Here is a 144,179-nt window from a genome sequence, read left to right as displayed (position 1 = left end):
ATGAAATTCACCTTAAGTGAACTTAAATTGTCAGGTTTTGTGAGTTTTACAAGATTTGAGTCACTTTTGTAAATGTCCTACAAAAATGAAATGTGAATTTAAAATAACTATGATACGTCTCTTTACAAACAATCATGTTACATTTTTTAAAGATGTATAAATATGTACGTTAATGTATTTTATGATCTTGTCAATACAAATACTCATCATACTGTAGCTGGGACTTAGAAAGTTCACTATGTTTAGCATTGGCTCCAAGGAGAACTGACCGTAAACCCCTTGGGAGTTATTCATAAAACCTGCTATGTAGTTTATTTATGGTATTGGTGTGCTTTTTTCTGATTCATATAAATATTGACTGGCACAATCATTATAGTATGGTGACATTAGGCAATACCTGTCACGCCCAGTACACCTAGAGGGCGCTCTACTTTTTTCCTGTTCCTAGTTCCCTGTGATTATTCATGTCTTTCTGGTGTGTCGTGTTGTGTAGACTATTTACTTCCTGCTTCTGCTCTGCTCCTCGCTCAGCATTGAGGGTATGGATGTCCTGAGACCCGCCTAGCACTAGGTCGCTCCTGTCCATGGCCTGAGGGCATTTCCTGAACAGCTGAGCCCAGGCTAACCCCCGTCTCACCGCTACGCATAGGGTCTATTTTCGCTCTCCTGCCATTCCACGGTTCGTCCTTTCCGACATCCGTGACAATACCCTCAAAATGTATGCTTATTCGCATAACTTGAACGGGATTCATTAAAAAATCGCCAGTGGCAAATTACTTTTATCTGTACATAAATGATGAATATTTTGTGCCCAGGTATTGTAGTGAAATTGAAGAGGAATTTTCATTTCTGATAGTAACATAGGCACAAATCCAATTGACAGTGACAGACACACTTGACAGTGTTTATCTAATCTTTTAATTTGGTCTTCTCATCCTGTTCCATGAAACTCTAAAATGACCATTTCTTTATTTATTTCTGATCATGAAATCATGGTCTCAGATCAGTTGTTGAAACTTTAGAACTTTGTCCAGACCTAGGCAGAGAAGCAAAGAACAAGGTTTCCCTATGTTTTCTTGTTAATGTGTGTTCATCAACATTCGAGGACACTTAGCATGAAGAGAAACTTACCTTTATGCATGTATGCTTTTCAAAAAGTCAACTACACATACATTTCAGTAAATGTGACATTGTGAGCAATTTCTGCCTGACAAAACTTTACAACCAGCAGTCCTTTAGCACAACCAGAATCAGGGAGTTTTAGTGAATGAGTCCTGGACCACATTTCTGTGTACTGAGCAAAAGTTTTATAAAGCCTATGAAATTCATGCCTGTCTGCTCACTTATTTAACAACATGAAGAAAATACAGTGCCAATGGTTATGTCTTCTGGACCCGTCAGGATGTGACACAGTGAAAGTTCAAAGGTGGACAGCAGAAGAGGGACAAGACAGAAAGAAAAGAATAAATACAAGTAACTGATAAGAAACTGAGAGAACAGATATTAATAAACAATTAATATAAACAATTGAAAATGGACAACGCCCCATAGGAGGAGTGACATATGATGTATGAAAGCTTGAGATAATAGATTAAGAGACTCTTGAGAGCGAAATTAACATTGAACAAAGTGTGTCGAATCACAGAAACTGCAATAACACTTGGCAAAAGATGAGACAGCTGCGCCTGTCATAAAAAGGTGGGAAGCTCACAAAAGACAGACTACAGAACTGAAACAGCCTAGGGACAATTTTAAGCCAGGAGTGTGGCAGCTTCCGACAGTCACAAGCCCAGAACGTGTCGTGCATTTGACAAATCCTGCACAAAATGTGGAAAAAGAAGCACTTTGTGAGGAGCTGCCAAGCAGCAGAACTGCATGCAATAGATGAGAGAATGAAGATTTCGTTTTGTTCATGTCATTGAATACATTCCCGCCTAGAGAGAGAGAAAAGGAGTACAAGAAAACTTAATCTCATGTAAATATTGCAGTTTGCTAAAAATGAAACCAAAAATCATCCTGCCAAATTAATGAAAAAGTGACAGGCTACAGGGGAGAAAAGATCCATGTGAAAGGACACAGCATGGCGTTGGACATAAATAAGGAGTTCAAGAACTTCACTGATTAAAGACCATGATGTGCAATATGTCCTTGGCCTAAGCACAGATAAAAGGTGACATCTTTTTAATGGGGAATTTCTTGTGAGTGCACAAGAAAATTCTGAATATGAGGTTTTGTTTAATGTTGAGAAGAAAAATGGCCACAAACTGTAGGTACAGTACGTTTAGATCTCAGAGGTCTCAGAAAGACAAAAAAAATCAACATATGATGGCTCAGTTTGCAGATCCTAGGTGGTTCAGCAAACATGCCAGGATTCTGAAGCTTGACTCTGGATGAAGGAAGCTCTCTTCCATGTGCATTTAACTCATCTAAGAGAGGGTACCCATTTCTTCAGCTTATAGAAAACTGTGAGTACTTGATACCACATGAAACTACACATGGTTCTTTGAGCATCTTATAGGCATTGGACCAATGAAAAATAACTAGTCATCTAGGAGTTAACAAAAAAGAACAGTGCCCTAGACTTAAGCAAATGTAGGACCTGACCAGAAAGATAAATGTCAAGCTGAACAGAAAATAAAAACATTAGGAGTGCCAAAATTAACTGACAAACTGTCTAGACTCAGAAGAGGAGTCTATTCTGACCCGAGCAAGACATCAGCAATAATCCACATGGAATATCCCAGTGCTAAACATGTAAGAAGATTGCATGATTATGCATCTTTGAAAATTCCTATCTCAAAAAAGCTATCACACATGAAATGTTGAATTTCAGTTATCCAGTGAAGAAATCCAGGATATCAGCAGATGTTTCGCAGTTCGGCCCAGGTCTTGTGGTTTAGCCTTTGTGATTCTGTCGGCTTTGTCTTCTGTGAACTGTGGATTTTGATAACTTCACCCCTACACTCTGGAGTTTGTAGGTGGTTTTACCAACTGTCGTTTCAGGGTTTTGCTGGCAATCAAAATTGAAAACTGATAATGTTTCTGTCATCAACTACAGATGTTTTTCTTGGCTTCGACCAGGTTTGACTGTTTGGTAAAAAAAAACATTTTGATATGCCTTATATCTGTGTTTTGGGACAGAGTGAGTTTTTCTTTCCTTTCAGCTTTAAAATCATCCACTTTACTTAAGCAATTACTTTGGTTTTCATTCTGATTTTCAGCTGCGGACTCCAAACATTACAATCAAAGTGAGACTGATAGGCTGATAGGATGTTCACAGTTTATTAAATGCTGAATTACCCAACAAAGAACCCTAACCCAACAGGAGACACCAATTATCCCAGTACTTTTGTGCCTTCAAAATAGTTGAACATTGTTTATTTTCTTAGAACCAAGATGGTAGAGCTCACAGACTTTTTTAAAATAAGATACTTAAAAGTTGTACGTATTAGTCAGATTTTTCCCCCATTAGAAATGATTATAGTTCAAAGTGGAAATATCAGCTTAGACGTCACTGTCCCAGTACTTTTGGTCTGCACTGTATGTTCCTGCAGTTAACAAGGATAATTATGGAGCCTTGACCCCTTTCATTCACATTTTTCAAATCATGTGAAGAAGGCCATTTGTGATTCATTAAGTGACTGTAGTGATAAATGTATTTTCACTCTTTTACAGGCATCTCAGTGGATGTATTTCTCTTCTGCAAGCTGATTTCCTAAAATAATAAAGCTGAAAATCTCCATTCAAGAACTTGTCTGTTGTATTTATCAGCACATGTTACCATCAGCTCAGCAGATGTGGACACTGTTGCATTACGACTTCTATTACTGTGACTCTAGGCTGGTAATGGTCAGTCTCTTAAAGTGTATCAGTGTAAATTGACTGTCAAGTTACCCATCCAGACGGTGGGTTTATGAATGAGGCAGAAAAGCATCAGTGTATTAACTAAGCCATGTGTGAACATAGATTTTTACAGAAGAGTTCCCACGGAGCATATTCCGGAATCGAATTCACCTTGGAATTGTAATCTTTAAATACTTATTCTATGTTTGGCTTTATAAAACTTGCTTTCTTATAAAAGATAGAAAGTTTTAAAGGCTAGACACAGAGTAAGCATGTAATTTATTGTTGCAATACTACCTGCAACATCTTGTGACACACCCTGGGGTCGGTTTGCTGTAGCAGGTGACTTTTCAATCACTGGGTTCAAAGAAACCAGATTCAAATGCAGCCGTACAAATCAAGTGCTCTGTTTTATAGTACAAGGAACTAAAGCTAAAAACACACTGATTTTTAAATGATCTCCTGAAAAATTATCTCTTAGCAACAGGTCAGGTGACTAAGGGAGACAGGATATTCTCCAAGGCTTCCTGGGGAATGTAGTTCAGGCCGAAGCTGCCATCTTGCCTGAACCAGCTGTCCTCACAATGTAGACATGCTGTCAAATAGGCTTTAAAGTTATGCTACTTTACATTCAAATAAAGACATCAAAATTTATTACATTATATATTTTAAATGAACATCATTTGACGAAATGATTATTTTTGTAGGTGGAGCATAATATATAAAGATCAGGATTAATTGTCTTGAATGGTATTGATTGATGACAATCATTATGACTGGTGATTTGGTGGCACTGTGTATGTACTTTTTTTTTAATAGTACATACAGCACTGTTTTCAGCTTTAAACTTCTGCAAAAACTATTCTTCCTTTAGGCTCTAAAATGTGAAGAACCACCTCTTTCTATGCATAACTAAAAAACTCATCAAGGTTGGTTCTTTTTTACCGTGACACTATAAGTATAAAAAGAGTACTGACACTTTTGGAAGCATTTTTCAGTATGTTGTTTTTTGGAAAGACTCCATGGCTTAAAAAGACCTCTTATCGTGTAGTAAAATACAACTTTTAACAAAACTGTGAATCGGTGGCATTCATTGTTGCAGCTCTTCAGTCCACCAGTTGATTTCGCTCTTGAATGCTGATGGGAAAGGGGAAGTTAATTTGGGGAAGTTTCTAAGAAGTATTTATTATTCAGACTTATTACAATAAGCTTCAAAATATTTTATTGTCTATTCTTGATGTGAGAATAGTGTCTCCCTGACTTCTTCATTAGTATATCTTAGACCGCTGTTTGATGTGTGTGGAAAACTGTTCCTATTTCCCCCACATTAACTATGTGATGAATGTATTCTGGAAATATTTTAAGTTTGTTTATATATTACCCATAGTGTTACGCAATTGTCAATACACTTTTAATTATTTTCTTATAGATTCCTTTGTAGTGATATACATTTTGACTATTCACTGGGAAAATACTAATGCAGCTAGTGTCTCATGTAACTTTGCAAGGAGAGGATCAAATTATCTCATTCTGTTGTGCTGGATTTGGCTATGTGTAGGAGTTTGGAGGCCAGACCTTGAACAGAGGCAGTTGTTCAGTTTAGAAGAGAAATGTGAGACTTGACAGTGGCTTGTTGCAATTAATTTGAAGACAGGTCTTTTTACTAAACAGCAATTCAAGGAACATTTGTAGATGATATTGAGTACATGATTAATGCTAAGCATGTTGACAAGGAAAGCAGTTAAAAAGAATTATGTTTGCAGTTAGTTGAAGTATGCCTCTATTTTTGTGGAAATCCCAATTTAGAGGTCTTCAATATCTCAGTAGAGAGCAGATAGCATTCTCTGTAGAGAATGGATGGTTATACTTTCAAAGTTTAATGCTTGAGGCACAAGGCAAATTCATTCCACTGTTAAATAAATCCTAAGTCAAGAAAGAGATGGCCCAATTGACTTAATAGGTCAATCAAGAATAGCAGTACAGAGAGCTGCAAATAACACTTACAAGGGACATGAAGGCTCAGAGAAAAAAGGAATTGTTGCTTTGGAGGTTAAACTAACCTTATTTTTTCAAGTACTACAACAGTAGCAAATGGATTGAATGGATATTCCTCACATTGAGAATTCTTTACAAGAATAGTGCATATTCCTTTTGCTAAAAGTGACAGCAAACATAGGTGTTACAGGAACTATATGCTCTTAGAAAGAGCTACTCTGCTGCACATTGGACATTTTTAAAACAGCACATGAAGAAATGAAGGCAAGCATTTGATAATCGGACCCTTAATTATGATAAAACCTGTTTCCACTGCTAAGAAAATGCAAATGTTGTATTGTACCTATCCATAGAAAAGGGACTAACATAATTCAGGGAACAGTAAGGAAGGCCAGTCAGTGACTTCTACTTCACTAAAAATCCTGGGAAAATATTAACAGCTAAATTAGTTGTAAACATCTCAAGTTATAGGAATAATATCAGAAATAGTCAGAACCTACCACAGCCTGGTGATACGGCAGTAAGCTCTGCTTTCTCTTCACTTTTAATCATGGGTTCAGATCTGGCTTAGGGTGTCTTTTACAGTACGTTCTTGTTATATGTTCTTGTGTCTGAATAGGTTATTTCTGGGTGCTCGGATTCTCTCCCACCTTTTTCACCTAGATTTCTTTGATCAAGCAACAGCAAGACAAGACCCACCCAAACGAGCAGGTGCTGGACAATAATAGCTTCAAGGCTTGTGGTGCCTGTTTAGGAGAGAACACATGACGACGGTGCATCTGTCTTCTCACTTAAATCACAAAGTAATCCGCCAACACAGCTGGTGATGTAACCCCAATCCTTTTAAACGTTTCAGGCCAGCAGATTTCAAGAGCTGGATGCTTCATCAATATCAGTCTTCTGTGAAGGAGACGTTACCTGGGGGAAGTGCTCAGGGTTCTTCAGAGCCACCCTGGCAGTCTGAAACGATGATGCTAGGCTGTGGTTTTCAGAGCTTGCTAATGGAGAATTCTGGAAGTGAAGTTCCTTCTTCTCATAGTCACTAGATACAGCATGTTGACTGTAAAAAAAAAGCACCTACAGTTTTCACAAAAAATGGCATACCATTTGTTTTTTGTGACTTTTTATGACTGACTCCTTAAGAGCCAGTAAAGCCTCTATCATCTTCCCCGGCCTAAGTTAACATTCCTGTTTTCAAGTCATGCACCCCTTTTTAATGTAGACTGGACTTCAACCCACACAACACCAGGGGTTGATATAAGTGCAGATACCAGAACTGAAATTAGGTATCTACAACTCATATAAAATACACCACTTTTCATAGATCATACTCCCTTTACTAATGTGTCATCATATAAAATCCAATGGAGAGAGTACTGATTTAAGTCCATACATTAATCCACATTCCCCTGTCCATAGATAAGCATTGAAAAATCTCCAACCGAAGATTAAAAAAGTTATGTGCACACCCACCCATATGACGTGCTTGCTAACTACAGTGCTGCATAGCTCAATCGCCATATAGTACAAGTTACTCAAAAACAACCTTTCCAGGGATTACGTTTAAAACCGAGAATTCCACGTCCTCATACCTTCACTCCATTAAGCAACAATATTCCTGATGCGCCATGAAATGGATGAATGCACATATCATATATTCTTGTGTGGCTCAGTTTTAACCACAGCCAGTTGTTTTACTGGTATTGCCATCCCACCAAGTTATCCCACCCTCCATTTTTAAACATTTTGTTTAGTACATTCCCTTACAATTCACAGATTTTTTTCTCCTTCTCCATTAGTGTTGTACTGCTAGAAGAAAGGTTAGTGGAGGCACTTTAGCCTTTATAATTGAGAAGCTTATCAATCTCAGGATCTCACCCAGCCATTTCTTTAAGGAAACCAGGATTCTATCTTCAACTACTTGGCAGGGTAGTGTGTGTTATACTCCCACAGCGCTCTGTGTAAAGAAGTGCATCCTGTTGTCAGATCTACTGGAAATGCATGTCCACGTAGTTTCTGATACTGAAGAAATTCAGCGTGGGGACTTTGTCGATGTTTTTGAGGATTTTAAAATTTGGGGGAGGTTCAATTCTGCTGTTCTGTGTTGGAAACTAAAAAAGAATCAGCTCCTTTAGACTGTCAATGTAGGACATACTGTACCTTTAAGCCCAGAATGTATCTGGTTGCTTTTCTTCTATACTGATTTAAGAGTATATTTTTTGAGGTCATACTAGTGCACTGTACAACTTTTATACAGCATCCCTCATTTAAATTCTACACATTTGACCATACATGGTAACATTTTGTTTGCCTTTTTTATTGCTTTTCCACATTGTCTGTAGGATGTAAATGACATGTCAAGAAAAGTCAGATGTAATAGTTCAGAGTTTCTCAAATTTTACTTATCGTTTATGTTTCTGCTATTTGTATGCACTGTAATATTTTTCACTCGTCTATATAGAATGTCACCTGCAATTTATTTATACAACCTTGAATTTTGTCTAAATCTTTTTTCTTTCGTTTGCTGTGTTTATGCAGACATTACTTTAAATGTCTGTATAAGCACAAAAAAGCCACCAGAGAGAAATAGATTAGTTTGATTGTAATCCTTTGACACTTGAATTGCTTTCTACGTCTTCTATTTTGTTGACCAGAACTTTACTGTAACAAGCAGGATAATGATTTTAAAAAAAAATCTTAATAGGAACTCTTTCCGGGTCTGTGATTTTACATCTATGAAAACATGGTGGCGCAGTGGTTAGAACAGCTGCTTCACAGCAATGGAGTCCAGGGTGCTATCCTGTGCTATCTGTGTGGAGCTTGTATCTTGTCCCTGTGTTCATGTGGGTTTCCTCCGGGTGCTCTGGTTTCCTCCCACAGTCCAAAGACATACTGGTAGGCTAACTGGCCTCTGGGAAGTAACACACCAGAAGGCCCTGGTGTGACTGTGTGTTTGTCTTTGCCTGTGTGCGCCCTGCGATGGACTGGCGTCTTGTCCAGGGTGTATCTGCCTTGTGCCCGTTGCTTGCCAGGATAGGCTCTGGGCCCCCCGCCACATTTACAGATAGATGGAAAAACACGAAGCCTTTTGACTGATCCAGTAGTTCAGTGGGTAAGTCACATGTGCTGAATATACTGAAGATCTCATTCAAATCGGGAGGTGTGTGAGTGTGTGAAACTTGCAAAGGTACAAGGAAAGGTTAATTCTATTCTGAAAAGTGGAAGAAATAAAACGATTCAGCTGTTGGGTATTCTTCAGGTATGAGGGAAAGAGTGAATAAGATAGCTTGAATATGAAGCACAGGAGAATAAAGGACAGAGCAAGTGAGAATGGGCACAGGAGAAAATGGCAGTGTCTAAACAAAGGGAGATCTGGAGAAAAAAGGTGTGAAATATGTGCAGCGCCTTGCAAATACATTCAGACAGTTTTCACATTTTATTGTTTTGTTGTTTTAAAATCATGTGGTAGTCATGACAGTTTGAAGTAACAATGAAACCTTTTATATACACAACCTACTACACACAAAAAAGTAAATAGATAAGTAATACGAGAGCAAAATGGAAAAGTAACAATTAAGTATTCAAACCCTTTACTTCGGCTAACCTAACACATCAATAAATCAATTAAGATTCTCAGAATTAGTCAAGTGGCCTTTGTCGGTATGCAATAATAGTAGTCCTCATTGTTACAGAGCAAATACACCTGTATCTCTGTAAGGTCCCTCAGTCAATGAACCCCAAGCAAAGATTCAATGATGAAGACAAATGAGTTTTCAGAACAGCCCAGATTAGTTGGACAAAGGCACAGGTTAGGAGAAGGATATGAAAACATTTCTAAGACCCTTACTATCTCTTTGAGCTTGGTGAGTGCTCATCATCTCCATAAATGTGATCATCAAGAAGGAGAAAGCACCTAGACTACCTAGATCGGGCTGCTCCTCGGAGCTGAGCAGCTGGGCAGGGAGGAAGCCGGTCAGGGAGGCCACTGTGAAGTCAATGGTGACTTTGAGAAATATTACAGAATTTAGCCGCTGAGATGGGGGACAATTTTCATGAATGAACAATATCCAGTAACTCCACAACGTGGGCTTGTATGGACCTGAAGAACACACCACAGATATTGAAAACATGTTGTGTAGGGTTTTCTAGTCACAGACTGCAAAACTGGAAATTTCAGGTCCAAATGCAAAATGTTCCATCTGACATCATCATGGGGAATTACAGTGTATACTGCAGGGATGTGATGTCCGTGGTGAAAGTGAAACACTCTGGACCCTGAAATGGAAAACTTTCAAATAGCAGGGGCCCTTAATATATGAAGGAATCAGTGCTTTTATTAGGATGTCAAGGGATACCGGGGCGAGGTCCTCCAGACCCCTCCAGACCCCAGGCTCAGGACACGGGAGGTGGCGGGGATGAGGCCTATGCCCTCAGGAGACGGACGTAGGGTATCCTGGTGCTACAAGTAGGAGGTGCCTCGTGACATCCATACCCTAATGTTGACCTCTGAGCACTGGAGGAGCTAAGAATAAATAGGGGGAGACACAACCTGGAACACATATAAACGATCACAGGGAACTATTGACAGGAGTAAAATAGAGCACCCTTTAGGGAAGGGATGTCAACCGTAACACCACACTACAACAACGGTTCCTCTGGCCGCTGCCGGCAAACAACAACCGCAAAGCAGGATACACCCTGGATGAGACACCAGTCTATCACAAGGCACACACACACTAACACCAGGGCCAGTTTTCCCAGAAACCAATAAACCTGCCAGTGTGTCTTTAGAGGAAACTGGAAGACCTGTTGACACCCAGTAGAACATAGAGAGAACAAACAAACTGCATGCAGATAGCACCCCAGGAATGAACCCAGGGCCCCAGCTACTGTATAAGAGGCAACAATGCTAACCACATGTGGCATCATGCCACCGTATTTTGATACCATTTAAACTTATACTCAATGTCATACATCATCATAATGGAATGACATTGCAATACTAATATGTGAAACTGTATTTCTGGATGAAAACTATAAGGAAAAACTCTCAACAGCAAACATGGATGATGAGCCTTTCAGACCACACACAGATAGACTGGAAAAATGGTTGTTATCCAGTGGAAACAAAATGGCACACTAAAAATGTTTTCCATTTTCCTTGGATTCTTCTCTAGTGTCTTTGGAAATGTAGAGAAATAATATCAGCTGAGGGGATGTCTAAAACCAGACCAAAAGCACCATCGGTTTTCTAAAAAATGCAAAAACCTAACACTACGTTTTTTTTCCTTCGGCATAAGACTATCCATATTTAGTAACACAAGAAAAAACAAAGCAAAGAAGGTTAATGATGTGCTTTGCAAAATGCACAATCTCTTCAACTGTTTCTGTCTTCTCTGAGACCAACTCAGAGTTGTTTTTGTTCACCTAGTCAGTGGGATATGTTTAATGCTGAAGGAAAATCTGACCTGACATTCTGCTCCGGCAGTCGCCACAAGATGCATCCTGTTCAGAGTAGCACTCATGTAAGAGCTTTCTTTCTAAACACCTTGACTATCTAATTACATAGTGTTTTGAAGAGTTGCTAGTTTCCATCTGATAGATAAAATATGCCTCTTAAAACAAAAGCTACAAGCAGGTACTGTGTAATTTGCAGCTGGCTGGTGAATCAAATATTGATTTAATCCTGGCTTTAACTGTATAATGAGCTGTTTATACAAAAAGATACTGATATGTAAGAAAGACGCTAGTATGAACATAAACATAAGCAAGGTTTCAAGCGACAGTAGGCCCTTGACCTATCTGGCACAGCAATGCGGAAACGCAGCTCAGTGTAAGGCTCTGTGAGGCTGTTTTTTCCTCTTCGAGTCAATGTTTAAGGCATTCACACATCATGAGCAAATAAGAATCTTTTGTTCTCGGAAATGTAATCGATGAGCCAACTAAATGAAACAGTTACAGTCTTTGACACAACCTTGAAATTGGAAACTTGAAAAAAGTGTTCAAGTTTGAATTTAAGAGATGGTCCTGGAGCTGAGCTGCAGCGGTCCAGGTGTGAGGACAGCCTCAAGTTACTACCAAGTAACTATCAGTGTCCTGCAATGGACTAGCGCCCCGTCCAGGCTGTGCCCTTCCTTGCGTTTGTTGCTTGTCGGGTAGGCTCCGGTTTCCCGTGACACCGTATGGTAGAAAGCGGTTTGGCAAATGACATGACATGACTACCAGTGTCTTGAGTGAGTGTTGGAAGAATCGTGTCGACCGTTTATGAATAACATCTCTTGATTCCTTAAGTGCAAATGGTTTCTATTGTGCTCTAGAAACATATTCATCTTGAGTGCTTCTAGTACAAATAACAATAATGCCTCTTCTTAATGCTATTGAATAAAATACCTTGTCCTTGCTCTGTCTCAGGCACGTTGTTGACTTCTTCTCTAGTGAAATACTCATTTTATACATTAGCTAATTCCTTTTCACTGTCTAGAGGTTTTCCCAATTTTAACTGTTGCCACCCATTCTCCACTGATTTTGTGTCTATCCTATCCGTCTCTTTTGATCTGCCTTCAAAGTACAGTATGCATAACTGCAATTGCTAACTTTTGATTTGCGGGCCGGCTGTACAGATTCAAAGTATTCTTTAAAGCACACCATATTATGAACACAGTTCTCTAATCTACCTCTGAGCTCTATTTGCCTCCCTCTGTCTTGATTGTTCAAAAAGACAAAATCACTACGAATATTTTCTGTTGTCAGTGCTCCAACAAACTAGGTAAGCTGTCAAATGAACTATATTCAACACTATACTGTAGCTGTCATGATTGTGATCCTTCCTCTTAAGGCTGTTCCATCTCTTTCGTATTTTAGTTGATTACTTTCACCTGTCCCCTGTTCTGTCTCCTTATTTAAGCCTGGCGCTCCCGCTATTCCTGGCTCAGCATTGGGAGATGGACGCCCGGAAGCATGCCTACCAGTAGATCCAGGAGAGACCCGACGGCATAGGCTTCATCACAGCATCCTGACTCGGAATGCCTGACCTCGTTACCCTGTTTTTTTTATTCCCTGTCCCTGTTCCGGATCCTGTTCTGGATTTTAACCATGTTTTGTCTCTTCTTGGATGGATCCCCCGGTTTTGGACTGTGGAATGTGCCCTGGATTTCCCCCTTGGACTCTTTGGACTCGTTTGCCTTGGCCACAACTCCCGTTCACCAGATCACCCTCGTCACCCCCCCCCCCGTCTTTCAACCCACCCTGATGCTCGTCGTCTCCTACCTGTTGTCCTTCTCCACTTATTTACGGATTATACCGTCTGCATAGGGTCCTGAACTACGCTTCGCGGGAGCCGTTACAATAGCTTTAGAATGTGTTATGACCCATATAGACTTCATCCTGCCAGGTTTATTTCCTAAGTTTGAATACTGTATATTGTACTGTGCAGTGCTACACCTCCCCCTCTTCTATATTTCCTGTCTCTCTGGAACAATGTGTATCCACTGATGTTAGGCTTATCTCTTTTTTGGTAAGCCATGTTTCTGTGATTCCAAAAAAATGTAATTTGTCTGCTAATGGAGTAGCTTCTACACAGTTATGTATGTATTTTGTTTCCAATGCTCCATACCTTTAGGTATGAGCTTTCAGTTACCTGATCATTGGTTGTCTTTTGCCATTGGTTCTTCTTTTGACTTCCCCATGTGACTTTCTTTTAGCTTCTTCCCCTTCCATTCAAAGTTAAAAGTTTCTGGGTTTCTTTGTGGATCCTTGAACCAAGACGACTGGTGACTTTCTCGTTCAGATGCCACTTTTCACATCTGTAGGGAGTTTCCAGTGACCATGAGACCTGAAGCCTTATTCTTCACACCATGTCCTCTTCCCTGTGTTGTGTTGATGGATTAACAATGATGCTCTTCACCTGAGAGGACCACTGATTTGTCCCTTTACTTTAGTTCGTGACCAAGTTGTTCGGATTTGCCACAGATGGAAAGTTTATACAAGAGCTAGGATTTTGCCTGCCTTAGCTAGGGGCCTGTCAACTCTATCGACAATATCTATCTCTGTTCCAGGGAGATAACATACCGTAGTCGTCTTATGTTACCTAAAGCCTCTCAGCAGCAGAGGTCTGGAGAACAGAGTCTCCAGCAACCACCACTTCTCGTTTTTCATTGTTGGTAGCACTGGCAGTAACTGTAGTCGTGACCAGTGCCTGAAATTGCAGGTCAGTGACAGTGGTGTCCAGGGAGTTGCTGTGTTTGGCCCGTACATCCTGGCTCCCCGATTGGCTGTCTAGAGTATCGTTCGGTAATGCGATATTGGCTGCTGACAATTATAACCTTTCACCACCTGGGCCCTGCTTCTCTCAGTCATTTTTTTTTCTGTGGTTTCTCACACATTTCTGGGTGCAAACCTATTTCTTTATGCAAAAACGTAAAAAGACGTAACGGCAGATATACAGCATAGATTATTAAATCAACCCGTATTTAACTGTCTGTGTCTGTAGTGTTGTTATTTCTTTATTGTTCCTGAACTGACACACGTTTTTCCTGACTTTTTTTCCAGGGCTGACTTGTAACGAAAAGGAAAACCTGCTGGAATGGAGGCAGGATGAGAAGCATGTACCTTTATGAAAGGAATAATCCAGGTAATTTACCTTTCGAGAGCAATATAGAGGTAAAGGAGGTCAATAGCTGTGTGTTCTACTGGGAAATTCTAGTGATTCTCAGAAGCGAAGTGTGTCTTTTAAATCTGATTGGTGGCCAACAGAAAGTATTGGTTGTGGAACATCAAAAAGGTTTTTGATAATGTCCTGTGTGGCTTTGAATGCTGGGGTTTGAAGAGCTTATTAGTTTGATCTTTGGTTAAGATAAAAAAAGTCATGAATTTGAATTAACCTACTTTAATTCTTTTCTCAAACGAACATCCATTTGGTGGCTTTTTGTGGGTGAGATGAGGATGACGAAATTAAGACTTCTTTAAGAAGTCTTTTACCACTAGAGAACTGGCCGGCTATAAAAATCAAAATAGTCTCACTTGTGATCAAATGGGGGAAAATCCTGGGTTCAACAAAAAGGGAATGGAGCTGCTTACTGAAGACGTGTACTGATTGCTTTACAACTGGAATCATTAAGGGGGACTGATGCCCACACCAGGAAGTTTCACCTGTTTCATTCAGGCCGTTAGTGCAGCTGTGGGGTTGCCTCTTGTGCTCTGCCCTTTCATCTGTGTTGCCTTCTTAGAGCACCAGCTGCTTCAGGGCAGCAGTTTCCTGTTGGACCAGAATGCCTTGAGGGCTCCTCATCCATACAGGATATTACCTGTGGAAAGTGACTGCAGTTACTTTGCATACAGCTGTGCATTCATAGAAAGGTATTTGGCCACTTTAACCAAAATACCTACAGTATGCCTCTGCACAAGTAGAAAGGTAGAAAGGTTAATCACCTGACACCCTATCCAGGGTGTATCCTACCTTGTGCGCATTGCTTGCTCGGATAGACTCCAGCTCCTCCGTGACCCTGTATTAGGTAAAGCGGTTAGAAAATGGATGGATGGGTTTAGTTTATGACGTGTACCATGCTGTTATGAGAAACTGCAAAGACTTTTGCAAAAAAAAGTGTACTATGTGAAACATTTCATAGGTGCAAGCTTAACCTTTGGCTGCACCCACTTCATTCCAGAACGCTATGTACATCATAAGCGTATGTCAGGTAGCTTATGTATTAAATTTAAAAAGTTGACTAAACTGCACTTCTTTCTTGGGCATGCTGTTAAAATAAAAATAACGGTTCCATCAGGTTATCTCAAGAGTTTTGAAGGGCGGTTCTGCTCTTGTGCTCATCCCAGGGGCTACAGAACTGTCCTGAATGAGTGAGAAGGCAGTGGCCCATATTTGAAATTTGACTGAAAAACAATTGCAAAAAAGGTTGCTCCTGGAAGAGGTGTTAGTGGGGCCAGTAGGGGGGTGCTCACCTTGAGGTCTGTGTGGGTCTTAATACCCCAGTATAGTGACGGGGACACTATACTGTAAACAGGTGCTGTCCTTTGGATGAGACGAAAAACCAAGGACCTGACTCTCTGGTTATTAAAAATCCCAGGGCGTTTCCTCGAAATAGTAATAGTGATAATAATAATAACAGCTTACACTTATATAGCACTTTTCTGGACACTCCACTCAAAGCGCTTTACAGGTAATGGGGACTCCCCTTCACCACCACCAGTGTGCAGCCCCACCTGGATGATGAGACAGCAGCCATAGTGCGCCAGAACGCTCACCACACACCAGCTATCAGTGGGGATTAGAGCAGAGTAATGAAGCCAGATTATTAGAAGGCCATGATTGGTAAGGACCAATGGGATATTTGGCCAGGATGCCGGCTGACACCCCTACTCTTTTCGAGAAACGCCCTGGGATTTTTAAGGACCACAGAGAGTCAGGACCTCGGTTTTACGTCTCATCCGAAGGACGGCGCCTGTTTACAGTATAGTGTCCCCCTCACTATACTGGGGCATTAGGACCCACATGGACCGCAGGGTGAGCGCCCCCTGCTGGCCCCACTAACACCTCTTCCTGCAGCAACCTTAGTTTTTCCCAGGAGGTCTCCCATCCAGGTACTGACCAGGCTCACACCTGCTTAGCTTCAGTGGGCTGCCAGTTGTGAGTTGCAGGGTGATATGGTTGCTGTCTAGTAGAGGTGTTACCCTAGAGGAAACTGGCCAAATTTCCCCCTGGCCTTTATCAGTCATGGCCTCCTAATAATCCCCATCTCTGAACTGGCTTCATCACTCTGTTCTCCTCCCCACTGATAGCTGATGTGTGGTGAGTGTACCAGTGCACTATGGCTGCTGTTGCATCATCCAGGTAGAGGCTGCACATTGGTGGTGGTGGAGGGGAATCCTCATTTCCCGTAAATTGCTTTGAGTGGAGTGTCCAGAAAATCTCTATAAAAGTGTAAGCAATTATTATTTTTCTAGGGAGTTTTTTTAATTATCCTGAAATAATAATAGGACTCTTTGATTTTCTGGTGTATTTTCATAGTACTGTTCTGGAATTTTCTGGGAAAATCCCTTTTTCCGATGCTGCTTTTACTTCACCACAAGGAGAAATAACCTAAATTTTAACCAGAGAGAAAAATATGGATGTTATTATTAAAATGTTCTAGGGCTGGAGAGGGGATTTTTCACCAGAAAAAAATAGACAAGCACTTGAAGTGTGGCTGATAAATGTTTGATTTATAATAAATTGCAAATACTAGATTTAGCAGCTGGAATTTGTATGCAGGCAGATATTTCCTTAGCTCTGTGATTTTTTGGGTCTTATTTTGGTTACATTTATTTAATGTATGTTTTTGGTGATTAATTTATATCTGTATTCCTCCCCTTTTACATTTACTCTATTATATTAATTCTTATTGGATAGTACCGTGCAAGGATGAACATAGTTGTGTAGTTACTTGTTATTGTGTGCCTTCCTGATTACACGATCACACAGCATAGGATGGGACCCAGAAAACATCTCCGTTTTAAACTCCTGTGAATTTTTTACACGTTTAAGCTCACTTGAGAGGTCCAGGTAACACAATGTTTATAATCAGCACCACCTCTCTCAAAACTAATACCTTTATTGGAGAGAGCCAGTTCTTAGCTCTCTAACAAAAAGCAGGCAGGTGTTCTTTTTTTTGTATTGAGTATTTTAACAAAAACAGTAAAACTAAGTCTGACCACTAGCACATGCTTGGTTCATGGCTGTCATGTCAGCTACCTGACTAAGATTCTTCTGTTTCAGATACAGCACGGATATTACACATTTGTTCTTGTTTGTAATTGTTTATCAGAACCTGTTTGAAGTACACAGTCTTCTTGTTCTCCTATGTAAAGTGCATTGCCACAGAGTTCACTCTTTCTATTCCAAACATTGATTTTTACAAAACCCATCTCGTCATTTTCTCTCCTCTCTCTGTCTTCACTGTTCATCAGAATCTCTATTACTGTACCTAAGGTGACATCCCGTCTCTGGGTTACATAGCGGTATAATTAATCAAATCAGAAAATAAATGACATTTTCCTTTATATGTACAGTTTTTTTTTCCTGAGCAGTGTGTAGACAGAGTTTCTGCAATGGAAAAATAAAGAGGCAACGGAAATAAAATTTGTATTTTTATTTAGTTTGTATTTTCAATATTCTGATTATTTATTCTGATAGCGAATAATGAAGTGTAATATGAAACTCCTTTAATACAGATCAGCTCATCAGGCTTTAAATTCTCTGTTTACACACACTCAATCTGTACAGCTGTGGGAGGATCTCATTACAGGCGGTGCTGCACCCAGACAATTAGGACATTAGGGAGGAAGCTGAATGCCGTTTTACACTTTAGAGTGTCTGTAAGTGTTCATTGCAAATTCACAGCACTGCCTTTAAGAATAAAACTAGATCCAGGTGTGTTAAATGAGAACTGATTTTTGTCGTCTTTAAGTTCAAGATCAGAGCAAGCAAATACATTTTTTGGAACCAATGTTTCAGAAATATTGAGTTGAAACATCCATGTAATTCTGCTTTTGATTTTAGGACAGGATGAAGTCTAGGGGACAGAGAAGTCAAGTAAGAGGTACTGTAGCAACACTGCCAAAGCTACACCTGTATCCACTGAGGATGCTGGCACATTTTCTGTGACAAGTGTCATCACACAATAAGAATATATTGGAAATGTTAATAATCAGGCAAAAATCACAACCTGAATCATAAAACATGCATTGCTGAAATTCTAATATATAATATGAATAATCACAGCCAATTCTTACAAAAATCTACAGAAGCTAACAAAATTATGTTGGTTTGCACACTCAAGAGTAGAGCACAATTATAGAAGCTAAATCTTATTTAAAATTAAATAGATCCTCCCTGCTAAATCAAGAAAACAAAGATAACAATAAGCTCTGGGTTAACATACCTCTATTCTAAATCCATTAACACAACTGTACCTTTTCTCGTGTCGAATGTAGTATCCCCACATGAGCTACATTGGGAATCATGGTGAAACGGATGAAATATTCCTGACAAAGGCGTTGCTGTACACATAGACATAATATGTTATCTAAAAAAATCAAGAAAAAAAGCAATTCAGTCTTTAAAGATGTTTCAGACCAGTCTTAATAAGGTTAATTGTTTTCAGCAATATAGTCTGTTGTTAGGCAATACTGTGATGATAGTGTTAGCTGTGCTAAAACCAAATTACAAGATTCGCATCGATATGGTGTGAATTACAAATGGCCACCTCAATTCAGCACCTGATGGAGCAGGTCATGGGATAAAACCAGATTTTGTACTCTGTGCACTGAGACTCTTTCCTCAAATCTGAAGTACTATCTCCTGTTTAGGACAGAATGTTAAATTAAATACCAATAAATAAACTAAAACCATTAAATAACGTGGATGTGTTAAACCTACTTTATCTCACCATAAATAATACTGCTTACACAAAAGGGTTTTTCCAAGACAGACTCGCAAAAAACAGACTTCTGCTCTGATATGATGTATACCAGGCTGACAGTGTATATACTGTATACTACGATGCAGTAATGTCGCAACAAATGGATGATCTTAATTAAAGTCCGGGATGGATGACGACAACCAAGCCGTTCTAAATCCTAATCCTTCCTAATGTTATTTCTGGAAGCTACGTACTGTATACCACATCACAGGCAAATATCTCTCATTTTGTATTTCATCTCATGCATCTCTCCTCCTCCTTTGCAGCTACCCCTTGATTCACTCCTCACTCTGCATCAGGCGAAGCCGAGTCTCACTATATCTAAATACTCAATAATGCATCAGATTCTTGGGGACTGCTAATCCTCATAAACTGCTACTGGATGGAGTTTTCATTTGACACAGTTTTAATGCCTCTCAGTACCTAAAAGTTGTAATTATTCAGTCTCAAGAATGAACATTTTAAACATGCAAACTTGTAACTGACACAAATGGGATGTAAATGACATACAGTACATGGGATGTAAATGATGTACTGTATACTCCTAACCATTTGTTTGAGTCTCGTGGGGATTATTAACTAGCTGTGTTTTTTTTTATTAAGATTGCCAATTAACTCAGTGACACCCACTCAGTTTTGGAAATGCCGGTTGTAGTTTTCATGTCTCAGCTAACGGCTACAAACCCCATAATAGCACACAAGGGAAAGTGAGTAAGTGAAGATTGACTCCTCTGAATCTCACCTTGCATCTGCAAGGTCACTGTGTCTCTGACAGAAGAGAACTCTGGACAACAATACCCACCCTACCTTAAAGGCTCTCAGCCAGTTGTACACAACTGTTTGGGCAAGGTGCCTGTCTTTGATGAAGAGATGAAGGGGGAAAACTTAGGTAACTTTTTTGGCCAACCTGAAAGAAGCGTTCTTAAAAGAGTGTAGCATTTCTTATACAATGGATTTCTTCCTGTAAAGTTGGCATGTTTTGCACCAAATAAGCATCATTTCCAGTCTGATGCCTGATAACCATCACTTCTGAGATTGAGCTGAAGTATACAAAAACAAAATATTTTTTCCCTCAGGTATTTTCATCGCATAGGACCCAGTGCTAAGCGTTTTGATTTAGTTTTCATTTAATGATCAGCTTTAAATTTTCTGCTGATATGGTCTGGATGAAACTAAGCTCAGATAATCTCGAAGTGTTTCATTTTGTAGTTTAACCGCCTTTTTGTGAACAAAGACTCCTTGGCTTTATCTTCGGAAGTAGTTGTTCAGAATGAAAAATGCCAGAGGAATTAGGGCTGAGTTTCCACATTGATTTACTCCTTCTAAACGCAAGTTCACAATCATCCAATAAAATCATGTAATGTGTGTTTTTTCCAGGCTCCAGATGTTTGAGCCCATGTTCCATAAAGTCTAGATTTACTGTTTAATATTGCCATCCAGAGCATAACCATAATTTGGCTCCTGTAAACATTAATATCTTTCAAAGTCTTGGCCAAGCGGTTTTATTTTTTGATCTTCTGTAAGTTATAAGTGGATTCTAAAGTTCATCGTACCAGTTTAGGTTTTTTTTTTTGTTCTAAGTCTGCTTAAAGCTTAAACAAAAAAAAATCCTTGAAACTATAACAATCTTTGAGAAAAGTAACTAAATATTTAGCATGAATTGAATCAGTGTTGAAAGTCAAATCAAAGAAAAAGAAATGCTTGCCAATTGAAAATTATACAGTTCTTATCAATCATTTAATGAATACAGTATGTGTTTAGTAGTCACTTTGGGGACCTATGACCTTTTATTCAAGAAACACCCAACATCTGAACTAATCTAACAACTGTCTCAAATCATTTCAGATTGCTAAAGCTTTGGCTGGAGATCACAGTTGGTAATGTGAACAAAGATAGGAGTTTAAACAAGTCTGACGTTGTGTAACTGCATCCCAAACCGAGCTCTAGAATACGAAACACTGACCAGTACAACACCACAGAATTTAAACTCTAGCAGTGCCAGTCTGAATTGTGTTTGACTGATACTCACGGTCTTTTTTAATGCTATTCGAGGTATACAAAATAATGAGATGTTTAACATTGCTACAAAAAAGGGGGAATTAAAATTATACAGCACGAAAGGTCAACTAAAGCAGATCAAAGTCATGATAAAAGTTAGGTCCTTAGCCCACCTTGCTACACATTCAGACTATAAAAATGAACAGTTTTACTGCCAGTATAGTCAGGGAATAGAGTCCCTGTATCCCACGGTTTCTTTTTCTCTTCTAATTCTTTTCGTTGTTTTTCTGTCATAACGTGGCAACAAAGCAATAACCAGAAGGCAAACATAACAAGCTCAAACATATGCTTATTTACAAAAATTTACAAATATACAGAACACAATGTTTCAGTATGTACAAATATTTACACATCTGCGAGAAGCGGGGACCTGCCTTCAGGTCAATCACAATTCTGAGAGGAGACGCACCAATAGTACATAAGACAAAAATAAGGAGCCTGTGTCTTATCAAATAGAAGGACTCAGGATTACATTTTTCTCTAAAACAGATGCTAAACATCTGCTTAGCGTCCTGTTGGATAGGGAACATGTTTCCCAATTCCAAATAATGCATCACTAACCAAAGGAGAGATTTCTTTTTAGCCTGGTGGATACCACAAATAGGATATCATTATGTCCACAAATACAAACCACCAGTTCCTTACATAAGGCTTAGAATCGGTCTTTAATTACCTGGACATTCTGTAGTCCTGGTCTACAAGGGAATATATTCTTCTTGGAGCTAACTGCTACTGTTTCTTCTCTTCTCTGCAATCATTCCTACAGCTCTTTCTGTGTGCCCCTTTTTACCCAGCTTTGTGGCTATTTTGCCAATGTCTCATCCCCTGTGAAGGCTGACTAATAATTTAACTGCGATTGGTTTTGCATCCCAGCCAGGATATACCCTGCCATGCACCCCTTGATTGCTGGGATAGGCTTCGGCTCCCCTGCAACCCTGTACTGATTAAACCAATTAGAAAATATATGGATGGATTTAGGCAAGGAACTATAAAAAAAAACATGTTAGCATTTTGAAGAATGGTTTGCACAAAATTGGGAAAATTAAGAATTGAACAGGTGATGCCCTGACTGGGCAGCACAGTGGCATGGAGGTTATCTCTGTTGCCTCACAGCCTTTGAGTCCAGAATTTGACACTATTTGTTCCTGCGTTTGTGTGAAGTTTCCCTAGACGCTCTGGTTCCACCTCACTTTCTAAAGACAACTTAATTAGATTACTCTGATCTGTAAATTGTCTCTGTGCAGGGGATTGAATCCTTTCTTGCTCCATAACTGGGCTCCCAGTTGCTCTGATTCTTACCAGAAATAAGTGGCTTTCTAATAATGGACAGATGAAGTATGCTTATTATTTTTCTCGTTATGTCACAGCGTACAGAATGACTAGGACAGCTATTGCTCTTTCTAAGTTTTAGTCAGTGTTAATAATGTGGTTGATTTTAAATTCCTTTAGCTATCAATCTGTAAAAAAGAAATATTTCATTCAATATTCACTGAACTGTAAGAATGTAGTATGATTGCAAATGCAAACATCTTTCCTCTTGACTTTTCTTGTGGGCTATAGTATTGTAAATGCATAACAGGCATCCATTTCTAAATGGTCACTGCATACATTGTTTTCTAAAACACAGCTACAGTTTTAGCACCCAGTTACAAGCAAATCAGTACAATTAATATCGCTATTGACGCAAATAGCTAAATCTGTTAAGTACTTATACATATGATTATGAGTGTTTAATATATAAATACATCATTTACATATGCCATCTACACTGAAGTGTTGGCAATGCTTAAATGCGTTTTTCTCATTAATTTCTTTCCCAGTAAGCAGCAGTCTATGATAAGCATACGGAATGGCACCTCTGGTTCTTTTCTCACTTCTCAGCTGTAAACTGAGACCAGAAAGTCCTGCCTGTTCCAAAGCTGTAATCTGTATTGACCTGTGATATGTGATCTGCATGTGGCAGCTGGGACAATTAGGTCAGGCTGCAGGTATGGTGGGGAATAATAATGGCATTGGAGCAACACTTGATGTATGAAAAAAAAACCCTGACTGCAGAGGCAATGATGCATTGTGGTAAGAAAACAGTTTACTGGATGTGTGATTCATTCTGGCACTGTTTGTGGAATTGCCAAAACTGAACAGCCAACTTCCTGTAATCATCAATTCTGTGGTGTACAGTAGCTTTTTCAAGAGCTGCACAGCCTGGATTGAAACTGGCTGCTTGTATTGAATACGTGAAACCGATTTCATACAGGGCAGGCTGACTAGCAGGCCTGTCCGATCTGTCTGTGAAATGAGAAACAGGGGGCTGCACATATTGGGGACTAACGCAGAATAATGGCGGCAGGAATAATGGGAGGGAGTCGGGAGCTCTGTTGAGCTGGAGAGTTGAGTACGTCTCCCCTCTTTCTCTGGTATTTTAGTTTATTCCGCGGCGCCAAAGAAAACATCATGGCTTCTCTGGCCTACCGGGTTAACAAGAATCTCTGCATGTTTTCATCTGAGACCCAGGGTCCACACAAAGAACAAATACATTTCCAACAGTACTCATGTTGGGTTTTCCTTACTGTTGTGCAGCAGTGACAATTCACTTGTGTAGCTGCACACGTAATTGAACGTGTGGCTCATACAGGCGACATTCTCTTTACCTGTATTCCTATGTATAAATTGCAGCTAATGAGGCCATCTTGGTCTGCAGTGATATTATATACTTTATTTATGACTGTTAATCATAACTATGAATTATTAACACGACCCGATAAGCATGGTTTATAAAATGGCACTGCAAGAATGTTGAGATTTGTGACAAAACATGATTTCTGTCACTAGTAAATAAAGAAAACAAACCTGAATTTACCAATTTAAATTCATGCCAAGAGCTTAAATAACAAGAGAATTCATTTATAAGGGACAGATTGTTAGTTATTTGAAAATGAAAACAACTGTGGTTCCAGCTATACTGGACTATATTCTTCTTTGGTTGGTATTACTTTCAAAGTCATCAGATCTCAGAATTCAGACCACCTGTCAGTCAGTCACTGCTGCTTTCAGGCCAAAGAAATGTACTGTTGGTAGTATATATGATGATGTGGCCTAACTACCTTTGTCACAGCAAATGTGTGTGTTGGGGAGAGGGTCTGTTGGAGGTCACTGAAGAAAGGCGATATTCTCTGTGCCTAAAAAAGAGAACTACTAGTTACACACAAACCACACACTTAGTACAAAAATAAATAAACCATATCAGTGCACTAATGCTTAATGTTCTATTGTTCAATATTATGAGAGATTGCCATTGTGTGGGCAATAATTCAATTACGGTGGCAAACTTGAAACATTTCCTCAAATATAAAGCAGAGAGAAGGAATCCTGTCTGTTTTGTTTGCAGCTGGTGCCAAGTCTTCAGTCACTGTGGTCAGATTCAAATTTTCTGTTTTTACAAGGGCACGTGGACACATCGCAGCTACTTTGAGAGAGCAACGTTTGTACCCTGATTAAATCTGAAAATGATTTCAATTCAATAAATGGGTCATTACCTTAACAATGCATACAGACCACAGATTTCTATGACCCGCTATGCCCAAATCGTTTACTAGATCTTGTGTATGTGTGTGCAGTATACATATATGTGTACAGTATGTGGAATACAGTATGTGCAGTTCGTTCTTTGATGAGGTAGACACATCATTCAGACTCCACCCATCTCCAAACCACAGACCCCCTCTTGAGACAGCAGTAGATTCCACTATGGTCTTCTGACAGTTTTCCATCTCAAGAGACTTCAGGGCTACCAAAGTGGATTGAATTGCTCATGTGCCATATGTTGGCGTGTTTGCATATACAGTGTATCGACACAGGTCATGGAGATCCTTACATTCAACGTGCTCACTGCATACAATATTGAATTTGCTTTCCTATAAAAAAACTCACATCAATTCTTTCTGTTTCTTTTCCTTTTAAATTTGCTTTCTCCCTCTCAAACACTAGCATAGCGCTGGTGGACCAGACTGCCAGATGACTTAACAGATGTTTCCTCAGGGATTTTATAGTGTGTATAGATCTGTCACCCGATTGGGAGAGAGGCAGTCTGCAGCAGCTTGTGTCAGAATATTTAGAGGTCCACCAGAAGGCATCTTTGAAGGCTTTACTGATACTGTCTGTTTGGCACACAGACAGTGTGTCTGTATACAAGTATTTTGGAGCAGATACCTTTATAAGCAACTAACAGTCTTAACAACAAGCCAGTTTCACTTACACTGCAGTTTCTGGGAGACCTTTAATGTGAAAGCTGTTGTCATAGTCTTTTTATGAGATTACAATAACGTTATGATACATATATGTGTTTCTATACTTGATTCTAGGTGCAGTGTATATTACAAGGCATTTGTATAATCATGTACAGTACTCTGCAAAAGTATTCAGACTCTTCCTATGGTGTCTTATTACAAAATTACAAAATGATGCAAACACATATTTTTAAATTTAGGATTTTATTTAAAACCTGAATGCTCAAAATGAATTATTCTGAAGGTAAGATAAGTTACAGTTAAAGTCAGCAAAAACAAAAAAGATATTTGCGAAAAAGTTGATTCAGACCCGTGAAGTCAGTATTTGGTGGAAGCACCTTTAGATAAGATAAGATCACTTTATTAGCCACATACAATTTCGTGCATTAGGAATTTGTCTTTTCACATACCCCATCTTGCTCTCCATGAGACACACAGACAGGGAGAGAAGTGTGAGGTCAGAGCGCAGGGTCAGCCATTGTACAGCACCCCTGGAGCAGCTAGGGTTAAGGGCCTTGCTCAGGGGCCCAATGGAGTAGGATTCCTCTGCCAGCCACAGGATTTGAACCGGCAACCTTCCAGCCACAGGTGCAGATCCATAGCCACAGTGCCACCACTCCGCCCCCAGAACATGTGATCGCACACGACCCAGATGTGACTTGAACCCACAATCCCCAGCTTTGGCAACAATTACAGTCTTTTCTGGGTAACTCTGTTGAGTACAGTAAGTCTCTGCAACCTGGTGCAATTTTTGTCCAGTTGTCTTGGCAGATTTACTCAAACTTTCTCAGGTTGCTTGGGAATTGCTTATGAACAGCAATTTTCAATTTTTTTCCAGTTTCTCGATTTGTGTCAATACAGGACTGCCCCACTTAAGGACATTTACTTTCTTATTTCTAAGCCATTCTAGTGTAGCTCAGGCCTTGTACATTGGATTATCAGCCTGCTGAGAGGTGAAGTTTAATTCATTTTAAAGTTTAAATTAATTTGAATGATGAATTCAAACACATCGTGCGTGTGACATTATAGAAATTCTTAGTAACTTGGGTCAAGGTAAAATGGTAAAAATTAGAAACGGATGAAATTCAAGTCAGTTACTTTCAGGATGCAACAGTAGGACTGAACAATGAAATAAAGGAATTGTGCGTTTTTGGAGTGATCTTTAAAGATTTTCACTTTATAATTACATTTTAGTTTTATAAAGTAAATGAACAATATAATGTTAATTTAATCAAATTTAATACCAGTTCTATGAGTAATGTTCCATGGTACATTTGCATAGATAATTACTCATTAGCTCCAGGTTTTTCCCTCACATTATATACTAGTCTAACTGAGATGCAGTTTTTACTATGCTTTGCCATCCTTTGACTGGGTTTTAAAACTAGACAATGATAATGCTATGAGGCGTACCTGTATCGACACTACGGTAAGGCATAACATGATCATAGTCTGCTGTAGTAAAGCACAGTCATAACATGGTACATCTGTGTACAATGTAGAGGAAAACAATTGTAAAAGGGTAACACTACACAGCACATTAATCGCAATACAGTCTCATAGGGATTCCAGGAAAAAAAACAAACATTGAGGAACGTATCGGGAACTTTAAGTGAAGATTAGAACACACGTGCCGTCATCACTAGTTACTGAATCAGTTGCAGAGAAAGGAACATTGCTGGACTGGCAGTTCTGTCATGTTGTATTCAACAGCAAACCCAGGGTTATACTCCCCAGTCCAGGTTTAAAAAAGAAATACTTAAATCTTCTTGACAGTCTCTGGAGAGCTGTCTTGTTTGGTATTCTAAGCAAATCCTTAATAGAAAATGACTTGATTAAGTTCCAACTGTAAGAGGATTGAAAGTATGGAGAGTCGAAATAAGTGCCACTGCAGATCCTTCCTTACAGAAGAACAGAACAACTGAGCATCAGTCCTTATGTTATGTTGAACCATTCATCCAGTTTCTAACCACTTTTTATACTATATATACAAACTCGATGCAAAAAGCAGCTCAGGAATTGAACCCAAGACCCTAGAGACGCAAGAAAGCAATGCTGACAACTGTGTCACTATACTGCATGAAACAGTGTTTGAGATTAGCTGCGGTTTTCAGCAGTGAAACACAAGTCAGGGGACACAAGTGGGAGCTACAGTATGAACCTGTAGTTTGCATGCATGTAAGTACTGGAAGCGTATGTACCACAAAGAACAAAAGGCAGTTTTTTACACAGAGGTTTGTGGGACCCTGGTTCTACCTTTCTGTTTTGTTTAAAAATAAGTAAGGGGTAAAAACATGTATATACAGTATCTATGCACTATATATAAATCATATACTATATACTTACACAAATTGTTAATTGTACATATAGAAATACCTTCCCAAATGTGAAATCTTTTGTGTGAAATGTGAAAAGATTTCAGGTTTTCAAAGTCTGGTTGCAGATTCTTCTTGCACCACCTGACTTTCTGTTTCTGTTTTTTGAGATCACCCATCTAATTAATGGACTGACTCAGATTGTCTTGTTCAGAACGATAAGACGAGATGAGGGTGAATGCCAGTAAGCTGCAATTTGTAGACTCAGTCCAGCTCAAGAAAGTGCAGCATGAGTCATTTGATTTGCTATCAGTTATTTTAAAAGTCCAGCTGTAATCCAGACTGACTGCTTTAAAATTAAATTGCTAATCGTACACCTGCTTTGAAGGACATTCATAATTCTCGCAAGAACAGGGTATCTAAATAGGCCTGGGAGTGTACATTATACAGAGTAGGAAGGTCTTCCTTCCACATAACCAAAATATCAAAAACTGTGCTTTACAACACACATTTATAGATCTAACATTCAAAATTACATACATGTACATCTCATCTCTTAGTCATACATGTAACAGATAATGTAAAAAAAACATTAAAGCTGCATGGGACAGAAAGACATAGGCACTTCAAATTGCATACACATTACCTCTCATCATAATCTCCCGTGACTGTGCTTCTTTCATTGGCTTTCCAAGTCAAATGATGTTTCCTAGCATACAGAAATGGCAATGTGACATTCCTCGAAATGTCGGGCTCTCAAAAGTAAATACACGTCTAGAAAAAGAAACCAGATGGTAGACCTACAGTATCCAATACAGGAAATTTAAATAAAGGAAGTGATAGCTGTTGCCTATCAGGCCTGACACTTACTAAATCGTTTTTGTATGTGCTTCTTCAGATGAGGAAACTGAGGCTCAGTAAGTGTGGTAACTTGAGAATACCACCTTTAATTACCTGATATAATGAGTCTCGAGAGTTACGTTTTTACTATTATTTTGTATTCTATCTACTTTGTTGCCTAATTGATACTGCAGTTTTCATTTCAGTTATAGAGTTGGTTCCCAAGGTGTTTGGGTGAATTGCACCCTGTCCCCTTTACTCACCTTCAGATGTGTCTCTTATATGGTGTTCAAAGACTTTCTGACATTTTTTGAGGATAGTTGAATGTTAGTGTTGACGTTCTCCTTTTTTGCAAAATTGACAGTTTTAGGGCAATTTGTTTTTGCACCAATGGTTATGGGAGTCAACCATGTTACGGAAGCTGATGCCCGCTTCTTTCAAGAAATGGCCGGATGACATCCTCCGATCTATTACTGTAGCTGCTAGCAAACAAACGAGCCTAGACGGTCTGATGGGTCTTTTCTTGTTTGCGCTGTTTCTTTAAGCTCCAGTTAAAATATTTGGAGAAAATTCCACAAGATAACAGACATTTGATAATGGTCAATAGCTCACAAATATGCCCATTTCCATGTTTTTGTTCTACACCAGAAAATAGTGTACCCGAAACAGGATTCTTCTTCTCTGAAATGATATGAAACCATTATGACCAGGGGTTAGAAAAGCATTACCGTCATGTGCTGGTAAGCACATACGATTTGATTTACTTGTGTAAAAAGTTGTGTACTTGTTCTATGGACAAATTGTGAGGGCAGCTGAAATGTCCCAGAGGTCCCTGCAGGAAAGAAGGATAATTATGGAGCCTCAACCTGTGTCACTCCTATTTCTCACATTATATGAAAATGGCCAGTATTGATTATGTCAAATGAGTTTTCTATCTTTTACAGATGCTGAAGATAATATATCTGTCTTTTCCTCCGACTCTCTATGAGAATAAGTTGTTGCGGAGGAAATTTTAGCTTTCTTTCCCTGCCTGTCATATTAATTCCATTTCCACGAGTAGTTGGCCCAGCGCATCACTGTCAGCTCTGTCATCAAACCTGGACACTCATTTCTGTACTAATTTCTGATGGATGATTTGACACTTGCCAGTAATTTTACATCTCTTTTAATGTGCTGGTAAGGTGACCATCACGTTATTTTCCCAGCAGTGGATTCATGAATGCTGCCGTCGTGCTTTAATGTCAAGATACACATACCATCGATTTTTAAGAATAACCTCTCTTTGTATATGAAAGTATGGTAAATGAGAGGTTTGCTTCATCCATCATCCATCTTTGATGATATGGCTGCAAAGGTGGCACAATACCCGAAGCCAGCTGCTCTTCATCTTGCAGTGTTTCCGATGATGCTTAACACCCAGGTACTGTGTTTCAATTGCAAACCAGCGACTGTGAGACCAGGTACGGGACAGCCTTTTGGAAAAGGGATCTCTCGCAAGTCAGTTCTACCTGAACACTGTGGCTGCAAGGGATTCGCATCCGCTCTTTTGAAAGTATGTTCTCCTGCCTGCTGCCGCAGTAGGCATCACCTGCCAGGGAGAACTGTGGATTGAGGGGGCTGTTAAACGAGTGGGATGCACATCCTTCAGAGCAGCGTTAGCTCAGACTGACAGCACTAGGGTTGATAACCCAGGACATTAACGTACAGTGCCAGGAACCATAACCCAGAAGTACAGAGTGCAGGTAGCAGGTAGCAACACAGACACAACTACAGCCGACAGATGTGTTTCTATTAAAGATATGGTACGGCATCTTTATGCTACACTCCACATAAAACTCATAAAGCTTTCATGCCTACATACATTAATTGGAGAGAGAAGTGTGTAGAGAGACTGAATGAATCATCCTGTTTGACATAATTAATGTACATTCTTCGGGTTTCAAAAGGTGTTGGGAGAGATTTTGTGTTTATAGTGTTTAGCAGGCTAAAACAGGGAGGGACCTTCAACACTCCTGCAGCTGCTGATGTTAATCTTCATGAGCAGGATAAAGTAAGTAGGCATCAAATACAGAAATTAAAACTAGTTGAACTGAAATCTTGCTATGGAAATCCTGTAATCCCAGTGACAGAACTCCGGCAAATTATCATGTGTAGGGGAGGCGAAATGGTGACTTTCAACCTGAAGGGGTCTTTGGTCCTCACTGATCTGACATGATCCCTGAAATTGTCGACCAGTTCTCACAATATTTGCGTCCCTGCCTTTCAGACAGGAATTCAGAGACTCCTGTGCAAGGTTAGACTTCATAGAGCAACATTGTCAGTACACTTGTGTCACACATCCCCCAAGCACTTTTCCTTTCAATTCCTTTCAATTCACAGACTGCTCCCTCTCACCTTAACCTTGGATTCTGTCTCACTGTTCCTTTTCGATAAGCTCCACTTTTTCACCTTTTTGGTGACTGTGCTTTGTCTGCCCTGTTTCTCTCTCTTGACCCAGCCCTTCCCTTTTCTTGCACACTTGAGGAAGGTTCAACAGCCACAACATTTTGTAATTTACTCTCTTTTCTACAGTTCAGTGCAGAAGTAACCTCTACTTTTATCTGCAGAGCTTGCACGCTTGCACAGAGCTCCCTACTCTAGCCTCCTCAGACTTATTTTTCTGCTACCGACCATGTCTCCTACTAAAACATTTTCTAGATTTCCTCTCTGTTCCTTTTCCTCCTCTCAAGACCCTCTGCGCTTCTAATGTAACCCTCATTTTGCCTCATTATACAGTAGCTACTGTAGGTGTTTCAAGAGCAGGCTTTCAAACCACAGCAGTGATTCTCCAGCCTCAATCCTGTCCGAGCTGGAATTCGTTCCAGCTGAGGTCTGGATCTCCGGCTGTTTATTTGTTTCTGCACTTGTTCCTGACATTCAGAAATCCTCCCCTTTATGGGCACTGCACTGTTTCCAACAATGTCATTATCCATCTCCTAAATGTGTTTACCATTATTTCAGAAAAGACAGATCGTAGTAAGTGATCGCTTTATGACGGACAGAGGTGGAAATTACAACAATTACAATTGATACCAATTTGACCTCTTTCTGTAGACTGGCCTCAGAGAGAAAACTGAAACCAATTAGACCGAGATTAAGAACACATCTGGAATAAAAACCAGAAGACACAATGGTACTCAAGGACCTGGGTAAGGAACAGCTGTCTACAGGTCATGCCAACTCAACATCAACACCTTTTCTTCTGGTCCTGGAACTTTACCGAAGCAAAACTCAAAGGCTTCTTCACCACTTTTCCATATATGTTTTCTACCAGTGTATTTCCTTGAGAAACAGGACAACTCCATCAGAAAAGTGAAGAGCACTTTGCAGAAAGGAGTTCCACAACACAACTTTTCATCACTGACCTTACCTGGTTTCTATATTTCAGGCTTTACCAGTACTTCAGTGCTAATACTGACAACAAAACTCAACTTCCTGCTGTGGGAGAAGACAGTGAGAATATCTGCACATAAAGCCAACTCATAATTAACGTGGGGGTTAGGGATGTTGAGTAGCACGTAAAGCCAAATTTGCGTATAGTCAAATTTTACTCTACAGCCCTTATAAAACTGCCCTACTAACTAACCTCTTAGGTAATTCAAGATATTAAGTATAAGTATAAAAACGGTAAATAAAAATAAATAAGATGTCTGTGTAGGCTCCCTAACTAGCTCTCATAAGCATGCTTGATGTTTTTTTCAGAGAATAAAACATTTTTCAATATTTTTATTTTCCAGAGCTACAGGACTAGATTGTCCACAACAATTGTTATTGCAGGTTATGCATTACAGCCCACATCTGGAGTGCAAATCCCTCATCAACAGCTGAGAATAACCCTGTAATTGACACCATTTACATAAATAATCCTAAACAGACCTGCTGAACCCCCCTTGAGTTGCTGTGCATCATCCGTTGATTACTTCATTAATCAGCGCAATAACCAAGTTCCTACTACATTGTTTATTCCCAGAAACCACAGCTCCAAATTCATCCAAAGAGAACTCCAGGTGCTCCAATGAATCCATATTAGGGGCAATATTGTAATAAAATCCATAGACAAAGTGGTGTTTTTGTGTGGGAAAATGACCCGTACTGTACACTGCTGAAGCCTCAAGGCATCTTACTGTTCTATCCTTCAAGAAATTAAGAATTTCCTTCAAGTGTTCCTCTTTCACATGGACCATCCGCCTACTGCCAGCGGGATTCACTGTCTCACTGAGCTACGTTTCTTACCAGCAATCAAGGATTAACTCCTTCCTCTATCTTATTATTGAGTACCTACTGGTATTTCACTTCTACTTTCTTCCAAAGATTCACAAGCCTGACTCCCTAGGGTGTCCAGTAGCGCCTACATGTTACTGCTCAGTTACTCTGAATTCCATTTTCCTCCATAGCTTAATGAGACCCCTTGTTGAGGGTCTCCTTTCAAGCATTGAGAATACTAACTACACGTTCCAGCTGTTTGACAGCACTCATTTATAGGGTTACCAGCTCTCTGTACACTGCCACTCCCCGAGATCTCAGACTTACCTTACAGTCAACAAATGTACAGAGCATTTGTTGACTGTTTCCTCAATTGGAACAAGTGAAGGCTTATTCCATGCTGAAAAAAGAGAAGAGACACAACGTTTCAGCTGTGGAGCCTTTTTCAGGTACAGCCTACTTTCATGAGAGTGCACATTTGAAGAAGGTTCCACGGCCAAAACGTTGTGTCTCTTTTTTCAGCACGGAATAAACCTTTACTTGTTCCATTGCAGCCTGCGCATGCTGAAGCAGCTAACTGCTTCAACTGTTTCAATGTATGCCCCTATCGGAACACACACCCTCCACACAGATAGTGCCAAAGCAATTGAACCCAAGGGCCCTGCGCTCTCAGGCAGCAATGCCAACCGCTGTGCCACCGTGTCATCTAGAGCTTCGCCTATTTAAATAAACTTTCACGTTGTGCAGAAAAACAAACCAAGCTATTATATGAAGGGTGAATGAAGGGACAGCTTTAAAAAACGTTTGAAATTTTGAAAACTTTTCAAGCCTTAGAAAAGGATACATGTTTAATGAACGTGATACAGATATGCATGATTGTTTTGTTTGAGTTTAGAGAATATTACGTTGACCATTACTATAACTGAGCATTCATCATCTCAGTGTTTGGTTTTAATGTGACTGCTACCCAACCTGTACTATAGTTCTATACAATACAGACTATAAGCTTAAAATGGACTTTTTTAGTGAATTCACCAATAATTATATATAATTAGTCTTTCTCCACTCTCTTGCTCCCTAATACATACACCTGATTGATCTTATAAATCATAACATTCTACTAATTCAGCTGGAGAGCTTTTTTGGGCCCTCTTGTCCTGCCCTTAAGAGGTTTAAAACTGGCCTTACTGTATTTTTCTCGGTGGTTTTAGTTCTGAGGTGGAGCTGGTTACAGCTGATGGTCCAAGCGTTACGCCATCAGCTAGCCTTCCCAAAGAAGTCGAGCAAAAGAACCTGTGCCTTTTGGGGCTGACAATAAACTGAGAAGAAAAACAAACAGCGCCAGGGCCTTTTTGGAAGAAAAAATAAGAATCGTTTATTTTTAAACATACTATTAAATAAACGGAGGCTTATGTATATTCATGTCCTTGGGAATTGTTTTATAAACAGTATTTACTATTTGAAGTTGTAGTGAGAAGTGGACTCATGCTTTGCGGGCAGGACAAATTAGCACCGTGAAGTTCCCCCCCTACAGACAGCACAAACGATGAAACCCACCGCATTCGTTAGTGCTACGTTTGTGCCGGTTTGTGCCGTTGAAAGTAACTTCCCAGCTGCTTCCCAGCTTCCCAGAGCATTTATCGAGCTTCCCAGTCCATGCGTTTGCTTGTAGCAGCTCGATACACGCTCGACCTGTAGGAGTTAAGCACGAAGAGGTTCTAATATTTTTCCTGTTAACAAATTACACGTTTTGGAATGCATGAACAACATTAAGATAATATTGACGGATAGATGCGAGTGTGCATTTTACAGATAACTATTTAGATCGCCTCTAAATGACCTGCAGTATTTTTAAGTAAACGACGTTTACAGAGCTAAAATACATCCAAAGTATGTATTTGACGCTTTTATTAGCAGACCATTCTTGCACTTAAAGGTACGATGAATTGGTTAGCACTGTAGTGCGACTTTAACAATTCAGTGTAAAGTCTTGTGGGAAGTCACGAATTTCCAAATTAGGTGTCTTTTGGCATCGAAAATAGAATACTAATTTGGTGGGTTTCATACAAGTTTAAAAGCATCATGAAGGACAAGATCTTCAGAACTGAATATTTTGATACCTTCGCAGTTTTTATTCTCATGGCGCCTCACTCGATATTACCCTTGTGGCGATGCATTTACTCCAACCTCTGAAACCCATACGTGCGTGCACGTTCTTCTGGTATGTTACGCTGAAGTCCGCTGAATATTTAAAGACAAGGTAAAACCTCTGTGAAGTTGGCCCCCCTACCAACAGCACTAACGATGAAAGCCACCTCATTCGTTAGTGCTACGTCTGTGCCGTTGAAAGTAGCGTTTGTGCTGCTTTCGTTTTCGAGATATAGCGCCTTGTTTTGCTGGTGATCACGTGACCATGCACGGTGACTTTGACCTCCAGTGACCCCGTCTGCCGAGTTCAAGCGCTCTGTTACAGTTGAGCTCGTACCCTTAACATTGTAAATACAATCAATATCTAGAAACATATGAGGCTACTTAGATGTGAATAATACTAAGACATGACGCATGCCAACAAGTTAACAATCTATGACATAAACCTGTGGTTGTAATGTATGTAAAATCACCGTGATTGTAAGATCTATGTTTTTTTTTATTTTCTAAGGCACGTTTTTCTTTTCTTTCCCTACCGTGACACGCTGTTGCCGAACGCGTAACTGCGGGATACCATCGCGACAAGACCTCCACAGCATGTCATGATAGGGACCTAATGTATAACACATGTGTATCGCGGCAGTATATATCGCGACTGGGTGCCTTGCTTCCATGCCACCTCGGCACCGCTGTTGCAAAAAAGGTCTAATATCAGGACATGATATACCCAGATCGGACGTGTCGCAACATATGGACTCCATGTTGCGACATGGGGGCGGGGCATTTTGTCGGGGGTATTTCATATCGCGATATAAGGGCTCCATGTCGCGATAAGGGGCAGGGCATTTTGTCGGGGGTATTTCATATCGCGATATAGGGGCTTCATGTCGCGATATGGGGGCGGGGCATTTTGGTCGGGGTATTTCATATCGCGATATAGGGGCTTCATGTCGCGATATGGGGGCGGGGCATTTTGGTCGGGGTATTTCATATCGTGATATAGGGGCTTCATGTCCCGACATGGACATGGACATGGACATGGACATGGGCGCGGGGGGGGGGGGGGGGGATTCTGTCATATCGCGATATGGACTCCGTGTAACGACATGGGGGTGGGGGCGTTTTGTCGAGGTATGTCATATTGCGATATATGGACAGTGATGCGCCAGTCGCAATGGCTAATGCGATGTGATCGTGATGCGCGCACTCCTATCGTGACATGGTATCGGAGTCGTGAACGCGCTGTGGATGCCACAACATTCTTTGTCTGCTATTCAGTTTTGACCTCGGTGCAACTTCTCTTAGATTGATCAGTAATTGGAAACCAATGGATGTGTTACTGTATATCCAGCGTGCTCATACAGCGCACACGGTACCCACAGAACTTCCACTGTGGCGCTTTACCCAATCAGAGTGTCGATTCTCATTCTTCACCCAATCGCGACCCGAACTGCTCGGGGGTTTAGCCAATCGTGGGTCTGAGAGCTGTTTAACCTCGCAGCGACAGGTGGATCGGCTTGTTTACTGTCAATGAGAATCTATTTTTAAAATGCTTTACTTATTTGCAAAATAAATACATCGGCTTGTTTTTTTAACGTCTTTATTGATTCACAATGTCCCGTACTCTTCGAAATCAATACATTTTTTATGTGCAATATAACTGTCTCCGCTGCTTTCTGTAATGAATACATGGTATCTGAACAATTTTAATCGTATATTTAAGGGAAACGCCTTGTTTTGTATTGTTAAATTATATCGATCTAGAAACTAATACCTAAAAATGTGAATATGGGCTCTCGTGTTGTACCAGTGGTAATTTGGAAACTGGTCTCTTCACCAATGAAAGGAGTACACAAGCTAAATTTGTTCTCACTCGGCATATATTTTATTCAGCCATGTTTATTACCATCATGATGAAAATGTTTACCAACAGGAGGAAGCCATTCAGGGCGATCTGGCTAATTTCAGTTTCATCAGCCAATTGCCCCAGACTTCCTCACCCCTTTGCTTAAAGAGTTCTCAATTTTAAATGCACTACCTCACACTTTCCACTTAGTATAAAAGTAGAATAGAAAAAAAAGCTTACAAAAGCTCCGATCCAGCAACTTGTCAGCTGCAAAGAGCTCAACTGGAATGAAACAAAATGTGTAATACACTGATTATTCACATCTGTAGGCTCATCATTAACTACGGATACATGACAGACGTTTTGATTCAGTTCTTGGAAAATGTCAACACGTCAGGAGATACAGACTGGTTTTACTTTGATTGACTGAGGCTAATCAATGCCATGTAGCCAGATCACAAAACTGGAGCTGTTTTGTCCTTTTTAACCACAAACTCCAATCATTGCTGAGGAGAACGTTACTTTATATTTTATAGTTATTAATTCCATTAAATATTGTGCTCAGACATAGCAGCATTAGTGCTATCTTTTAGTGAAAGTGAAAATATGCACTTCACCTCACCTGAAGTATATATTATTATACTGGAAGTATTAACAAATGAAGCAAATAAGTCTAAAAGTAAATGCTAAAATCTGTTCCTGACAACAGTGTAAAAGCAGATTATAAAGGTTAATAATTAGAGATCCCCTGTTGCTGTTGAACACAGAGCGGTATCATATATAGGCATCTGATTTTTTTTTGTTCTTTGTACAGTGAGGAAGGCGGTGAACATAAGACAAATATTTATTTACAATTATTAACAGAAAAACACAAAAACCAAATCTAATACTTCAATTTACCGTTATTAACAGAACAAGTGAGGACCTGGGTCCAGTCCTTTACAGAAGCAGGAAGCAGTTCTTACAGTAACTCTGCAACGGAGGAACAAATACCATAGAGGAAAAATTGGAACCCGCTACTTATAAAATAAATGACCCCAGCAAGGACAGAATAACTCCCTAAAGAAATGTCGAACAGGAAATTTTCTTCTTGTACCAATTACTGCATTAAAATACAAGAGAGATTTATCTCGCCAAGCGGACAACACTAGAAGGCAACAGACATTCCCATAACTGCAAGACATGAGACAAAGGTCTCTTTCCTAAACTGTAGGATCGGTTTCCTCACTGCTTAGATTTCTGTCGTCTGCTCTATAACAGAGTGAGTCCACCCATAGTTAGAGGATTAGAGACCTCCTGTGAAGGTGTGTGGAGTCTTATTTATATTGCATGGAGGCCCAGCTTTTAGGCCAGGCTGGTTTACGGACCTCTCAAGAACGGTCGGATCATTTCTAGGTGTATCTAGGCCTGCCTGGCAGCCTGGCCTCTGGCCATTGTGGCAGATCCAGTGGATAAGAAAAGGGACAGCTGTAGGGCCTCATTTCACCAGACTAGCACTCCCAAAGCTGCACGCGATCTTGCCTTAATAATGAGAAATATCAACAGGTGTAATTATTTCCCTGCTATCCCATCACACACGACAGCATAACAAATAAAGTTGTGGAAAGTTGTTGTGAGACATTAACTTGAGTTTACTTGGTTAAAACAATTTACTGAGTTAATGGCTACATTAGTTAACAGTAAAAGCCAACAGATACATGATATGTTTCCATCATCTTGTTAAAGTTGCTTGAGAACAGACCTGTTTATATTTTAAATACATTTGAAACAGTCTGTTGTTTCTTGAGCTTGCTGGCTGTGGCTGTTGCTTTTCTGTCAGGTGTTACTAACACCTGGAAGCAAGAATAGAGCTGTGAATTGTGCTGTGTGGGTACAAAGATATACTGTACATTTGTACACAATCCTATCAGACAGAAACTGTGAGACCAATACTTACCAACCAAGATCTTAAATTACTGAACTAAGACTTGCATATACAGTATAAGCTGCCTGAAAATTAGACTGGCATTTTTGACAACCCCATTCATTTTTGAGATAGAAGCTAGATTTTGCATTCATACTTGGCAACTTAAGAATCAGTCTAAATTTCAGTCAACTGCTTTTTGAGAGTGAACTGTAAATGTGAAAAAAATTGGATGGAAATGTGATGTGATAGAAACAGGTAAGAGCACTTCTACAGTAACTCTTTCATTTCCTTGCTTTAATACAGCTTTGTATTATCTGGTTAGTTCGTCACTTTCTTTTTGTTTGAATTATTGTTTCCAAGTAAAAGTAAAATGGTCAGCAACTTGTTCAAGTCTGTGAAGTGTCAGATGAGATCAAATAGCTTTTTAACATTTCTTTCCATCAGGGGTCCAAAACCATCATCAGCAAGAAACCATTTTATGGAAAATTAAATGAAATGGTGTCTGTGGCCATCTTACACATTTTGTCTGTGCAGTGCTGAGTAAATGATGTACAACAGACTAAATATGCCTTGCTACTGGTTCTACATTAAATTATTATATACAGTAGACCTACCACCTAACAATATATATAACCACCAAAAGATTTTTAGAACTTATTGTAATACAAGCTTCTAAAGGCAATACTTACAGCTGCAGAAATATGCTCACTGATGATATTATTAAAGCAGGCATGTTGTACTTGGCAGCTCAAAGCACTGTTTGCTTTCCAAGCGCAACAGTGCCTTTCTTTCCACTTTTTTGCTTTGCTGCAGAATTCAGGAGTGGCTGGTTACTTACTTAAATTTAGATTGGTCCAAGGCTGCATTTTCATTTTGGGTGTGCTCACACTTGAGATAAATTGACCCCTAAGGTGACTTCAGTTTGAAAGAAGTCAAAGAAGCCAATTAGCATTTACAGTACGTGCTTTAGATATGATACCTCAGGTCTGAACTTGCTATGCAATTCCCCTAACTAGAGAGTTATCACTGATATTCAATTAAAGATAAATTGATACTCTACTTATTATACCGGCCTGGGACTCTACTCTACTCCAGACTCAGAACTGTTGCAGATCCTGCTGTTGTACTTTCAACAAGGTACTTTACATCAATTGGTCTAGTTCACCACATTGTACAAATGGGAACAAGCACTGCAGGGGGTAGGCTCTGTGGTTGTCTCCAGGGAGGGATTAATTAATCTCAGAATCTCATCCACCTCTTTCTTGAAAGAAACTTGGGTATTTTGATTCAACAAAGTGGTTGAATTGCTTGTTTCATCCCCTCACAACCCTTTGTGTGAAGAGAGGTTTGGGAGAATGGAGAAAGCTACCCAGCCATGTTACTGAAGCTGTATTAGATACTATCTTCTCAATTCTTTAGTTTGCAACCAGATTTTAGATCATTGATAAAAAGGACCCTCATCTGTAACTTTCGTTTCCTGTTCATTAATAAATTCTTAATCCAAGCACTTATGTTACCTTGAGTGACAGCTTGCAATTTTAGAATTAATCATTTATAAGGAACTTTATCAAAAGCAACCGAAGAGATAAATATGCCATATCATACATCTTATTAGCATTTATTACCATATTGCTTCTTAAAAGAACTCTTACGTTAAGCAAGACTTAAATGCGTTGACTATCTTTTATAATCTTATAACCATACTGATGAGTTCTAATTTTTGTTTCCATTAGGTTGTTAAGGAGTAAAACATATTGGTCTAGAATTACCTGGCTCAATTTCGTCACCCTTTTTATGCATGGGCACTAAATTAATAATATTCCAATCACTAGGCATTATCCTTGTCTGGGGAGACAGCTGAAAGAGTTTTGTTAATGGCCTATAATAACATCTCTTGTTTCCTTAAGTTCAATTGATAGCGTACCATTCACCCCCGGAGATTTGTTTATTTTAAGTGCTTCTAGTACCTGCAACACTTCTGTGCTCAAGCTTTTTACTGTAGAGCTTTGTGCTTGCTCAGCCTGAAGCATGCTGTCTCTTTCTTCCATGGGAAACACCTGAGAGAAATATTCAATTACAATATCAGCCATTTCTTTTCCACCATCTGGAGGTTTGCCACTATTACCTCTGCTTCATCCTTTACTCGTCTTTTGCTAACAATAGAAAAAAAAGTTTTATTTTAGCGTTTATTGCAACATCACTTTCTGTCCCTCTCTTGGCAATTCATTCTATTCCTATAATTTAACTGAATCCTGTTTTTTTGCATTATTTTATAGAGTGCTTCCTTTCTCCTTATATTTCTCTTAATTTATTAATCTATTCAGGGCAATTACAAGTATTTGAGCTTTTAATTTTTATATTGATGAGTAGCAACTTGCGCTTAGGGTGACAAACACATGCATACAGTATTTATCCAGGTTGTGTGAGAGAAATGCTACAGAATCTGACAAGACAGTGTCTGCAACCTGATGCAAAGTATGCACAACAACAATTACTTCAAATAGTAACTAATCTAAGACTTCAACAGAAAACCCCATACTGATGAGAGATTTAGCATATTGAATTTATCTATGTTATGTATATTTAATAAAATGTCTGTGCACTTTCTCCAAAATATGTAATTTTTCTGGTAATAACTAATGAATTTGTTGTGAATATGTTGCAGCTATAAGTAGTAAGTTTCTTTTTGATTGTATACATTAAGTTTCAGCTTTGCGGTGCTAGCTTTTAGTGACGCTCACTAAATGTGTTAAATGTGTGACACTTTAAAATGAAAATACATCTGTGCCACTATAGAAAAGCATGTGGTAAGCCTTCCAAAAGCCACTGTGATTCAGTGTCAGATCAAACCTTTAAAAGTTGTAAATTCTTCTATACCATTTTTATACATATGATTTAATTATAAAGAGTGTTATCACTTTTTGCAAATGTGTCCATACATCTGAAACTGATTTCTTAGTGAATAAGGTTACATCATTGACTTAGGAACAGCATTAAACCAAAATTGCTCCAAAGGTTTCCTTTGTTCTTGTGATTTAGCCTCCTGTGAGACATGCTGCTCTTTAATGGAAACTTGGGGGGAATCCTGAGTATCACGAGTCACCATATATAGTGGAAATTAGCACCTATCCTGTACACAGCGCAGAGACCACAATACAGTAGGTGGCTGTATATAAGCAATGACTCAATACCCTTTCAAAGTATATTTATATTTCTTTACTAATGAAAAGAATAGAGCTCCTGACAAAGCTGGGCATTTACAATTTTTAAGTTGGATTTTTTGCTTTGGTACTGCGTTTGAAATATAGGAGCTGATACTGTAGTTCAATAAATGGATACAATATATCCAGTCCATGTGCATGGAGCATGGAAATATGATGAATGTACTCCATCACAGATGAGTAAAATACCTAGATGATGCTGAAGATGAACAATCAAAGCATACAAAAATCTATTTTCCCCAGGGTTTTCAAATAAACCTTTCAGCAGACCCTTGATTCATCTATCACAGTTTATGAACTACGTGCACTACAGATATCCAGTTTGGCACAATAGCGCAGTTTTGTGACACTATAGTTTTTTCTGCCTGTTCGAAACAGGTCATTTCCTGCATTACTCTTTGTTGTGACATGCCCTCCTCTGCCAAACTGAGCCCTTTCCCTGTTATTTACTGTACCAACACTCTGGTTTTAGACATCTGGAAAATCTCTTCCCTCCAGATCTCAAAATCCCACTCGAAGACTTTCAGATTTATCCAAGGCTGGAGAAATTATATATCTCAAACCCAGTGGGATTCTGATTTAAATCTTAACATGAGCCCTCAAAAAAAAACCCTTCTCCATTTTAACATGGCTATTTACAGCTGATCATTTAGAAATTGTACAAGTTCTATTAAATACCTATATAGAAAGATTTGCTCACTTTTATCTTAAATAATGAATCATCTAATTTTTGCACATACACATTTTTGTACATTTTTATGCAGGTGGGATTACTGCAGCAATCCAGATGATCTACCTTGTGCTCAAGTGTACAGCAGTAGAGCCCCAAGTGAGATTGGAACCCACAACCTACGTAGCCTGATGTCCAGCCTTAACCACCCCCAGGAGCTAAGGGCTGGCGAGAGAAGGGAAATGTGCAAAAAGCAATTATAGTGATGGAGAGGAAGCTCACTTTCAGACGGACAATAAGGAGAATGACCTCAGAATTACGAACAAGAAGTCATCGCCACTTAACGATGCAGCCTGAGGCTGCAGCACTTGAGTCCAAAGATCCAAACCCCACCACTCCTGGAAAGAATAAGCCACACAGACAGGCTGGGGGCAATGTGCTGTTTCAGATCTCCACACCTTCTGCAAGCCTACTTCGGCATTCTAAGAAGCTCATCGCGACCGTTAAGATAAAGACTGGACTGAGAGGCACCAGTGTAAAAAATGCAAAAGCGAGAAACTAAATATAATTGCCTGTAAACCGGTCTTCTCCAACTTTTGGAAAAAAAAAATCCCGTCTTCTTTCGGTATCATATTTCAATTTTCTCATATTTTACCCTAACAACCTTAACTGTGTCAGTTAAGAATCCAAATTTTCGAAATACGTGTTAAAAATACAAATACAGTTATTAGATACACATTAATAATACATAAAACGAGTTCTTCAATGTTGCCCTTCTAAGCACACGTTGATAACTACTTGGGAGTTAAACATTTTAAAAACGCCCACAACAAACCCCCACACAGCATCAACTCTTATATAACCAGAATTCTATAATAACATTATCATAATTTACACTAACCCAGAATGCACCCAAGCAGACTGCATTACTAGAGCGAAATAAATCTGAACTGAAGAAGCTCCCAAACACTCATCTTGCTAAAGAAAGCACCAATTTTGCGCCACCTCGGACTCAATTCCAAAAGACCGCGACAAATATTTCACGAGCATAGCCTAACAACCATGTGAAAGGAACACTGAAATTCATATAAAACTAAACTAAAAAAACAACAACAACAACAACTTTCCCACAGGAAAAAAAAATCCAAATCATTCGCATCTGTTCAGTGACACTACCGGCCAGCCTCCGGGGCTCTAAATACACACTGAGCGGTGCTGGAAAGGGGAGGAGAGAAAGACGGGAAGCCCCTCCTTTAAAGCTCTGATTGGCTATCGCGTTCCTGCCTGTCGCTCATTGGTCAAATTGTGCAACATAATGCGGTGTTGCCTGAGCCATACCATTTTTTTACGGAGAGGTAGCTTCAGTTTTTATTTCCATACATTTAATAACGTTTCATCAAAATAAGAAAAGAAAAATATATTTTAAAACTTATCAGAGAATAATTCAATGTCTTATTTAATTTCTAAGAAAATAAAGAGAGGATTAATAGTAACAAATGGACAACTAGTCAACACAAACTCCCCTTTTCGTTTCGTTTAGAAAGTACAGCTCAAAATGGCTGTGGCGAAACAGTTGTGTGAGTGTGCTTTTCAGCATGAGAATTAAACTGTAACACTTTTATATACGGGAAGAGAAACCCTTTATCGCCCGCAGGACCCAACCGAAAGGTGAGGAATACAAGTTTTGTAGGATTGCCGAGATGGCTGCCGCCGCAGCTGCGGAAAATAAAACCCAATCGCGTTCTTGGGTGACGGGATTACGACAGTAACTTCAGCCAATAGGAGGGTTCAGGGCAGTGGCAGGCTGTGGCCTGCAGAGCACATTCAGGAAAAGCTGCGACGTCTAGACAGAGAGTACAGCGGTTGTGGCAAAGTAGACATTCCTGCTAATGAGGCGTAATTTCTCCTTCGCAGCGCAAACTTTGCTTTCATTTTTGCTGAGAGTGGTTGCTCTAATGTTTACGAGGCCGTATATATTGCACGCATATTCTTATGCATGTAACTTTAAGGTTGTGGCTGCGCTCTGTGTAAACTGCAGATTGGCAGTAGTTTCAAGGAACTCTCGTTGTCCCCCATAACTGAATCCTTCGTACTCCTAATTGAACTTGCAAATGCACACTAGCGACGAGTTTAGCCTTGGGTGTAACGAAGAATGCGATTGCCCAGATTAAAGTGATGCATCGGAATGCACTCAGTCTAAATTCTTCATTGTCGCCCCTGCCCAAGCCCAGTGGTTCCCTCTACTACTCAGCTGATATTGTGATGTATGCACACGTCTCCCTGCTCCACACGTTCTGTGGACAGTGGGATAACATGTCGGCCTTAACATAACTAATATCGTTATTATTTTAAGCGCTGTAAGGCGGCTGCTTTGTTGGGACTTATAAAAAATGATTTTACCCGTAATCACAAACTTTGATTTTGTAATCAATGTAAACATATATATATATTTAAAATTAGAGATCTGTAACGCGCATCTTATCCGAAACACAGGCAAAATTTGAGCTGATGTATGCACTGGGACCCTTTATTAGATTAAATGTTTGTGATCCATTTAGCATCTAAGGAACACTTTAGAAGATACTTGTGAGGTTTGATCAGGGTTAAGGTTTCCTTTCATTCTACACTGAATTACAGAGATGCAGTAGTATTCAAATAGCTTTCTCCCAGTCCAGTTCCCTAATGATGCTGGTAGTTCCAGGACACTTAGATATGTTACTAAATATTCATACCATTAAGCAGAAACTGCTGGACTGAAGTTAGACCATAGCCCGAGTAGAATACCACACGTGAAATAGGTGATTATCTGTATTTTATGTGTTTTACTTTTTCTCCTCAATTCCCACACGGGATAGTAGAACTATTTTGACTTTGGTTTCCATTTTGCAGTTGTTGATTGTTAAGTTTTTCTTAGGAAGGAAACACATTCTTCCCATCTGCAGGTGAAGAACACATTATATTCTAAACTTTATGGGTATCCTTAAACCTTGCAGAATGGTCATCAAAGTGGGCTACACTTGTAACTCGAATGAGTAAATCAATTTCTTTCCTGATTCATGTTCATATGTGGCCTCCCTGTAGTATGTGCTGACTCTGAATCTCATTTAGGCTGTTAAGAAGTTTCATTCATTTGGTACAAAGTGAGAAATTTCAAATTCCAAAAAAAGATTTTGTGCTGCATGCAGGTTTTATGTCAAGGGAGATGAAAACGGAAAGTGATGAGGCATCATACCATAACCTTGTCCACAGTTTGATTGGGTTTATAGCTGTAGGGTTGATTCAGTGTTCGTTGATGAATCATTGTTGTGGGGGAGGGGTTAGATGTGTTGTCACACTGCTGTATTGGTTCACAGTCCAGTCATTGTCCAGTCACGGTCATTGAAGAACTGGTGTCTGTATGGCCTCTCCTGTGCGTTTCACGTGAAATACATGTGAGCAGTACATTTTGGGGTGGCACATTGTCACGGTGGTCAGTATTGATGCCTCGCAAGCCTGGGGCCCTGGGTTCAGTTCAGGACCTGGGGTACTATCTGTGCGGAGTTTGCATGTTTCCCCATGTTTGCGTTGGTTTCCTCCTGCAGTCCTACACAATAAGAAGGCTCCACGGCCGAAACGTTGTGTTCTCTTTCTTTTTTCAGCATGGATTAAGCCTTTTACTTGTTCCTTTGCAGCCTACGCATGCTGATGCAGCTACCCACCTAAACAATACTAGTAGGTTGATTGGCTTCTGTAAAATTGGTACAGGGGGGGTGTCTGAAAGTCCAGTCCAGTCTGTGTGTCTGCCTGCCCTGCGATGGACTGGTGTCCTGTCCAGGTTGTATCCTGCCTTGCAGCCATTGCTTGCTAGGATCCAGCTGCCACATGAGCCTGTACTGGATGAAGTGCTAAGCAAATGGATGATGGTACATTTTGAAGTAAGAGTGGTAATCACAGTGCTGTAGCTGACAACTGTGGTTTGACTGTTAGTCATCCAGTATTTTTTCACGGTAGATGCTGACTGACAAACAATGAACCCTCGAGGTGTATCTCTGGCTTCCGAAATCGTCTTTTGATATCTTCCCAGTTTTTGGATCCATTTTGTATCTCATTGGCTTGTCATGGCGGGAGATAAAGGCATTGTGGTCTCTGAGCAGATTGTGAAAATCAAGGGCTTGTTTTATGTGTAGCAGAGACACTAGAATAGCTGATTCTTGTGAGGAGTTTTAAACAAATGAATCAAGAATTTATTTCTCAGGAACAGCTGGGTCAGTCTATGTATTAAGTGTACATAGACTTAATAGCATACACAAGTATAATAATTTAATTAATAATTGCTTACTTGATGATATAGATATAGCGCTTTTCTGGACATTCCACTCAAAGCGCTTTACAGGTAATGGGGACTCCCCTCCACCACCACCAATGTGCAGCATCCACCTGGATGATGCGACAGCAGCCATAGTGTGCCAGAACACTCACCACACATCAGCTATCAGTGGGGAGGAGAGCAGAGTAATGTAGCCAATTCATAGATGGGGATTATTAGGAGGTAAGGGCCAATGGGAAATTTGGCCAGGGGTTACACCCCTACTCTTTTCAAGAGACGCCCTGGGATTTTTAATGACCACAGAGAGACAGGACCTCGGTTTTACATCTCATCCGAAGGACGGCGCCTGTTTACAGTATAGTGTCCCCGTCACTATATTGGGGCATTAGGACCCAGATGGACCGCAGGGTGAGCACCCCCTGCTGACCCCACTAACACCTCTTCCTGCAGCAACCTTAGTTTTTCCTAGGAGGTCTCCCATCCAGGTACTGACCAGGCTCACACCTGCTTAGCTTCAGTGGGCTGCCAGTTGTGAGTTGCAGGGTGATATGGCTGCTGGCTTAATTTATGTTTTCATGAATTAGATAGCCAGTTGGTTTTCTTTTAGTTCGCAGCCATGATCAGTCCGTTAGCTAGGTCCTTCCTGGCTTGTAAAAGCTATCAAGTTTAAAAATGTTATTGTTGTTGTAGCAGAACAGATTTGTCTTGTTGTATGATGATATGACAAACTCAGAGGGCCACAAAAATACTGAGCTCTTTGTATTCTCTGGCACAGTTTTGGTGGGAGCGTAATCAAATCAGAGTGAAACTCTGAGAAAATTTTTTTATTAATAACACTGAAGACACGGCATCCAACAGGAAACAAAAACAAATATATACAAAGTTGTGTTTCAGGGGCCTACTCTCTGCAGAACTCAGAACCTAGAATGCTGCATTCTAAAACAAGAATATGACCTAGAACTAAATCTCTCTTCCCACAGCATGAATGGCCAAAGCTAAATGGAAACCTCTCTCCTAAAGGAGAGAACATATTTAGCCTGAGGGTTCCAGAATACAGGAAATCGGAATTTCCAAACCTGAAAAGGACAGAAAGCAACCAACCTGTAACAAGCTTCAAATTGCTTAGCCAGAGATTGATCAGAACAAGGTTCTCTCACATAGCACACGTTAGAGGAAGTCAAGATAGTATTTATTTTTCTCTATTTCTCTCTCTCCCTTCTGTTTCCTTCCTGTCCTCCTGTGTGCTGTCTTTGTCTGTTTTTGCTGTGTTCCTGTGAAGGCTCTAATGATTTATCACAAAGTTAATTAACCAGAGTAAACCAGGAAGTGGTCATGATCATCTGCGTTTACCTGTCTCTTAGCCTACCTGCAGCTAGGCAGACATCTCAAATGAAACAAATTCTTTTTAGGTTTTCTGAAATGTGAACTTTCAAGAGTGGCAAACAATATCGATTCTGCAGCCCATACCTGAATTGTAACAATAACATCAGATTAATAGAAGCTGAGATATTCTGAGAATATTAAGCAATAAGATACTGTTGTAGTCCATTTTCATTGCAGTGTCAACCATAATAGTTTTTAGGTATGAAGAAAAAATCTAGGCCAATTAATTTACATTTGGATATGCACAGTAAAAAGTCATTTCAGTCAGTAATGGGTTATTTCAGTGGTTCATTCAAATAAATTCCCTGAATGAGATATTCACCCAATACAGCTCAAAATAATGAGGGAAGTTATTCATACACTTAAAATTATATTTCAGATGTCTCTTAGGGCAAGGAATGTACAGTACCTACTGACTGGGAAATTGTAAACATTCATTAAAAAAGGGACAGCACAGAACTAGAGAGTTTTAGACCAATCAGCTTAATCTCACTTACATCTAAAGGCATCTAATTGCAAGCAGCAGTAGTTCAGTTGGGGAGCTGCGTCAGCAAAGGAGGCTGCAAAGGAACAAGTAAAGGGTTATTCCATGCTGAAAAGAGAAGAAAGGAAACACAACGTTTCGGCTGTGGAGTCTTCTTCAGGTGTAAGCTTTAATTGCAAGCAGCATTCTGCAAAAGAGAGAAAGGGTAAATTCCCTAACGCACCTATTAGAAGTTTTCAGCAAGTACCTGGTGCAGGAGATAAATTTAAAGCATATCACATGATGTATTTGGACTTTCAGAAAGCCTCTGATAAAACGGATGACTACAGTGATCCGCAAAGCCAAAGCTGTAGAAATCCAAGGTAAGGTGCACTGAAAACGTCTCGGGAAGCTAAAGAAAGGTACTGACGGGGCTGATAGCCTCATATTGGAGTGGGGTCATGAGCTGGGTACCACAGGGACCTGTTCCAGCTCCACCGCTCTTCTCTTCATCTTCCTGTGATCTAGACTGTTAGACAAAGAAAGCCTGTTGCATTTGCCGAAGGTACTAAATGAGGTAAACTGCAAGCAGTGTACGAACAGCAGGGTAAATACGGGAGTTATTACACGTTGGGATGGAAATGACTTTTTTCATTGGTTATGTGCACGGTATTACAAGTGTTACGCATACGGCCACTGGTGAGTGTGTAAGAGCCGGCTTACCAGAGCGGTGACGTCACCGCCCTTCCCTGTGATAGCAGGACCACAGCCGCTGGTCACCAGGCTGGGTCCCTGTTGAGTGACGCCGGAGGCCCGGGTTCGCGTCCCCGACGGTGCGGGGCCGACCTGTGTAGGCAGCAGGCGAGGGCGCCCACCTGAATCCCATAGCAAGACGCGTGATCATGTGTTTCAAATATAACATGAGTGGTAGCGAGCCTGCAGGAGCAATACGGGAAAGAGATTTAGCAGATGCTGAATAAGGCGGCTGTCGACACCCTAGTGGAAGGTGACTGTGTGACCCTTAAAGGAAGGAGTAAATTAAATTCTTCGATCAATAACTTACTACAGCAGAAAAGATAGGTCACATAGCCTCTTGCCATTTTTAGAAATTAACTGTGTATCCCAAATGTGGAATATACAGAAAATGAACTGTACATTCCAAACGTCCTTATTTCATTCAGCCGTGACAATGAAACACAGAGGAAGGGGTTTCCTCACTGTGATTCTGCCTCAGTAATAAACTACTTTGCCCTTTGGTGTGTTGTACAGAAGTGAGTGACACTGTCAAGAGAGACATTTAGTGTCATATGTATTTAAGAACATTTTTGCTGTCCTAAATGAAAATGTTTATTTAGTTTTTTGTTACTGTTTTGCTGTAAGATACCTATCTGAATATCGGTTTGAAAGACATAAAAGCCTACCGCCTTGCAGAATGATGTACCCCCCTTCCAATTTTCTTGAATTAGAAACCATGTATTCCTAGTTTCTAAAGTGAAGGTTTTTAATCAGGAACTTGACTGCTCAAACTGAACACTTTAATGGGTGAATGAAGTTAATGCCAGCAGAAGCTGCAACACAAAATTACCCCCGTTGCTATGACAAACCTAAATTAACTCAGGTGCACAAAATTACCTTAATGAGCCACACAATTAGTTAAGTGGCCTCTGTCTCTGTGCATTAATAGTGGTTCACAGGATTTCCGAATAAATATATCTGCCTCTGTAAGGTCCCTCAGTCGCATCGTGAATGTGAACCAAATATTCAATCATGAAGACCAAGGCACTTTTGAAACAACACTGGGCTGGTGTTGCATAAAGGCACAGATCAGGAGAAGGGTATGAAACATTTCAAAGACAATGAATGTCCCTTAGAGCACTCTAATGTTGATCATTAAGAAGTGGAAGGCGCATCGTACCACAGAAACACTGCCAGGATCAGGCTGTCCCTCCAAACTGAGCAGCTGGGTAAGGAGGAAACCAGTGATGCTTCTGTGAGGGCAACAGTGCCTTTGAAAGAGCTACAGAGTTCAAAGACTGAGAAGACAGAAAATATACAGTCAACAATATCTCGCTTACTCCACAACACCTGTGTAAATGACAGAGAGCAGTCCATCTCATACATGTCTGCATGCTTGACCATCCAAGACGGTCTTCACCTTCAAAGTGATCACGGCTAATGATTTGAATCATGCAAAAAGATGAATTTCAGATGTTTCCCTTTCAAGCTTAAAAATCTGTTTTTCTCTCTTTGCTTATTTCTCCACAACCAGTAACACAGAGACACATGACTGTGTTGTCCCCTATAAGTGATATATGTTATGTATCTGTACCCCTGAGTGGGCAAGAGTCACTCTACGTCATTGTGTATCAGCACAGGCTCAGGAAATGGCATGTTTGAAGGCTGAGCGTCTGCGCTGATGATAATTACGTGGGACATTTGCCATGTGCCTTTCTACAGATGTGTTGAAACAGTATACTGTGAGCAGCGGTGTTTAATTTGTACATCACGAGGTGCTGGTTCCCCATATGAATGGGAGAGAGCAGATTTACAAGGGGCAACTGAGGTGCTGGAGCACTTAACTGACACGAGCATAACACTTAACATCAATGTAATACGCTTTCAACACGTTTTCAAACCGCTAAACGTTTTTTAAATGAGGACATTCAAATACCATAATCCTCTACTATTAGGCCAAGTCTATTTTTTAAACATTTCCAGTCTGATGGACCTCCTCTCATGGGGCTATAGGGTTTCAGAATCTGACTGTGCGATCTCCCACTAGCATTTACTGTGTACTGTATGTGACTGGACTCGTATGGAAGTGTGCTGTGGTAGAAAATCCAGTGTCCTGGGGCAGCTGAGCTTTCCTTGGTCTAAGGAGTAGCGCTATGTGTCTCTGAGACCCTAAGTGACTGATTGAATCCTGGCAGGGGAACAGCAGCGCTACGTGTGTTATGTATTTAGCCATGCATAACCGTGTTAACAAAAATCTAGCCTTTTATTTAAAGATACAATTCTCATTTTTATTAATGCCATAAAACCTGTTTTTGGATTAATAAAGGTACGGGCAACTGTATCACACACACAAGGTACTTTTTTTGTTCAAACTACTAGTCTCATCTATCATTAGCCAGATTTTGGGAGCACATTATATTATCTTCTCAGACAGAATTCTTTTTTCTCCCCATTTCTGAGGAAGTGTGTTGCTGAATACTTGAGCACGAAGTACCCATCCGTCTCTTTTCTAACTGCTTCTTCCAATTCTGGGTTGTGGGGGAGTCGGACCAAGGCAAGGGTACAAGGGTACACCCAGGGCACACGGACACAGGACATGTACACACTCAGACCAAGGCCGGTTTTCCCAGAAGGCCATTAACCTGTCAGTACACCTTTGGACTGTGGGAGGAAACCCAGGTGACCATGACTAGGGGAGGACATACACCCAGGGCCCCAGCTCTGCAAGGCAGCAGTGCTAACCACTACGCCACCACGCTGCTCGCCATGAAACGTTGGAAAGAAAATCCATCCCTGTCAGTCCTTTCCAGTTCCTGACAGTCTGGCAGCAAGCGCAGTGCGTCAACAGCCCAGTAAAACGCAAGGCTCCACGTCCTGTTCCATACTTTTACACTTCAAGTCTATCTTTGAGGCATTCACACAAAAAGGGAACAGTAGGGTTTTTCACTGAAATGTAGTCTAGAAATCAAGCAGCGAAAGCATTCACTGTCTTCAGAATTATTTTTCAACTGTAGAGTAGACTTTTTCATGTCATGAGGAGGTGTAAGGGCATGCACAGTCTGAACAGCCAGGTTGGAAACTGCGTGTTTCACTTTCAGTGTGGTCTCTTTGTGGTGTTTAATGTAAAGTGCCAAGACCGTGAAAATATTGAGTTGTGAGTGCTTAATACTGTGGTTTTGAATTAGTAAGGAGTTTTGCGGTTGTTGCGATTTAAGCCGTAAAGAAAAGAGACAGTAAGTCCTTCGCTTTTGTCCATTGAATCAATGGCCCAGTGGAAAAGGACTTCCTTAGAGGAAGCTTGTGTCCGGGACACAGTGGAAAGGGTATCGATTTGCATATTGAATCTCAATGGGTCATTATTTGCAAAGCAGGTTTAATTGAGAAAATCATATTGTCTGAAGAAGTCGAACAGAGAGCAAATTTGAAGCAGCTTTTGTTCTGTCAAGGCACTCGGTTTCCCTGGGGTTGTTCACTCTGAGGAGCAGCCTGGGTTTTTGCTGAACTCCTCATTTGTCTTTGTTATCTTTCAACCTACCGGATGAAGGTGTGCAGGAGATCCATACTTTTCTTTTTGTCAAAAAACACTCTGCGGGCGAATGTAGACGTGGCAGGTGGAATCTAGCTGTGCATCTGTCCACCCGTGCAGAAATGTGTGGGATACATGAAAGAATAACAAAGTGTTTGCTCCCTACTGCTGCTGTTCCCGCAGAACGCTGTGGTCCCATCGATTCCACTTGCGTCTGGCAGTCCCCTGCCCTCCTTTGTGTTGTAAAAGATTCTGTCATTCAATTATTTACATAAGAGGGGAGCTTGGGCGGTGTTTTCCAGTGCTGTGCATAAACGATGAAATTGACATCCATATTGGATTTGCATACCTGTCCGTCATTCATAATTCACTGCAAGAGATTCTGAATTTGTGATTAGACGTTACGGAAAGAAACAGGGAAACTCCATTAAAGCCAAACAAGAGCCCCCCTTGGCTTCAGTTAACCCCCTGCGTGTTGCGCGGTGAAGGTGACACCAGTCCAGCTGACTGCTGTGGAGTATTTCGTTGGCCCTCTGCAGCCTTTTCCAAACGGAGTGACTCTTAATTGCACTTTTGTCAGAATCAAGCTGCCACGTTATGTGGGTTTTCACAGAACTTGTAGTAACATTTGACAGTTAATGTAAGCAGCATACAGCTACTTCTTCTTTAAGGAAGCGTACAGTAGCAACCAGCCAACCACAAGCCTTTAAGCATTGAAGTCAAATGTAATATTAATTTTTCTTCTATAGCCAGGTCTTTAATGCTATGTTGCCGTATAAAACACCTCCTTCAAAAGTCTGAGAGAAAGTTTGACCATTCAAATTTGATGAAAAATATTGAATTTAAAAATCGTTTGCCTTTCAGCAAAACTGGATGTAATTGAAAAAAAGGGGAGAATAATTGTGCAAGGCACTGTGCAGCATATAGTTTATATGCCCATTTGATTTAGAATGCGCTAACCTATCGTCACATTAGAATACTGTACATGGTTTCCAATTACATGTAAAATATGGTTTTGTTTTTCTTTACATACAGTTATAAATAGTTTAAAATAAGAGGGTGGCAAATATTTTGAACATGGTGAGCGCATAAAAAATTGAATTACAAGTGGAGTGCAGATTGTAGAATAAAATGGGTGTGATAATAGGCCGATGCATATTTAATTTGTGGATAATTGCACTTCCAGCCTAAGTGCAGGAACAAGCTGCTTACTGCTTGCCTTCTAGAATTCTCTTATTACTATATTCTATATTACAGTCCCTCTCACGCAGGTGCTCTGTGTGGGGGTGAAAACTGTGGAATAAACAGATTGAGTCGATATGGTTTTTTTTTTCCTGAAAAAAATACCTTAACTTTGTCATGGGACTCTTACACACAGGAAAACCATTCCTGAGAATTAACACTGCTGCATTCCCAAATTTGGTCTGGGTATGTCAGTCTGTAGTGATTTAAGAAAGCAAAGCATGTGTAGCTGTAGGGATTTAGGATTTAGGAATAACCTAAATTATTCTCCCTGGGTAGCATTGCTTGCCATTACAAATAACACACATAACAGGCTTTTTGGGTGTATTTGGGGGGTATGTAAGAGTATTTTCAGAAAACGCAGAGCACAAGAATCTCTGTTTTACAAAAGGTGGAGCATATTGAAATTATGAATATTCAAAAATCAAAACTTTAAAAGGCACTGTTTCTGCTTGATCCTGTGTGAAATATGGAGTTGCGAAATAGAAAAAAAAATCTCAGGAATCATGAGTGCAAGACAAAAAAAATTAGATTAGTTTTTTTTAGATTGGGTATCTAGCAGGAAGTGCCAGCTTTTGAAAACAAGAAAGAAGGAAAATAATGATATAAAGTGAAAATTAAATTATTTAAAAGGGTTTGTATTTTAACCTTTTGTTCATAAAATGCTCAAATATCAAGAAAGACCATTTCAGTCTTTGAGGAGCTATTATTACGGTGGATGTTTATTTAATAAAAAGTCTCGAGTGAATTTTGGTTTTCTGCCTTAACAGTTAACTGGATTTCTTGAAACTAGGTATCTATATCTTGCTATAGAAAAGAAGCTTGTATTATAACATTTTAATTCTCCATTTTGTTTGAATAATTAAAAACTTGTTTGCTCTCCAGACAGAGACGTGACAGAAGGCTAACAAATTTAATTGCACGCGTTCCGTAACCAAATAAACGGTGTCTCAGTGTGCATTCTTCATGCTGGGGTGGAATGTGTCTTTTACAAGTCACCTGGTCCAACCAGCTGAAAATTGAACCCACGCGTTCTATAAACAGGAAACCATGTTTAGATGGGAGTAGCTAGGAATTCTTTATTAGTGACTGGGTCACATGAGACAGGAAGTGGGAAAGGCAGCCTAAATACCTGGGTGAGGAATGACTTCACCAAGCCTGTCAGTCCTTGGAGCTGCATTCAGACTCCCATATGTGCTCATGTTGAGGAAACAGAGGAGTGTCGTTTTAACCCAAGGCATCCTTACTCCTGTTAACCTTCTGTCTTTGATTTAAAAGCTAGCATTATCTGTCCTCAAAGCAATCTGGATTCTGTTTCTTAGTGATTACTCAGACCTTCCTGAAACAATTATGCTATTAACAAAGAATCTTGTACATAGACAAGATGTGGAAATGGCAAATAACCAAAAGTGCACCTGGCCAGGGCTGTGGTTTGTGCACTGGAACATGTTGCTATTTGAATGAAATGGCATTTTCTTTTTAAACTAAGAAACTAAGCCAACTTGATAGGTCATTCTAAGTAATGAAAATCAATATGTAAAAACAAAAGATCTTTTGGAATGAATGCAACATAATGAATATTCTCTGCCTGTCACTTAGTGTTGAGAAAGATCACGCCATGAAAGCCTTTTTACTTTTATCATGTAAAATGGAAGGGTTATCATTCATGGTTCATTATCAAAATGTTTGAAAAATATTAATTATCAATATAAAGGATGGAATAAGTATGTCTTTGAGGTTTTTCAAGCATTAATTGTGCTCTAGTCATTTTTTTGGTGGTGGTAGTTCCACAGAGAAATTAATTACAGGCTTAGAATCAATATCACAAATGCACTGTAGAAGATGTTAGCAAAAAATCACTTTGATACTACAGTACAAACAGATTTCTACTTGGAACTTGCCACTGGATTTTCATATTAGAAATGTGGAATAAAAGATGTCGCTACAAAGCAAACATGGTTTTTGCTCACTGTAATGAATGTATTCATTACTAAATCGAGAACCTATTTATTCAAGAACCATAACTCAACAAGAGGGATCTTGATCATTCTAAAATCCTCAGCTCCCTGACCAGTTATTTTTATGTGTTTATTGTAAAACATCCATTCGTTCATCCATGGTTGAGCTGCTTCTTCCAATTCAGGATTGTGGGGAAGAGCTGGAGCCTATCCCAGCAAGCAACAGGCACAAGGCAGGGCACACCCTGGCCCCACTCCATCTCAGACACAAACTCAGGCGCGCACGCACACACTCACACCAGGGCCAGATTCCCAGAAGCCTATTAACCTGCCAGCATGTCTCTGGACTCTGGGAGGAAACTGGAGCACCTGCAGGAAACCCATGTGGACGAGGGGAGAACATGCAAACTCCACACAGATAGCACTCCTGGTCCAGAATTGGATCTAGTGCCCTAATTCAGCAATGTTGACCACTGTGCCACCATGCCGCCTTATGGTAACAGCAATACACTAAATAAAAAACATATTATGTTTGTAAAGAAATATTTGCGTGAAGTAGCAAGTTGGATAATTAAAGGTGCCGTTCTGCCCTGTTCTAGTGATGCTCCAGTAAGTGTGTGTGAAATACAGTGGAGTCACGAATCTGACCACATTCGTTCTTCCTATCCGGCCTGCAGGAGGTCAGCTCCAGGTTAGTGCACTGCTATGTTTCTGCTACTTGAGAAGCTTTTGAAGAGGGGCTTTTTGGTTCAGATCGGGGACTCGTTTTCTCCAGGGGGAATTCCCTGTGCTGTGAACTCGGAGCAAAGCAGAAAGTAACCCCCGTTCTCAGTGTTATGGAAATAAAAGTTCAAAAGGAAAAACACCGTGCTCTTTGTGTCGCCTTCTCTTCCTCTTCTGCAGAACCACAGTTTTTCTTGATTTATAAGGGAATTGGAGAGCCTGACTGTATAGATTCAGAAAATGTAACTAATATTCTGAAAGGAAACTGTAAAACTTTCCATTCTGTGGGGGTTTTGCTTAAAAATGCCTTGGCTAGTTACTACAATTTCCTTTGCTGCATTAAATGTTGCTTTCATTTGTTCTTTGCAGACAAACATGATAAACATGTCCCTTGACCTGAGAGAACTGCCAGGTTTTACACTAAAATGTCATGCAGACTGTAGGTCTAATTGTTATCGTACAGAAGATACGGTATTTATGACCTAAAAAGCAGCAGGTGTGATCAGTATGTAATTTATTCAGGATCCACAAAAAAAAATCACTATTGCAGAAGTAGCACAAATGAGTAATGGCAAAAGTTTATAGTTCTCTAAATACATTAGACATCTGTGGTTTTACATTCCTGCCAGTTCCTGTACTTTTTAATTTTTTTTTAATCATTATCATCGCAGTGTCCAGACAAAACAAGTTTCTCCACTTATTCTTTTCATTGTGAGTGCCTACTTGATTTTTACCAAAGAAATAACAGGATGTGACATAATAAAAGTCTGCACTCTATTTGAAGAAACCTTTAACTTGGTTCAATCAGGATGAATTTGTTTGAGTAGATTTAAACTCCACTATTCAGAACCCAGTGATGTTTCATTTGATCGGTTAAATCATTGGTAAGTGAAGTATTTGGTTTAGCAGAGTTGTTTATGTTTAGCAAAATACTAGAGTGGTTAACGCCTAGTCAGAAAGTGCTAATGGAGTTGCATGGCTTTTCAGATCAATAATACCATATAGTATGAGCCAGTGGGAAAACCTCAACAACGTTACAACAAAGCCGTGCATCTTATAAAAGGCTAAACTATTTTATTATTCTGTTTTCCCCACTATAACACTTATATTCAGGTAAATAATTAAATGAGTGTTAAGAATATTTATTTTTAAACCTCTTTTCACAGTAAATCACACACTAGTGGTGAGTGTTAAGGTTTCCTTAATTGTACTTAAATACTAAATTAAATTAATTGTGTTATGTTAAGCTACAGTATACAGAATACTGACTTCAGGAGAATTACTGTCTTTTTTTGTTTGGGGTATCCAGCTCTTTGCAGTGTACAGATCATGTTCAGATGCTATTATTTTAACAGGGCAATGCATTTACAGCCTTCTCTCTTCTGATCTGGCAGTCCATTAAGGCAGCCTTTCAGTTACACCCCAGTTAAAGTTGGATATGCTAAGCCTTCCACAACTCACCAGAGACCTTTAAATTACAAGTTTTCATAAGCAGTAAAAGTGCTTTAGATGCTTTTTCTGTTGTTGTTTTTTTTTGGTCTCACAGCAACATCTTTCCTTTCCTCTTATAAGTATACAAAAACAGCTAAGGTATAAGACTGACCTTGGCAAAAATCTGAAGTAAGCCTTGAGGTTAATGCTAAACTGCTGTAATACATTATTTCATAGGTCTTAGAGGAGAGATAGTGAGTTTCAGCATGTACCTGTCAGTGCTAAATGATTGTTCATTTCCTGTGAACTGGGGATAGAGTAATAACATGCAGCTGCTTAGCTGGACTGTTCCTTTTCCTTTGTCTTTATCAGCTTTATCCATTCTCTAACAGCCCTGAAAGGCTTTCTGTTCCAAAAGGTAACTAAGGATGGCTTTATTTTGTATTTTTTTAGTGTTATTCAGGCAAGACACGCAAGCTGTTTTTAACACGTTGACATCAGAGACCATAGCTGCTCAAATGAAGGCAAGGCAAAATGGTGCTTGTGTTTGTTTAGTCAGCTCATCTAGAATCACAGTTCTCTGTCAAATAGGGTCCACATCTGTGACGGGAAGACAAGAAGAAACAGAAGTTAACCATCATTTTGGCTTTTTAAATACATTACAATGGCCCCAGTTGGCATTCCTGCCTCGCAATACAGGCATCCTTGGTTCAATTCCAGACATACTGGTAGCTTAATTGGTTTCTGTGATAACTGGCCCCTGTGTGAGTGTGTGTGTGTTTGTATCTGTGTGTGCCCTGCGATGGACTGGCACCTGGACCAGGGTGTATCTCCCCATGCTACCATTGCTTGCTGGGATAGGTAGCGGTCCCCCCCACCGACCCTGAACTGGATGAAAAGGTTAAAATGGATGGAAGGATTCTAATGGCCCCATTTCTCACAGTTTGTGGTGCTTTGATTTTCCTTTACCATAACCTGCACCATCAACTGGTGATATTGGTGGGATGGGTATTAAAGACAGTCGCTAGTTGTTGGAAGGGATTCAGTACCGTTTTTAAGTTACTACTTTTGATTTAGTTGTTTAGTGAAACTGCAAACAAAGACAAGAATATGAACCTGCTTACATTTCCAAAGCAACAGTATTACACAGTAGATGACACTGCAATAGATCTGTGCTGCCAAAAAGTTTTTTTTTTACAGTGGTTGCTTTTTAATGGAAGGCCAAAGTAGCTTTGTCAATATTGCAGTCATTTCTCACTGACGCCACACAGAAGAAGAGCCAACAGATTGCGTAGTTCTTGAGAGTCACAGCTAATTAGGACAATAATTAAGACTAAAAGCTTTTCAGCGAGCATGGTTGTATTGACTTTATATTTGACTTCACCTTGAGTTTGAAATTACTAATTAGAGTTGAAGGAGATTTAAAGTTTATTTTTTCTCCCTGCCCAACAGCTTTTTGGTGCTTTCTGCAGTGATAACCTGTTTTTCTAGGGTTATGGTAACAGAATATCGTCAATTAGTTAGGACCAAAGCAGCCTGGGTAATCTGACTCAGTCAGGAAGTTTTTGTTTTTGCCTGCGTCATTAACTGTCCCATCTCTACCCTAGCAGGGGCGCAGTTGTAGGTTCTTGTGGTTTTGCTGGGTAGTGGTTCACTCTTGTTTTGGGATTCCTGTATGCGATCAAAGACGCTTCGGTTGTACAAGCCTCAAACAGGTCATTTGTTGCAGTGTGCTTTCTTTCTGTCCTATTTAGTGATTAAAATGTTTCATATTGTTTTTTTAGTTCCTTGTTTATTTTTCAGTTAAAATACATTTTGGTCTTTTTGTTTATTTTTTATTGCCTCCCCTGTTCTCTTTGCCTATTAAGCAAGTCCCTCCACGGCAGGGCCTTTAAAACACTCTTTATGTACTCATTTTTGTAGATTAGAATGGGGACGGGTTTTAATCAGCATGTCTGCCTCCCCCCCCCCCCCCAAATCTTTCAAGCAATACAGAACATTTCCTATGTTGCAGGCCTCATAGTGACTGTGTTATGCTGCTGGTGTGTTACGGACAGCAAGCAGAAAGAGCGCTCAATTTCCTGAAGCACATCCTTGATATGTAGTTTATTTTTGCTGCTGCTCTTATTTACTAAAACTCAATAGCCAAGAGCGAGCACCTGTATTGTTAAGCACCATGTTTTTTTTTTTCCTTAAAGCGTACCAGGAGCAGCACGTATTTTAACCTGGTTTACCAGAGGATGGGTAGGAAATGCATTCCTAATCTAATATTTAGCTACCAACCACTTACCTCTTCCCATTAGCCATTACTGAATATCATTTATTTAAATGTGCAAGAGAACATTTCATGATTGGATATCTTTTATGTCACAGCTGGATTTTAGAGCTAATATTCCATTTAACCATTGAGCTTCAGGCTGATTAATTTAGTATTTATGCATTAGTGCCAGTCAAAGCCAGAGAGCTCACAACATCGGCAAGGCAATTGAATTATTTTTAATAGAGTGTTAGATAAGTACACTACATTAGGCGTATGTTACGCAAGAAAAAAAAACGATTAAAAAAAAGTCAAATTAATTGAGCCTTTGCATTACTACTAGTTTTGTGGATTCTTTAAGTTCGCCCAATGCCATTAAATGTATTAATTTCTGTGAAGCTAGGAATCTTTCTTAAGGTATTAATAACTCACGTCACAAAAACGTACTATCTCAGCATAAAGAATAGTATGCTAGTAAGGCATGCTAGTAATTTTAACAGTAAGTGTGTTCATTTCCCTATGTTATCAGTGGCTTATCATGTAACCGCTATTGAGTCAGTAATTACGCTGATCGGTGTAGCATATGTAATTAAGCAGTTACTGTATGAGTAATGACCTTGTAATTGTTAAAGCTATAAACTCTTAAAATACAGTATAAAAACAATAGGGTAGTTTTTTTTAGAATTACTCTGGCAGAGCGTGAAGCCATTTTCTATGTATTAGGAATGCTGAGCAGTTCCAGTGTACTGTAGGTGAAGTGTGATTGTCTGTTCGATTGTTTTTCTTTGCTTCTAGTCCATAACTGATAATTCCAGCCAGCTTCCTCCACATATTGGCAAAATAAGAAGAGAAATTCTTCCTACATTTTGGCAGGAAAGGGTTACTTTTCACATTTCCTGTGCAATTCCCTCTGCTCTTGCTGGGTTATGATTACTTTCTTGATGTTAAACATTCCCAGGCTCCTATAACCTTCTGGCTTGCCTGCACTGGCCAAGAAAAGTCCCAGGTGAATGCGTGGGCGAACCTCCTGTTTTTAAGGATAAAAATCTCTCTCTTTTTTTTCCGGTATAGCATTCTGCTCTTTTCTTTATTTCCTTTTATGATTCTAACTCAGAACAGTTTCTTTTGGAAGTGCCGTTTAAGAGACTGGGATCCATGCAGTTGATCTGTAGAGGGAGGACTGTGGTGGCTTAGAACATTGCAGGGGTTACAGCTTTTTGGCAGATTGAAACATATAGTTGTGGTGTATAGACCTTTTATGTTTCAATTGGTTTTTAAATAACAGTGTAAGAATAAGGGTGTTTTAAAAAAGAAGCACCAGACCTTTTCACTACAATTTGCCCTATATTTTAATATCAGATTCAATAATTAATGTGAAACATAGATGTGACAGGATATTAGTCATGTCAATATCTATCTCATTAACTAACGAGACCTGAATCCCATTGAGCATGCATTTCACTTACTGAAGACAAGACTGAAGGCAAAAAGCCCCCGAAACAAGCAGAGACTGAAAACGGCTGCATTACAGGCCTGGCAGAGCATCACCGGGGAAGATACCCAGCGTCTGGTGATGTCTATCAGTCGCAGACTTCAGGCAGTCAAAGGATTTGCAACCAAGTACTAAACATGATAACTTTATTTAAGATTATGCTAATGTGTCCATTTACTTTTGGTCCCCTGAAATGACTGTGTATAAAAAGGCCTGTGATTCCTATATGGGTCACTCGATATAGACATAAATACCCTCTAATTAAAGCTGACATTCTGCACTTTAACCTCATAGTCAGTCATTGTTGCATTTCAAATCCAACGTGCTGGAGTACAGAGCCAGATCAACACGGTGTGTCACTGTTCAAATACTTACGGACTGCACTGTATATTTTAAATGCAAAAAAGGGTGGGACAGAGCATGAGACAGATTTATGACCTAAGTGCTTTCTGTGAACTCCTTAATGAGTCCGCTCCTTATTCAGGTAATGTGTTGAAGCGACAAAAGACAACAAAATGTTAGCCTAACCTGACACTGCAGCATAGGGGGAAGCAAGATGGCAGATCTTCCTGCCACTACATCCTCCAGAAGGCTATGGAAATGACCTGTGGTCATGTTGTCACCTGATCAGTCTGATGAAGACCATTGGTCAGATAACAGTACAACACTAGGAAGCAGAGGCTTCCTGAAGGGGTCTCCTGACTGTGAGCTAGGGAGAGAACGGAGCTGAAGTCCAGGTGAATTGGAAAGTTCTAGATTGCTTTTGGTTGGTACTGGTTATTACTTTAGCTGCCTGGTTCTGCTTTAGTTATGGATTTGGAGAGGCTCGGTGTAGTAAGATCACAGAGACTGGTGTTATGTTTTGTTCTTTTGGATTTATTTATTCAGCGCTGTAAATAGAGCACTGTTTTCCGATATATCACTGCCTTTGTTTGCCTGTATCCCTTAGGCCCTGTGTACTAAACAGATCCCTAACACTAGTCGACCCTGTGAATAGTAAGGAATTAAAGTCAAGAGATGTTGCATAAAAAGTATAATATGCATTGGGCTAGTCTAAGACACAGTTCAAAACAGAGCTGCAAGAGAATGCATTACACAGACACATGAAAGCAACTGAATATCGTAAGTGTTTGAACAGAAGAGATTAGAATAGCACATAATGGAAGTATTTTTGAGTCTGAAAGGTACTGACAGTCAACCCAGAGAACTAACAGTGACATGAGAACCCACAGATACAAAAGGAACCTCGGTCTGAGTGCATTTAGGTTTAAAATAGGGACGTTCTTCATCACGCAGATGGGTTTATGGAGGTCTAGAATAAAACTGACCCGCTGTGACGCTGGTCCTTGAAGGTCCAGATGAGACTGTTAGGTCAGTAAGCTACTAGAAACCCTGTGAACAAGATGGACTGCATGGCTTCTCACATTCATATTCTTTCCTGTGGACTATATAAAATCATAGAATCTTCACATACTAAGTTAACAGTACAGTATAAGAATAAACATTTGATTGTGATTTTTCACTAATTATAATTTCACAGATCCTTATATTGAAATTACTATGAGGTATCATATTTCCTGCATTGTCAGCAATTCCAGGAATTCAGTTCTGGAATGATTAGACTACAGCAATGATGTACATCAATCAATTCGTTTTTAAAATGCGCTGACCTGCTAGTTTTCACTGTTAGCTAACACTTCCAATAAATGTCTCGTTTCTTCTCTCTCTCTGTTTTTTTTAAACTGGCCATTCCACGCCCAGTTAGCTTTCTGTGGGCCAGAGAAGTGAACTAGCTGGATGGTGGTCCTGACTGCGATGCAGTCTGCGTGCGGTCCTTTCCGTTCCTCTAAAGAACGTGGCACACCAGCTAATCAATGCCAAGCTTGCACGTGGAATGTGTGTAATGCCGTACTGGTAGCACCTCCTTTTGTTTTTTAGGTCTAACTGCAACCCCCCAAAAATTCCATCTTATGAAGCCGGGTGGAGACTGAAATATTCCCTTACCCTCCCCACTGGGATGCATTGATTCGATTAACTCCCTCCCCCCATTTTCCTCCCATGTGAGCTCCAGTTTTATTTATTTTTGGTACTTTTTTCTGGATTTGTCAAAAGTAATTCCTGTGTCATAGAAGAATATATGGAAAATAGGAATTCTTCTGATGCCAGTTTGGGTACAGTTCCTTGTTAGTGAGGTTCATGGTGTCAGCCTCATACCTGCTTTGGCATCAGTGCATAAAAGGACTGCTTTGCTATACTGCTATACTGACTGTATAATGAGAGTGCTGTTAAGAATGCAATGTTATCTTCTGCACTGTATATCTTACAAGCTTGTTGTTGTCCCTAACCAAAGTTAAACCAAAGAAGTCATTGCTTGTAACTGGGGTATGAGGAAGTATAATGAAATATGAATGCAAAGAAAGGTACCCCTATTTTTTCCCCTGCCTTTTTTAGCCTCTTATATGTATTTTCTAAATAAAGTCCTGGTAGGCAAGTTGGTTTAGTTTGTTTGAAAAGGATGCTGTCTGGCTGTTGCAAAAGCAGACCTGGTTACTCATCTGAATCAAGTTCACGTTGTGAGAAACGAGTACATGCCACAAAAGCCTGACCCAGAAATAATCAAACTGAGCTATGTTTAGCCATGTTAAACGCTAAGTACTTGCTGTCAGAACAGTAATTATTTCCAGACTTGGCAATTCACAGCTGATTACTGTAACAAAACACTGTGGCCATCAGCTGGTGCTGAACACTGACTTTACAAAACTGTTTCAGTTCTCTAAAGAGATGACCGTAATAACTTTATAAACTGGTGTGCAAATTGGGGTTACTGGTGTTTTCTGATGTGTGTAGTCAAGCTGGTGTGATATATGCTCTCTTTTACACCTCTGACATATCCCAATCCTTTTGAGGATGCATGATCATGAGAGGTATATAATTTTTGCTTGTGATGAAGTATTATTGTAGAGTACTTCTGTATCCTTGGTTCAGGCTGAGTGGCTTGAGGTATTAGTAGTTATTATTTATTACAGTGCTGTCTAGGTGCCACCCTTGATTAGAGAAGTGTTCAAAAGAACCTCATGGAACACCTACAGCAATTTTAACAATAATCGCCCATCTCCTATTTCAACATTGATTTAAGTAGTCATGGGTTTAATATTCTCCTCTTAAAGATATAAGATGGCCTAAATTGGCTTATTGTACTGAACATATCAGGTAGTCTTTACCGCTATTTAGAAACTTGTAAAGCAGGACAATAGTATAATTTGATGACAAAAAATAAGGCCTAATTAATTTAATGTGCCTTAGAGTGTAGTGAGTGCTGGGTAATTTTACTTTAATGGGAAAATTATTGTAAAAATAACAGCATTCATGTGTAAAGAAGGGGACTTCTAAGATATTAACATAATTCTTCTGAATTTACTTCTGCTGTCTGTTGCTAATATGGGATTCAAGTTGCTTGGAAAATCAGGCCATATACAATTATAAGGAACTGAAATTCTTAATTTCGTAGAAAGAAAGAAGAAAAAGGTTAAGGTTGTGAAGCCTTCTTCAGGTGCAGCAGACCCAAAATATTGTAGTTTTTCCTCTTTCAGTGTTTGTTCTGTTGTTAATAAGGCTCATTACCGGAGGCTCATGTTTTTTTTTTCTGTTGTGGGAGAGTGGATCGCTTTCAGTAGGATTCCTTGCATATGTGCAAACAAACAACTTTAACAGGTGCTGTAGTAGATCTGATTCAGGTGTGTAGTACAGGAGTCCCTGGTGCTTCAGGTATATTCTTCTCTATAATTAAGAAAACATTGTTTCCAACATCCAACTTCAAACGATGGTAGAATGGGTTTACATCTTGTTTTGTAAGTGAAAATCGCAACACCCCTGATATAGCTAAGCATCTGGTGATCTCTACACAGGCCCGAGATTCATACAACAGATTGAGCAGCTGTTTACAGTAGATTGTAATTATCCGAATGCTGATTTTGCCATTTGCACCATTACCTTTGGGACATTTTTCTAGATAGAGCTGGCAATTCTTCTAAGCATAACACTAGGTCAAAAATATATATATATATCTAACTTCGTAACATCGTATTCAGTGTAATTAGGCCCCACATTTTTTCTGTTTTTTCCTTTGATGGTCTGTGTAGTAGTTATCACACCTGGTATGTTACTGTTCTCTGCATAATTTCTCAGTAGAAACGGAGGATTTCAGTTTCTCAAACCTGTCTATGATGTGGTGGCAGAGTCCACGAATGTCATTGTTTGTTTTTTTTAAGTTGCATGGTTGCAGTCAGAAGTGTGTCACAGAGGTGGCTCTACAGAATAGAGGTGTGAGATTTGACTGCACCTGACCTTTGTCGTAGGATAGATCTTTTAAAGCAAGAGTCCCCTCGTGTGGAGTAGGTGTTACTCTTTCAATCTACCTGCTCTAAATGTCAGGTCACAGAAATCCCATACAGGAAGCCACCCACCGGATATCAAGGCTACGCGTCTGAAAATGATTTGGGTAAAGCCAGAGTGCGGTCTGGCACTCCGTTCTCTAGACTGGTACAAAACTGAAAGTCTAAGAAGATATTCGATTCCTCCCACTTTCTTCCCCATGACCTAGCTGCGATTTGCTTGCAGTGAAAGTGAAGAAAAAGCAAAAGGGTAAAGCACAAGCCGTGTCTGTAAGGCAGCTCTGCTTTCCAGCGCGCCATTCCTGTGGCGAGCTCCTAATGGGCTGAGGTCGGAGATGTTGAGAGAAGCCTGGGGAGGAGGTGGTCGGGATGAGGAATGACTGTTTTCTTCCTGCCAGGCATTCGCAGTGTTATCCTGTCACCCAGCGGTTTTAGGCCACATCATAGATGCTGAGTTTGAAATGCAAATTAATTTTGACCCCGGACGTACACGGCGGCAGAGGTATTTGCTGCGACATGCTTGCGCGTGTTTTGTTTTTGGCAGTATTTTTTACATTTTCAAAATGGAAACCCCCCAAAAGAATATAACCCCGTTCACGCACCTCCCCTTGCCCTTGGAGGTACCCCCCGCAAGCCTACCCCTTATTGCCACCTAACACATAACTGCATCAGCAGCAGCACGGCAAGCCCCCACTGTCCCTCTCTGAGCGCCGTGTGTCCAAGCCTACACTGCAGCTCAAGATATCCTGTGGTGCCAGAAGAAGGAAAAACAGTGAAGGCTCCCAATGCTCCCAACGCAGTGCCGTCTTTTTAGCTGCAGTTAGTTCAGCCAAGCATATCTGTTTCTGCTGCTACACGAGGCCCAGACACGAGGCATCGTGTAGCAAGAGTACCGAGTCGAAATGAGTAAGCATCATCTAGCAAGCAGAAGCAAGAGGAAAGAGAAGAATAACCATGTTCAGAATACTGGGCAATGAATAATAAACCTGTTTCCAGAACTACAGAATCTCTGGACACCCCAAAACAAGAAAAAAAAAGAGCTCGTAGTGCCTGTCTGTACAATAGGGACTAAAAACTAGCTTCATGGTATTGTATATAATGTGTCTGTATATCAGCGGTAAGTTATTTATTGAAAAATAAGGATTTTAGGAGGCAACATGAAAGTTATTCCAAATATTAACAGAGGAAGAAGCTTGCATTGTGAAACTCCAGTCCCTTTTCCAGAATATACATTTGGAATATAGACATGCCTCAAGGGGAGAACTGGGGCACTCTTGCAGTTATTAGAAACTCCGAAATTAACCCTTTCTGACATCAGTTTCGTTTAGAATGTGAATCCCTTCGTCACACCCAAATGGAAAAGAGAAAGAATTGTGTGCGAGGCCAGTTTATGATCATGACAAACAGGTGAAAGGCCGTGTCTTCTGTGATTTGTGAGTGGGGCTAACCAGCAGCATGCAATATCTTAGACCTACTCTAGTCAATATCGGATCTTGACATCTGTATGGTGTGATCTGCGGTCGCTTCTCTTTCTATATGAATTTGAAAAGCTAGAATGCAAGCTAAGCCAATAGCCTAAGGGGTAAAAAAGCCTAGTGAAATTATAGAACTAAAAAAATCAAGAGAAGAAACACATTCATTTTTATTATGGAGCTTGAAAAGAATTGGGCAAACAAGTCCATCTGTTTATCTTTTAGCATCTGTCTCTTTAAAATCTTATGTTAAAGGTTGTTGACTGTGATGGCTTGTAAAGAAGGTTATCTAAAATGTTCAACTAGTGGAAGAGCTGGAGGCAGGCCAGCTTTCTCTACTGCACGATTTAATGGCAGGAATACAGACCAATTGATCTTGTACCCTAGTAGAGCACCAAAAGCATCAAATATTGTTATCAGAAGAGGCAGAGATTGGGAGACGTCATCTACATTTAACAATACGTCCTCTAAATAGAGGGATATAACAATGTAGAGTATTATTAATGACAATAAGTGTAGAAACAGCACATAAATGACAAGCCAGAGCTTGAGGATGCAAAACACCTCCACCAACCAAAGTGAAACTGGTCATATTTGAGTGTCCTAAACTGAAAGAACACTTGTTGCCTTTCAGCCCCTTAGCTAAATTCATAGCATATAAACATTTAACTGTATTATTTAATTATTATCCCAAGCCTATAATCCAGATCCATCCATACACTATAGTCCTACCCAAGATGCTCAAAAGCCTTTCTGACATCTAATGGCAGAAGAGAGCAGGGAAGGCAGTGTCTATAGTCATGATGATAATATGAGCTGATTCAACACCCATTCAGACATTTCTTCCTAGACCTGTACATGAGAAAGTCAGCGCTTCAAAGTAGTCTTTTCTAACAAGGTTGATTTTTAAAGCAGTAGAGACAAAAACGGTGAGTTTAGCATGCTGCATGAAATCGAGCTTGGTTTCCAGTTTCCACTTTTCTAGGATGGGTTTTAAGCGCTTGCAAAGGCTAATACAAGTAGAATCTCGCAATTCACGAGAGCCCTGATCGTCTGCACCCAGAATAATATCCACTGAAGTCCAAATAAGTTTCAAAGGAAATTTTGACAAGAAGTTAAGAAATATATGGTAGGGTATTTTTCACTGCCAAATTGGCAAGTTTTTAAATCTGTCAGTCTGTCAAGTTGCTCACCTCCCTCATCGCACTGTGGCAAATTGAAAATTCCATCGCAGTACAGTTAAACCCCCTTTTGCTTTGTTCACTAAAGAAGAGGAGCTTGCCATATAATAATGCTTATTAGCAAATCTGCAAACATCCTGTTGTTTCAGATGAGATTTCAGTATCATGGCAACATCTTTGTTTCCCTTTTGCATCAAATCTAGACAGCTATCACGTTTAGTGGGAGAATTTAGTCAACATCCGTTCCTGGACAAAATAGAAACATTAGTCGCATATGTCAGTCATAAAATGTCAAAGATGAATTGATGTTTGAATACATAAAGAGTATACACGACCAGCTTCACGAATTGTGAAGAGATAGAATGGCAAAGCTGAACTCAAACAAAAAGTTAACTTTCTAACACCGTTACAACCTCTGTCACATCATGGCCACCGTCTCAGTTTTTGAAAGCTGACTTTGTGCTGATCTGATTTTTTCAGGTTCTTTGATGGGGAAGAAGTGGGAGTTGGGTTCAGCCTTTTTGGGATTGCTGCCATCTCAAGCTTCAAATCTATTAAAAACACGTGGCGAAAACCTAAAAAACAGATCGGCCATGGTCCCATGGCGGTGTACCAGTCACCTGATCTCTGAATCATTCGGTACAGTATGTCTGATTTTTGGTACAGTCTGAAATATTAATTGTCAGCATGATTGCATGGTTTTTGGGATTGCTCTTGTGTACTGGCTTCGATTATAGACTGTGGCTCAATCTGAGTGAAAGAACTTTGAACAAATCCCTATTTTTGCTGGGCCCTCCATTTTCTACTTGCATACCTTTTTACACTATTTGCTTCATAATTGGCGACACGGTGGTGCAGTGCTCAGCATTGTTACCTTGGAGAGCCGAAGACCTGGATTTAATTCCAGATCTGGGGTGCTGTCCTCATGGAGTTTTTATGTTCTCCCTGTGTTTGCTCAAGAAACTGATAAAGAATGAATGAATAAGATCTACTTTTTAGATTTTATACCGTGGAGCGGATATATTTTGTAGCCGATGTCACAGATACAAATGCAGACTTTCGATGTTCAGATTTTCTCATGGTGAACACAAGACAGATGTGTGCTGCTGTTTCATACATGGTGGTGAACTGTTCTGTTCCAAAGGGTTCTCCTGTCGGCAGAGCACAGTCTCTGAACACCTGGACACATAACTCTACATGTTGTTTGTGCTCACAAACTCCCCAGCTGCCACCCGCCAAGTGTTATGGCTATATTTGGAAATGGCTGCTTTCCCTCGTGTTTCTGAAATTAATTTTTCCCTAATCTTGTTTGTATTTGCACCTCATAGGTGTGCCTGTTCATTTTCAGTTAGCTGAGATACAGTTGCCTTGGGGCATTACCAAATTTTAATACCTCACCCTTATTGGCTTGAAAATGAAACAGGACGATGATCACATCTGATGAGGACATTTTGATTACCGTAATAGATGAACATTGACATGGCTATAAGTGTTATATATTATATTAGCATAATCTATAATATTATGTATAATTATTTTTATAATAAAATGAGTCGCATTCCTCACAACACAAAATGTAATTTGCTTCCCCTGTACTTGAGTGAAAAGTGTTTGTTTTAGTGAATGCTCTGTGTTACAAAAACTTATTTTCTGCTTCTAATGCTGGTTAAAAGGTGTAGATATTTTTAATGACGATAAAAGGAATACATTTCCTTTTTTTAGCCTTGAGTCTCACTCTACCACCGGCCACATTTGAAATCACTATTCACTTTGTACTGTCGTTGGGCTTGATGTCAGAAGCAAGCAGTGCTGTCAGCTTTTAAAAACAGAGATTGATCTTTCTCCCTCGGCTAATTTTAATGAGTGACAAATTTCCACTCGGGCTCTTCTTTGTTATAAATAGAGGTGTTTTTTTCTTCGCTCCCTAGAGGAAGTAAGACTCATTGACGAGCCTGTTCTTGCAGCAATTAATTTGTAAAAACAAGTTGCTTAACAAATGTCATTGTTATTTGTGGATCAAACAAACATTAACTATACATTTCCTTTTGCTGCCACATTCCATTTGTCTAATTAAACATATGAGCAGTATTGACTTTGGCCAGAAAAAAAGAGGGAAATTGAGACATTATTAACTAGATGATTTTTTATTTCTGCTTATACCCACCCCCATTTCCCCCTACCTATCAAGTAGCCCATTAGAAATACTTTGGTAGGTGCAGTGGGGTTAGCATCTCTAATGAGATCAGATCTGATTACATTATTTATGAAGCTCTAACTTATTCATGCCCTGTGCTTGCTATCTGTTACAGCGGTATGTGTGTGATTGATTCATAACGGTAATATTGAAGGCAAAAGGTACACTGTTACCTGTGAGCCATCGTCCTTCTGTTACACTGGCCCTCTACTCTGATATATTAGCAGATGTACATGCTCTTCTTGTTTACATGCCTTGATATGTTTTATATCCAAGAAAAAGCCTAGATTTAATCTCTCAGCAGTGTTGTTCTCGGGTTTCCTCAAAAGGGTATGTGAAACAAGAGAATAAATCGAGCAAGACAAGCTAAGAAGTAGTGTTCAGGTGAAGTGACACACTGCTAAGGGTTCCTCTTTTAAAATGAGCATTAACAATGAAGTAAAATAAAATGCAGAGTGCTGCTTCACCGTTTGAGCACTGCTGCTTTGCTCATAATAACTGGAGGGTTCATAATCTGCTGTTTTGCCACAAACCATACCGCGGGTGAGCTGGTCAGCAGTAGTTCTTTCATGGTTGGTTTTCCAGCATGACTTAGTCTAATCCTTTTCCTGAATACCTAATTAAATTTTAGGATTTTATTACCTTCAGAAATATTTTTAAAGTCTGAAATAAATGTGTGCAGTTACGAGACTGTGAGTAGGAGTGCAAATGTGCATCTAAGTCACAGTACAACAACATTGCCTGAGAACGTTAGTCATTATGTTACTGGTGCCAGTTTTCTGGTGGGGGGAGTGATGTTATTGATAACCTCTCACCTCCGTTAGCAGTCACAATTCTTTCTCCTCTTCTTACAGGATGATTTCACTAAAAGCAATATAAGGTTGTAAAGTAAGCGTAGCTGATGTAGCTGGTTCCAGTCTGTATCACACCCAGCCACAAGACTGGTAGTGGACTCTGTGGGTGTGGGGGGGATGGACTCACTTCTAAATTAGCTGCTTTCAGTTCACTTTAGTAGACTGAGCAAATCCCAGTTGTGAGAATGTGCCCCAGCAGTCCACATAGAAAACGTTCCATGTTAATTCCTGTTCCTCTGCTTAAAGGATAGTCAAAATATGATTTAGGTAAAACAATATTAAGAGGGCAATTTTTTAAATCATCCTTCTTGCTTCCAGTTGTGGCAAGGAATCGTCAAACTTAAAAGACAATAATTTGAAGCAACAAAACGTTGTTCAATCATTCATTCAGGTATCATCTTAGTTCTCTTCCAACTCTGTGATAAAATAAATATACTGTCTATGCCTTACATAATTTCAATATAATTTTACTTACGTGAGACAAAGAAGACCTTCCACTTCACAATGTTTTATTAAGCTGTTTGAAAATAAGTTTTGCAAAGATTTCCATGCCCGAACTGAAAATTGAGTGAGTCACTGGTTACATACAGTAAATAGGTACATGCTACTACTGCAGAAGATGTGACATACAGTAGAGAAACATTTTTACCTGTTTACAGTTTAATTACAAGCTGAAAATTCTGGCCACTTTAGTGGTCTTGCCAAATAGAAATTGAATCCTCTTCAAACATCATTCTTTATCTTGTATTCACAGATTCGTTTGATTGAAAAATTATGTAATGATGGTGACCTAGAGCTAGACATATTCAAGATACAATAAAGGGAGTAGATGGCATACACTACTGGTAAACTTTAACCATAGCATGGTAATGTCCAAAGTTTGCATTTAAAATTAGAGCTTATAATTTTAGGAAAGGATACTTTACAGAAATGTGGAAGAGCTTACAAGTGGTGAACTGTTAACACATGGATTAAAAGTTGACAGAAGAAATGTGGTCACTTCAAAAACCTGATGTTTAAGATTTAAAATGACTTCATCCCTAAAACAGTTCGGTTCAGGATTAGGAAAATAAGGACTAAATGGTTTAATGGAAATATTAAGAAAAACGTTCAAAGGAAGAGAGCACTGTACAGACTGCAAAAGGCTAAAGATGGAAAAATAATACACTGAGCTTCAGGCACAACTGAACAACATATTAGAACTGTGAAGACATAGACAGAAAAGAACGTTGCATTAGAGACAGAAATAATGCAAAGCATTAGCCCAAAAAAGACTGATGATGGTTAGGAAATAATAGGGAATTATTAATGGAAGAAATAGTAAATATGCTACATTAATATTTTATGCAGATTTCTGCAGATGAATGCCTCAATATTAAGTATTAAGTAATGTTAACTGACATGGTTTCTACAGGAGTTGGAATATCTTTAAAACTAAAGAAAATCAAAGGAGCATTATGGAATTGATTATAGAAAGAATTACAGAGAATGCAAATATAATAAGTCATATAAAAACCAACACTGAACCAAGAAACTACAGCAAATCGTCAATGTCAATCACTCTTGCTTAAGTAATAACGCTATAGAAACACAGAGCTGAACTATAAAAATACTTGCAAAACAATATATTTTTATGAGGCAGCCAAAATAGATTTAAAATGGAAGGTTTTGTAAGAGAATTCTTCAAAAAAGTAACCAGGACAGCTGACAGCACCAAAGAAAATAACAGGATAAATGTTGAAATTACAACATTATGCAGTATAATACCTCACCATATTTCTCTATACTCCTCTTAAGAGTTACCAAAAGCTTTTAATATGGTCCCTTATAAAACCTTAGATCTCAAAGTTATGATAAATAGGGATTTAAGGTAATGTATACACATGGAACAAACAAGGTAACAAGCAGGAAAAAGCACAGCATTTTAATGTGCATAAAATCTAAGTGTACACATCTAAGCATTGTTCTATATCAGGTTCTTTTTAGGCCTGTTGCCTTCTTAATCTATAATCACACATATTGCGGTATACTGTAGGTGACAAGCTAGTTAAACTTGTAGATAATGCAGAAGCAGCGGCAAGGAACGTGAAGACACCTGAAATTTTACGTTGATAAGTGTAATGTGAGCTACACAGCGTGTATGGACATTCATTATACAGGACCTATCGGGACCTATTGGTGAACTGCAGGAAGCTATGCATGAATGGGATTTGGGTGTTTGTGTAGCTTCTAATATGTCCTCTTCTAGATTAATGAAGCTATAAAAAGCAAACAGGATGTTTGAGTATATACCAGAAAATGTAGCATTTAAATTCCAAGTGACCTTGTGCTCAGACTTCTTAACAGACTGGTAACACGACATAGAATATAGCCTTTAGTTTTGGCCGCCATACCACAAAAAGGATATTATAACCTTAGAGTGAACTCAGAGAAGAGCAACAATAACAATTCATGATGTCATGGGCTTGCCATAAACGCATTGCTTAGCTTCATTTTAGAACAAAAAAAGATGTGACTCCCGTATATGAAATCCAATGGAATATACATTACTTCCTGGCCAACTGCAAGGGTTTTCAGGAACATAAAGCAAGGGATTACTGTATATTCCGTAGGTAAATTCTCAGTTGGTAAATTTAAGACCTTATGGGAAAAATAGTGTTAGGGGAACTGAAGTCACGATTCAACCTATCTAAATTGCTAAACCATTGTTTTCACCTATAATAAAGTAAAACAGGCTCTCCCTCACACCCAAAGAACTCTCCACTTGCAAAACGTAGTGTTTTTTTTTCCTTTCCGGATGGAATGAACCTTTACCTGTTCCTTTAAATCAATAGTAAAATCTGAGTAAAGAGCAATATATTTTGGAAATACTATAGTATGGTTGTATTGGGGTTTCTGACACGATTCATATCTTTATTGCAGTGATGATGTTCACGGGGTCACGAGGCTTGTACAAGACTTTGTAAGCAACATTGCTGTTCCACCTCCTGCACTTTCTCTGATAGGTTCCTCATTTGGAACAAGTAATAGGTTTATTCCCTGCTGAAAAGAGAAGAAAGGAAACACAATGTTTCGGCTGTAGAGCCTTCTTCGGGTGTCAGGCTCCACAGCCGAAATGTTGTGTTTTCTTTCTTCTCTTTTCAGCAGGGAATAAACCTATTACTTGTTCCTTTGTAGCCTACGCATGCTGACGCAGCTACCCACCTGAACTTCGGTTGCTCATTTGTATTTCTTGTACGAATTGCAGATTCATTTACACCAAAAAACCGACCAACAACACTATTCCTTAGTGCTTCATGTAGCTTATCATGGGAATGATAAGTTTGGCACATTTGTAATGATGGATTGATTGATAGATCAATTTTGGTACATCAAAAAATAATGTTAATTATATGATCCAAGCGTCAATGGAGCACTTATGTGGTAGAAGAGTTAGTACTGAAACTTTGCCTTTGAAAGGAAGGCTTTACTTTAGCTGTAGATGTGATCAGAGTCAGAAGAAATATGCACTACTAAGGGATGTATAAACTTACACTTATGTTATTTTGATGTTGCAGAAACCTATTTTTAAGGATTAATGAAACAGCAGGTATTCCATTCTGTAATTCTGTATTTGAAGTCAATAAATTGCATTTCAGCTGCACTAGTACTTGTGGTTTCTCTTGTTCAGTTTCTTTCCATTTAATAACAGAGGAAGAACAAGTGTTGAGAATTTTGAACACCTAATACTACAATAATATTAATATTAATAATAATAATATAATAATAAACTTTATTTTATATAACACCTTTAAAGGTGGCTTCTCAAAGCGCTTTACAGAATGACAACAACAATAAACAAAAAGAGTACACAAGATAAACACAATTACAGTACACAGAGGAGACCGTGGATGGTCTTACTTATAGTAGGACCAGAGGGGTAAAGAATGGAACCAGTTAAGTAAAGGCTCTTCTGAAGAAGAGGGTTTTGAGTCTGGATTTGAAGGAGTTTAGAGAAGGTGATTCTCTGATATCCTTGGGGAGAGAGTTCCAGAGCATGGGGACATAACAGGAGAAGGCCCTGTCACCCATACAATGTAGACGGGCTTGGGGGACAGTTAGGAGACCAGAAATAAAAGAGCGAAGGTTGCGAGGTAGGGAGTAGGGCAATAATAGTTCAGACAGATACTGAGGTGCCAAGCCATGCAGAGCCTTATAGGTGAGCATGAGGATTTTAAAGTCCACACGGAATTTTACAGGAAGCCAGTGCAAGGACTCCAGGACAGAAGTAATGTGATCACTTGCACTAGACCTGGTCAGGATTCTGGCTGCCGAATTTTGGACATATTGCAGTTTGCACAAATCTTGATCAGCTTTTCAGCCACAATTAGTGATAACATAGGGTGTAGTCTAGTGATATTTCTGAGGTGACAAAAAGATGTTGTGACAATATGCAGCACATGTGGGTTGAATTTTAAGCCAGAATCAAATATCACCCCAAGGTTTTTCAATTTAGTCTGAAGCTCAAGTACAGAACCATCTACAGATAGGGTTACAGGATTGGCTTTAAAAAGTTGATGGGGGGTGCCAATAAGCATGACTTCAGTTTTGTCGCAGGAAATTTTGTCATCCAAGTTTTTATGTCAGAGGTACGATTAGATAGAATAGAGACAGCCACATCAGTGTCAGGTTTGGTATGGATGTATATTTGAGTATCATCAGCATAGAAATGATAGCCGAGGCCATGTGATCTTAAAAGCTGACCAAGTGGAAACATGTAAATGCTGAAAAGCAAGGGGCCCAGTATTGAGCCCTGAGGAACACCAGACTTAACAAGACCAATTTCAGACCTATACCCATTAAGAGAGACAAAGTGACAGCGATTAGTGAGGTAAGACTTGAACCATTTGAGAACAGTGTCAGAAACTCCAAACACAGTCTCAAGACGAGAAAGTAAGATCTGTGGTCAACAGTGTCAAAAGCAGCACCGAGATCAAGAAGGATGAGTATAGAGAGAGAACCAGAATCAGAAGCTATTAGAAGATCGTTAGTGACTTTGACCAGGGCAGTTTCTGTGCTGTGAAGTTGACTGAAGCCAGATTGGAGGGGTTCAAAAAGGTTATTTGCCATGACATAGTTATGTAACTGAAATGTGACAGCACATTCTAGAATTATGACAATATGACAAACAATACAAAATATATTATTAATTGATTTTTCTTTTCTTACCAAAGACCACTCCTTTCCAAACAAGCTTTTAAGTTTGAGCTGGCCTTCCGAAGTCTGCAGGTCAGATCTATCTGCAGTGAGAACCCCTAGGTTGGACCACAATGACACAGGTGACCTCTTGACCTTTACAGTGTATACAGAGCTGGTTCACCTCGCAACAGCCAGTGACAACAAGGAGATGCTTGATGAATTGATGAATTGTGTTTCATGTTTTCATTTCTTTTTACTACATCATACCTCCTTTTAAAATACAATTAGCACTTGTTGAATTGTCACTAAATCCCAACATAGCAAAATGTGTTTTTTTGCCTTCTAAGTATGGTTTATCAATATTAACCATAGTTACTTAAATATGTGTTGTGTGACAGACTTGGTTTTTCGGCTGCCAGAACATTTCACACGTCAGTTGCAATTATCAGTTGCAATTATCGTACTGTATACTACCCACATCCCTGTTTTGTTAAAAGGAATGTTGTCCCATTTCACTACAAAATAAATTCACAACCATATATGCATATCTTTATATGCTGTAAGACTGAAAGGCCAGTTAAACAGGCTCTGAAATGAGTGACCTGAAATCGGTGCTCGAGGAGGCAGTGAGGCATTCAGCAGCTGTGGTATTAAGGGAAAACCACATCCCATTGTTTCGTAATGGGTAGATTGTTTAGTGTTTTTCTCGGGGAAACGGAACTGTCCAAAGTCAGGTTTGCAGGAATGTCACATGATGGGCTAAAAAGGCCACCGGCAGAGCCGGACATCATTGATGAAGCCTGGGAGAGATCAGCTGAACTGAGCTGTGTCCTTCTGATTTGAGATTCAGGTTTTCCAGTTGATATCGTGCTGGTTATTGGGATGGACCTGGTACGCGTCTTTAAGCGGGAGATGTTTTGATAGATTTGTGATTTAATTGTTGGATGTTCTAGGTACATTTTTCTCTTGTTGCTTTATGCAGAGTAGATTTCAGGAAATTATGAATGGGGGCCCTATGAGCTTGTAGCCTGAGTTTACAACCACGCACTAAGCTACCGGCACCTGTTAGTTCACGGAATTTCCGTTACTGCTCACTAGTATGAATGACTGTTGAGCACACTTTCAGAACAGGTAACAGCTTAATAATACGGTATATCTGTATTATTAAACTAAACTCTGAGGTGACAATTCAAAGGGTGCATTAATTATATCTACAGTTTTTAAGGGCAGAAGAAAAATACCTTTTTATGTAAGCCACACCAATAAAATATGTTAGGAGTAAAATGAAATGACCAGAGGGCAAAAGCATGTGCATTACTTTAGTTGTAGGAGTTGCTGAAACCTGGCCACCAGAGATCAACAGTATTAATGGATATATAGTGTGCTAGTTTTGTTGATACTCAGTGGTCATTAGATTCTGTGTTAGACAGATCTGGAGCCTTTACTGCGGTTCTTATTAAGCAGGTCAATTCTCCCATTCCTTTGAGCTAGCCAGCTTCTTAGTTCAGTCCGTGAATCTTTGCAGGTCTCTTTGGGAACAATTCAAAGACTGGTTTCAAGGGTGTTTACCGATTTGATCCATTTGCAGGAAACATGCAGTCTTTGATCTTTCTTTGCAAACCTTATCTTATGCGGTTTATCTTCTTTCTACTCCATAAAGATGTCTTTGGTTTTTTTCCTCCTTAAAACCTATTGTTATATCCCTTTTTATTCTAGCCGGTGATTCATGTGCAACAGCCAAGAAGTAAAAAGACAGTGATGTGAATTAGAATAATTGCCAAGTGAAACAAGAAAGAAAGATCTCACAGATTTATGTTTTTTTTTCTTAGTCAAAAATTATCCAGAAGGACTTTGTGTCAACCTAAAGTTGCATTTATACTGAATCTGATGCATATAACCTAGACTCAGACACCGGACATATGAATATGACATTCCGTGAGAGGTCTGTTGCATTCATATGATAAAAACATCGCTAGGTAGAAGCTTAGGGACACAGAAGAGGAAAATATAGTCTGTACACAACAGGAGGTTCATGAGGAATCCTGTTACTGTGAAAGGCAGTACATATTTGTCCAAATAACTTGTTGGTAGAACCCATATTTCCTAGATACTGGGGAATTTGTTGTTGGCTTTTTAAGGGGATGATAGTTCAAACTTCAATTTTTTTTTCCTGGACAACCAATGCCAATGCAACAGAGCTTAATTTTGTGAGGAGGAATGTGAAACATGAGCCCAGACAATCATCTGTGAATGTGGCCAAAAACAAGGCAGCAGAGAATGCCTTTTGGAACACAATTTTTAACTTTTCTGGCGATTCCATATTCTCAGAGCTCCAGATGAGGGTTCTTGAAGGGCATTCTGCAGAGGTCAGTTTCATTGTGCAATGTGCCAACCACAATAAAACGTGGCGCTCTGTCTTGGCATGATGTACAGTACGTTTTGGTATACTGGGTGGTCACACGTTGTGGTCTGCAAAGGAATGTTAACTTTGGTCTTGTTCATAACAGGATTTCAGGAAGGTTTCAAAAAGGCAATTTTTTTCATGAAAGGTAACCAGCTAGATACCATCCATGTAATACAAGGGTACAAAGAGCGATGGAATCACAACACAGCGAAGGCCTCAGCTGACAGAGATGATTCACACTGAGCACGTGGGCTATTCTTGATCAATTCCTTGACACCCCTCTTCCCAGCACTACTTAACACAGACTCAAAGACAGGTCTGGACTGCATTTCCTCAGCCTGGGATTGTTGATCTTGCGTAAGAGTGTTGCTCTCTTTTTATCTTTAATAAACTGTTGTTTATTAAACTGTGTTGAACTGCATAAATAGTGTTTCAACATATTGCTGTACTTATTATAATACAATATTCTTTCTAGGTACTGAGCTAAACTTTCTAAAAATGTTTAGTTAATGCTTATTTCAGAAATGCTTGAGTAAATAAAGAAGTTTTATTGCTTTACTTTCAGAGGTGTTTTGCAGGAGGAAACATGATGGATGACATCATGTTAAGGCACTGTTAGTAGGGTTGGGGTTATTTGGCCAGGACTCCCTCAGCTTTCCAGCAAACAGCAGCTCTTGTGACTGCCCAGGTACCGTGTCAATGAGAGAGTGCCGCCGCTCCTCCAGTTTGAGATAGTACCTGGATGAGAGACCTCCTGGGAAAAACTAAGGTTGGTGCTGCAGAAGGTCAACCTGCGGTCTGTGTGGGTCCTAATGCCCCAGTATAGAGACGTGAAACTGAGATCCTGACTCTCTGTGGTCCCAAGGCGTTACTCGAAAAGAGTAGGGGTGTTACCCGGCGTCCTGGCCAAATTTCCCATTGGCCTTTACCAATCATGGCCTCCTAATAACCCCCATCTATGAACTGGCTTCATCACTCTGCTCTCCTCCCCACTGAGAGCTGCCTTGTGGGGAGTGTACCGGTGTACTATGGCTGCCGTCACATCATCCAGGTGGGGCTGCACACTGGTAGTGGTGGAGGGGAGTCCCCACTATGAGTAAAGCTCTTTGAGTGGAGTGTCCACAAAAGTTATATAAGTTTAAGGAATTATTATTATTATTATTATTATTATGAACTGTCCTGCCAGGCACTGTGGAGCTCACAGAGCAACACAACTGACAAGTGAGTGTGTTAGAGGAGCCTTTTGCAGTTCCTCGTTCTTCCTGTGGAATTTTTGCAGGATGAGATGCTGAGAAGCAGATGGAGGGAGTATAAATTGGAAATATAAAAAAATCAAAGTGAAAGCATCTATACATAATTTGCCTGGTTGCGATTTTCTTCCACTTCCCAAAGACATGCAGGTTAGGTGTGCTTGATATCTGTAATCTATCTGTTTCCAGGAGATCATAAGAATTTCTCCCCCAGACTGGCTTTGGGGAGAGGGTCGTTCCCAGTGTAACCAGTACTGATTATGGGGCAAGAGGACTAGAGTCATTTTTGACTCTTTTGATGCTGAATTTTTACTCCAAAACTGCAAAGGCCCAGTAATGACCAAATACCACAGCAGGGAGTGTTAGCTGTGCGACTCCCATGTGACACAAAACCTTTGCTTCAGCTAATTCTTAGATATTGATGCTGTCTTCAGCACTTGGGTTAATTAAGCAATTAAGGACCAATTAAGTAATGAAGTCATTGGAAGGTTTTTGGCTCCTGTGCTGGCACAGAATACAGCTGCTAAGATACCCCTGCTCTAATAGAAGTTAGTGCTAAATTAAAGTCAACTAAAAAATCGTTCGCCTAAGGAAAATGTAGTTTCATAGCCTCATTTAACAAGAGACAGATATCATCCATGACAGAGAGGTAAGTCCAGTCACTTGGTGTTGCAAGGTGCTAGACGGGCTGTCACATGTGGCCAGGTATACAGCATTTCTTCTTATATAAGCAAAATATAGGTAATAAATGTACCTTGGTACCTTTAGATTGACATTAGCCTAATAGAATTATTATTCTTTTTCAGTGTCCATTTCCTGAAAAAAGGAAAAATAAAGGTAAACATTATAACCTGATTGTTCATGTCTGCATTGAAAAACATAAGGGCGCTGGGCATTATGAATACACTGCTTTTCGTATTGCATTATTATCTGATTGGTTTTGAAATGTGTTAAAGCGATCTTTTTATCTGTTTTTAAATTTAAGAACTAGAAAAACTATCCTTGAGCATTTGCAGTGTAAAAATAAGAATTAAAGGCAGCTATTTAATGTATACCCCATGAGCGCCTGTAACTTTGGTCCCCCTTGATTCATGACATTCGTGCACTGTGCTAATTGTGGCATAAAGCTAGATAGAAGTTGAGAGAGGGGTAATTTTCTTACAACCTAAAATAGAGCTGACAGCTTTTCATGTGGTTGAAGTTAATTTTGGCTCTCGAGCAGCTGCGAGATTTAAATGAACCCCTCCTGCTAAAACACCTTTTACTTTAGTTTAGTCCCCCCAACCCCCCATCTCATTCGTTGGAGGTAGGTAGGGTACTCCTGCAGGAAATCTGTGCACTGTTTTCAGTCCGGCTTCAGCCTGGAGCACGCGTGGTGTTGAAGCTGCCTTTAAATCAGTATGGAAACTGAAAACTTTTATTCCTCGATTGACACAGCTTGTAACTTAACGACGGCAAAAGTACAATTACAAAAATCTACTAGATGGTGATCTTTGGAACTGCTTTTTCATTTTTCATGGGGTAATATATATGTATACATTCTTGTTAAAAAGTAACATATGAGCGCAGAATGAGTAAACGGGCAGAATTCCTTTAGGACCAAGAGGAAAAAATGGAAATATATTAATAAATAGAATTGCGGATCTGAGCAATTTTACTTTATGTAAACGCCGTCAGATTTTAAATTCACATTTTGGAAAGGTATTTTTGAGCAGTGAAAAGTTTTTGTTACTTTCTGATTTGATGCACTAGGAAACTAGTGATTTTACTAGACTTCATGGCACTAACTGTGCCTGTTTCTCCAAGAACTCCAGAAGAAGAACTCCATTTTTGTTCCTTGGTCCCTGTACCCAGTCAAAATGTACAGTATCCGTGACCCTGTTGTGAGACCCACTTTATACAAAGTAAAATAATTCTAGCATTGAAGAAGCAGCTGATTGAAAATGGTGTTTCAGCAGTAAGATTTGATCTTGTTAGGTCATTCGTGGCAGATTAGTGAAGCAAGTGCAGTAACTAACAGAGAATATACTTCTTCTGAGTCTTGGTAAAAAGGACTATTTTCTACTTGGTAGGTAATCTGCTTTCAGACAGTTCATATAAATTTTACAGTTTCGATGCACTGTGGCTAAATCCTGGAGACACAAAAATGGGTCATCCTTTGCAGGCGTCTTATACACCTCTTGAACTAAAATGGATAAATTACCAACCCTCCCAACGGCAGCTGAACAGCTTTAAATGGATCCAGCCTTCCGTTATCGGAGAGAGCTGCGTATTCCTGGTGAGGGTTGTGGCAAACGGGAAGTTCCGGGAGCGAGACTGGATGCACCCTGGATGAAATTCCAGTTCGTGGCCGCAAAGGTAACCTTAGCAAGGTAACCTTGGCTGTAAGAGATCCAGTCCTGAAGGAGTCACCAGTTTGTGACTCCCATGCCCATTTCTTTCTGAACTTTTACTTTTAACCAAAACTGCAGCTTAAAAGACATCGATTCCAAAACAAGGCATACTCGGAGAATGATGTGGGCTCATACAGTGCCTGGAAGTGTATTGTACATTGTGAGGCAACCATACATTGTGGTGGAACCATTTTTCTATAAAAAAACCTATCCATATCCAGTTTAAACGGAATTAGATTTTCTGAGGACATTAAACGATAGGAAATACATGTAACAACACAGCTCCTACTAACTTTTAGTAGTAACTTAGTAACTCGGTAGTATTTTATATTAAAGGGTTCTAAGTAAATACTGAGTAATATCGTGGGGAAAAATCTTTTTCTGAGTGAATACCAGTATCCTTAGTATTATTTCATTGTAAATTACAGCTGAATAAAATAATAACATTATTATTTCAGTACTTAATATAAAAAAAGTAAAATCAATGTATTCACTGTTAAACACCAATACTTCAATGTCATTATGGCTATAGTAATATAAATCAATAATTACATGGTTATCATGGCACTATAAAAGAAAACCCATTTTTATCCCCAAGTTTCACTCGTTCACTTACCAGGCTGTGGTATGCATTCAATATCTTTTACAAGCACTTTTCCTGCATTAAACATGTGAGTCCCCTAAACTTAACTATTACACATTAAGAAAGTCTTACTTAAGTTTGAGAAAATGACGGTAGATACTGTTGAAGTGTTGATTTATAAATTGATTTTGAGCATTCATTTTGTATTTCTGTTTATTACAACATGTGCCAATATTTGTTATATTTTCCCCTAAAAGTATGTTTTTGAACAACCACAGACATTCATATTTATGCCAAAACAAAGGGGGTCTTTAGTTTACAGAAACACACAATGAATTGCACATCACAATGACATTAAAGTATTAAATGGTTTTAAAGTGTTAAATGTATGTAAAAGAACAAGTGATAGGTTTATTCCATGCTAAAAAGAGAAGGGAAAACACAACGTTTCGACTGTGAAGCCTTCTTTAGGTGTGAGCCTTCTTGTTCCTTTGCAGACTACACGTGCTGACGCAGCTACCCACCTGAACTACTCAAAATGTATGTATACATTTAGATTAAAATGCAGTGACATTTGGTGGACAAAAAATATCATTTTGCACCGTTCTTTTTGTCCAGTTTCATTATATCCAGCGAGTATAATCTTTAAGCCATTTTAAATTAAAAGCTTTAATTACAGCTGCATTCTTGGTAGAACAAGATATTTACAGTTTGGTGGCAATAAAATGGTCTTTTGTTGCAGAAGATGTACATAAAAATGTGTCTGTAATAGAAATGAGGAATGAAGAGCTTTTGAAATGTGAGCAAAGTGATATTATTTGTGAAACAGTATTTTCTTCTACTTAATAAAACAGCAATTTTAAGTGAACTCAAATCCATCCAATAAATCATTTGGCTTAACTCAGACAGCCTGTAGTAGAAAAGTACAGTATATTAGAAAAAAGGCGGATAACTTTATTGGATTTTTATTTTCTTTATTGTCCATCATGATTTGGGACTGCCAGTCTATATTAAATTATTTCTTTCTAGAAGAGGATAAAATGTAAGTAAATCTTTACACATTTCAGCTCTCTCTGTTATGGGGTATGGAGTTACACAGCAGCAGATGTACACTGAAATCTTGGTCCTCAGCCAGATACGTGCACAGTTAACTTTTTGTGCTGGTGCTTTTGCACTAGTGTTTAAAATAGATGGTGCTTTTGCAGTACAGCTGTCAAGACATTTGCGTAAAAGGTGACTAAATTAACCAGGCTCTTTAAAGAACTCCTGTAAGACGACTAAAAGGCAGGGCTGAGTGAGCAGGCACGATGTATTTAGGGGGGGGGATATTTTCCTTCAGCGTTTGCATTTCATTTTATATTTTTTAATAATTCAAAGAGTGCTAGATCCATAGTGATTACACTATCTGGATGTTTTCTATTTTAAAGCCCAGGATTAGAGCGTTGCTGTGAAACAATGGAAGTGTCAAAGCGCATTATCTCCCACGCTGCCTGACAATTCAAAGGGGCTGAAGATGTAGCGATAGTTTTTGGTGAACAGATGAATGATGGCGCAGGCTTTTTTCTTTCTTTCTTTTTTTTTTTAAAAAAACTTTTCACTCATGAGATGCTCTAACAAGGCTGTTCCGGAAGGATAAAAAAATGTTAAATGAATAATTTACACAATGTGTTTCTTTATTTATTCAGTATTAAGTTGACAGCTACTGCCTGGCCTAGCAGTCTCGTTATGCAAATTCATGTCTTCTTTGTCTAATCTGAACCCAGGTAGAAATCTGGTATTTTGTGTTGTGAAGAAAAGAAAAAATAAAAGGCTCCTTTAAACTGGGCCTTTCTGACAGCTTGCAGTACCACCAAATAAGGTTTTTTATTTTTGTCTAGCGCATAGACGTATTATTTTGAAGTCAACATTCTACAGAATGCTCATTATAGCGTGTGTTTGGAGTTGAGGCAGGTGACCTTTTGTAAATTATAATGCATACGTTTGTGCAGTGCAGTAGAGAAGGTGCAGACTCTTATTCTTATGCAGCCTTGGTGCCCTGGTTTCTGACCTATAATATTGCTGCTTTTGTATATACTGTATGTGACATTTTCTTCGAAGCTTTTGAAAGTGCTGCAAAAAAAAAATGTTCAGAGAAGTGAAAAGAAAGCAGTGCGGTGTATTTGCTTTCCATGCAAACCTCTAAAACAAAGACAATGGATACCAAATATTTCTGTCATTTCCATACATGTCCTGAGCACTTTCAAGCTCAGTGATACAATGCTTACGAGCAGAATGGGGCAAGGCAATTAAAAACCCTTATGGAAGACCCGGGTCTTGACACTCCCCTTAGCGATTAGTTTATGAATCTTGTGTGCACCTGCCTGTCCGAGGTTTGACCACAGCAGGCATGTTTTACTGCATTTCCTTTCATCACGGATTGCTGTTGGGCAGAAAGCTTGACTTGCCTTCCTCTTATTGATTGTGCCTTGGAGGGCAGATGTTGGGGGATCCTCGGTGTGCTGTAAAACAGCCACCAGCTTGAATACTGGAGTGAAGTGTAACAGTGTGAGCTGCCTGTCTTCATGTCGGGCTGCTGTTTTCATTCTGAACTACCTGTGCATCTTAGATTGGGATAGAAAACCCGAAAAATGATATCTAATGACCCGGAGTGAAAAAATATACTCAGACTACCTAATTTGAGAGTAAAACCTTTTTAACAAACGAGACCCCTTGTCAGACCTTTCTAAAACGGATTACAACGATTCACAAGTACTGCAGAATAACACAAACGAGAAGGAGAGTCTGTTGCCCGGGGTTATGTGCAGTTTAGAAACTCCAATTGCCATTGTTGGGAAGATGCGACATAACATTTGCAATTGCCATAAATTACTCATGTCACAGAAAACGCACTTCTTATTTAGTAGGTCAATGAGGTTGTTCTATATCCTTTTCTGGTACAAGTGTCAGAGTACCCCGTGTTACTGCATTGGATGGCGCAGTGACAATAGGGCCACCAGTAGAGGTCACCGTGGAGACAGCTACAAGATTTGTCTCCCTCCACTTGTTGTATACAAATCCTGAATGTACTGGGAATGTCTGACTGTTCATGTGCTGTAGGGGTCTTATAAAAGGGTACTGTATGTCTGCAGTTTTCTGAATTTCGAAAAAAGAAGAAGGAAAAGGCAGGGATGGGCTGTGATAGGAGCCGTACGTTCTCAAAATCTTAATTTGAGACGGTGGCTATAATTCAAAGTGTTTTTTGTTTTAATATTCATTTGATAGTATTAACGAATCTAAGAAATTGGGTGTGTTTTTCAGTCTTTCACAGCTCAGAGCTCCTCAGCAATAAAACTGTAATGAAGAACATTTAAAACTGAGAAGAGGGGACACTTGTTTACACAAAGGGCTGTGGGTATCTTGAACTTTGGATCTAGTCATGTTGTTAAGGCTCCTCCTCTGGCGTATTTTTTTAGGACTGACAAGATGGGGCCCTCAGCTCAATCAGATACTAGCAGCCAAAATGAGTTAGATGGACCAAATGGTCCCTGTTTTTTCTAATCTTTCTTACGTTCATATTGTGGTGCAGTCCAGGAATTAGGCTCAGACTAGGCAGTAGGCTGTGCCTCAGCTTTTAAAAGGTAATATTCTCCCCTCTCCCCCACCCAATAACTAAACCATGGACAAGTGGAATCTTCTGTCGTATCATTTGCTTGACTTCCATTACATCCTTGTGTAATCACAATAAACATCTTTGTGTGTCTTTTTTCACCTTAGACATATTGCCCGCATTAGGCAGTTTCTATCAAAGTTGTGATACTCTTGGTTTTTTTATAGTTTTATAGTACTTTTTTTTGTCTTTTTTCTTATCACTGTGAACAGTGTCCTTGGGTTTGGAAAAGCACTTTGTCATAGAACAAGAGAATAGCCCAGCTGGTGTTGTGGGCTTCTGGATGCTTTGTAATTTACAGACACTTCTGTTCTTAGATGCCAGGAGGAGTTTATTCTGAAACATGCATTACTCCTTTCCTTTGCAGTGATAGGGGTGTACAACAGCAAGGAATGTCTTCCTTTCATTCTTCCAGAAGTTATAATGACACATTGTGACCCCAAAAAGTTTCCCTCAATGCAATTATTTGATAAACTGTGCCCGGTACATAATCCTATTTTAAATGTATCAGTACACAGAATTATGTTGGCACATTATTTTTAATCCCAAAGTTATGTATTTTTTATACTATTTTATAGCTACTTCATTTGTACATTGTACATTGTAAACATACTGTATGCAATTGATTGACTAATTTGGTGCAAGTCTGTTGGCATCATAACTCGCTTATGTTTACAGTATATAGCTCCTTTTTACAGTCATGATTTTATTAGCACAGTCACCTATATCTTAGTGTTATCAGAGCCATTCTTCCACTTCCATACACTTCTCTCAGAGCTCAGATAGTGAATAAGAATGACTGCCACACATGATTGCCTTGAAGCAATTTCACCTTTCCCCTGCCCCATTTTATTTAGTTATTATGGGTGGCTTGGTGCTGTTGAAATCAGTGCCATACAAATATTGGGTGTTGAGTTTGATTTTGAACTGGGGTGTCTTCTTTGTGGCCTTTGCTTGTTCTAGCTGTGCCCGTGTTTTTTTGGGGGGAGTGCCCTATTTTCCCCACCTCCTGAAGAGAGGCTGGGTGAGGTAATGGTTGTCTCTGTGCCTCTGTGTGTGTCCTAGGAAGGACTCGTGTCCTATCCAGGCTGTAGTACTCCCTTGCTCCCTACACAGGACCCCTTACCAAGTTAAAGTGACGTTCTGATAATGTACAGAGCAGTTCTCTGACTATGAGATGGTAACATACTGTAGCAGATGGCTTTCCTACTTATAGGAAATAAGGAAATAACTTATAGTTTTAGGACTTGTGGACAATTTTTTTCCACTCACTTCACTGCTGTATTTCTCTCTACACCTGAATAAGAATCTCATGCATCATAGGTCCATGACAGGTGTGTATATTATGAAAGGATACGAAAAAGGCAGAGGCTTAATTTGAACCTGAATCAGAGTCTCAAAAATATCTGCAGTTTTTCCCAAGTGTTTCTTTACCCATACTCTGTTCAAATGTTATTAAATATACAATTGCACAGAGGAGTTTTTCCTTGTTCCTCTTGTGAGAGTCTTCCATATCCTGACGCCATCCACCGTAGTTTTAATTTTAATAGCGCTCATCTTTGACTCATTGATCTGTTCATTTCCGATGACAAAACATGTGGAACAAGCGCCATTTACTTTGTTTTCCTTCATTGCATTGCAGCTCATCTCTGGCAAGAGAGGACCTCTACGAGAAGTTTTATCAGGTTAGAGTGCGGACATCTGAAGACAGCCTGGGGCTTCGTGATGAAAAAAGACTGAGCTGGTAATAGAACGTTTGTGAACACTTGAAACGAGAAAACATAAGGCTAGACCCAATTTTGAAATATTCTCCTTTTACCTCTTAGAAAGCATTTGCTTCTGTTTGTTGGTTATAGTTTGGAAGCAACAGACATGTAAGACATTTGGTTACTCCTACTGGTTGTTGAAGGTTAAGTCTCGATGGTTTCAGTTATTAAAAAAATATTATTCTATGATGTACATGTCTCCTTCAGTATGATAAATGGAAGTCACGTTACTACAGTATATTAAAGCCATAATCTTTCCAATTTGTCACTGCTGTTTTATATAAAAATCTTTTGCCCTTTTCTTACATCACCGAATGTAGCTTAACGCCAGGTCATACTTTTATAGATCACAGTTTTTTTTTTCCGTCCATGATACTCCATGGAAATAATATTCTGAAATAATTCTGGAAACTTCAATACTTGCATTGTGCTTTATAATTATGACTTTTATTATAATTTGAAACTTTGGAAGTGGTACTTATTTTAAGTTTGGGCTTGCCTGTGGGTAGTACTGCAGTGGCCCTTGATGCAGCCTTACTGTAGGCTGCTGTCCCAGCGATCCAGCCTTATTCCTCCAGTGACGTGGCCTTGATTGGAAGAGGGATTCAGCTCTCTCTGGTGACACCCCAAGCTCACAGCACCTCAGCAATTCACCACTTATTTTATGACCAAAGGAACCTAAATTATTATTGCGTTTACATGCGTCGTGTAGTAGTTACCCAGGCAAACTGTACCGGCCTTTTTTTTTTACCCTACATCCTGTTTTGTTGGCAACCTCCATAATAATGAAATATAGTTCTTTTTTTTTTAATTCTTCCTTCGAACAATTTGTTCTCCAACTAGGCCTGGAGACAAAGCTATAGTCAGGGAGGGGCTGCTACTTCATAAGCATGTCATCTGCCCTGGAGACAAAGGCAGCCCCTCAGCTGTGACCCATCAAGATCGCTCACTTGTTCTTATATTACCTGCAGTCTTAAGAGCTGTGAATCAACCACATGACCTTTCTCTCAAGTGCAGAACACAGACATAAACCACTGAGATGGCAGCACTTATGAAGTAACATTTAAAGTCTTAAGTTCTTTAAATTTAGGCCGTCCCAGATGCCTAATTTTCTGTCAGTGAGGCTCCTAAGATTATGGTGTTGCCAGTTAGCAGCAGCAAACTACAAGCGCCGATGGATTTCACAGTCAAGTCTGCTTTTACCCCTGCAGCTTTTTCCAATTTAAGAAAGAAGTGCCTTATTAAATTTGCTGAAGGTCATGTCTGGTTAATTTAACAGCTTTACCGTACTAACTATGGTAATTATTCTCAGAATTCCCTTTGATACTCTCGGACAGTGTTTCCCAGGTTTTTATGCCCAATGAAGACCTGAGAGCTGCAGCTAATTAGCATTGTGACCCTTTCAGCCTATTGATGGATTTTAGTTTTCCTTCCCTAAAAATTGGTATATTATTCTACTGCTTCAGTTAAATTCAATAACATTCTCCCAGGAAAGGGATCTCAACTTCCAGTCACTTCTGTTAATACAGGTTTCCTATTGTATTACACATTTAAGCAGTATTCCATCATATTGAATTGTAGTTGTGCAAATAGATGGAAGTATCTTGGACTTGTTTTTCTTCATGGGTAAAGAACTGACTGTACAATCTTGATTTTGTTTAAGGCTTATTATCTGTGTAGAAAAACATGTTTTCATACATGTTGAAAGCCTCAGATACAAACTTGTCTTTTTTAACTGTATAGGTCTGTGGATTTGTTCATCCATTTAAAATGTATATTGCTTTTTGAACGTGTCCGTCAATTTTCAAAGTTGCTCGTTTTAAGTAGTACATAAACCCCTGAGCGAAGTCGTCTCTCAGGAGAAAATTGAAGCATGAGAATGAGAAGTACTTGCTCAACTAATACATAATCACTTAGGGCAGGTTTAGGAAGCAGCTAAAGCACAGTCTGTCTTTGTATCACGTTAGCTTTTTGACTTTAGACTTCAATCAATTTCCAACAGCAATAAAGCAGGTAAATGCACAGGGTCTTCTTCACTATCTTAAGATATTTATGGTCTCATCTGTGAGTGTAATCTTCATAGCTGACTTGGGTTTAATCTTGATTTTTCTTTGCTGCATCTAGTATCCCTGGCCATTGCATTTAATATTATTTTAAAAAATCCAGTTATCTCCTGTGGCATGCACTATACAGATCTAATTGCTTAAGACACTTTCATTTAGAGTTAGCGATTTTTTAACCGCTGAACTCAGTGCATTCTTGATACAGTACATATAAATTTGTATAGTTTGTACCAACTGTAATATTTGACTAAAGGGCCACCACCTTGTGCACAATATGGACATCATTTCAAAAAATTATTGAGAAGTATCAAGAGATCCCAGCTGAGTTTATACAGTATGTTCCCCAAAGCTTCGCTTATGAGTTGCGAAGTGTTTGAGTAGCTCTTTTCTTTGTTCAGGCCTGATGGTGAACCAGGAGAACAAGTACACTTTCTCTAATACATCTACCTGTGTGACTGCAGTGACTGTAGCTTGACTTTGATCCAGATTGTAGGACCCTCGGCTCTTGGGACAGCTTAGTTAGTGTCCCAAAATAAATAAATATATTGCATCACTCTCCGTGATTCAGACGAAAGCTTTCATAAAAGAACAGTGATCCTCAGGCCAGACTGCTTTCATTATCTTTCAAAACAAAAATAGCTAAGTTTGTTCTGACTTTTATCAGAGATCATTTAATATGATCAATAAACACTTTCCTGTAATCATAAGGAGTTTTACTAACCTTGTAGTTCACAAGGAGACATACATTTAGATTGTAATGCTTCCATTTTTGCTCACTTAGCCATAATTTAAGAATAAAACACAAAAATACTGTGTTTACAGTGACTAGTACATAAAACAACATACAGGTTGGAAATGAAGGACAGGGCGGAGAATGCCATCTTGCATTTAAGATTTTAATAGGTTCCCCTCATCAAGACATCAGTTGATATACCAACACCCAGAATTTGTGGGTATATAATATACTGCAGATACAGTACCATTATAACACAAGACTGGATACACATCACCTGAAACCTACTGCAAATGTAAGATTATGAGTCTGAAATTAACCTTACTTGTAATATATATAATTATCTTATTCAGCAGCAATAAAAGCTGTACCCAATTTGAAAACTTGACATACACTTTTTTGTATATTTCAAGTAATTGGAGAACACAAGAAGATAGACTAGGTGCACAACAGAGATTCTTAAGGCTATTTTGTGTTATATAAGGAATATGACTAATCCACAAGGTTATACTTAGTTCTGAAGGATGATAAAAATAGCTTTGCTCCTGGGTTTTACAAATCCTTTGTATTTTCTTTATTATTAAAGTAAGTATTGAGAACTTACCAGGCATCATGCATTTTACACAATACCTGGACAGTCACATTCCTTGAATTCTCAACTGATGATACACTGATACAGTACCTATATACAGTGTTTTGTGTGTTGTCTTTTAGAATACTTCTGAACGCTTCATGGTAAGGCAGGACAAACTAACTAAAAGTAATTTTTGCTGTCCCCAAGCAGTCATACTTTTCTCCTTTGTGGTAAAATACAGATTCCGCAATGTAAGGATTAATTTGGGGAAAGAGATTTGTTTTAATACCATCAGGCTCGCCCCGGCTGCTGCTCTGCAGGGGGGTGGGGGTGGGGGGAGTGGCATCCAGTCCACCCCAGCCACCTGTCACTCAGAACCGGTTGCCATGAACACCAAGTGACGGGAGACTTGGATCACCTGGAGGCAATTACCATTCTGGCTGCTAGGAATCTGCTGTGGGGTCTGAGTTTATAGAGTTTGGACTCTAAGCCTCCCAAGTTTGTCCCTTTCATATCGGTCAATGCGGGTTGTACAAGGGAGGCAATAATAAAGCAAGAGGGGGATGCAGTAATTGTGGTCGAGAGAACAAGCAAGAGTCAAGCTCTTGCGTTTTTGATTTCTTCTCTTGACTGGGCTTGACTCTTGCTTGTTCTCTCGACCACAATTACTGGATCTCCCCCTTGCTTCATAATTATCTCCCTTGTGCAACCCGCATTGACCGACCCAGTGCTAGGACCTTTCGTCTGTTTTGGATTCACCCTGTTTTGGATCATTCTCCAGTGCTTTCCCTTGTGTCCACCTCAGTGGCGAGCCAGCAGCTCTGTGACTGCTGCCTGGCTGCACAACTACAGAGCTGTGTCTCTGCCTGCGATCTCTGCTTTGAACCCCTGATTGCTACACCACCATCTCACCTGAGGCTTTGAACCCCTGCTTGCCAGCAGCACTGCACTGCGACCTTCGTCAATGCACTTGCAACGCAGTTCGCCTGAGTTTCATCTGTCTCTCACCCAGCAAGGGGGTTCTTCTATACAACTCCCGATCCACTGCTAGACCCACCGAGCAGCGGGATCAAAACAGATTCACAATATCATGTGTTGCTGTGAAGTAGTAATACTAACCTCCCAATCTTTCCTTATATCTGCCTATAATACAAATTTGCAAAAGCTAAAACAGGATCAGTCATTTGTTTTGTTTGAGCAATGTAGTACCCAAATATAATATATAAAGTGTGATTTAGACTTTCTTTTGTGTAGATCACAGTCAGCAGAATTACTCCTCAAATTACCTCTGCTAATACCTCCTCTTCTTTGTAACACTTGTTCTTGTAAATGTTCTTATCTCTAACAATAAATCTATCTTTATAGGACCACAGCAGTCCTCTGTCAGAATATTCAGTGTTAATGGTAGTCCAGAAACCAGGCTTCTAACACCTGAATCGTAATTCAAAACATGCACGCTTTACTGGAACCCAAAAAACTGAGACTTCATCGTAGCAGAACTTCTAAATCCCACATGCTAAATGTTAAGAGCTGAGAGTTTCCATGAATAACAAGTACATTTCTCAAGGCTCACATTTCTATTGATCCTTTTCGCCATTTGTTTCATTGATCGCCTTTCACTAAGCTTTGAACATAGTCCTCCCTACACTAGGTTAATTAGCATCATAGAGTTCTGTTTATTTACAAAGATCAGCGTTGTCAGCTGCACGCTTAGAAAGAGTGGGGGGAAAACTTGTCTCTTTGTGCAATGTTTTTATCCTTTCATCTCTAACTGCAACATGCATCTGATAAAACTAGAAAAATAATACGCTCGGGACTAGAAATTTGCTTCCTACACAGACCTGAAAATTCCTGTGTTGGGTTTGCTTATAATTACCTTAGGACTGAAAAGCAGATGTTTTCATAAGGCCCTTCGTAAGGGTGCTGTGTTCTTATTATGATTAAATGTCTTCATCATAAAAGTTGTGAGAAATACTTATTTTTACTAAGTGAATACCAGGTATAGTGTAAATATGATTTCACTTTCCCAGTTGTGTTCTTTCAGACTTTTTTAGTATACTGACCTAAAATATTAATTTAAATGTGTAGGTAATGTTAATTTTACATAATGAATTTTACTTTAATAATGAATTTTTCTGAGAATAAACAGATAGAAATATTGTAAGAATATTTTATAAATATACTGAAAGACAAACACCTGACTTTCTGAAACCACCATTGAAGTGAAAAAATCCACTAGGAAATCACTATCTTTTTAGTTTTACAGTGAAGTCTTGAAGCCTTGTCCTTTATCCCAGCACTTCATCAGTCATTCTAGAAAATGTACAGCTTCTATACTGTCCCCTTTCACATGGTGAATTTCCAGTCTTCTCATCAGTATCTGTTCCCTAGAGATTGCCTATCAGTTTAAGTCAAATTTATAATTTATTTGATCATTTCACTGGTTATTTTCCTTTTTCTGTGTGCTGATGATTAGCTGTAGTCCAAGTGGAGATGATCACATATTTTCATATGCTTGCTGGAAGGTACTGTATTTCGATACCTTGAGTCCTGAACATCAATGTAGGAGTGATGTGATGTGAACAGTGTTCATTCAGACAAAATGGCCAAAAGAGGAAAGTCCCAGGCAAATGGCATTTTATTTGCAAACTACCTCACATCTTTAAGGTTTTCTCATTTAGAAATGTAATCTAGGATGTGAGATAGCCTTTTACATATCACAGAAAACTCTGAAACTAAGAAGGTGCTCTTATTCATGGATGTTTGTGGCTATGTAGTGCGATAGACACATATTTTTGTCAGTTCTGCAAATAATAAATATGCATACACAGATATTGAGTGTAATTAGGCACTATACTGCATATATAGCATGGATACCTATAGTTATTTCTATGAAAGTAAGTTAACGTTTCATGTCTATGATGTTTTATATGAGCTCATATTGTGCAGAAGTATTGAATTCAATCCAGTGATGTCCTATGTTACATGTTCCTTTGCAACCTACACATGCTGACACAGTTATTTCGTAAATCCTGAAAACACATACAGTAGTTATTTAATTTACAGCAGCTTCTTTAGGAAAAACCTGTTCACTGTTTTATTTGACGATTTTCTTATTGTAAAAGTTTGGGCATGTAAAGACTATATCCTCTGTAAAGGACAGAAAGGAAAGCAATTCTAAAAGTTGCTCAACTATAACTGTCTTGTGTCCCAAAGAGATTACATCAGGTTTTAAGTTAGACATATCATGTGCACTGAGTGCACAAAGCATTACAACGTCTGGATGGATAAATGATCGTAGTAATCTTTTGAGCACAGTACTATGAAATATCTTCTATTCATTTACATTGGTTGCTGCAGCCATTAGTCGAAATGACTATTAACATGCAGTATTATCAAGATTTAAGTCAATATGTATAAAATGAGAAATCAGTATTTTGTGTGGTTTGTCTTAAATATCGGTGTGACTATATTTCAGCTGACAGTAGGGAACAATAAACAGTCCCAGAAACTCATTAAAGGGGAGCAGTGCCTCTGTTTTTTACCATTGACTGCACAGTCAGGCAGCCTTATCTGCAGTGGTGCATATGTCAACACAACAACATAACAATTATATATATGAGAGGATGCCATTTTTCTGAACTTAATTGTTTAGCACTTACCTAATTGATCCTCGAATTTTATTGTGGGCTTTAAATATTAAATATTAAATATTTAAATAATTTGTTGTGCAAATGTGGTTTAAAAAATTGTATGATAACTTGCAGGTAAAAGGTTGAAAGCCACAATGAGTAGTAACTCATGCTGAAATGAGTTTGATGACTTTTGACTTTAAAAACTGAAGAACCTTTAAAATGGCTTCACTTTTTTTCACTGGGAATTACAGGTGTTGCTGTTGCAATGGTGAAAAAGGGCCTTTCATGAGCAGAAATATTAAATGATTATAGTACTATCCAGTTTCATCCTGTGCAAGTTATTTTGTCTCTCCGTCGATGGATTTGACCTTTAAAACACAAACACAGTAATAGTGTGCCCCAATTGCAAGACTAACAATCTTTATCATAATTCTGTAGGTATTACAATAGTACATTAACTGTATCTATTCATTTGCACTGAATATGCAGCCCAGATAATCATGCCTTTTTTTCCATCTTATTAGTGGAAATCACTTATAATAATATGCAGTAATGTTTCAGTTAACAGCTATGAAGAATATTGTGCTATTTAAAAGCCCCTATATATATTTATCATGGAAAATAAAGCTAATTATCTGCACCGATGGAGTCCTGTCATGAAATATGGACCTTTCCTGATATGTCTATTAATTATGACCATGCTCAGTTTGCCAGGAATTGAAATTAAGTGGTGAATTGAATAGAGCATCATTTGTTTTAAATGTGGTGTGCAGGAGTGTTTTATAAAATCAAAGTGATTTTGTGCTTGCATACATTTTAAACTCTAATCAAAGCTGTTTACAGCTTAGAAGTATTCAGGATATACAGTACTAATGCATTACAGCTATCTACCACATTACTTCCCTGGAACTCACAAGTTTTTTTAATGACATATTTGACATAGTAGATTAAGAGATTACCCTTACAACAGACTCACATCTGTAATAGAATATTTATTAACCGTGTGGTTAAATTAGAAGCAACACAGAAACATTAGTTCTGCTTTAGTTACTTAGATTAATTTATATTCTGTCTCCATTTAGCCTTGCTAAATGCAAATTCAGAACTGAAGTTCTAAATACTGTTGAGTTAACTCAAACCAGATAACTTAAACCTGTTTTTTTTAAACCACTTTTGTGCAATAGGCCCCAGGTGTTTTCTTGAAAGATTCTAGTGAATCATCTTCTGTCCTATAGTCTGGCTGGGCAGACTGCTCAAAACGCACAAAATCTTTGTGTAATGTGGTGTCTCCTTTTTCTAGTTCCCATTCCCAGTTTCCTCTTGTACTCTGTGTTTTCTTCCCGTTAGAGTCCTACTGTAAGTAACTGATTAGATGGAGCTATTCAGTTTCTTGCAGGATTTTCTAAACACGGTTCAACTTCCCACACATGCTTTTCTATCCAGAAATTAGATTTCCAGAAATGAAGCTGAAATGAGCCTCTGTTTTCAGATTCTGGGCTTGGCGTGGTGTTTTTATCTTGGCATTGATGATTTTAAAGGTTTTGTCTCCTTATAGTTCTTAGAAATCTGTCTCTTTTTGTAACTGATCTTTAGAAGAGGTTAAACAAATATTCCTGCACCGATGCTGTCAGCCTTGCTACTACGTGCGTGCACGCTGACACATTTGTGACATTGGCAGCTGTCACCAGTACAGCAAGTAGGCGTCCAACAGGTACGTTTTGGACCACACTTATGTACCGATACAGTAACACGAGATTTCACATGTCCTGGCAGCTTTATCTTCTCAGTCAGCTTTGGTGTATTTTGGCAGAGCATTCCTTCTTTCTGAAATCCCTTTTATTTTTACAACTTTTACTTGGATCTGTCAACTTTCCCTTGAGTCATCACCATTAATTGCCCTATTTGGAGTTACTGGGTCTTTTGACTATAGTCTGACAGAGTGGCTGTCTTAGCCAGACAGGAATCCTTACCAATTAGAAGAAGGCACCCTTCCATCCACCTCTTCCATCCACGGTACATTGGATCGGTGATTAGGGAGTATATTTCACAGTGCCTGGCAACTACTTCAATCATCTGGACCTTGTTAACTATTTCTTGTCTGCATGACCTGCCTCTGATTGCCCACTCCCTATGTCTGATGCTGGTAAGTGTTACGAGAGTGACTAGATACATTTCTGGTCTTACAGGAACTTAAAAGAATGGAATCCTTTGGGGCTTGAACATAGAAGATAAGGGGACTTGATTCGAGTATTCTCAATCCTCACCAGCATTGACAAAAACAAAGGGCAAAACCAATGGGTTTCATTAAAATCTACAGTGAAATTCAAACCAGAGGACTAAAAACAGAAATTAAGGGGAAATGCATAAATCTGAGAAAAGGAGGAATTGATTTTCATGTTGTTGAAGCTAGTGCTCTGGCCTCTCATAAGAAATGGCTAGATAAGATTCTTGGATCAATTAGTTGCTAGAAGCCAAACAAGATAAATAGGCCAGATAACATCTTTTTGTTTTTAACCTTTTCTTAAGTAAGAAAACCGTAATTCTGGAAACCAGCACAAGACTAGCAGAGGAAATAAATATACTGTATATACTGTTATACAGCTAAAGAATGCATGCACTCTTTCAGTGAAATTGTACAAATAAATGCTTTTGTCACATTGACTATTGCAGGCTTCTTTGTTCTCTCCAACCTCTGTTTATTTGGGAAAGAATGAAATTATTTTGCATTTTTTGAGTCTTAAATGTCTTTCTGTTGCAATAAGGTTTTACTTTTAAACCCGTCAGTTTAAGAATTACCATACTGTACTCACTTGCTACTCATATTTTGCAAATGCTTTAGAATTAGCTCGGGATTAACCTGCTTGTGCCAAAGGGCTGTCTCTTATCTTTTTGGTACATGACCTGTCATTAGGTCCTTCACACGTATTCATCTGCACATTTATACCCACATTATTTACTCATCTGTTCCATATTGTTGTTATCCAGGTGTATTGCTAACTGTGAATTGAATATCGTCTGCTCTTCTTGTACATTAATGTTTGTTATTTCTTATCTATTACCTGCAGTGGGTGTGGATACACAATTCTTCAGAGTGTTTGTTGTTTCTCTATTCACTCCGCCATGTTTTTCGGGTTACAGACACTGAGTCACCGCTGGTTCAAAAGGATTCTTTCTAATTCTTATTCTAACTTATAGACTTATCGTTAATCTTTGCTCTAGTCCGCATGCTTTAGCTGTTCAGCCTGCGTATTTTGCTTGCTTGACTTTATCTGATAGAATCAGCCAATACTAAAAGAGTGGAACTTCGGTCGTAGAATATAGTTACATCTGACCCCATGCCCCAGCACGCACGATTCATAATCTTTCAAGGGATCCCTGCACCTATTCAAGAAAGTCGATATGTTTAACATATGCGATTTGTTACCATTAAACTTGAAACCTACGTTTCGGTCCAAAAGGAAATGTTAGTTTGACTGACCTTTTTGCCATAACACTACATTTTCTGTTTCTTTGCTGTTTCTTGAAGCTCATGATTAAATAGACAGTTTATTCCCTTGAATATGAACATATTTTAGGTGCAGACAACATCACAAAGGGTGACCTAAATAATTCCGAAGGTGGTTAACCACCTTAAGTCCTTGCCTTATAGGTATGGTTGACTCTAAATGCAGTTACTAAGATCTTTATTTTTATCACATGTATCTTTCAAATATCAATATTTTCTGTTAATGTGTTACTGAAGATCACATCCTGTCTCCTCCCCCTCTTTTCACAGCTGAGTAGTGAAGAATAATTCTTTGAGCACTGATTTCATTTTCTCCCTGACTGATTTACTGCTCCAAGAAGCATGAGATTACACTCTAAATCCTTTTCAGAATGCGCTGTTCTCCTAACGCTGGTTAAATCTCCATTTAATAACAAAGAGGAAGCAATAAGGAAAGGGATTCTCTATGGATCTTATTTGCCTAAGCAACATAACTTCAAATAAAGCTTGTTTTAGATGAAATAATACAGTGTTTCTGTGGCTTTTTAATAATTGAGGTTTCCCTTGCTTTTTTACATGGCAGTGAGCAAAAGACTAGTGATAAGAATATAAGGTCAAAAGAAATGTTTCTAATAAGAGGTGGCCATTCAGACCATGTTACGTATAAAAACATGTTCAATCATAGCATACAAACAAGAATAATTCAAATGTCTGTAGTGGTTATGCTCATCACTCATTAGAAGGGATACTGGGGTTGCAGCTATGTAGCAGAGAATCAGCTGATTGGTCAGAGCTGGACAGTGAATCCCTATTCCTCAGAGCTGATGGTGCTTCTGAAGCCATGAATAAAAAATAACACTTAAAATACCATCAGAAACAGAAGGTGGATTGTTTGAAGTACAAATCTAGAACAGTGATTAACAGTGATAAAGTGACATGATTTGCACCTGAAGATGGAATTTCATCTTAGAATGTTCAATCTAAAAAAAAGTCCAAGATCTTAAATTGCAAGATGGCATGGACAACCGCAATAAGTTATAAACATAAGAAGGTCTATTTAGGTATACGTTCAAAGTTCCTTTAAATAATAGTTCAAACTAGTTATTAGTTCTACAATAGAAATACTCATGACATGGCATACCCATTGTTCTCTATTTCTATAAGCACAGACTTCTTATCTGCATTTCTCCTTTCTCTCCTTATTCTGTACTGGAGTGACAAAGGTATTCATCTCCTAGTAGATACTTTAATGAGGATATTCTTCACTTGTTCTTGGACCTGCAATCTCAATACAAACTTCTAGGCTCACTCTTTTTGTACTTACATCAATGTTCTATAGCAGTGGTTTTCAAAGTTTGGTCAGCGGACCACCAGTGATCTGGGGGCGTGCGCCAGGTGGTCCGCGGGCCGACCTAATCATCTTTTTTAAAGCAAGTCTACTCTGTTTAAGTCAGATGAAAGAATATTGTAGTGTCTGCTACGAAGGGGCTCCCCTTAGGAGCACTGTTAAGAACTGCAAGCTGTAAATAGTGGGAGGAGGGACTTGTGTGTTGGGTCTAGGTATCAGGGTTTCACCAGCCATTAAGGGGACTGTGTGTGCCAGTACTGGAGCGAGCACCAGCCTAGTTGTAGGCTTGGCTGGCTTGAGGGACTGCCGAAAGGGCAAAGTTTCCATTCATTCTCCTTGGCTGTACCCTTCTGTTGCCTTTGTGTTTTAATGAAGCTTGAGTTATGGCAGACCACCTCGCCTCTTCATTCTCCCCAGCAGTGCCTACTGCTTCAGTGTTTTATATTTATGCACCATGAATGAAATGATGTCACCCACTGAAAATGAGACTCTGAAACGCAAATATAGCGATGATAGTGACAGCGCAAGTGTGAGTAAGATGGAGAATAGAAGTGAAAATGCAAGTGAGGTAATTTGTGAACCATACCAGTAGTGCTGAAATTCAAATTCCAGCAGCTTGAAAAATGTGATGTGGATGTAGAAGGTGTGCTTAATGTGATGTCTTCATCTACGTCTGGACATGAGACTAAACTTCTCTGATTGCTCAACAAAAACAGCTCCATTCTTCACATTAACTTTTTAAGTAATAGCATTTGCAACATATGCAGCATTGTTTGTAAAAATATTAGTACTTTTCATACAATTTAATTCAATATTAGTTATTTTTAGTACATTAATAGGTGATGATTTTTACAGGGTAAGAAGTGGACATAGGCATAGATGGTCCACCACATCTGTGACTTGGTGTAAGTGGTCCGCGGACCATAGAACTTTGAGAACCACTGTTCTAGAAAATATGCCTGCAGTGTCCCTATTAGGGAGTGCAGTTGTCTGTTCACACAATATGTTTCAAACAAGCTTCCTCTATTTGTCTTTTTATTGCATGCCACATACAAAACCCTTACCAAGAGTTATAATCTGGAATGAGTACTTCAAGGTTGTAGATGACACTATTTTCTGGAAAAAAAAATGGATCATACATATTCTACCTCCAGAAATCCTAATCTTCAAATAATGCACTTAGATGTTCTTTACTAACTGTATTTGACTGCTCGTAGTCAAAATCATATGAAGCTATGTCTGTCCAGAGTGCGCTCTTTGCATCTTTTTTCATGTTGTGGGAGAGTCTAGAGGTGACTAATTTTTTCTCCATGATTCTAAATATGACATGTTCTTCCAAGGTACTCTTGCTAGATGATGAGTCTAAACTTGGTCTTTCCCAGAGGCAGATAAATATTTAATTCACTGGTCAGGTAAGGAGCCTTAGGAGCCTCTGCATTCACTCTCCTGGCATTACTGGATCTCGGCCTAACTTCATTTAAGATAAGATAAGATCACTTTATTGGCCATATACAATTTCTTGTATTAAGAATTTGTCTTTTTTCGCCTACCTCAACTTGCTCTCCGTGAGACACACAGACAGGGAGAGAAGCTTGGGGTCAGAGCGCAGGATCAGCCATTTATATGGCACCCCCGGAGCAGTTGGGGTTCAGGGCCTTGCTCAGGGGCCCAACGGGGTAGGATTCCTCTGCCAGCCGCGGGATTTGAACTGGCAACCTTACAGCAACAGGCGCAGATCCTTAGCCACAGAGCCACTGCTCTGCCCCAGAGCTCTCTGCTGCTACGACCCATGGTGTCTGTGGGGGGAGGGGGAGGGTTTATGCTGGTACTGATGTAAGGTTATGTATCACCTTATTTCAGGGTGCGTCTGTTCCAACTGTCCAATTTTGTTTTGTGGGGCACGATTGGAATTCAGGGTGGGCGGAGTGGGACTGGAGATGATGAGGGCTTGAAGTCTGCTGGGTTAAATGTTTTTTGATGGGATAGAAAGTAACTTTGCTCGAGATGCACCTTTTTAAAGTAACAGTGCTGGAAATTTAAGCTAATGCACGTTGTGCTGATTTAATATGGATGTTTAATTAAAACTATGTTGTGTTTTTTTTTCCATTATAGGAAAAATGACACGACTATAGAAGATAAAATGATGAAAAGCCAAGAGCTAAAAATGAATCATATCAATTTGAAAGTGCCAGTGCTCAATACCAGTAAGTACTAATATTTGCAGTTGGGGGGTATTTTATCTAGTAGGAAAGATTAAAGACTACTTAAACATAAGAATAAAAAAAATAAATCTAACTGTGAATATCTATATATAGAGAAAAACGTAATCTTTAAAATATTGCTAAGCCTTTTCAGACTTCAGATATTGAACAATTCCAGTTTACACCTTGCAGTGTCAGACACAGGTGTTACAGCTGCATGGCTGGGCTGCTCTCTGAAGCGCAGTTCTCCACAGAATGGCAAATGTGAGAACAGGCAAGGATGTCAGCACAGATTGGTGGTGTCAGCATTTGACTGGATCACATTGTTTTCCAGATGGATAAACCCCCATGCTTAAAGGTCTAAGAGCCGCCAAAAATATGCATTTAATAGACACCGTTACCTGTGTCTCAGTTTGCTTGTTTACTTTCATGCCCTTTGCCTCTTTAATGCTCTCCTCTGCTCTTGGGTCAATTTTTAAAGATTTATAGATATAGAAATGGCCCTGTCCCAATAAGCACTGTGCTGCGAAGCTCTGTAAATGTCAGTGTGACACCTCTTCAGGGTGGGTGTGGGTAGATTGCCAACTGTTATTTCCAGACACTCTGCTTGGGAGCTCAACGTATCTCTCAGGAGATAATGTTGGAGATTACATACCAGTTGAGACAGCATTCTTTTGTTTTATATATTTTGAACTGATTGAGACTTTGTTCAAATGAACTGATTGAGACTTTGTTCAAATGGGATGCATTGTTACAAAATACTCTCAGAAATAATACAGTTTGAAAATATAGTAAATCGTGGGATTTGAAAGCAGCAATAGAAATACAGCTGCATGGAATATTGTTTCCTTAATAGATGTTATCCAGTGAGGCTTACATTGCCAAGAGAAGTTTGCCACTCTAGGTTGTTCTGCATCGTTGTATATTTTAGACCTAATTTAAGTCTCAGTGACCCGCTTTATAAAAGATTAATATAACCTGATTAAAAGTACAGCAAAACTTTATTTGTTTGTGTGTTTGTTTGTTTGTGTGTAATCATTTCATCCAGGGATTTAACTTTTAGAAGTGCTGGTCAATGACAAAACACACTGCTTTTACAACAATAAAGTGCCAGAAAAAGTCCAACTACATTCTCCTTTTTGTCAGCCACAATAGTTCCCAAAGCATGACAGCATTAAGCCTGCTTATAGCCTCAACCGTATGTTGTATCTTATAAATGATACAGGTGGTGTGTTGTTAATAGTAACTGGAAAGGAAGTTAAGCAGTAAAGCTCCAGGGCCAGATTATCTCTGTGAAACCCCTCACTGGAGGTAGGCCTGGGATTCTGTCTCCAATTAGCCCCACTCATATGAGTTTCAGCAGACCTCATGCTTCTGCTAAGCTCCCCTTTGGACATATATCATTATCATTAAATGCAGGTGCAGAAAAAAAAACCAACTTGTACGTTTTGACAGCAAATTGTCATTGCTCCGCGCCATGGGATGCTGCGCATTTCTGATTGTCTACATCTGTTGCAATAACGTTGCGAAGCTGACTGACAACAGGGTGATGATGCAACACCTGCACCTGGGACCAGTCAGTGCAGAGCAGATGTTAACATCTTTATTATGCAAATTACTTTGTGTGGTACACCTAACGATGATAGAGAACAACTCCTGTACTACTTTGTTAGAGGAATAGCTGGTGTAGGGTTTCAAGTGAAACAAATCATGCAGTTCCTCAGGAAAATTAATAAAGACAATTTGAGGAAATCTTAAACCCAGGTGTAGAGCATTGCCCAAGGCAGCGTTTATTATTACAACACCGATCTTGTCTGATCAGTGGTCTTCGCATTTAAGAACTGCTGTTCTGATAATTATGTGTGTTTTATACCGGCAGTATAGGCCTTTTGAGAATAGACTGATAGTGCACTGCTGAGACAAAACTATACCTTGACAGATACAGTGAGAACAGCTGCTGCAGATTGATTTTAATTCATGAAAGCGAATGTAGCTAACCAGTGGGCCTGGGATTTTTTATTTTTTTCTTCTGAATGAATAATTGACTGTACCTGGTAATGCTATCGACTCGAGTAATGTGAGTAATCTTTTTCTAATAAAAATTGTCACTTGGTATTATATAATCAGGTATGAAGTATTTTATGGTTAGCACGGCTTTATGAGCCATTTTTATATTATTCTTTCAAGCATGAGATCTTTTCGGGAAGCACAGTAGAACCAGGGCTGATTTCTGGGGGCCCCTAGGTAAGATCTTGGAAAGGATCACGATTTGCACGTACAGTGCTGTGGAAAAAGTAAGTACACCCCATGGATAGGTGTGTGTTTTTCAACACATTTGCATGTATGGATATTTGATCTTCATTTCAACAGTATTGGTAGATAAAGGTGATCTAATTACAAATAACAATGAAAATTATTTTTTGCAATCATTTAATCAATAACAGAAAAAGTCAGAAATGCAATTGTCTGCTGTGGGAAAAATAAGTACACCCCAATAGCTGGCGTTGCCCCCTTTGGTAGAAATCACTTCTTGTAGGCGTTTCTTGTAATTGCCTATCAGTCTCCTACATTGACGGATACATTTTTGCCCACTCCTCCTTAAAGAACTCCTTCAACTGTGTGATGTTTGAGGGCTTTCTTGCATGTACTGCCTGCTTCAAGTCCACCCACAGCATTTCTATGCGGTTAAGATCTGGCCTGTGATTTGGCCATTCCACAACCCTCCATTTCTTCTTTGTGAGCCATTCTTTTGTGGACTTGCTTGAGTGTTTTGGGTCGTTGTCTTGTTGCAAGGTCCACTTACAGTTCAGCTTCAGCTTTTTGACAGATGGCCTCACATTCTCCTCAAGTACTCTCAGGTACAATGTGGAATTCATGGTTGACTTTATGATGGCAAGCTGGCCAGGCCCAGAGGCAGAAAAGTAGCCCCAAACCATTATGCTTCCACCTCCGTGCTGTACAGGTGGTATGAGGTTCTTTTGGTCAAAGGCAGTTTTGGTTTCGCCAAACATGATGTCTGGCATTGTGGCCAAACAGCTCTCATCCATCCAGAGCACATTGTTTCAATAGTCCTGATCTTCACCTAGGTGTTGTCTGGCAAACTTCAGTTGTGCATCTATTTTGAAATTTTCTCCATTTGTAGATGATCTTTCAGACAGTGGAGTCATTGACTACAAATTGCTTGGAAATGCTTTAAATGGCCTTCTTCTGAGGCCCTCAGAGAGCTCTTTTGATCTTGGCATGATGTAGCCACACCTCAAATGCTAAGACCAAACCAGACCACAGGTTTCTGATGTTTTTATAAAGCAGTGCCCTCCAAGTTACTCTCTAATGATCTTATAATCATTTGCACCTGTTTTGGTGCACCTCATTCTAATTTTAGGCATTTGATGCAATGATAAAGGTAGGGGTGTACTAACTTTTTCTGCACATGGAAATTGCATTTCTGTTGATTTACACAGTACAAATGAGTGCAAAACAGGATTTGTCAATGTTATTTTTTAAAATAACCTTTATCAGTATTGTTGAAATGACGATCAAATATCCTTTTGTCCAAAAATGTAAAAATAGACAAAGCTTTTCATGGGGTGTACTTTTTCACACCACTGCACACTATTTATCAGCTTCCACCCGAAACCTGTTTTACTATTTAGAACAATAAATTATAGACCGTAACTAGAAAACATTTATTCAGCAACTTTGAAGAACACATAATAAATACAAACAACAGCAAGAAACAGACTTTTTACAAAGATAATATATATATTTTAACATTGAAAGTAATAGAAACATTAATAACACAATAAAGAGAAACAGGATCTGTTGCTTCAAAATTATAGCGAATCATAACCCACAAATGACTGCATTAAAACCTTTGTAGAAAGGAATTGTAGAAATAAATATGAAATTAAGTAAGAAATGAACAATTATACGTGATAATGAGGTGAGGTCAGTAAAGCTGAGCAGATGGCAACGTTTTAGGAGAAAAATGTTCTATAAAATGATTTTCTGGAGGGAAAATAATTAATTACATCTTCATACGATAGAAGTCAAATCACTGCACAATTCATGCTCATTAGTTTAATTTTAAACTACTACAGTATAACATAGTAGGCACATAGTTTGCAAGACAAGTAAAAGGTCAATTGTAAGGTTTCCTTACATGTTAGATGTGATGAAAGATTAATACATTTCAGCATCACAACATTTGATCATCAAAGTCATAGCAATAAACCTGTGTTAACTCACTTATTTCTTCCTTCAACTAAGACACTACTGTAACACAATTGGGCAAATACCAGAAAGGACACCAATGAAAGCTGGGGTCTATTTCACAAAGCAAGATTTTATACAACTTTTGTAAACGTGTTGACAAAAGTCTGAATTTTTGGTTTAAAAAAAGCAGGATTGAATTGTACCCGGTAACTTAAGTAACATGCCCTCTATTCTCAACCCTCTTGGGGGCAGGTTGAATTAAACTTAACCTGACTCTGGGCTTAAGAGTCTGACTCACAGACCAATCAGGGATCCAGTTGACATGAGAGCTTTGCGGAGAGAAACCAAGTTTAGAGATTGCCTGCCCTTTACAGTTTGCTGATCATTTTGAAAGATACCATTTCAGCCGACAGGATATACTTTATACTCACGATCTCTCAAGCACATACAATGTTAACTGCTTTTGTAGTTCAGTGTTAAAAGAAACTCAAACTGTGCAAAAGGCTAAGAGGAACAAGTAAAGATTTACTCCATGCCGAAAAGATAAGAAAAGAAACACAATGTTTCGACCGTGGAGCCTTCTTTGGGCTAAGAGTCCTTGTGACTTGCACAGTTTTTGTGTGTTGTGCAATGAGGGAAGTGGCATTTGCATTAGAACAATTTTTGTATGCATTCATAATATTTGGATGCATCGTTCATTCTCTGTGCTTTTTCTTGTATGGATGAAGGACTTAATGCTCGCCCCCCCTGCCTACTGAAATGCAGTGAAAACACAGTTATTCAGGTACTTTAAACCTGAGCTACTTCTGGATACCAGCAGATAACTTGAACCTGAGTTTGCTTTTGTGAAATGGAGTTAACCAGAACTTCTGAATTCCTGTAATAAAATCCTTAATTAATTAAACCTGTTTTGTGAAAGAGGACCCTGACCTCCCTTAAACATTTGTTTTCCACATCTTGGCTTATCAGAAACCAACATAACATATTACAATATTTACTTAATTATGATTCTTGACTGCACTTCCTTTAAGATCATCCACAGCAGCAAATGAAAGAGTAAATAGAGGGAATTTTTGACTCGCCTTTGAACATGCCGATTAAAAAAATGTGTTGCACATTGAGGTAGCCTCCTGGACCTAGAGAATTGCCTAGTCCACCTGTAACCAGGGCCTGGCCCTGGGTAGCACTACTGCCCAGATCCAGGTCCTCACTTCAACTCTGGACACTAGGTTGCGTGGAGTCTCCATGTTCTTCCTGTGTGTATGGGTTCAATTACCAGGCGAGGTGCTGCTGTTGAACCCTGCAGCCAGCAAGGCAATTAACTCAGATTGTTTTAGTAAAATGAGTAGACGTATAAATGGGTACATATTTAGTTAAAAGCATTAGCAATAAGAAAACAAAAATGTTCATGCTGTTTGGAGACTTCACAACACATCTGGTGTAAATATCTGACATGTGGGTTCTTTTCCAGATTGTGATCACTTTGCTGTGGATCAGAAAATCTCTGGTATAACATTGTGCAGTGGGGTACTGAAGGGTGCTCTTTACAGGGCCTCACCGTATTTGTTCTTTAGTAGTGTACAACAAGAATATTGTTCTGGGACATTAAGTTGCCCATGACTACACTGTCAATAAATTAACTGTAAATATAGCTTGTATATATGAAATGTCCAGCCCTGAGGCCGATTCCTGCTTCAGTGAAATACTGTTACATGGACTGAGGTTATGAGGCAAATTTACCAGTAAGCACAGCGCAGAAGGGTTCGATGAACGGCCAACTGTAGTTTATGTAGGGACAGAAATAGGTGATGGGTCCTATCAGATACTTCCAACCTTCTGGTACTCTTATTCGTGACTGTATTTCTTTTGCAGTAGCCCAAAGTCCTGAACAGCTTGTTAGACAGCATCTCTAAACATTATTGTAAAAAAAAAATGGCAATTGAGATGTCGAGTCAATTGTGAAGCCCAAGGTACTTGCCCCGTGTGCAGCAATATTATTAGAAAATTAGTGACAAAGTATTAAAAAACCTATCCCTGTAATGTAATGTTATTATACATATTGTTGGACTAATACAGAAACTTTGTTTTTCCTCTCAAGGATTGTTCAAATTGAAGGGGTGATAAAGGGGGTATTGCCATTCCCCTTGCTACAAGAATTTCACTCCTATTTAAACAAAATCACTTTGCCAGAAGTACAAAATATCATTCACTCCCAATGCTTTCAATCACAATTGCAACCCATCTCTTCATCCTTCTACCAACGACAGAGTTACTCCAAGGGGAGCCATGACAACAGGCTCACCTTTACCACTCCCTGACACTGTTCCCATGTTTCTGTGTCACAGCTCAAGAACCAGTTATGAATTAACACTTATGTTACCTGGAAAACAGCCTGGTAGTTAATTAGGGGAGTGTGGGGTGTCTGGAAATAAGAGCAGAAAATAAAAAAAATTAATAAATCAGTAATTAAATATAACCGTCCCAAATTTGAAAGACTGAACAGTAGGCATATGCATTCTCCTAAATGAAAGGAATATGAGCTGGTGCTGAATGTGCTTTCCTTTAAATTGGTTGCCCAAAAGTGAATGGGAACCTCTCTCCCTATTCTAACAATGCATCATGAAACTAGGAGAGAACATCTTTAGCCTGAGGATTGCACAATAAAAGAAATCTAAATTTTATAAAACAAGGTTCAAGTCACTTTACTGAAATCTGGCTTCTAAGACGGATCAGAACAAAGTCCTCTTGCCCGGTGCTTCTTCTTTTCCTTCCCTTTTTTCTCTCTCCTGTCATATTATGCTGCCTTTCTCTGCAGCTGAGCTATAACTGAGTAAACTGAAACATGTTTTTAGAATTTGGGAACTATAAACTGTAGATTTTACAATATTTATTTAAATTGTCCTTTATATTTTAGGAATGTGTTTAAACGTAACACGTATACCCTGTAATTAACTTTAATTTGTGTATGATTAAAAAGTTAGTGTTCTTCTCAAATGCAAAACAAAAAGTACTGCTTGTAATTTTCTTCTGTTTTATAGGTTTGTATTCAGACATGGCAATTCTAATGAGGTTTTAATAACCCATGTTAGCCAATCAGTTTTTAGCAAAATAACATTTTACTATGTTTGACAGGTGAGCCAAAATCATCATCCAATGCAGCGTGCCAGACTAAGAGCCTCCAGTTCAGAACGATTGCCCCTAAGGCTCCATCTGCCCTATCCCCCCCTGCCCTCCTCTCATGCCAGCCCAGTTCTTCTCTGCCTGAGGCCTCAGTGGCCAGTCCGAAGTCCATCATTGTCCCAGCTCAGAACTACGCCCTGATGCGAGTCGCTGGACAAGAGGGTACCTTCTCCCTGGTAGCCTTGCCTCCGTCTATCTCGCCCCAGTCACCACAGCAGCTTCAGAAAGGCTTGACGTTCCCGAAAAACATGAAGCTGCCCATCCCCAGGTACCAGCCTATGAAAAGCAAGCGCACCCCGGATAAAGCCACTGCAACTCATCTAGCCAAGATGCAGCCACCTGCCAAAACAGTCCTGCGGTCACAGCAGGCCGTCCACATCAAGACCCCCAGCTCGGAACCCGCTGGTACCACAGAGGGCTCTGAGCGAGTTATACTGATAGACCCGGGGTCATCGGAGATTGCAGTCACAACCTTGCTGACGGAAAACACCATCTTGTATTCTGGAGCACGGGCAGAAGAACCTACAAAGTCAGACAGAGTAGATTTAGACCATGCTTCCTCCAGCATGCTGCATTTTGGACGCAGTGTAGGGAGAGAATCAAATACCTCATCGTCGCTACCAAGCAACGTCGGTTCAATCCCAAATACAGAAGATGAAGGCGAGAAAATGAAGAGGTGCCTTTCGAAGCCTGCTGGACATTCTGCAAGTAGCATCACTGTTCTCTCACCAGCAGTCTTCAGCAAGGCTGTCCAGATCATCCCATCGCCTCCAAAAGGGAAGCTGCCCATCCCACCATATTCAAAAGTGAAGAATGCCTATTTACCGATGGCTAAAGCCCCTGAAAAGAGCTGCTCTGCAGTGCAAGCTGCAAATCTTGCAACAAGGGTACCGAATACTTCAGTTACACAAATAATTTGTCAGAAGCAGACATCTAACTCTTTGCCACAGAACCCACTACAGGGTAATGCAAGCAATTTGTCAAATGTGGAACTGGCAGCTTTACAAAAGCCAGCAGGCAAGAAAAGGGGAAGGAAAAGAAAGACAATAGAGGATGTATTAGCTTATGAGGCCAGAAAGAAGAGATCTCTGTCTTTCTTTAGGAGGAGAACTCCAGATAAGGTAACACCTGTTAATAACGGGCCCAAAGACAAAGTAGTAGACATTTCAAAGAAGTATCGCAGCATCAGACCAAAGCCTGTACTTTTAATGGAGGCTGTTCCTCAGCTGGTTGGGCTACCTTCTGTCCAAGCTTCTGATTACCCAGAACAGGAGTTTCTTATAGGCCAAAGTCTTCCAAGTAAGATTATAGACTATCAGCAACTGGACCTCACATGCGGAAATCAAGAATCTTCAAAAGCCACGGACCCTAGCCACGTGTACCTGGAGAGTAAACCGCTGTACAGGTGCCCCACCTGCAGCCGCTGCTTTCAGTTCAAACACCACCTCCAAAGCCACATGAACAGCCACACCAACAGCCGGCCCTATGTGTGTCCTGTGTGTCGGAAGACATATGCTCATTCAGGCAGTCTGAGCACACACATGAAGCTGCATCACACAGAAGGCCGGCCGAGGAAAACCCTGCGCTGTGAGTTCTGCGAGAAAGCCTTCGGCTATGTGGGAGTTTACTTCAGCCACCTGAAGGAGGTCCATAAAGTTATCCTCACTGTGGAGCCCTCTGTCAGTCACCATGAAGAAGATGTTGTTATAGAGGGGTACGAGTTATTGCTACTATTATTTTAGCTATGAGCTATTCGGTTGCCCGACTCTGAACCTAGAGTTATCATATAGTGCTGTGTGGTTTGTTCAATTAAAGTACAGCATTTTATAACAACCTGTTAATTGTAACACTCTAGTGCTACAAACTCTTCAGAGTTTGTTGCCTGCTCGGCGTGCAGGTTGAATTGTATCATCCAGATATCAATAGGTACAGCCTGGACCATGTCCCATTCTATTAAATTCCCGCAGTCACTAACTGACAGTGACTAGGATTCCCCAAGGAACTATGCACAACTGACAGGTAGGGGTGAGAGTAGCTGCACAGGGTCCTCTTGGAGTTCTGGCAGGCAGTGACCGCTATGATTTGCATAACAGCCGCAGGCTTGTACTGAGAGATGTCTCTGTTCTCCATTTGCTGCCCCTCTCCATTCATCAACTCCAGTGCTGCCCCTCCGCACTATGGAGTTGCTGAGTGTTAAATGATGAATGGCTGTGTGGGTGGACGTGTCAAAGGAGCAGGTCTGTGAGCCTCATTTTCTCTCCTGGAGGTGTGGGAGGGTCTATAAGAAAAAATAATAATCTAAGAAAAAATTACTTGATTCTGTCTTTAAAATAAGGTTTACCTGCCTAATAGATGTATCAATGAAGTTAAAAGATCTGCAGAAGTTCTGCTTAGGCTGTAATTCTTTGAGTTTTACATACCTTTTTGACCTGGTGGCTTTCAGAAAATGGTTGTGTACAGTTCTGCCTTCTCATATGTCCAATTCCATTACAGGGTGAGCCCCTCCGATTCCATTGACAGCCAGAGGCAGGACCAGGAGGAACCCGTGGAGCTACAGATAAAGTGTGGTCGCTGTCAGGCCATCACCCCCACCTTCGCGGATATGAAGCTGCACCTGTTGTATGTGCACGGGGAGGAGGTCCAGGTACGTTTGAAGGAAGGGGTTGTGCAAGGGGGCAGGGAGGCAGAGGATGAGCTGGTCAAGCACGCCGCGCACTACTGGAGACAGCTCAACGAGAAGAGAAACCTCGTGAAGTGCGGGAGTTGCAAGGAGGAATTCTTCTCCTTCTCTCGACTGAAGAGACACGCGTGCTCACACCACCAGGACAAGTCCGAAGCAAAAGCGGAGTGGTGTGTCCGTGACAAACCCGATGCCGACAGCATGGAAAGTCCGCACAGCACCAGCCCCGTGATGCCCAACAGGAATGTGGCAGATTCAGCTCTCCACTGCATCTTGTGCCCGAGCATTCTGGGCAGCAGAGAGGGGCTGTTTGATCACTGGAGGAGCCAGCACAACTGCGAGAGCCCTGCTGCGCTGTGGAGGGTGGTGAGCTCATTTACAGAGCGGAAGGAAATCGGCCTTTCCAGTGAAAATCCGGAGCAATAGGAAGCTGTCTGTTTTTATCCTGTGCAAACAGGCTTGCACATCCCGAGTTTCTGAAACGCGAATATGTTCTCATTGCACAAAAGAGATCCTACAGACGCTATCTAGATGCTGCTAGGCTCAGACACTGTTGTCGGTGGTTCTAGAGACGATACGAGATGATACTATGGAGTTTTATCAAGATGCTAATCCTTAAAATTATTTTAAATAAAAAAATGATCTAATTCTGACAAGGAAGATTGTAACTCATAATTCCCAGCCAATGAAACATTAGAAAGCATCCAGAGCATATCTGAGCTCCTCTTTGATGTAATCAGAGATGTCCTCCTGGAGGTGTGTTTGGCACCAAGCTGAAAGCTTCCCAGCCCCACAATGCTGAGTGGTTGACATTGTCTACAATATTCATTTTAGAGCCCAATAAATTAGAAAAGTTACAAGAGACCCCACTTATCATCACTTTTCTTTGTTCGCGAGCCATTATTTTTCTAGCACAACAGCTGTGTTACAGCTACGTTAATTGTGATAGTGTACAGAAAAATGACCAAGCTGCAAAATTAAAGGTTTTTATTTATGCAAAGGAGAGGAGCAAACTGATATGTTTATATACTTTTTTACATAAGAATGAAGACACTGCAGTGTGAGTTTATCTTAATGGCTGTAGCAGCACTTTAATCAGAATTTACATAAATTATTAAAGTCTCATAGACGTTGAGACCTGCCAGCAATCAGAAATTGCCAATGCGTTTTTCAGTATCAAAGAATATATGAGGTAATAAATTATCTAGATTCTTGTTCTGTTTTCTCTCTTTTTTTATGGCTAGAATCCTTTTGTCTCATTCAGCCTTACAGTAATGATGGTAATAACAGAGCTGTTACAAAGACTGTAAATAATTCTAAGAAAGTTGCACATTGCACAATTCAAAACGTTTCTCAGCAGAACAAAAAAAGCATACACATGTTAAAGTATGCATTTAATTAATCTGAAAATTTACACACAACAGGAAGAGATCTGGAAATTTTAAGTGATGAAAATGAGCATTTTAAAAGTTATTTGTTCATTTTCTAACCACTCTGAGCGTAAGTGTGAAGCCTTCCGTGTGAATAGCTTTATAAAGTATTAGAGTGTCTTGAATTGGTTATTTTATTTCTCAATTTTTTATTTGCCAGCCTGATTTCAATATATTTGTTTTACATAATTTTAAGAAATAAAGAAGTATATATGTGTTTATGTCATTCTAAATGCAATTAATTTCTTTCGTCCCTTTGAGGTTTGTTTATTTGTTTCTCCTTTGACAGAATAAGCCATTTTTTCTGTGCTTCAGAATCAGGCTGATAATATCATGATATGTAATATATCGTGATATTCTGTATGGTCTCTACCATGATGCCGTTATTTAATAATTTATTTTGTGACTTTCATAGACGTTTCTAAAACAACAAAAATGCCTTGGACGTTTTGCTGGTATCTTTTCTGTATTGTCAATACTGTTACAAAACTTTTAACAATAAAGAAATATGTTTTGTGATGGGAGAAAAGTAGTCATTTAAAAGTATTACCAACTAGTTATCAAAAATGTTCTAAATTTAGTTCTCTAAAAAAAATATCTGAGGTGTGAAGGGTGGATATATTTTGATCTAACAAAAAATAAATGTGGTAGTGAAAGCAGCTTGTTTTGTCTCTGCTAGTTCTGGTGTTTTTTTGTGATGTCTGAAGTGAATCTACAATGAATCTTTTAGTCCAACTAGCTTGTTTGTTCCTGGAGCAGTGGACGCCAGTCAGTGTTGTAAACATATGAAAGTATTACATTATTTTGCATTCACAGAAAGCACACTTTACATTTGTATGGGACAATCCATGTCAAACTAGAACATACGGTCAACAAAAACAACCTTTTATATGTTAAATCAGAAAACTAATTATCTGCCAGTTGTGAGTAACAAACCACAACATTTTTTTAGTTTCTCTGTAGTAATTTAGTACTTGTTTCTCTGTAGAAACAACAATCATCTGCCAAAATATCCTCCAGGTATTGGACTAGCAAATATCAATTTGCAGATGAGTTGTGAATTTCATAAACTTAGGCATTTTCCTCTCATAATATTCTTTAAAACTATTTTATGGCTTATGTTTTTAATTATTCTGTCAGTCACAAAACAATGTGAAAACGATGTAATTCAAAGAATGTTTTAGTGGTATTTCTTTAATCTGAGAGTTGGAATAATTAAACAGTGAAAAATGACCATTTATCTTTCTGGTAAAAAAAACAGCAAAATACTGTGATTTATGATTTAAATATGATTTTATAAGAATATGCAGTAAAGGTTACAGGACAAAGTAGGAATGAATAGCTGATTCATTACAATCTAATAGCAGGAACATGGGTTTAAATTAACAAACATTTTAGTGTTTACTGAATAAACATCCTGAACCCTAGGCTGGGCTTTAACTGAACAGTACTGCAATCTGAAGCCTTCCATTCATCAGACTTGAAAATCTTCCTGAATTCAAAAAATATTAACCGAAAACAACAAAATCTATACTTAAACACTGTTGTACTGCATTGGAGTGCAATTTTTGAACTGTGTGATATAATTGATGGAGGCAAATCTATCCAAAAACGAAAACAAAGTGAAGATTGGAGAAAAGTATCACTCTTCCTAAAGTTTACCTGGACCCCAAACTACAGCCATAATGTTAAAAAAATGTTTAACTACTGTGGGATTGCAAACCCTAACCCTAGCTGGGGCTTTAATTGATCACAGTCTGTCTAAAAGGCTTTCTAATCAGAGTTTAAAAATGATTCTGAATTCAAAAAATAAGATAAAACAATCAAATCCATTCCTAAACACTCTTGTAAATTTGTTCTCTTCAATGCTGAGTCTTCTATAGAGCAAATTTTCAATCAGTTGAACATGTACTGAACATGAGCACACATTTAAGGGCCAGGCTAGGGTTAGGGTTACAAGATACATCCAATTTTGACACCATTTATTTTTCTGGTTCATTTTGAAATGACAACATTGTGAGAGATTTCCCAATGGAATGTTTTTAACACTTTGTCTTTTGACACTGTATTGGAGTACAGTCCTTGAACGGTGACATACAGTAAAATTGATGTGGCTAAATCTCTCCAAAAACATAAAGTGAGGATCGGAGAAAAGTAACTTAACTTGGGCCCCAAAATACAGTCATGAAGTTATAAAATGTCTAACTACAGTGAGATTGCTAACCCTAACCCTAGCGGGGACTTAAATTGGTCGATTTACAGTCTGTCTCCGAAACCCTCTATTCATCAGTTTAAAAAAAAATCTCAATTCAAAAAATAAGAGCCTAAAACAGTCAAATCCATTCTTTAACACTCTAATAAATTAATTTTCTTCAAAACTGAATCTTCTATGGAGCAAATGTGTAACTAATCGAAAATCACTGTTAACACGGTATGTACTGTACATGAGCACACTTTTCAGTGCCAGGCTAAGGTTAGGATTATAAGAAACATAAAATTTTGGTACTGTTTAAACTTCTGATTCCTTCTGATTGAGAGAGTTTTCCCACTATAATTTTTTTCTTAACAGTTTGTTGTTTGACACTGTAGGGGACTAAAATTCTTGAACTGTGACAGAATTGATGCAGCCAAATCTATCCAAAAAAATAAAATGAACATCGGACAAAACCATCGCTCTAGTTAAAGTTCACTTGGGCATTACCACAACCATTCAATATATTGCAATGAGTGGATATTTTAGGCCACTAAGGTTTGCGTTTCCAGACCCATTCAATGTTGACTCCAGTTATACATGTGGTTGCACATTAAATGACAAATATAAGATAGTTCATACAGCAGAACAGGTTTTCTTATTACTTTTGACCTGACTCTTTTTGGAATACTATTACTGAACTGTGCCATATACTGTACAATAGAGGCAGCCATAAGTGTCTGAAAAAAAAGTTGCAGATAGAACCACGATATCACTTGTCCTAAAGTTCTTTTGGGACCCAAAATTCCACACTGAGTGCAAAAAGTGTCTTAGTAGCTCTGAAATTTTAACCCTAACTTTAGCTGGGGTTTCAGCAGGGCAACTCTGCATTCTGTCTCTGTAGCCCTCCAGTCATCAGTTTTGAAAATGTTCCTCAATCCAAAAAGTAGTCCAAAACAACCAAAACCATTGAAAAAAGCTCTTGGAAAATGATTGTATTCAGGACTGTGTCTGCCTTAAGCAAATTTTCAATCAGGTGAAAAATGCTGAAAATATGGTATTACAATGAGAGGGTATTTTAGGCCACTGTAGGGTTTGCGTTTCCAGAACCATTCAATGTTGACTCCAGTTATACTGTACATGTGAATGAAGAACCAGCTACAGGATATGGTGAGGCCTTTGTTATTAATAAAAAGAGGACCTGGAAACCACCGTTTGAACTAAAGCAATTGAATATCAATTAGTAATAGAAAGCTACTTGAGAACAAGATTTCGTTTCCAATTATGACCCCCCCAAAAAGGCAGGAATTAAACGATTGGGTTGAATTCAAAAAGGGAAATATCGATGGACGCCTGCCGTCTGTGCCAGAGGTACTGAAGGATTGCAGCAGTTCCTGGGCCAAGGAGGTGACATCAGGAGCAGAAGTAGGGGACGGGAGGGAGGAACTTGGTGTCAAAGGTACTATAGTAAGTAAGGATAAAGACAGAAGGAAAGGCAGACACTACGTTCAATAGCGAAGGTGGACATTAAAAACTGTAGGACACCTGCTGACTGAGCCAGAGATAGAAAATTAGACTAGGAGTAGAGCAGACAGCATCAGGAGTAGCAAAGGCCCCAAACATCACTGTGGGGTTTAGAAGCCAAAGAGAGCCCAGAAGAAAATAGAGATTCAATTAATCAACGGGAGAATGAGGAAAACAAGAAGGAGCCGGGATCGAGGAGAAATCATAGAGACAAAAACAGACTGTGAAAAAGGAATGCTAAAAGAAACAGGGGAACAAGGTGGAACGGAAGGTCCTCTAGGCGACAGCAGGGTCAACCCAGGTGCCCTCCTGATAACTGGGGTCTAGCTGTGCATTAGGTGATGCAATCGTGGGAGGAGAAAGTATGCTGAATGACAGAGCTTAGAGTTTATGAACCTCAGAGTGGCAGAGAGAGAAAGAGGAAAAATAGTTTCGGTGCATTCTTTCTGAAGAGCTACAGTCCAGTCTTTGATGTCACGGATCCACTGAGGGGAGATGCAGGAGGAACTAAGCAGGAGCGGAGGAGGACGAGGCAGCAGGCTGATTATGAGCAGCTGGATATACTTGCTGAAGTCTGAATGTTCACTGAAACAACAGATCTGGAGATCCATAGCGAAGGTGAATATTTTTAAAAAGGATGAGGCTGAGTTTCTTCCCTTAGATCTTCATTTCCTTGAGAGGATCTGCAGGAAAATGCAGAGTGGTTCTTTTTTTGGTTGTTTAGTTTGCTCATTTTTGTTTTATTCAAATGTATGGAGCACGGTCCATGTTTTGAATTATGCATGAGATAAAATGAGACAGAATATTTTTTCTCTTTCCTTTTTTTTGGAGTTTGGAGCACAGTCCACATAGAGGTGAAAACATGTGAAGCAAATGCAAGACTAATAGAATATTCTACTATTTCGTTCTCTCTTGTTTTCTCTTTCTTTTGTGATTTGGAGCATGGCCCGAGTGTTAAAAATCATGCTGCAACAAAACTGCAATGTAATGAAATTGGCTTTGTCTATTCCCTCCCAAACTCCAGGTAAGAACTTCCATTGTGTGGGAGAATGGTGTAGACTACTGCACTCTAAGAATCAAGTTATACAGCCATGAAACATGAAGGTGGCAAATCTTAAAGTTTTAGGGTTTTCTGGTGTTCTTACAACTTTAAATGAGCCCATATCTCTGGCCCCACCAGGATTTGATCACAGCCCCTCAAGGGTCACACTGACCCAGGCCACCGATAGCGGGAGAATTGTGCAATGCCAAAAGACTGGACCTCCTGTCCCAGGAGAATTAAAAGCCATTCATGTTCTGTAAGAAAACCCAGTGCAACACATTTTAGTGAACTTGTAAACGGTTTATTATAACAAGCATGTCCTGGGATGTGGAAAATGTCTTGAAAATGGAAAAGTACTTGGTGATATGCCACAGGGGAATCTGAAGAAGCTGGCTATATATTTCAATGTCAAAAGGTTTCTGGCCCTGCAATGTAAAGATCTAGAACATTTCGTAACGTACAATACGGAACAGTTGCAACAAAAAGTGATCAAAGCAAAGACTAGACTCAGCAGTCGCCAGATTTCAATCCTGATTACACCACAGCACCAAATATAGAGCTGCTAAATCTAGGGCTAAATAAAGAGAAGACCTGCACCGTAGGACATGGCTCTGAGCATGCTGTGTACAAGAAGTGCATGGTGTGACTAAAAGCTTGCATACACTAAAAAAAAATGAAGATTTCAATATAGAGTGAAAATGTAAGCCAATAAAAATTAAAAGATAACAGCTAATGAATATTTAAGTACACGAAGAGTGATTTCAAGCCTTTTCTTCACAGCTTCCGCATTAAAAAAGAAGAAACTCTGTTGTCTAAATACTGTAAGTTTTACATGTACATTGTTTGTTGAAAAAGAGGCTGAGCTAAAACTAAGGTTATCAAACAGTTAAAAATCTAGATAAAAGCAAAAATAACATGAGATATTTTTTGCTTTTGTCGCCATATTTTTATGACACCTGCAAAAAGGAAACTACCCTGAGGAGAGAAAAACATTCTTAGCTAAATTACACTGCTATTTTGTGTTAGATTTCATCTACTGTACATTTAAAAGGTTGGGATAAAACACAAGTTTGCACATCATTTACTCTTTTATTGGTGTTAAAATGTCATGATATTTTACTCATTTATGGCCAACTAAAGTTTTAGTGACCTAATACTCACTGTAGACATTCACTGAAATGAGTATCTTACCTGGTTCTTAACCAATTCAGTTTAAAATCAAAAGAAAAATGCTACTGTAATCTGTGTCAAATTCTGTTGCTTAACATGATCTGTGTCATAAAGCAATTAAAACGAGATTTCTTAGTATTATTAGTTTCAGATGTACAGTAGTTCATATTCAAATGTGTTAAAAATTTAGGTTTACTCTTGGGTTGTCTGAATATGGAGTCCTTGAATTCTGCTATAAGCCATGTGACTTTATTCATTTAGATTGGCTTCTGATAACTTTTAGAATGTCATGTTATGTTTTGTCAATGATTATGTCACAACAATCTGGGAAGTGTGAGTGAAAAGTACCTGGAAATTAACTGATGCTAATCCTTTCCAATATATCACATCTTTTCTGCAGTCTAGATTTTGCACAATTTGATTTTCACCTTTTTTGCATCCTTGAAAGAGGGGTTTTGTGGTTGCTGTATTGTAAAACTAATGACTGATGGAGTCAAGTGATAGCTAGTCACTCGGTTATTTTATTAACTTTATTTCCTTGAAATATCTTCATACATGTATGCATATATGTCTGTCTATCTGTCTGTATCTTCACTGGATACACAACAAACTTTCTTTTTGAAATTTCAAACCCTTTTGCCTCCGCAGAATAAAAAAACTTTCTTTGGCCCAGCTACTGTACATATTTGTGATGCTGTATAATGCAGTGTGACTAAACCACCTGGCAGTAAGTTTAGCGGTGCTATTGTTCACAGACGTCATGAGTAGACAGCACACAAAAATAAAGAGCAAGAATAGCCCCTATTTACTTAGGTGCTGTTAAGAAGAGAAAATATTTACAAAAGAGAAGCAAACAGAACATTTTTAAAAACAATATTAAACTTTCTCCAGGTGATTTCCAAATAGCATACTGGCCTTTTATAAATCACACTGTACAAGAGCACACCAACATGGAATAAGAGGAGACTAGACTAGAATTGTACAGCCCTAAGCTCAGTCCCCAGGTCCTGTTGACGGACAAGGAAGCCTCCATTTAACCCAAAGGTGAATCAGGGTCTGTAACCAGACACATCATGGTGGAACAGACAAGAGACAAGGACAACTCATTGAACTCTATGGAGCCGTAACAGGTAAGACGCAACAACCAAGACAGAAATGAAAAAATTAATATAATTAATGGACTAAAGGGTATGAATGTTACATAGATTAAATGTCCTTCCCATATCTCCCAGAACTCTGAGACTCGGCCCTTCATCACCCCCTCCAGCTGAATCTCTCCCTAACAAAATATTGTACTTTTCTAGTGTCTCTGCATCCTTTTCTGGAGGAACTGAATCCCAGGAAACAAGGGACACAAGCACAAGCAGCAGTGCTAACCACTGCACAACTTTGTTGCCAATCTGTGCATCCTTTTCGTTTAGGAAAAAAAACATGCCAGGGAGAAAAACATTAATTGGAAGAATAATTCTTTCCTAAAGGCAGGATTATGATTGTGAGATATTTGACAGTTAAAATTGAAATTCTATTGATGAATATTTTGATGTGTGATTTGAAAAACAAATAGCACCTGTACTGTGTCTTTTCTTTGTAGAATGCGGTTTGATCTAAGCAAACTGGCAGAACTGGAGATAAGATATGACTTGTAGCAAACAAATTCCCTTTTGGTCATTGGACAGTAGACCACGCTGTTCCACTATCTAGTAGTCTTGCTCTGAGAGAATGTTAGCTGTAATACATGACTAAAGATTAATCTAACCACAGATGATGCCCACCATTTTGCTTGCCTTCATCTCCTATCGCTGCTGAAGTTACTTGGAAGGAAAAGACATACTAGGAGACAGTGCAGGCATCCATCAGAAGAGATCTGTGAAATGGGATTAATTGAGTTCTTCTTACACTTAGGCAGAGTGTAAAGGAAGCAAACGGCAAAGCACGCTTCCCGTCTGCCTTCCTTCTTCATCTAAAAATGCAGGAAAACGTTTTTGTTTCTTTCAGAGATTCATTCATTCTTCAAATAACACACATTAAGTGTATAAATTGAACAAGCTGGCTGATAACATTATACAATGAATGCAATCCATCCATCTATTTTCTAACTGCTTTACTGCACCGTGGCAGTGTTTGACAAATAAATAAGAGATGTAGCTTGAAGGTCAACTTTTCTGTTGTTTTATCAGCTTGAGTTGTTGTTTTATCATTCAATTCAGGGTCTCAGGAGAGCCATAGCAACGGGCGCAAGCCAGGGTTCGGCCTGGTAGGGACACCTGTCCATCACATGGCACACACTCACACCAGGGCCTATTTTCACAGAAGATAGTTAACCTACATGTATGTTTTATAGGACTTTGGGAAGGAGCCCACGCAAACACAAGAAGAACCTACAAATTCCAATATACAGTACATCAAATAAAGCAGAATTGTGCTGGTATGAGCGTTCGTCTTTAAATTTAATGTATATTTAATAGGTTTATTCCATGTTGAAAAGAGAAGAAAGAAAACACACCGTTTCGGCTGTGGAGCCTTCTTCAGGTGCGAGAAAGACAGGGCAGACAGCAAAGATTAAATAGCTTAGACTTAGACTGCTGGTTTAGTAAGAGAGGGGGGCAAATAGCCCAGGGAGGAACAGTTCCTTCTTCTTAACTTGCTATTTAATCTTTGCTGTCTGCCCTGTCTTTCTCGCACTTGGAAAAGGCTCCACAGCTGAAACGGTGTGTTTTCTTTCTTCTCTTTTCACTCTTTTCAGCATGGAATAAACCTTTACTTGTTCCTTTTCAGCCTACGCATGCTGACGCAGCTCCCCACTTGAACTACTTCAGTATATTTAATGTTTATAATATCTTTATCTATTTTCTATTACTTTATAAAAAAAACGAATTACTTTTTACTACCGACCCACTCAAATTGGAACTGCTGTTGAAGTCTCAGTTTTATGGCTGCAGCACTCATGCCTCTTTGACCTATCCACCTGTCAGGGCTGTTGATTATTTGGTGACAGTGCCTTACAAGTGATTTCGCTCCAGCTGGAAGGACTGCACATCCATTTCTGACGTCACTGTAAACAGTGGCTGTTTTTCCAATTGTCCACCATGCAGTAGCTTGGGGGAATCCCAGTCTCAGTATGTTGACAACAAAAACTGAGGCTCCAACCAGGGACATCGGGGCCAGTGCGCTCAACCTGTTCTTTGAGTGAGCACCTTTAATGTGTTTGAGACACTTGGGGTTGAAATTGTTATTTCATCGAATGCGCCTTTAAATGTTAGATTTCAAATACACCAAAACGCAGCTTAATAAGCAACATCACAGAGGTTCTGAAATTTCCAATTAATTGCCCAACTCGTGATTTTTTCGTGCAAGTTCAATGTTGTTATAATATTATGTTTTTCTTCATGTGTCGTTTCCTGTGTGATATCTTTGCAAGCCCGCTGTACATATTCACAAGACCTTGTGGGTCGGATCACATCCGTCTTGTGTGGTAAGTCCATTATTAAAATCATTATCAAGATGTGCACTGTCGTCTTCCAATGAAAGTACAGTGTATGCGCAGGGCAGCCATCAAATCTGTTCTTTGCTTTTTAGTTACTGATTTTATATTTGTGTAATTGGAAAGAGTTTTTAAATAGAAGAGCATTTGCAAGCAAATCCTACAGTATCTCTGAGAATCTCCAGAGATTGAATGAATGGGTATCTCCAATCCTACAGTATCTCTTGTCTTAAAATTAAGATAAATGTCCATACAAAAGGATTTACCTAATCTGTGCAATTGAACTAGTCTATCATCACCTAGGTATACTGTTTAAACAGTTTCATTCTTACCCTATTCTCACTTGTGAGAAAAAATATTGGTATCAGAAGACCATAAGATCCAATGTATCAGATCCAATGCAATCTTAACAAACAGTACATCACGAAACAAGAAAGAGATTTATTTAATCTGGCTGACCACAAATAGGAAAGAAACAATTGCTGTAAAGCTAGCAACTGTAAAGGAGCTGTCCCTTACTTAAAACCAAGACTCTGTCTATTCAGACTCAAATCACAGAGGAAGGAGGCCCCCAGTGGCTCTCTCTCCTTGCTCCTCTCTCTATAAATATATTTATATTGCAAAGCAACTCACTTTTTCTAGGTAAGATCCCCAAGACATTTGGGGATTTGACAGTGTTGTACCAGATATGGTTTGGTCATAGTTAATTTGGGATCCAATTGCTAGTGTGCAAGCAACAAGATAAAACAGTAACACGGTAAAAACAACGAAAGAAATTTGAGACATGAACTATAAACTATATATTGAACTATAAATCCAAAATGGGAAATGCTGAGCTTGAAGAGGATACTTATGAACATGTCCTACAGTATGTGTTTATATAGACGCATTCACGTGTTCTAGACAATGTGTGCAAGCAACTTGTATGGATATACATTTAGAATGTTCAATTTAAGTCTTAAAATTGTATAGTGCACCAATCTTGTGACCAGGTGTGACCACCAGGGCAGTTCTCAGCAACTGCACACACAAACTCACAATGGCACCAGACGTACAGACCAGAAGGCTATGTGTTATGCCATAAAATGAGAAGTACTAAATCATCTTTAAAAAAAAACATACAAGCATCAATAGCACCATACACAACTTTTTATATCAAACCCAACTTGGTTACACCCATGTAAGGATGTGTCATTTCTAAATTCTTTAGCAATTAATTACTAACGACCAAATTCTGTTGTGTACTGATAAATCATCATTGAAATTTTGTAAAGCAATTAGTGGGGTTTTTTTTGCTCAATAGTTAATATTTCCCTTCTCAAAATACAAGAGTCAAATGCAAAAAACATTTTACAAATACCAATAGTGGATTGTTAACATTCCTAAGGCACAAAGCGGTTTGTATCTATAAACAAAATAGCGCCTAATATATGAGGTAGTATATGCCAATATATAATTAAAATGCATAACATAACTGCCAATATTTCAATCATAGTGAGTGATGACACTCAGACTGCTACTGTATATGTCTTTGTACCGTTATTTCAAGAAGTGACTATATGAACAAGAGCTCCATTAACTAATACTGTGTTCTACAGGGGTTAGAAAAAAACCATTAAAAAATGACTGAAAAATGACACTTGTTGTATTACATAATTTATCCATCTGGAACCCATACAAATGCAAAATGTATGCCAGTCCCAGTCCCAGGAACTTTCAATAAGAAGTAACTCACAACTTACACAACAACTTACAAATAAAAACAGCATATTTCACAAGGAATTTTATCACAATGTAATCGCTAAATAAAATCCCAACAATCCACAAAGCAGCAAGAAAACACCATGTAAGTACCATGGGATATTCAGTTTTAGAGATACAATACAGTAAGCTGCTCCTTTGATATTAGTCAAATACACGGGTGTATTCGCCTGTTTTCATTTAACTTAGTGAAATATTCAAAGTGGTTTTTTTTACTCTATGGGCACCCTGAAGTTGAGTGTAGCATTCCTGTGTGTTAAATAGCCTGCGGTAGTACTTAATGGCAAAGAAAAATGATGGTATGTCAAAGATAATAAAGTAGCCTTTATGGTTACAAATGATGAAGACGAGAAGATGATGACTGATGAGTAAACAAAGCGTAGTGTGTGTGCGACAGGCCTGGCCCCTTGACGGTACTTGACAAATAAATAAGAGATGTAGCTTGAAGGTCAACTTCTCTGTTGTTTTATCTGCTTGAGTAAACAGTGGGACTCAAATTGAATTTACTTGGGTGACACAATGTAGCACTGAAGAATTTATTCAGCCTCTGACACAGGTGGGAGAGCTGTGCTTCAGGTGGAGGTGTGCCAGAAGCAGAAACAGTCATACTCCATCTGATTTCAGGTACTTAAGGTATTTCTTTAATTTGCAGCTGTGATCAAAGGGAATATATATTAGGAAATCTCCAATGTCATAATAATGATATTTTATCTGTTTTGTATTTTGTCTGCACAGAATTTCATACATTAGAACAAAATTGTGTGCTTTATTGCTGCATTATTAAAGGATAGAATTTGTCAGCAGGACTGTTATCGGTATAATGGAGCTGCTTTCTGTAATCTAATCAGCTTTTAACTCTATAAACAGTTTAGATGGATTCCTAATAAATCAAATTATTGAAATCCTACAATAAATTGAGAAATACAATGAGCTCCGATGTTTCTCACACCCTTTTAAAAAAAAAGATACATTTCAACATCAGAAAAAAATACAATCTCGTGCATATACAGTAAAACGATGACATCTCATCTTTTGAAAATATTAAAGTAGTTTTCTATCCAAGATTTTCCAGTCTGTCAGAAACAGGAACAATTGCTGTTTAAACCAAACACCCCAACTTGGAAGAGCCATCATTCCTCTGTCATGGTGTTGGAGAAACAAGATCAAAGGGCTTCTAACACGATCAGAAAGACAGAGGTAAAGAGAGCTGTCCCGCTGTGATGCGCTTGTCTCAGTACAAAGCAACAGATTCAAAATAATCAGAGGCCAGAGAGGTTTGCTTCTCAAATTAAAATACTCTGTGTACTGTATACCCTGTATCTTCTGGATTCAGGACCAGAATCTGAACCCTTCAAGGGGAGATACTGTAGAACTATCCTTAATCTAATGGATTTTATCTGTCTCACTGCTGACAGAAAAATAAGTAAAATATACAGTATTAAAAAATTCTAGTGCATGCCTTTTGTAAAACAAGGGACTTTTTGTAGTAGACATCATTCTAAGAAAAAAATAACAAAGATGTTTCATTTCACAGACAGCTTTTATTCAAGTGAGAATTCATGAATTGCTTTATAAAGGTTTTTAAATAAAGTCTAGGAGCAAGAAAGCCTGGTAGCATGGAGGAGGCAGACTTTATTTTATAATCATGTTGCTGTTTCAAAACAGTTCTTTCAGCAGAGACTTTAGTCTTTAGTGTAAACTAGGTTTCGAGCTCTGTATTTACAGTTTTACAGAAGAGCAAAAACTTCATAGAACAAAGTACATCTAATTCCAAATGCCTTTTTAAGAGAATGTTTTGCATAAACCTGTGGTTCCAATTCTGTAAGCAGCAATGTCAGGATAACTACTCAACAAAGATCACAATCTTAACATCCTGAAAACTGTCCTTTTCATTTCCTGTTTTTTTCTTATGAGACAAGAACCCAACCTTGCTCAGTAGCCTTCATTTGAATTTCATCAACACAAACAACAACACTCCAATAACTGTGGCTCTTGCTTTATTTAAGTACAAGAACAAAAACATATCATTAACTGATAATAAAGATTGCCTTAGAGTTTCATTCTATTTGTGAACTGGAAGAAATACAAATGTGAAGCAGGGTCCAGGCAGTGCAAACAAAACATTTGACAGGGGTACAGGATGCATGCGAAATTCAATATCAGGTTCAGAGTGACATGTTTATCAGATCTATGGTAATTATGAAAGCTGATTGAAATATTTAAGACGTTTTTAACAGAAAGGGAAGATACTGTAAACAAGTATTTAATTGGCCTATTCTTCACCCTCGGGGTTAGTACAAGGTACTGCTAACTTCATGTCTGTGACTTTGTGGCTTCTTATCCACAGACTCCTTTCCAAGGTGCCCAGTAGTGCCTAACATTTTAGACATACAATTATGTGAGGCAGTTCATATAGTCATAAACCCTACCAGATAAAAAATGAGCATCATTTTCAGGCTACATGTTATAAATCTGTCTTTGAAATTAATATTGGTTGACTTTTGCCATTTCACAAATCTGGAGGTGGGCAGGACCGTTAAGATACTTCTAATTCTGCTTTTTCATATATAAAAGTCATAGTCAATAGCCAAGAACAAATGATTTGCCTTTTTAAGGACTCATAAGCATGTGTATGCAAGAGTGAGCAAGTTGTTTTAGCTGTCTTTGCTGGGCATCTGCCTTGGTCAGCTGCTCCTGAATGAAAGAGTAGACAATGCCCATGCATTTATGGAGGCTGAGGAATGGGCTTGTCCAGATCCTAATAAATACAAAGCCCATGGAACTGTGCAGCTCTTTTCCCTCTGAGAGTAGGGGACACCAAGGAGCCTTACACTGCCGACGAGCGAGCCAGTTGAGCAGTTCTTTGTGCGTCCCCTTGCCTGGCAAGCAGCGTTGGTGGTGTGAATTCTTCACTCTTGTCAGTGATACAGTCCATTTGCACTACAATATACCGACATCTGAGTGAATAGCACCAGTACATCAATAGGGCTCCATGCCACTTGGAATTGTCTTGTGGATCCTTCTTCATCATGCAGACGTCTTTGGTCTTGCAGCCTTTGTCTACTGTTCAGCGGCACTGGCCCTGATGAAAAGCTTGCAGGTATCATAAGATCTCAGCCTCCCCAAAGTGCCCTATGACCTGCAAGACATGCTTCAGTGCACCCCACTGACTCTATTGGGACCTCAACACTATGGAAATAGGTGGGCAGCTGCTTTCTGATGTAGCTTTGGCCCTCCGGTGATGAACAATTCCCACCTTGGGATCGACTCTTTGCTACTCCTGCATCTTAAAGGGGTCAAGACAAAGAGCTATTCAGATATAGAACATATGCTGCGATCTAGCCATACTCCTGATCCGCCAGACCCCCTGAGTCCACCGCGTACACATTCAGGGACAGGGTTTTGTGCTTTGGTGTGGAGTTTCCCAGCAAGGTGTACAAAATCTAATCCACTATCTGACCCGGGTAGAGGAATTTGTAGAGCCTTTGCGGGTATGGTTGGCCTTATGATGGTCAAACAGGGTTGGCCCATCACTGTGCTGCACTTAAGATGTACCAGGTGTGTGTACCTATGTGCTAGGGATGACACATCCAGAGTCATATCTGGGCAGGATGCTGAAGTATTGTGGGGGAGAATGGAGAGGGGCAAGTTGGTGTTCCGCCTTTTATCTTACTCTGTTGGAGTTTCTCAGCTGATGAGGATGCTCTTTCTTATAGTTCTGCGTTATTTGTGTACAGTAGGGATATGGCTTGCCTGTCCACAGAGTCAAGCACCCAGGAATCTCATTGTCGGGGTTGTTCAATTTGCTTTAATCCTTGGCCACAGTTCTAGAAATGCATTATTTGTTTTGCTAACTGGAACAAAACGTCTCCATCAGGATAAGAGCCATTTAAACAAAAAACCAAGAACGTGCTTTAAGTTCTGTTTGAATAAAACAGAAATCAGGTTGTGGACAAAGAAGGTAGTGATTCAACACAGCACTGTTGTAGCAGAAAAATAATTTCTTGTAGACACATTTCTAAACTGACAGGCTCAACCTTTCTAGTCAACAACATGGAGGAATATGAGGGAATCTGATTCAATTAAAAAATCCTAGGCATTCAAAAAGTGAACTCAGTGGACTCCAGAATCAACAGTGAAACATGTGTGAGTGAGGAACAAGTGTTTTCCAAGCCATTACCCTGGCTGTTTTTTTTAAAAAACAGTTGGATGAGATCCTTGAATCAATTAATTAACCACCAAATTGGCTGGATAGGCCAAACGGTCTCATCTTGCTTGTAATCTTTCTAATGTTCTTAGGATTTTTTGTCAGGAGATTATTATCTGCAGCAAAACAAAAACAACCTTTATCTGATGCAATTACAGCTCAAATGTGCATAGTGAAAAGTTCTGAATGCAATATAAGAGAAAATGTGTACAATATATGATGTGCTGTAGAATTTGTTCCCAGTAAGTTTAAGATTTTTTATTCCTTGAGCCTATGCTCTCCAAGAGAAAGGAAAAATAATAACATTAATACTGAAATATAACTCACTTGGCCTTACTAAAAATATTTTTATCATTCATTTCTTGCAGGTTGTTGTTGATGAGTTTTTTTCCTTTTTTGTCAATAGTGTGCATTGTATACAGTAGTTTTACAAAGCTGTTCTACTGTATATCTTTATAAAGGGAGAAAAAGGAAGTCTTTAATAATAAGAATAATGCACACAGAAAAACACTGGACGCTTTGGAATTTTGCAAGTTTACATATTAAATTGGATTGGAAATAGATATTTTGTTTTTGTAAATTTAAAGTTGGGCAGAATTAGTGTATGTCTATAAGAGGGTATTTACCTTTTGTTTAATCATGGCGTAATTTGGCCTTTGGATCCTTAGTTTATTGGACATTTGCAATCCAGATGGTCAACACTCATGACATACCTAACGGTAGACTCACTTGCCCCAAAGGGACAGTTACCATCTGTTATTCAGTCATGGTTAGGATTAATAACTCTGTTTTGATGATCTTTACTTTTTTTTGTACGAAGAGCTTCAGCATCATATTTCCCTTGTAGTATTCTTACTCTTAAGGATATCGTTAATAGAATTTATCTGGGAGACAACGAGGTCCCAGGGCTAATGCTACTTAAGTGCAAAGACATCGTCCTGCATTAGCAAAAAAGAAAGATGTGGGACATCTTTACTGTATCACCTCCAGTCCTTAGATGATTCCTGAAGGAAGCCTTAGATAACAGGATGTTAATGTCCCCCTTGGGGAATTACATTTGCTTGAGTGGTAACCTACATTTACAGCACAATCTTACAAATAAGGTTAATGAAATAAGCCTTCCAGACATGTAGAAAATACAGTCTGCCGCAGTACAGAACTAACAAGGTTAGTGGGATTATGTGCAGCCAAGCATGGGCATATCTCATTTGAATAAATAATTCATTTTATACAGTTTGGTTCAAACTCTAGTTGAGTGGGAGTTTGAAAGGGAGCTGCTAACTGGGTGCCTTTCTACTTGTCTAGTCCTTGACTGAGGGCAGATGTGTATTACTATAATCCAAGAACAACAGACTGTGCACACTACCTACCTCAGCTCATAAGGCTGCAATTAGCCACAAAGCCTCGGAAATTCCCAGTTCCATTTTGATGGGTTAATTAGCTGAAGAAATGGCGCTGCAATATCTCCCAGGCAAGAAGAAGGGAAGGAGAATCACCCGTACTGTCCCCCTTTAATATTATATAATTTATTTTATATCAATTTCTGTAAGTGGTATATGTGCCTTGGACAATTTCAGCTTGTAAAAATTAATGTTCACCCACTACTCCGTGCCTGTCTCCTCTTTTTATGTGTGACTAACGAGAGATCGTGTAGCTCTATTAATTTAGGTCTTCCATCTCTCTCTCCAACTCACCCCCCCTCCCCATTTTAACTGGTATACTGTAACAGGGATTCCTGCAATGCACCTCCCTGGGGAAGGCTCGCATCTGACTTCTGTAGTCAGAATCAATTAAACTCATCCATTTTTCTCTGCAGCATTTAGATGAGTCACATTTTTCAGGCACAGTTCAACCAGACAGCCGAGTCTCCTGGGCCATGTGCCTCCTGGGCTCAGCCGCCCTGCTGTCAGCAGTGAAAAATAATTCCTTTTTTTGCAGCTTACAAAAAGGAAATGGAAAGGTGATAAATCCAATGAAATAAAATATCAAAATCATGAGGCATAATACTTGTTTACTCAGCAAAGGGGAAATGAGAAGTAACCAGAGGTAATTCAGCCTCAACAAAAAAAAAGCTGCTACGTTTCTTAGTCGCTTAGGCCTGCATACAGTAGTTTGTAGTGGTTAACAGACAAACCACTGCACAGCACAGAGGCAGGGCTCCACTGTGGGCAGGTAACCCAACCCCAGGACTGTGTCCCTGTCGTTGGGTTGTGCGTGTGCTTGACTGTAAACTGTCATGGGACGTAAAATCTCTTTAGTAGTTTAATAGTAGAAGCTGAACATGAAGGAAAGGCTTTATTAGACCCGGGGAAAGAACTATAGAGATAGGAAACATAACTTGTTCAGTTTACTGTTCAACACAGTTGCACACACAGTCTTAAAGAAGTCCCTGTCGATTTCCTCTTCTGCACTGATCCTAAGAGATCAGGATCAATGTGAATGTCCTAAGTGCATCCTACAAGCCTTAATGACCTCAGGAAAGGTGAACACCTGCAGCTCATTGAGTACACTGCCCCTAGGGTTATAATGGATTTGTATTTTATTTTGTATAAACATGATTAGAACCAAATGTGTCCATAAATCACATGTTAATGCTCGTGCATTATGCGGCTTGGAAAAAAAAATGTTCACTTTGTCTCTAGATGCCATTTAAAGAAAGCCCATTAAACAGATTTCATTTGCCAAAACTATGCGGTCAACCTGTGTGTGAACTCGAACTAATATGAGTGACCTTTGTTGGCCCAGCTTAGTTCCTGTGTACCGAAACACCTGGACCACCCTCATTCCATCTGGCAGACATCCACATCTAGCTTTGCAGCTTCTCAAATGCTAACGTACTGAAGATGCAAATAACGTTCGGAAAGCTGGTCTTTAGCTGCTATTAAGAGTGAAAAGTTCTCAGTGCCTGGAAAATCTGGAGCCATCAATCCATCAGCTTGATCGGAGGACGATCTGTAGCCAAGAATTCTAGTGCCTTGACTTCATGGGGTTTGGCAGGCCAAAACCTCAAGATGTCTGTACACAGGAAATGACCTATTGTTCCTTCAATAAAAAAATAAGTCTATAACACTCTTGGAAGGCATGCAGCACTGAAACCTGAAACAATTTCACCTCTAAAAGCAATAACACCATCACAAACCTCCCCACAGAACATCTTCGTATCCATACTGTATCTTTACAACCACCTGTACTGATCTTAGTGTCAATGTTTTTTTTATTTGAGTTTTGCTCACAGACCATATTGAATGCTTATAATAATTTCAATGTTAAAAAACTTCAATTTCTATGTCTGAATTAAATGCATCTGTAAGAGTTATTATGATGTTTGTTAATTGCAACCTGTGCCTTCTAGCTTCTGGATATTCATTCAATTTCTTAACCTCAAATTCTCTCCTGAAAAATTAGCCAATATTGGCCAATAAATCACATTTTCCATTAACAGATATTCTCAGATGTTACTCCTTAACTCCAGGCTTTGGTTGGAATCAATAATGCTGATTATGTTGGGAAAGCCTGGCAATCAATTTAGACCCTTTGTGGGAAAAAAAAACTAAAAGACAGAATTTTTTCCTCTTGGCTCACAAAATGTCTTCGAAGGCAAAACCATATTAAATGAAAAGTGTAATTAAGCATTAGTTTGGTTAATACAGTAGTTAATGCAGATACAATATACACATTTTCTCTTTTAGCCCTGAAAGTCTGCAGGTTTAATTCACATCACATTTCAATTCCTAGTTTCTGCCTAGAGACTCCTATTGTACATCATACATTTTGTGGTGGGCCTGTTATAAGAACTCACTTCACTGACGAACCAAACGGGTTTGATCACAGAGCACTCGGAATTCAAAAGCAGTCATACGGACTTCATGTGCAAGTGTTACTTCAGTTGAAGATAATATTAAAACATACAGCACTGACACACTTAGCTCTGTGTGCTTACCATCTCTTTAACCCTGTTAGCGAGCTAGAGAAGACTCCTGCAATCACTGGCTTGACAAATCTTATGGTCTGTAGCTACTCAGGACATAGATGGTTTAGAATAAAAAGATCATGAGCCAACAACTTCTTAAAAAGAGAGATATGGTACAGTAGGAAGCTAAAAAATATTCAACATCTGAACCACAAAATCATCAGAATATAAGGTATTGCCTCTCAGAGCAAGCAGTAAAACACAATAAAGAAAAATTAATTTAGAAAAGGCCAATAGGCGACAGTATCTTGGAGCTTTGAAACTAAAATATCCTCTTATCCTCTGTGAAAGGCAGCTGCAGGTGTGTGTTATGTGCTGTTTTCTGTGCCATGCTTTGTGACATGAGAGATTGCTTCCAGGAAAAAAAAAAATCAAATGCCTGTATTTGTTAGTTAAGAGTTGACAATATAGAGAAACTTTATTCTTGTCATTTCAGAAAAATGTAATCCTGCAGGTCAGAAAGGAGATCACTTCAAAATGAAAAGGGTAGTTGCTATTGAAGTGTCTCCTTCAGAAGAATCTCAACAGGCCTTTTACAGTTACTGCCCTGGCCTTGGGGAAGTGCAGGAATCATCCATTGATGAATTCTGGTCTCATTCCAGTTAGCTTTTGTGAGGCAGGGCATGTAGTGCGATTCTGTGAAAGCCTGGTAATTCACTTGCCTCTTTACATCAAAGGATTATATAGTAAAATGTGGAGCAAGGATCCTATGTTCTTTCACCATTGCATGCTTCATATTTAAATTTGCATTTATTCAATAAAACATTCTTACAAATTGCAACTTGGGCAGCTGTTCATAGTACTGAACTTTAAAATAGACTCCAAAATAAATCGTCTAATACTGTTACATATTACAAAGTTATCAAAGAGCTGAGACAAACATGTGCCTCTTCACTGGTATCTGAGCCCTAGTTGCCTCATGTCTTCCCAGTTCATCCCAAAATGTTCACCATGGTGTAACTCAGATTCTCATCTCGCAAAGCTGTTTTTAAGTGAGCAGCATGTGAACATGTGTGGTCATGTTGGAACTTGATCAGTGTAGTCAGGTTGCCATTAATTGCTACTAGTGGAATTCTATAGTAACTAAATGCTGCTGGCCATACTTGCACTTGGACCTCTGAATTGATCTTGGCTTTTGAGACTTGACTTGTGGAATTCCAGATTGGAGCCTGTCAATTTGCTATGATGAACGTTTGTGACTGTGATTTCCCCTGAATAAGAGATTATGCATCAATTTAGTCCAGCATCCAGCATGCCAATGACACAAATACATTGTTTTAGTGAGCAGAACATATAGACCACTTTCTCTGCTCCCCCCCCGCCCAATCTTTCAGTACATCATACTACTGTACATTACACTAATGAAATGATTGTTTATGCAGCAAAGTTACACAAATGTATCACTGCCATGTTATGAATGATCTAATAATCAAAACAATGCCCAAAACATTAAATCAATGCCAAAATCCGTGTACTTTATTTTTCTGAAAACCACTATTTGCAATCTTGCAGTTTTCGTATTTTGTTGCTTTAAATCTTGCGCTCATGACACTTTTAAATGGCAATCATTTTTATGTACAAAACCATAGTCCATACACTCAAAGTAAAACACAAAGAACTAAAGAGTTAAATAGATAACTACTACGCTTATCTCAGTAAGTTACTTCAGTCAGGAGTGAATTTCAAGCAAAGATTCCAAAATAACTCAGGAATAAAGCAGTAGAAAAGTGCAGATCAGAAGAAGGGTATAAAAACATCTCAAACATTTTCTTATTATCTATTTGAGCTTGTTTAAGTCAATTATTAAGAATTATTAATAATTATTAAGAGACATTCAGACCAACAGCGACTTTGAAAGAGCTAAAGAATTCAGTAGCTTGGATGGGATGCTTGTGGCTCATAATTGTACATTAAATCACAATAAAAAAGGGGCTTGTATGGAACCAAACCTTTCTCAAATTTTGTATGACATCAGCAACAAAGCCCCTAAATAATACTAAAAACATGTTCCAAACGTTTTTGTGTTCATAGCAGATAAAATCTGAAGTTTGTCTAAAAGCAAAGCGTTACATCCAACACAAACCCATCACTCAGTCAACAGCATCCCTACTGTCAGGCTTGGTGGTGGCACATCTTATACAGTAGGTGAGGGTTTATCTTACAGTTCTGCTTCTCATCAGCAGGGACTATAAAGATTGTCATGACTGGGTCTGAATAATTTTACAAGGCACTATATATGCATAGACTGATCACTTTCTTATGCTATACAATGAGCTTTATTTTTAAGTATATATAGTATTTGTATAACTCAATGGAATTGAAGGTCACTCATACAATGGAAATAACCTGGCTTTGATTATGGCAGAATTACAGATTAGCTCCCAAATTTTAACAATTACCCCTTGAAATTTAAATGTTTTTCATTTATTCTTCACACATCATTGATATTCTAGGCGATCATTTTCTATACCTATCCTAAACCTACCTGAATGAAATACCTCTTCTCATAAGGGAGAGAGGAGTAAGTGTTAAAAGCAGTAATATGTATAGTGTTTTAGACTATTAATATCTATTGGATTATAGAGGTTAAGTTCACCCAGTCTCTCTTCACAGGGGATACTGTATATCCCTAAAATGTGTAAAATAAAAAGAAACTCTCCTGTACCACTTATATATACCATGGATATACTTACAGTATAATGCTTTGCAAATCAAAATAAATTGGCCAAATGATTTCGGGAAGAAATGATGAAGCAGGAGAGATGTGACGGGTAACATGGAGGAAAATGCATGTGCAAATTTTAAATTGAGCCTCGAGACAGTGGGAGAAGCCTCAGGCCTCTGAGAATGTCCTAGATGCTTTGAGAGGGCCTCTCAAATACGAGGGCTTGTCCAGACAGCATGATTCCGTGAAAACATGGATGAACGAACCATGGATAAGGAGGAAGGGGTGTATACTTCACAAGCTTATCAGAATACAGTACCTTACTAGGAAGCCTACAGTACAGTTCACACCACACTAATTAGGGCCTTTAAAATTTGCTTGTCACACCTTTGATGGGTTCCCATCTACAGTATGTGTAAAGCTCTTTTCTTTAGGATCCTTTGGAATAAAAAGTACCATATAAATGCAACACATTATTATTGCTTCTATTATGATACAAGGGCATACTGCTATCAATAGCAATGTTGTAGTACCTTGCAGTGTTTGTGTTTTAGCACACTCAGTGAAATAAGAATGAAAGGCCCTTGAAAGGATAACTGATCCTAATTCCTTTGATATCTAGCTTTATAAAAACTATAAAACTGTATTTAGGCAATGTTACACATTATACAAGATTTAAGAATAGACAGGGTTATGACCATTCAAACTCATTCATACTGCTTTACCTGTTTGTCATTCATCTGATGTGCCTGCAAATATGGAGTTAGTTACTGTATTTGTGTATTTGAAATGCTGCTAAGCTGTTTAAGGCAATTGTAACATTCTTTAAAGCTTGAGAAATTGTGTTTTGTGTGAAACCTTCTGGACAGTTTATGGAACTAATTGATATGCTGATTTTTTCCCCCCCCAAGTTCTGACCAAATTAAAATAAAGCTGTCAGATAGTCCAAAGAAATCAGGATGCCTGGATTAATATGGAAATATGGTTATGCTCTCCAAAGTTTTAACTGAATTGCAGTATTATTTTTCATTTGTTCAAGCATGGGTTAGCTTTTTGAAGTCGAACAGAAGGTTGCCTGACCAGCCGTCAGCAAACTGCCAATCAATTCTCATTGCTGTGGCTCGTAGCAACTGAAAACCTGAAGTGAAACAGAATTGAATAAAATGAAATTGTAAACCACGAGAACATTTTGGGCGGCACGGTGGCACAGTGGTTAGTATAGCCGCTTCACAGTGCAGGGGCCCTAGGTTTAACGTCTGGGTTTGATGTCTGTGGGGAATGTCAACTATTTTTGTGCCCTATGTTCACGTGAATTTACTCCAGGTGCTCCATTTTCCTCCCACCGTCCAAAGACGGACTGGTAGGTTCATTGTCTTCTGGGAAAACTGAACTCAGGTGTGAGTTTTTGTGTATGTTTGTATATCTGTGTGCGATATTGCGCTGCGATAGACTAGTGCCTCATCCAGGGTGTATCCTGCCTTGTGGCCATTGCTTACCAAGATGGGCTCCGGATCCCCCTTGACCTTGTATTGAATAAAGTGGTTAGAAAATGAATGGATAAATAATAACATTCCAAACTAAGAATAGAACAGGTTATTATTTAAGATAAAATATTAATCCCTTTAACAATTTACTCAGAGTGTACTGCTCCACGAATAAGAAAAACAGGCAAGTCTTAATTTCCTCACCTCTTGCGAGGCATAGACCACACGCATACCTTTACTCACACTTATACTCACCTGTGTTTTCTTTATAAAGACATTCCAGATCGTCACCACCGTCTAATGCATTATTTGATATTATTTGTTTCCCCACTGAATTGTTATGATAATTTTGTGTCATGTAGTGGGTAATGGGATCACATTATCGCATTTTCCTCCATAACCCCACACAAGGAAGCTGATGACAGACAAGGGGGGATGAACTCGGTCTCTGCCTGGGTGGACAAGTAATCTTATCCCCTCCATTAAGGTGAGCTCAAGGAGGGGTTTAGAGTTCAAACCCAGGCTCTCATGGAAGTTAATGTATTTGACTTGTTTAAACTTTATGACATAAATGATCCTTCCTGGAGCTACTATAGTTAGTTTTATCACAGCAGAAAATAAATTCCTGTTGCTCTTTAAGTATCTTGTATTAACAGTATGCAAATCAGAATCGCACATTTTTGACAACATGTGACTTCACAGTTCTACACCAGGGTTTCTGGTTTATCTTCAGAAAGCGATGACCTCACTATGCACACAGTCAATAGATGGTTTCTGGTGTGAACAATCCAACAACCCAAAATCGCAAAGTTTCTTATAATGTTGAGCTAAAAATCTAATCCCATCATCTTTTCATTTCTAATCGGTAAAAAAAAAAAAAAAGAATTCTAGCCTATCCAGTTAGGATTTTATTTTAAAGCTGCAGGGGATATTGTTAATCTTGCACTTTTGTGGGCCTGCTCATTTGTAAATACACTTATTTCTGCCATCTAGTGTTCATTCTTCAGGCTTTTCAACAATATTCTAGAAGTCGATACTAAAAAGAAACAGGTGTTTTAAGAAAATATAGCAAGATTCACTTTATTCTTGTGTGAGAGGACAAGGATGTGTGCTTCAAAAGAAAATTCACTGCCCTATATAAGGTGTAAATATGCCCTTTAAGCCCCTGCTTTATAAGTGCCTTGTAAGTTACACCTTGAATGAGAGGTACAGAGAAATGGAAATTGTATATTCTTAGAGTACATGTGTTAATTAGCAAAACATTAATCTCAAGGCAGGCCAGTGGTTCGTTTCTCCTTTCTAGTTTTATGCTGAAACACCACAAGAGTCTGAACACACAAAAGACAGTGTTCTGAATAACCGCTCATATGAAGGAGTTTAAATGCTGTGTGATGCAGCCCTTTATTCTGATCTGTTCACACAGGTATAATTACTGTGCTTTGCTCCACCCAAGATTACAGGGGTTTGTTACACCCGATGACAAAGTACTCCACAGCTTAAATATTTAATCAGACACTTCACAATGAAGCAAATGAGGCACACAGCTTGGGAATAATACGAAGTCCTGTAGAAGTGGCTGACTAAGCTGCTCTTATACTACATATAAGCTCTCCAGATAGGAAGCAAAGTATTATTGCCAGTAGATTTATTTGGTGACCGATAGCTGGCTGTTTTCTGGTCCAAATGGTTTTCTGTCTAAAGATTAAAAGAAAGGAGGCTGGAAATGAGGCTACTGCACCCCCCCCATGCCAGAAATATAAAAATTGAGGGGAGATCTAACCAGAGTCAGACTGAAGAGTCTACAGTTAGGCATTTTACTGCTCTCTGTCTGAAAGTGGAAAAGTGAGACTGTGTTTTGATGACAGTTTTATAAGCAAGAGGCTACCCCAGTGAAACAAGGCTGCTTTGATGTGCCATTGCTTGGCCATAATGATACTCACCTCTAGGCCAGACATACTGTATTCCAGCAGTTAATTCCAATTGCTGAATTGTTGGCAGAGGTGTTGGTATAGAAAGCAAAGCATTAAAACAATATAACTGCATATAATTATTAATTTCCATCTATCAGAATGGCATAGATTATATCCCAAGAGTCAATGAGGGACTTGAACGCTAGCCTTGAAAACAAGTGAAAGAATTTGACCATGCAATACAATGTAAACCAATACATGTGGAAAAAAAATAAGCGCGGTCTCAAACAATCTTAATCCATCCACTACAATGATAGACCAGACTGAGGTTTAAAACAAAAATAAACAAAGCTGGCATTTTCTTGACAAACCTGTTATTGGCTCAACCCAATGAAGAAGAAATGCAGTCTGTCTCAGGTTCAAAAGAGTCTCATTATGTGCCCCCCAGTGGGAATGATAAAACTGGTAAACAATACTGGTACCCAGTTTAAGATTGGTCTTAGCCTTGATGTCATCTGAGTGCCGTGTTCAGATGAATTCTGATCTTTATTTTCTGTGTTCAAGCATTACCGAGTGAGCTCGGTTTCGGTCAGCCTGAGCACTCTGTTCACAGGGGAAACCTTGTTATTATACAAGTTAAATGCACTGACTACCTACATGCTTACTAGAAATTTGCTCTGTAGCAGAAGCACGGCGTGTCTGTCTTCCTAGAACAAGGTTAATGACAGAGATTCAATACTTCTGGGCTTTAAGGTTTTACAGTCAGAGGCAGGGCGAGTTGAAAACCCAGCAGGAGGCCACAAATGATCAACATTAAAACCTTAATACTCTCCGAATTAAGCTTTAGTTAAGGTAAAGAGAGGTCACCAACCTAAAGCCTTTTCTAATGACTGAGAGGGACAGGTACTATTCTGCGTCCACAGGCTGGAGATGGAAAAATCTGGGGTTGATTTCTTCCATGACCTGACAGCCGCCCCTTCTTTTTCACTGAGCTCATTTGAACTGAAACCTTGTCTCCTGGGTCCAATAGCTTGTCAATTCAATGTCCATGGATGAGGTCATTTGAGTAAAGAGAGCATCATGCCATAGACTGATGTGATGATGCTTATGAATCATCTTTTTAATCTGTTATGCAGGGGTGTTACAGTGAGTCTGTTAACCAACAGTATTTAACTCATCATGTACAGTAGTTCTGGCTCTTTCTCTAGATCATAAATGACTATTTTCAAGGGAGAAAGCACATGAAACCTTTAAGAGATCTGCAGTTTACCTCCATTAGGAAGGATACAAGTGACTTTTTAGATTTTTCTTTACATAGCTTTGTTATTCACAAAGTAGGTTAAGATCCAGAGACAGGAAGACATACTGTACAGAGAGGTCTGCCTTTCAATTCAGCATGGAAGTACTGTACATGAATATGAAAATGCAGAAAAGCATTTTTTCCAGGCAGTTGGTCATTATAACATTTTCATACAGATGATCATTTTTAACATTTGTATGACCAAGACGTTCAATCAATCAAAAACAAAAATGAATGAAACAACCAATCAATCCCTGCATAGTAAATCTAGAAGATGTCTGCCTTTCAATTCAGCATGGAATTACTGTGTACTGTTCATGAATGTGAAAACATAGAAAAGCATTTTTTTTAGGAAAAACATTCTGCATTTCATTCCTGTATATTTGCCACATTCACAAAATACCTACTGAACAAACGGATAGAGTAGTGTGTATTTTAATATCAGGATCTACCTGTACAGTATGTTTGGTGCAAGTCACCCCTTGTGCTAGCAGTTACTCTTCCATATGGCTATTTAGTATCCTGTGAAGCAATGAAGACGCTTATGCTTGCTTCCAGTGTTAGCTGTGGTTGTCTTTCATATCCCCCCCCCCGCAAATAACAGAAGTCTCATAGACTCCTTAAATACTCATGCTTGAGTGCTGGGCTTTTTGTTGTTTTAGTGCAAACTTGTTGTACAAATACAGCACAAGAATATTGAACAGGATGTCATACAGTTACATCAGAAAGACAGGGTACTGTAACACTTAACATTAACCACAACTACTGTATTTACATAATTACTTATTACAATTAGCATTACATTACTCATTTATAAGAAGTACTTTACTTACAGTATTCATGCAGATCCTTTAAAAGTAGAAAAAAAGGAGTTGTATTATCATAGTGAACCCTTCTGGATTTTGATCAAAGAATACGTTTTTTCACAGCATTCCCTTAAAAAAAAAACTTGAACATGCATAAAGATACGTTTTTTTAATAAGGGCTCTAGCCACATAAGGCTTTCTTAAATGGGCCCTTTTACTTTCTTTATTATATTATGCATTACAAAAGTGCATATACTGTACTTTATGTATGTGAGCTACAAAGGAACACGCAGAAATCAATTCCACACTGAAAAGTAAAAATAAGGAAGGAAAAACCCATCCTTTTGGCTGTGGAGCCTGCAGGTCTCGATACTGTACATAAAATCTCTGGTTGGTACAACTACATTCAAAGAGCGATTCTTATTAGCAGTACTTCCTAATGTTGACAAATATCACCAATTAGCAGACAATGTGTCCACAGTTTACCTCTAATAAGAAATAATGACCTAGGGTACTATATATTGATTTTGTTTATTTTTCACATTTCATAACAATATTAGCTTACCAATGAATTGATTTATTCATTGGTAACTAATTCTCTTTAAGCCATAGAAGATACAAGATAAATAAAGCTCGTAAAGGTATATAGGGATCGTACACAACAAACAAATCTGAGTCTCTTGTCAGAGAATCAAACTGCTTGTTTAAGTACCTTGAGTACAGGAACAGAACCTTATCACAACCTACGGACTGTAGTACCCATCAGCCTTGGCAACTGGCCTGAGTGGTGAATTTAGAGAGATGATGAATTATGACCTTTCCCAGGGCAGGTCTGCCTTCCTCCTGAAGGCCAGTGGGAGAGAATGATCATGTGTCCCCATCTGCACCATCTTGGCAGGTCACACAGAAGCAGACTGCAGGTGGGACATCACCAGTGAAGGGCTACTATCACAGAGCTGTGTTTGGAGGAAAGGGTTTCCATTCATACATTATCCTGATGGATTACAATTGCATCAAGGTCAGCCTTTCATGATCCTTACAACTGAAGCATTGCCCTTCCAGGTCAGCGGAAACTCATCAATTTCTGATGACCGTTACAAAACCTTTGGCAATGCTTTAGATTATGTTGTGTAAGTGTTTAAAGAGGAGCTGTAGTCCCAATTTCTCATGCCAGTCATTAAATCTCGATAAAATAAATTCATTGATGCTATAGAACATTTTTACAAATTCCAAATTAAGCACAAAATTTGTAACTTTGTGAAAGTACAGCAAGTCACCATGTTGTCACACACCCCCGGCCTCACCACCTACAAGAACGACAGTTTGCACAAATTGTGAAATGTGTTCCTTCCTGCTCACTAGTCACTGTAATGAGTGATGTACAAGCAAATAAGTACAGGTTGTGCAGCAGACATTTCACCACTGAAATGTTCTAGTGTGATCTGCATAGAGAGCTAA

General features: G+C 39.1%; 1 protein-coding gene and 1 non-coding gene across 3 annotated transcripts; both read left to right on the top strand.

The window, feature by feature from the left end:
* Nucleotides 1-44,450: 44,450 nt before the first annotated feature.
* znf438 (zinc finger protein 438) lies at nt 44,451-115,869 on the top strand. 2 transcript variants are annotated; one of them, XM_088919092.1, is made up of 6 exons: nt 44,480-44,507; nt 69,880-70,038; nt 89,544-89,645; nt 103,617-103,708; nt 111,053-112,814; nt 113,594-115,869. In XM_088919092.1, exons 4-6 carry the CDS (start codon nt 103,645-103,647, stop codon nt 114,204-114,206), a joined length of 2,439 nt encoding a protein of 812 aa, XP_088775218.1. In that variant the 5' UTR covers nt 44,480-44,507; nt 69,880-70,038; nt 89,544-89,645; nt 103,617-103,644; the 3' UTR covers nt 114,207-115,869. The 2 variants fall into 2 exon arrangements, with proteins under 2 accessions (XP_088775219.1, XP_088775218.1); XM_088919093.1 differs by lacking the exon at nt 69,880-70,038 and having other exon boundaries at nt 44,451-44,507.
* On the top strand, nt 84,992-85,063 carry LOC148832670 (small nucleolar RNA SNORD36). The gene has a single exon (XR_016091283.1). It is a non-coding gene; the product is annotated as a small nucleolar RNA SNORD36 (small nucleolar RNA).
* Nucleotides 115,870-144,179: the final 28,310 nt, after the last annotated feature.

The sequence above is a fragment of the Atractosteus spatula genome, chromosome 6 (assembly GCF_055471065.1).
Source record: "Atractosteus spatula isolate fAtrSpa1 chromosome 6, fAtrSpa1.hap1, whole genome shotgun sequence".
Classification (NCBI taxonomy): Eukaryota; Metazoa; Chordata; class Actinopteri; order Semionotiformes; family Lepisosteidae; genus Atractosteus; species Atractosteus spatula.
The sequence above is the reverse complement of the archived record's forward strand: the minus strand, read 5'-3'. Positions and strand labels throughout refer to the sequence as shown.

Bases quoted from the DNA above. Each gene is read 5' to 3' on its own strand.
- znf438 (XM_088919093.1), top strand. From the start codon at position 103,645: ATGATGAAAAGCCAAGAGCTAAAAATGAATCATATCAATTTGAAAGTG. The intron at 103,709-111,052 runs GTAAGTACTAAT...TATGTTTGACAG, and splicing joins AGTGCCAGTGCTCAATACCA to GTGAGCCAAAATCATCATCC. The intron at 112,815-113,593 runs GTACGAGTTATT...ATTCCATTACAG, and splicing joins GAAGATGTTGTTATAGAGGG to GGTGAGCCCCTCCGATTCCA.